The sequence below is a fragment of the Galleria mellonella genome, unplaced genomic scaffold, assembly GCF_026898425.1.
Source record: "Galleria mellonella isolate WM207_F2 unplaced genomic scaffold, CSIRO_AGI_GalMel_v1 utg159, whole genome shotgun sequence".
In the NCBI taxonomy this organism is placed as follows: Eukaryota; Metazoa; Arthropoda; class Insecta; order Lepidoptera; family Pyralidae; genus Galleria; species Galleria mellonella.
Genome location: NW_026442004.1, coordinates 4,369,290 through 4,478,448, shown reverse-complemented (window position 1 = coordinate 4,478,448; position 109,159 = coordinate 4,369,290). Strand labels below are relative to the sequence as shown.

The 109,159-nt window shown below is 32.9% G+C and overlaps 1 protein-coding gene and 1 long non-coding RNA gene across 2 annotated transcripts; one reads left to right on the top strand and one right to left on the bottom strand.

Moving 5' to 3' along the window:
• Nucleotides 1-7,857: 7,857 nt before the first annotated feature.
• LOC113510216 (neuropeptide CCHamide-2) lies at nt 7,858-82,137 on the top strand. Its single transcript, XM_052892585.1, has 6 exons — nt 7,858-7,995; nt 50,106-50,183; nt 74,036-74,109; nt 77,103-77,232; nt 78,452-78,519; nt 80,063-82,137. Exons 2-6 carry the CDS (start codon nt 50,114-50,116, stop codon nt 80,120-80,122), a joined length of 402 nt encoding a protein of 133 aa, XP_052748545.1. The 5' UTR covers nt 7,858-7,995; nt 50,106-50,113; the 3' UTR covers nt 80,123-82,137.
• On the bottom strand, nt 57,950-72,523 carry LOC128200152 (uncharacterized). The gene is made up of 5 exons (XR_008252564.1): nt 72,137-72,523; nt 63,276-63,540; nt 62,406-62,642; nt 62,130-62,234; nt 57,950-58,112 (listed from the first exon to the last, which is right to left on the bottom strand). It is a non-coding gene; the product is annotated as an uncharacterized LOC128200152 (long non-coding RNA).
• Nucleotides 82,138-109,159: the final 27,022 nt, after the last annotated feature.

The following is a 109,159-nucleotide window of genomic DNA, read 5'->3' as shown; positions in this document are numbered from 1 at the left end:
GATGCAAACTGGTACTACTGCTCGTAGTTTAATATTTCTCAAAGTGGATTTGAAAATGGAAATAGACATGAAAATAATTTTGCTATACCTGCACTCCCACTGCTGTATCCCTATAAGCTGTATTGCCAGATTAGGCATTTTTCCCCGATTTTGGGTAATGATTTTTAAAGATTTTACTTATCTATACGTAGATTGTTTACATATGTAATCTAAAATTGTCTATCTTTTGTGTTATTATCTATGTTTGGTTTTTATTTATAAAATTAATGCGAATATATTAGGTAAAGAATGTTTCACCAAATTGAATGCGGTTTCGATAGTTGTGTTTCTCATGGTATAATGTAAAGTCGAGTATGTTTTACTTTTATATGTAAAAGTGATGTGTTGCCATGTTTGTTTTTTATTTATAAAATTAATGCGAATGAACTAGTTGTTAAAGACCTTGTCGTGCTTATTGATTACTAGTAGATACAGTATTTTTATATTGTCTATGACTACATTTAAATGAAAACTATTATGGTTTGGTAGTATACTGTCACTACTTATTGGCTGGAAAGGTATTGGGTTCGGATCTGACCAAAAATTTCGTGTTAATTTCCGATTGACTGTTCGGTTCTATAGGGATAGTGGACAGTTCGTCTGCAGTCAGTTAGGGTTCTAAGATGCTTGGTGAAATGTGGGTAAGTTGAGTTATACATTTATCATAATGACAACAATCGACAACAGTTTTAGAACGGAAAACGGAACCCTTACAGTAGATATTTCCTATTTTTGAATAAAAAACGCAATATTACATCTTCTCTGGATATCGCTTCACACTCCCGACGCCATTGCCGAATCACTTCGTTGTCCGACCGTCCGTTCCTCCGTTTGTCAAAACCCTTTTTCTTAGGAACGTGTGAAGGTGTCAAGTTGAAATTAATATCATATACTCAGGTCTGCAATCTCTTAAAGCAGTGAAAAAATCAAGTTTTTAAATCGATGCAATCAGAAAAGACGGCCGTTTATGTTTCACTTATACCGCATATTTTGACATTCGTAAAGGGAATCATATTGAAACTTCTTTGTGGCCGTAATGTAAATTTAAGTCTGGCCACATATATATGTTGATATTATTTTTCTACACGGTTTTTGTTTCTATTCAAATGGTTGTCTTGTCTTGTATCTATACGTATTATATATATTGTTGTTTTAAAGAATATTATCTTTCACTGTGTCCCTCTACAAATCAAAACCTATAAGTTATTTCCCGTTAACTTAGAATCATGAAATTTGGCAAAAAGCAAAGTCATATAGCACAAGTAAAGGAAAAAGTCTGAAAGCCGTAAATTTGAAGTTATTTCAGGAAAAAAATTTAAACTTAATGATTTTGTATGGAACCCTCGTTGCGCGAGTTCGACTCACACTTGACCGATTTTTTTTCTTACGGAGTGCCTTTTCCCGAAAAAGTTCGAAGTCAATTACACTTTGCTAATGGGATACTAAGCGTAATAGTAAATTTGCGGTTTATGAATAAATGAATGAATGAGTATATTTTATTTGCATTATACAATATATGGAGTAAGCAAGACAATTTACAAACACAACGATACAATTGTATAAGTACAGTATTTACTTGGTTTGGTTTTAAGTTCTTCTGTTGTCATTTGAATTACATGTATTATAATTTTATGATATTATGTGGCATAAATTATATTGATTATTTTGAACGATATATATATAACGGTAGGTTAACTCGGGGCTGTAGCTAGACCTAAAGTAAGGCAAAAGAACTTTAGGTAGCCATAATTAGTCCTCAGGAATGGCAACGCATGGGGGGTATCATGTGCGAAACAGTATACTCTGTTATGTCCATGGTACTGCTCATGTCTATAGGCGACGGTTACCACTTACCATCAGGTGGACCGTCAGCTTGTTTGCCATTCTAAGTAAAAAAATAATAATAATTGACTTCGAAAAAGCGAATCTGTCTATTTTCTTAGGGCCATTCATTTTAAAGTTGGATTTAAAGTTGGGAGAGCGTTGGATCTTTTAAGGTAGGGCATTGCCCCTCAATGCCTCCCCCCCCTAGCTACGGCCATAGGTTATCCTAATGCAATGAATATATGATGGTAAGTATATTCATTATTAGTATCTATTAATTAAACTTCATACAGTTAATGGTTGACAGAATGTTTATTTTCTATGCGATTATTTATTTCTTCTCAGAATGTACCTCTCTAAAATAATACTTTATTACACATTTACTTTTTTAATATTACATAGTAATTAGAATAAAAAACGCACTCCGTAAGTCCATATACTGTTCACAAATGCAATCCCTCAAATAAACAACAAAAAATTTTCCACAGCAATTACATTTTTCATCAAAAAATTCTCTTAACTATTCCATTTTTTTTGAAGAGGTAAAATTTTAGGTAAAATTTGCGAAAAAATGCCACTGCCTTCCTCATTAAGGATTATATTCTTAATAATAATGACATTCTATTATTATGCATTTGGTGGTATTAAAAATGTTAAAACATTCCGGGAACTTAAGTGGTTTTGGGTGTGTTAAGGTCATTGCATTCAGTCATATAATTGACGGTGTAGGTAGTAAGAATGATGTCCCACGTGTGGGACTCTATTATGAGTTTACTTTTCGTTTTTAAATTAAAATGTATTAGCAGTGATCGTGGCATAGAGAAGGATGGAATTAAACATAAGTAGTTTTAATGTACAGGCAGTGTGGCATGCAATATTTTTTTTGACTTGTTATGTTCTTGTATATTTTTTAATATGAATTTATTTATTAATTTTTAATCGACTCGAATGTGTCGTGTAATTAAAAAATGTGATTTAGCCATGGTGGTATATTAAATACTCGGCTGACATATTATTGGGGGGAAAAGATTGTTAGCGATGGGCTCTAACAGCTCCATTGCTAACAATGTTACCAATCAGGTCGACCTCCACGTGGCTCTCTTGGAAACCATCATGGTTACTTCTCGTGGAATTCTTCACGACGGGCTAACTGACCTGCTTTCATCCTCATCTATTATCTCTCACTGGTGGGCAGCTGACGGGGCCGTCATCGTATACCGTTAGCGCATTCGGGGTTACCATTTCATTATCACCCATTAAAAATAAAAAAAATGAAACTATACAGTTAGATCGAGCATTTATAGCTAGCTATAATAGCTATATATAGTTTTTTTTTATAAAACTTAGAATGGCAAACAAGCTGACGGTCCACCTGATGGAAAGTGGTAACCGTCGCCTATAGACATGAGCAGTACCATGGACATAACAGAGTATACTGGTTCGCCCATGATACCCCTATGCGTTGCCATTCCTGAGGACTCAGGTGTTATTCCTCTATACCCAGTAAATTCACGCCATATCCCACCCTTGAAACCGAAACTCAGCCATGCAAACACAACTGCTTCACGGTTGAAACATGAATGGGACAGAGGTACCCAAGCAATCGACTTTTGTACAAAGTCTCCCTCTAGTATAAACGTAACAACTATAAGATCTTATTTTCTCTAACAACTCTTCTACAGAGAATATTTACGTGTAATATTATCATAATACTTTTTGCCTAACACATTTGTGTACTTGGAGACCTGCGTTTTCTTAATGGGTTAAACATATTAAGGGTTAATATTAATAACAATGGGTTAATATTAATAAGACATAGGTACGAACACGACTTATTTAGATATTAATTAAAATTTAGATTACCTGTTGTTGACAAATGTTTATATATATATATATATATATATATATATATATATATATATATATATATATATATATATATATATATATATATATATATATATATATATATATATATATATATAAATGTTCATACTAATATATCGGTAAATATGAATTTCCCAATATTTTTTTTTTGAGGGAAGCTTACAGATTAATATTTTACCGAACTAGGACTATGTATTTTATAGAAGTCCATACCATTGGTTAGTTGATTAGAATATTTTTTTTTTAATTTCACTTCTGGAAATAATAATAATATTTACTATTATTATTATTTCCAGTTATTCAACAACCTTGTTATTTTACGTTATTTTTTTTACGTTTTTTGACCTAAGGACTTTGTTAACTGCATCTTGATTTTTTTTATTCCACCTAATTACATATAATTTATTATTATATATATATATATGTATAATATTTTATTTAACTGTATATTTGTTTATGTATTAATAGTTGTAGCACTTCAGCTGCCCGCTAACGAAATGCTTTCTTACTGTACTGGGTTGACTGGAAGATATCTCTGTCAGAGATAAGTCCACCCTTGCTCACAACATTTATAAATAGATTATTTTATATGTAAATTTAACTTGTATTTTTTACTAATTAATAAACTAATTTTTTTTGCCGCATTTTCTTTTATTAGTGTAATAGTTAATGCGACAACCTTCCATATTATAACGATTAATTACAAGAAGGATGGATTTACAAAAGGTTATTATACCCACATTTAACATAGTACAACATTGTCCACGAAACCAAGCGGTGGTGTTATTTAATAAGCTGCCTAAGGAATTAAAGTCACTGAATGATTTAAATATCTTTAGGACAAAATTGAAGTCATTACTGAGACTTCAAGAGAGAGAGAGAGCTGCTAGAGAGGTGTCTGTACTCAATTGACGAATTCTAATTATAGTAAATTTGAATATATACCTATATTGTTTATGTTAAGAGATGACTAAGTGACTGTAATATTTGTTTTATGCTTAATTTAATTTATAATTTATGTACTGTATGTAAATATTGTATCTACTATAACATTCAAATACAAATTTTTGTTTATGAATAAATAAAATAAAATAAAATAAAAATAAATATTAGTATCGATCATTAATTTTCCTAAAGATATCTCGTTTAGAGGTAAAACAGGTGCTCAAAATGTGTGTGGACAGAATAGCGTTCGGAAATTGATGAGTAATAAGGAAAAGTAGGTAGAACTTCTGGTAATAATAATAGAAGTTAATTTTCGAGTGCTGGCAGTTACATGCGTAGCAACGGTAGCGGAATTAAACAAAATAATTGTAATCAACTTAGAAAATATATATTTTCTATTATCTTGATCTATATTGAAGGAGGCTAAGTTTTGGAATGTCAGAAGAGTGGATTTCGAGTTTGTGGATGGTTCAGCGATCTGTTATTGACAATCTGTTGTCAACTGTTAAACTCCCTGAATTAAATGGATAGTTAAGCTAGTTCTAGGTTTTGTGGTTTGATTGAAATCTGTTTTGTTCGATTGTAAGTAGTTACATTTACAGCGTTGTGGATCAGTGATATATTGTTTTTATTTATATACAAAAGGTAGTAGGTTCGAATCTGACCGACACTAAAATTGATGTGTTAAATTTTATACTAATAATCCGGTGATAGGGGGAAGGCATTGTAATTTTTTTAATGTATGTCAATGGAATGGTGACCCCGCCTGCGTTAACGGTATATGCGGGCGGGGCACCAGTGAGAGATGATAAGTGAGAATGAAAAGGTAGGTCAGTTAGCTCACCGTGATAAATACTCCTGAGATTCAGCACGATGGTTTCCAGGGGGGACCACGTGGAGGCGGAAATGTAGGCTTGTCCAGTGTTACGTTCATCACAAAGCAATAATTCACAAATGTCTCTAATAACATAAATCAATCGATCAATATGGTGCCCCACTGCTGGGCTGCTGCTTTTTAAAATACAATTTCAAATTATCTTTATTCAAATATGTAGATTTGTTTATAAGCACTTTTAAATCGTATTTTTTTTTAAAATCTACTGCAGGGTTCGAAATGTTATTACCTGCTGAGTAGAGCCCGCAAGAAACTCAACAGTTACCGTTTTAAATTTCTGTTAACATATGTATATTAAAAGTGCATATATTTATTTAAATGTACTACTTTAACAAAATATGGATAGATACTGTGGATTGATGGCCAATCTTCACTGTTAGCACTAGAAGATGAATTAGTAATCGTCATAAAGAAAAACAGCCTTATTATCCGCTGTGTAATATGCCCAGGATATATATACCCTTAGATTATATAGATAGAGTATCTCCATACAAATGGTTCGAAAAAAGCGTGTCAACTTTTTCATACAATTTTGCGTGATAAATAGTTATGAGTCCTTTATAACATAGAGAAGGCTTATGTCAAATTAAAGGCTGAAATAATAAAAATAATAATAAATAATAAAACATTATATTATATAAATAATAAATATAAAACATAGGCTGTGCTTTTATGTCATTTTCAAAATTTCTATCCGTCCATACAAAGCCGGATCGAGTCGCTAGTTAATGATATTATAATAGTGCAAGAGGGTTACCAGTTTTCCTTTATTTTTATTTATTAAAAAAACTTTTTAAATAGGCATGAAAATGTATATTACACATAAAGTAAAGATAGGTAACAGGATTAATGTATTTTGTGGAATTAATGTAGTAGACGAATTCATAAATAAAATGTTCCACTGAATAATACAAATGTATGGATTAACTCTTATACATACATACACATACACTACTAAAAGTTGTACACTTGTACCTACATATGTACATATGCACATTTATTGTACAATGCGTAATTAAAAAGCTTCGAGTGCCACCACTCAAATAAAGCAGTGAAAACAACCATAATCAACTGATTGCGGACTTAATAACTTCATACAAGTTTGGGCGCGAGCGGGACGGCACGAGGGTGTTTGTGCAGCGGTCCCGCTCTAACAGGATTGGAGTTCAAATCTGTGTTGCGAGTGGCCGATGAACGTAGGGCGGGAGGATAGAGCTACGAATGGTGTAGAATGTATTATATCGTATTATATTTTTTTGTTAACATTTTTCGTATCGGTTTCTTTACATAATTTTAATAGTATGTTATTATCATCAGCCCATCGATTTATTTTTGATGTCACGTTTCTGTATAAAATTACACTAACTATATTATGCTGAAGGTCGATTCAAGTTAGTGTAAATTAGTTGGCATAATATTTTATTATTCATTGCAATTTATGTGTCATTTATTAATTCATTTAGCCATTGTCTGTCCACTGCTGAACATAGGTCTCCTTCATAGTTTAAAGTTATCTTACACCTTGCTGCACTGGAATGAGTTTCGTATCTTATTTCTGTACTTAGATAGACATCGTAGGCTTACTGTATACTCTTCAATGCTTTGATATGCCTATAGTTAAACTGGCACCGCCGGAGAGACTGTAGTACTCCCAAGCCTCGACCGAATCAAAGGCTTTCTCATAGTCAACAAACGTCTACTTTTTATTATAAAATTTTTAGATTATTTCTTATCTTTAGTAAGTTTTCACGTTCTTATTTTTAGAGATTAAGAATAGTATTTAATATATAAAAAAAGTTTAAGTATGCCATGTTTTATTTACGTATAATTAGACAGTGTTTTTGTACATCATTATTTGGATTCGCAAATCTAAATGTATTATTTATTTTTTTATCTACACCATTTTAGAATTAACATATTAGCTCGTAAACGTTCCATAGCTGGACAGGATTCTCATAATAATAAAAACATGTGTCTCATTATGACTATACTATGCAGGCGGTTTGGTAAGGAACTTTGTTTTCCTTTTTTGCATTTATCTATTTGTTATTCTAATCGCCTCGTAATGTGTTGGAGATATAAATGAGTTGATATGTTTACTTTATCACTATATGGAGAAATGAATTAATACACATCTGACGTCATCAAAATTATGCTAATAAATTCTAATATGATATACGTCACAAAGCCCACGCATTGTCCTGTCTAACCGATACCGAGGTCTATGGCGAGCGTTTAAAAGCCTGCGGGTTGGCCGCCTAAGCGCACTCTACATAGAACCCGCCAAGGAACATGTGCCCAGTATAGTCCAACAAACCCCCGAGTATATCATCAGACTCTCGAATCGCTCAGTATACTCCACGACTATTTGGTGCTGAGAGTTACCGCGGATACACGTGTCACAGGTGAGTTTCGTAACTTTTTAGAACTTTTAAAAAAGTTTTTCCAACTTTTTTTGTGTTAATTTCGACATTTGTATTTGAAATTCGATCCGAGGATATAATCTAAGAAAACTCATCAATATATTTCCATGTCAGATATAGGCATTTTGAAACTCGCTAGTGGTAATTAATAAATTTAACAAAATTTTAAGATTTTTTTTGCCAAAATTACTCTAAAAATTTTATGCCATTATAGATCTTATTTTTATTATTAACAAAAAAATTGTGTAACTGTTACTAAAAAATGAAAAAGAAGAGAAAATAATAATTATGTCATTATTTTCTCTTCTATTTTAATAAAAGTAATTATTAAAAGAAAAAAAATAAAAATGTATAAAATAGGTTAAATAAAATTGAAATGTAAATGGGTATATTATTATACAAGGATACGAGTACAATTAAAAGAATAAAATAATCCAAGTTTGTTAGTTGCAATTAAAAGTTTGAAAAAGTACAGGGAAAGTAGTATAAAGTTTTATTATATTTTTACAATTAGTAATATAAACTATTTTATAATTTATATATTCGTATATTAAAATGATCGTATAACAAAAATGTTAATAAATTAATATGTGCGTAATAAATTATATGATAAATTGGGTTAAAGCGTAAAAAATAAAAGAGTAAGTTGGCGTGAAAGTTTCTTTTAATTTAACTTAGACCTATTAATATCTGTGAAAAGATTTTTTTCGTTTCATCTATATAAATTATATTACTATTCATGTGGAAGTGACTTTCTTTAGTATATAGTGTTTAGGTTATATATATATATATATAACCTTAACACTATATTTATATTTTAACTTATTTAACTTTATATTTCATTAAAATGTAACTTCAATAAATTTATAGATATGAATTAAAAGTTATAAATTAATTTAAATTGTAAATTAAATTGGTTGTAAAGAGTTCCCTATATTTAAATTTTATGAAATAATCCTAACCATAAATCACATAACTATTTATATTTTAAAATTAAATTTAAATTATACATTAAATTGATCTTAATTGTTTCTTTTGTTGTTGAGTTTCTTTTATTTAAATAAGCCAAATTATATAGTTAATTATAGTTTAATATATTTCTAAATTATAATATTTTCTTATAATATTAGTAGATATTTATAATAAGTACGTAAAATATTTATAATAAATAAAACTATATAATTTAATATATACCTACTGTTACGGTGCGACGGTTACCACTTTTCACGAGTTGACTCGCCGGCTTGTCTCTCCAAGTTGTATAAAAAAACAAGTAAAATTGTCTCTCTACCTTTATGGTAAGGAATCATGCATGAAGACAGATGAATGAAGGATAGTTCAAAGTTTTACCAACTTTGACCCCGTTTAAATCTGTTGCGGGTTTTGTATAAATTCTTACGCCTTTATTGATAAAAAACCAAAAACTTCTAAAAACCTATTTTAATTATTACAGTGTTTTAATTGCTGTCTTTTAAAACTGAGAAATTAATGTAAGAGAAAAGGAGAAAACTCTTCAATAGCTAAAATAGGGTTATGAGAGATTTGACGTTTTTTTTCAATTCAATTTGTAGTCCCTATAATTTTTGAAATTTAAAAATTAATCATGTATGCTCGTTATTTTTGTATAAATAAACAAAAATATTTTTTATTCAAGTAAACTTAATAATAAGCATTTTTGAATAGTTATTTTTTTTATAAATCTACCGCTCAGTTCGGAATCTAATTTCAGCTGAGAAGAACGGGCAAGAAACACAGCTATTGCTTTTTGCATATAGTTAGAGTTCAAGTGTACAATAAAAAAAAAAAAAAACATTTATTTATTATTTATTGTACACAAAAAATTACAAACATATAATATATATTAAATAAACATGTACGAAAGGCGAGCTTAACTCTGTAAGAGTTCTCTTCCAGCAAACCCTGAGTGGAAAGGAAACATTCGTACAGCTCGCTATCGATAGGGAGTTCATCCCCATGCCTTAGAGCCTAGATCGTCACGTGAAGCCTGGTTTTAAAGACGTTCCTCTCACAAAACTCAGGTTATGGAATAAGCTTCCTGTCGAGATTTTTTCAAAAGACTACAGCATCGGATTCTTAAAAAAAGGGGTAAAAAGGTTTCTTCAGGGTCAGAAAATCGCGCATAATGGCCCTAGTATTGTAGGCGTTCATAGGCTACGGTAATCGGTTACCATCAGGTTGACCGTATATTTTATTTGTCACCACAGTGGTATAAAAAAGTTCTTTATGGTTCCTAAGATTAGTTACTTCATTTAGTGTTATTTGACGACCTCTGTGACGCGGTGGCAGTTACGTCGCTTTATATAAATGTGGGTTCGATACTTGGTTGTGCCAATTTAGGTAAAAACTTTTCTGAATTGTCTCGAGACTTGGTGTTCTGAGTTATGTGACTGGTCTCTCATTACATAGAGTATCCTAGCTTGAGGACTAAGCTATTTGTATCGCTCGTATATTTAACCATAAAAAGGAAAATTTGAATGTATTTTTGTGTATATAGTACCGCGATCATTCTGAACCTTTTTTTAATGATACTATTTATAATGTAAAGGATTTATTCTCGTATAGGACTACAATTCTGGTTCTGTCCATACTGAAAGCGTTATTTTTGCAAAGCAAAATTTCCATTTATGCGTATTTAAGCAGATATTAATGGAACCTGTATTTTGTTATTCCAGAAACTTTTCTTAGTATGCATTTTGATCCCATACGGAATCTCTTAACTTTTGGCTCTGTTGTATGGTGTTTATATTTATTTATTTATACTTTACTGAACCAGTAACAATAATAAGAAATACAGTAAACGATTAATGCAAAGTTATACAAATTGCTATCTCTTCCAGATAACTTGTAGGTAGAGGACATTGTGAATAAAGACAAAGGGTAGGAGGCATCATTTTTACTCAAATGTGACATAGGTAATTTTTTCTTCAAATTGATAAGATTTTCTTCACTTTTACCCTATCAGAAATATGTGTCAGTTTTCATTACGTTATCCCATGTAACCAATATACGATCGATAAAGAAAATATTGTCTTTCATTGTGTTGAACTTTATATAACTTTATATACGTTTCCTTAACTCACGCAGTACGGTTATTAAATAATATTATAAACATCATTGATATATTTAGTAGTAGCCTGCCAAAGATATTAGAAGCGGCTCAGACATATCTAGAGTCGGGTTAAGTACATTTATTATAACTTTGTATGTTAGCACACTAGATTTATAACATTGATTTGGCTTTTGCTGTTATAATGTTATAATTATTTTTAATGAATAAATAAATAAATAAATTGCTATCATCATATCAGCCTTTAACTGTTTATTGCTGAATATAGACCTTGAGAGGTTTTGTTCATAGTTGCCACGCTTGGCAGGCGTGTTAGGCTTTGGTGATATTTTAAGAGAGACGCTGCTGTCAATATCTTAACCATTAAGTTCTCTTAGTTGCCTCTTACAACATATACTATATATTGCTATACGGTTTACAAATACTAAAATTGATAAAAAAATGTATTGTTTAAATTTTTCTACGCCTATTTTTCTCCAAAAATATTTTTCTAAATTTTCACGAATTTTAAAAATATTTGTCCATAACAAATAACCCAATAATAAAATTTACATAACCAGTCCGGCAACGTTGCTTCGTAGATCAAGTAGTTCCTGAATTCATCGCATGAATGTCATGGGCGACACAGTATACTCTGTTATGTTCATGGTACTGCTCATGTTTAGAGGTAACGGTTACCACTTACCATCAGGTGGGCCGTCAGGTTTTTTGCCATTTTAAGTTGTATAAATTTTTTTTTGTGAATAATATAACACTTTTATATTAAGACTTATTGAGTATTTTTTTACGTAAGTTAATAGGGATTTCTATTTTTTATATATTAATCAAATTAACTATATATTTTATTATCTAGAAACAATCTGCCTTCAATAAAGATTTGGATTAACAAAAATAATTGCTTCTAAAAATTACCAATTTTTTATAGAAATTTTCAATCTTATCGGTATTATGAGGTGATCAGGATTGCGTTACGAAACAATCTTTACAAAAATAGATAAACATCATATAACAGTACTTATAATCGTTTTAAATCAAGGGAGAGGGAGAGGGAGAGGGAGGGAGAGGGAGATTTTGTACAAAAGTCGATTGCTTGGGTACCTTTGTTCCATTCGTGTTTCTACCGTGAAGCAGTTGTGTTTGCATGGCTGTGTTTCGGTTTGAAGGGTGGGATATGGCGTGAATTTACTGGGTACAGAGGAATAACACCTGAGTCCTCAGGAATGGCAACGCATGGGGGGTATCATGGGCGAAACAGTACACTCTGTTATGTCCACGATACTGCTCATGTCTATAGGCGATGGTTACCACTTTCCATCAGGTGGGTCGTCAGCTTGTTTGCCATTTTAAGTTGCATAAAAAAAAGTCCTTGTTTATTTTAAAGACTTTATAATTTTTGAATTTAGAATGTCGAAGGTTCTGGAATTTTAAAATATTAAAAACATATTACAGTAGTGTAAGAACCACTTAAGAGTATTTACACTTTTAAGTCCTTATTTACTATATTTTCTTATAATATTTACCGCACAATATAAAGAAAACTCTACTAGTTTCAGAATCAATTCGTGATCCTTAGTCATGAGCAACTGTGAGACCACTAAAACTAGTCAAAATTGCGAAACTAGTCGACCTTTTTCGATCTAATTACACTTAATTTAAACCGTTACCTATTACATTAAAATACAATGCATGCTATACGGAATATTTAACAATAAAATATATTATGTTTGAAATTATCAAATGTAAAATGTAAATTATTAAGACAATTAATTCTGCGTACCTTTACCATGATAATCCATTGACGTCCAACTACTGTATCATGCTGGCCAGGTGTCCTGGTATTATCTAGACTTTGCTTCATTTTAATAATAACTTTATTTGCAATGATTTTGGGTATAAAACATTTGATCTTATAAGTTAAAAGTACCTTACAAAATCTACTTAGATCAAGCGTGCAAATATTAAAAACAAAAATTACAATAATTTAATTTTAAAATTTTTTGGTAGCATTTAAACATTACGAAATTATATATAATTTTATTTAATAAGGTTTTTTTACATTTTACATGCATTTAAACATACGCGATACCACATGCAATTATTATATAATAATAAAATAACATTAAGATTTTCCGCAAATATTGGTTAAAATTGATAATAATAAAATAACATTAATTAAAATATTAAGGAATGCAATACAATTTAATTTATTCAGTTGACTAGTTTAAATAGTAATATATAATATAAATATATAAATATAATATATACTAGAGTGCTATATCCTTTTTGTTACCTCTCACGTCATCGTTAGAATGAAAAGGATTCATTACATATTATTAGTATTCTCAATCAGTTTAAAAAAGTAGGAGGTACTTATTTCGGTTGTATTTTTTATGTTTGGTACCTCATAATTTAGACAGTTGTGAACCGATTTGGATAATTCCTTTTTTTCTGATACGATGTACTTACGGATAAGTCCTATAAACATTTTATCAAAATCGGTTTAGTAATTTAGTTTTTTAATCAAAATAACTGGTTTGATCACAATTGAAGTAGTTTTTTTTTTGTGAAACACAATCATTATTTCTCCATCATAATTATTCTATTACCATACGGATATACAGCGTACATTTAAAAAGTCTTTACGTACAACTCCTTTGAACTAATATTAATAAAAGTAACTTTTCGAAGAAATTATTATAAAATATTTCTACATATATTATAAATAAACAATCGGGACTTAAAGGTTAAGTACTATTTACCATAGCAAAGTGTAGGTGTTTATATGCATGTGTGTGTATGTGTGTATATGTAATTATATGTATGTGTGTGTATGTATGTGTGCATATATATATATATATATATATATATGTGTATATGTATATATATGTATATAATAGTGAGTAGGGATATATGTATATTTACATTATTATATGTAATAAATCTCCATATTTACTTATAATAGGATCTTCATCGTGCCTCCAACCAAACAGTTTACTCCTTTCCATCCAAAGGTTGCCTGGAAGAGGTCATCCATTGTTGTCTCATTGTGATTATTTCTTGTAATTGTTTATATTTATAATAGGATTACTGTTGTAATTTTTTGGAGGAAACAATAAAGAGTATCTATCTATCTATTAAAGATTTTTCATCGCAACAATGCAAAAGTTTAAAAAAAAACCGCGGACGAAGTTGCTGGTTAAAGTTAGTTAAGAAACAATCCAAAATAGCTGTCCAATTATATTAATACATGCATAAAACATTTAAAGATGTTTATTTCGGGTACATTACGTTAATTTGCAATTTTCTTTAGGATCGATAATAACCACATTAGTCAATAAGCGACTGTGCCGTAGCTTTTAACGTCTGCTTCGCAACATGACGTCACAAAATGTAATTTGGGCAAAAATGTAGGTTTATTACATGGATATATATGTATATATCCAATTAAAGTAAGTATTACAGGTGACTCTGTACTAAATTTATTTATTCATTTAGTAGCTATTTCTAGCAGCTTTGTCCGCTTGCATCGTTACATAAAATATCCTGCGTGTTAAGATATAACCTATCTATGTATCAAAGTCAAATTTAAATTCAATTAGACGTTTAAGCATGATTGATTTTTTTTTATACAACTTAGAATGGCAAACAAGCTGACGGCCCACCTGATGGAAAGTGGTAAACGTCGCCTATAGACATGAGCAGTACCATGGACATAACAGAGTATACTGTTTCGCCCATGATACCCCCATGCGTTGTCATTCCTGACGACTCGGGTTTTATTCTTCCGTATCCAGTAAATTCACGCTATATCCCACCCTTCAAACCGAAACACAGTCATGCAAACACAACTGCTTTACGGTAGAAACACGAATGGGACAGAGGTCCCCAAGCAATCGACTTTTGTACAAAGTCTCCCTCTGGTAAATAATATCTAAATGTCAAATTAAATATATGGTCTATATCTACGGTTAATAGACCATATTTTGGAATTAATTAATATATGTGACACAAAAGGTGCTCTTAATACTGTTAGTTTTATCATCATCATCAGTTCGGCTGTGAATTGTCCATTGCTCAACATAAGCCTCCCTGTATTGGAGGATATTGCCAATAATTGCCACACTTGGCAAGCGAGTTGACAATCGTAGTTAGGCTTTGGTGATATTTTAAGAGGGACGCTGCTGTCCATTTCTCGACCGTTACTGGTCTATATCTATTGTCAATAGACATTATTTTACAAATATAAGTTGCTATAAGTTTAACATTTGTAAATATGTTATTTTTTCTATTTCTTTTGTTAATAATCAAATCAAATTATATTTATTCGCTTGCTACATAGTACAATAAGAAGTTACATACATATACAGGTACATAACATGCAGCACCCCGCGGAGGTATGCAAATGTTAGTGTGTTATAATTTTAACATGTTTAGATTTATGTATCTATATTTCTATTTACAATCGACTTTAAAAAGAACGAGGTCCTCAATTGGATTGTATTTTTATTTATGTTTGCTACCTCATAACTCTCTCTTCTCCTCATAACTCTAAACCGATTTGAAATCTTTTTTTTTTAATTTGAAAGAATATATTTACAGATTGGTCCCCATAGAAATTTTATTGAAATCGATTTAGTAGTTTAGTTCTTAAATCAAAATTTATAAAAATTTAATTTATATACCAAAATCCAAAATAATTTGTTTTGTCAAAATAGAAGTTGATTAATTTTTGTAGGACACAATTTTTTATTATAAATAGACGTAAATATAATGCAATTAAAAAACAAAAAAATATAAATAAAGATTATATTAACTAAAGTTTACGGCTAGTCTCGAACACCAAAAATTTATCATAATTTAATTTACATTATACTAACATTATTATAAGAATTTTGTTATTAATACATAATATAAATGTAAGTCTAAAATAAAAATTATTATTATTATTATTAATTCTATATATAATAAAATTATAGTCAGAGAAAAAATAACATAATAGTAAACACAGCTATTATCAATTTTAACTACGTGTCGGGTTTTGGTTTTAATTAGCCATGTTCCTATGAAAACATTATTTTATGGGTACTAAACTTTAGTTTAATTTAACACAAAACGTAGGTAATAAAATATAAATTTATCACATGATTTCTCATTGAGGTGGAAAGGATACCATTTTTCTATAGTTTTCTTTCAGCTTCTCTAAGGTAACTGTAAGAGGTTTCTCTATGGTATAAGTCCGTTATTGTATATTAAATCTTTTTAAAGTGTCCAATATAAATTACGAGTAAATACAATACAATGAAAGAAAGAAATGATTCTATTCAAGTAAACTAAGATTTAAGCATTTTTGAATAGTCATTTTTTTTCATTACCACGCCCTTTCGGAACGCAAATTCGACCAAGAAAAACGGGCAAGAAACTCCGCTGTTGTTTAAAAAGTTTTTAATTTGTATAGTAATGAATCTGTGCGAATACAAACTATTATACTACAATAACATATACGTAACTTATACAATAACATAAATACAATAACTACAATAACAGATCATGCAATACAATATTTATCAGAGGGAGACTGTTAAAAACCGTCACACAGTTTTTAGGTATGACTACGTAATAGTCATGTTTTAAGTATAACACCATAATTCATAGTTCATCCATTCGTTCGTTGTTATTCATTTGTTATTATTGAAAATTACAATTCAAGGGACATTACGTAATAACAATATTTGTATGTTCAATGACGGTAAAATATAGCGCTCTACATATTATACAATATGAAATTTATAACTGTACATATGTTTATACAAAGAAATGACTGACTGATTGATTGATTCAGTATAATAAATAAATACATTCTTAGAAATAGTAACGTATATGGTGTATCTTGGCCATCACAGTACATTTATTATGTCATGTTAAAAGTGGCAAATATTAAATTTCATCAGGTGGGCCGTTAGCTCGTCATTCTGTAAAAAAAACACTATGGTTGATTAAAAATCAAACTACTGGATCGATTTTTTAAAATTTTTTGTTTACAACACAGGGGGCAAACGAGCATGCGGCTCACCTGATGGTAAGTGACTACCGCCGCCCATGGTCACCCACAACACCTACGGCATTGCAGGTGTGCTGCCGGCCTTTTAAAAAGGAATATACTCTTTTCTTGAAGGTTATGTTGTCGTATCAGTTCGGAAATACTGCCGCTGGAAGTTGATTCCAAAGAGTGGTTGTGCGTGGGAGAAAGTGCCTTGAAAAACTCACGGTAGAGGACCGCCACTCGTCCAGATGGTTGGGAATTTTCACAGAATGAATCTTAAAGTATATTTTTTTAAATAAAAAAAGAATTTTCCATATCGGTATATAAAAGATGGAGTTCTGAAGTAAGAAACTATACAAGAAGAAATATAATCAAATAGAAAGCTTCCTTTTTCTGAAAACGTTGAAAAATAATTATTTAATATCTGCACATTTTGAACAGGTGGCTCATTATTTCGAGAAATTTCTAGAGAGAGAAATGTGCTCTGTAAATTATTGTAGATGCATTGTTACATTAATGACTATGTTGATACCAGTATTAGGTCAGGTTAGGTCATTCTCCGTATTTACCCAATCAGTATAGATGTTTAGGCGGATAACAGGCGGATTGTTCGCTAGACCTCATTAGACCATCGGAATACAAGTACTGATGTTAGATTAATAATGTTTGTTGTCTATTTGTGATTTACCATGACCTGCTTTATAAACTATTAGTTTTTTATACCACTGAGGTGGCGTATTACACTCCTTATGGTAAGAGGTTACCGTAGTCTATGAACGCCTACAATACTAGAGGCATTATGAGTGTATTGGCGACCCTGAAGAAACCTCTTTACCTATTTTCCGAAGAAAAATCTTGGAAGTAATTTCATAAGTAATTAATACCACAGTACTAGAGGGAGACTTTGTACAAAAGTCGTCCATTTTAGTATTTCTGTCCCATTCGTGTTTCTATCGTGAAGCAGTTATGTTTGCACGGCTGTGTCGGTTTGAAGGGTGGGGTATGGCAATGAAATTACAGGGTACAGAGGCATAAAATCTTAGTGAAGGGTATTATGGGTGACACAGTATACTTTGTTATATCTATGATACGGTTTATATCTATATGCGACGGTTAACATTTTCCATCAGTGGATCAGTTTGTTTGCTATTCTAAGTTGCATGAAAATAAATTATAATTTACGAAAAAGGTGTGGAGTAACAAACGGCAGTGATGTTTGTTCGAATTTTTTTGAATGACGTTACACGTAGAGTGCTCTGAAGAGCTTTTTAATTTAATCTCTTCCACCCCTTTCTTTTCCAAAACAACGTGTGTTGGGTTGAAACATCACATATACGCAGTGCAAGTGTTGACTACACGCATTTAAAGATTCACAGGTTCATATCTCTGTCGAGTTATTAAATTTTTGAATTCTTTTACTGGTCACGTGTTTGCTCCTATTTATTTATCTATTTGCTTATTTATTTAATTATAAATTATTCAACATTTTATTTCTTTATTTTAATTATAAATTACTTACTTTACAGTATCCAAAAACGTGTAGTGAGCCATAGGTTTATTTTACAAACTTAAAATTTTTAAACAATTTTTAAAAAATATATCTAATTTGTCATTAAATATATCAATATTTGGCTGCTAAGCAATCAGAGAATTGAGCAAAGAAATAGCCTGGTAAGTGAGAGCAAACTGATATATCTATAATCCTGTTGCATTTAAGCGTTGGCCGTGTGGTACCTGCATAGAATAGGTCACCCCTTCCTTTCTCCTGGGTGTCATAAGAGTCGACTAAGGGAGAACGAAGGAAGGGTAGCAGCGTCTCTCTTAAAACACCTCTAAAGCCTGACTGCGGTTATCAACCCGCCTGTTAAGCATGGCAACTACTGGCAAAACCCCCCAAGGGGAAGATTTATGTTCAGCAATGGACAGTTAAAGGCTGATATGATGATAATGATTTAAGCGGGGTTTGAAGAGATGCATTTGTGCATTTGTTATATTCACGTTTGGACCACAGTATCTGCTTACCATCAGGTGAGGTGTAGACTTTAAATATAGAACAATTTGTTACAAATTAATTAAATTAAACACAGGTAAATTATCAAAACAAATAAATGTATAAATAATTTTTGTTCACTTGTCTAATCATCATCATCATATCATTATGTACGTAAGCCTCCCCCTTGGGGGGTTTTGCTAGTAGTTGCCACGCTTGATTGGCAACCGCAGTTAGGCTTCAGAGATGTTTTAAGAGGAACATTGCTACTCATCCCTCGCCCTCAGTCGACTTTTACGACAACCACGGGAAAGGCAAGGGTGGTCGAATCTATGCCGGGACCAGAGGACACTTGTTTAATAATAGCAATTAAATTTACCTTTATAAACCAGTGAAACTGTAAATAATTCAGTTATAAAAATACGAACGCTATAAAAGGAAACATTTTAAATGTAATTAGTGATTTGTACAGGACTTTGTAGTCAGAACAATGTCACATCAATGATTAACGACTGCGCAATCTTATTACAAGTAATTGATGAAATATTATTGGTTTTTGGGGAAATACTTTCGCTGTTCAAGCGACAAAAGTTAATTTATCTACAAAATATTTGTGTAAATATTAGGCTGGTGGAAACGACTGGCTGGAGAAAAAAAATATCAGAATCTGTAACAGATTTATATCCACTGAGAAGTATTTGTATATCTGCTAGTACAATGGACTGTGCTCAGAGGAATTATTCAATATGATGCTCACAGCCTCCTTTTATCATTGTACAGTTCGTTATCGACAAGGAGTTCACCCCCATACTTTAGAGTTTAGATGTTCGCGTACATCTACATTTAAAAATAGGATCTTCATCGTGCCTCCAATCAAACTGTTTATAATTACTCTTTTCCATTCAAAGGTTGCCTGGAAAAGATCGCTTTTAGTAATAAGGTCGCCCATCAGTATACTCTGTTATGTCCATGGTACTGCTCATGTCTATAGGCGACAGTTACCACTTTCCATCAGGTGGGCCGTCAGCTTGTTTGCCATTCTGAGTTGTATAAAAAAAATTAAATTAAAGTATATGAGTGAGCTGAAGTACCATCCTTCTTGAGTGTCTATCGTGTCTATGCTAGATTACAAACCATAGATTAATATAGTTCTCTCTCATACAGTATTACTTACAATCTATTACATACTTCTTCCTCAGTCGTTCTTCAGCGATAAAATTTTCAAAATTAGCTGTTTCCTTAGTTAATGCTCTTGGCTTCGCTTTTCGAGACCTCACTTTTATCTCGTGTTGTTATGGTAGCGAGCGTCATTAAAATCCGACAAAACAGGTACTACACCTGCTTATTTTATTTAATCTCTAGTTTATCATAATTTGTGAGGTACAAGGCGGTCTTAATGCAAACGCATTATCTCCCTGTCTACTTTTGGGAAGTAACATAATGCACGAGAGGGAAAACACTTGTTCATTTTTATTACATAATACAAGTACATTATAAGGTTTCATTTTGCAAAATAGCGGATTCAAACGTGACAATACTTACTATTATTATTAATGTTAAAGTGAGTTTGTTTGTTTGTAGGTAGAATAGAAACAGAATATAAATTTATTAATTGACAAAAACACAAAGTTACAAATATAAGATACAATGGACCCCACACTAGGCGAACCTGTATCATGGGCATCCGACAAAGATTAACAAATCACAATCTGTTACAATAAAAAGTACATAATGGGTGGGTATTAATATAAAAAAGGAATATAAAATTAACATAGTGATCATTGCTGATCAGGCAATCCCGAAAAACTGTAACGTTAATAAAATCAGCAATATAAATACACAAGCAATTATAAAACATAATATCGTCATAGTCGTAGAATACTGATGGATCTGACAAATATTACATATAAAGATCCGTCAGTATTCTACGACTATGACGATATATGCCTTTAAGAGAAGTGAACAAACATCTTAATGGCTTAATCGCTTATTATAAAATTTGGTATACGAACACACGTATTATATGAGATGGAGAAGGATATAGGCTATTTTTTGTCCTGTTCAGTAAACATATCCTTGTCACGTGGACGAAATTATGGGTAAAAGCTAGTATAATATAAGGCCAACAGGATAGTTTATAACATCATATAATTTAAAACAATATTGTCCAATCACTCTAATTGACATCCTTCTTTTAAAAACTGCTAAACATAGCCTCCCTCATAAGAAAGGTTTCGCCAGTAGTTGTCATGCTTGGCAGGCGGTATGGCAACTGCAGATTGCCTTTTGGTGATGTTTTAAGAGGGCCGCTGCTGTGCATCCCTCTACCATTAAGTTTCTTTAGTGCTTCTTACGATATTCACGGGAATGGAAGGGGTGGCTGATATTCTACGCTGGGGTCTACATGGCTACGTAATTGTAATTAATCCACCAGAAAAAAAAAGATTGTAAATTTTAAATAGCGAAATTGTAAATTTTGCAGTATTAAAAATTTCGCAATCTTGTAATGTCAGAATTTCATTGAAATTTACATTATAGAGTATACTATTACTTTTTGTATTAAATACTGCGAGTAATGGCCGTGTGGTCCTGGCATAGAATAGGCCACCCCTTCCTTTCTCGTGGGTGTCGTAAGAGGCGACTAAGAGAGGGCGAGGGATGGGTAGCAGCGTCCCTTTTAAAACATTTACAAAGCCAGACTGCGGTTGTTAATTCGCCTGCCAAGCGTTGTAACCACTGGCAAAACCCCCCAAGGGGGAGGCAGTGGACAGTTAAAGGCTAAAATAAGGTTGTGGCATAAAGTTTCTGTTTTGGGCAGAAATACTCCGTCCGAATACAAATGCATTAAAAAAGCATCTCTAAAGCCTAACTGCGGTTTCCAATCCGCCTGCCAAGCGTAGTAGCTACTGGCAAAACTCCCCAAGGCTTATGTCCAACAGTGGGCAGTTAAAGGCTGATATGACTATGATAATGACTGCGAGAAAATTGTGGATTATTAGTTTTTTTTTTGATGGGTGAAAATGGTATGGTAACCCCGCCTGCGCTAACGGGATACGCTGGCGAAGCACCAGTGAAGGGTGATAGATGAGAATGAAAACAGGTCAGTTAGCCCATCATGATGAATTCATCAGGAATTAACCATGATAGTTTCCAGGGAGAACCGAGATCTGGTTGGATATATTGTTAGCAATGGGATTCTCAGTCTCCATTACTAACAATACCTTTCCCCCTTGTAGATTATTAGTTATAAATCTTACAGTTGAGTTCGTCATAAACATTTCTACCTGCGCATAACATTAATAGCTGTTAATAATTCGTGTACAAGTTATTAATTTGATTATATCGATCAAGGTAAATTAAAATAATTTTGAAGTCCATATTCCACCCGCCGGCTGCGTATTCCTTGCTGGAGCGGAAACTATAATGATTCCATTCATCTCCTGTTCCCTGTGTTAGCGGCAATTTAATTCTTTGGCATTTACCGATATTTTACGGATTTAAACTATTTTTGGCAATACCAATTATATCGTTATTCTAAATTTAGCTGAAGAAAATAAATCAGTGTTTAAATCTATATTTAGTGTTCATTTCTTAGGTAATTGTTCTAACTAGACTTTTAGGACACGATGGTTTAAATATAAATAATTATGCTAATGACTGTAATCTCAGAAGCGGTAGTTTCGATACTGAATTCCTTGAAAAATTTAATAACTCGATATTTTAATCTGGTTTAATTTGAACCCGCATTTTTCAATATCTCGTCATTATCATCATCTCCCCCATAGACTGTCATAAGGAACGGTCTTAAATAGTGGGGGGGGGGGGGGGGGGGAGGTAGCCCTACTTGTGTTTGCCCGTACAGGGTCGCCACTCAACTTTTCGGTGGTCCCATCCGAACATTGGGAAATGTTGACTCGTGTCATACTATGGAAATTTTTTTTTTTAAATTACATTTATAATTTTTTGAAATAATGAAAAATCTAATTAAAAATAATTAATTAAAAAATTTTTGAGAATTGTGAATTTCATACGCTTAGTGATAAATAAAATTAGAATATTGTTTAAAAAAAAACTCGACTCTAATGTTGACATCGTTAGAACGAATATGCGAGTAAATATATCAATTGTAAAAGAATTATGTCCTATAGAATTATTTTAAATATAATTAAAAGATAAATTGCGTTCCATAAAAAAAAAACCGACTTTAATTGTGGTAAAATAAGTTATTTTGATTTAAAACTAAACTACTGAAATTATTTTTGATATAATTTTTTATTATTATTATTATTTCTATAGTACTGTTACGGGGAGGGTAAGATAAGACTTTAAAAAAAAAATTAATTAACATTAGTCTTTATTATAAAAATAGTATAGCGTCTTGTCTGTTTGGGTTACAAATCCGATCTGTCTTGAATAATGAAAAATCGCTGGAAATCGATAGCATGACGCATACACTATTGTTAACCGTTGACTGTCTCGAAAATGCAGTTCAGCATTTACGTATTCATATATTGTACATAGCCACGGCTATATAATAGTACCAATCTGTATGTATCTCTGCATATATCTAGTATAGTATATATGTTTCAAATGAAAAAAGATTTTTTAAGTTGTTTTTTATACAACTTAGAATTGCAAACAAGCTGACGGCTCACCTGATGGAAAGTGGTAGCCGTCGCCTATAGACATGAGCAGTACCATGGACATAAGAGAGTATACTATTTTGCCCATGATACCTCCCTAGTTTGTCACCTCATAAGGTAACAAACATAAAAAATACCACCGAATTGCGAACCTCCTATTTTTTAAGTTGGTTGATAATAATACAGTGACTCAAGACTGTCCTTTTTTTACGAGGTGTAAAGGAATTAAAGTTGTTCAACGAATTTGCTTTATTACTTCTTTTTCAAGTTGGTTAAAAATAAACAAAATTTAAGCAGGTTTGCGCTCACGCACCTCATTCAATTTCAATTTTACAAACTTAATATAATTAAAGATTGTGTCTTACAAAAAGAACTAATTTCAATTGTTTAAAAATTAAAAAACCAAACCGATTTTGATTAAATTTCTATGAAACTAATCGGTAAGTGCCATGTGGTCCCGGCACAGAATAGGCCCACCTTCCTTTCCCGTGGATGTCGTCGAGTCGACTAAAGGACGTCGAGAGATGGGCAGCAGCGTCCCTCTTAAAATATCTCTAAAGCCTAACTGCGGTTGGCAACCCGCCTGTCAAGCGTGGCAACTATGGGCAAAACTCCCCTTATATGAAAGACTTATGTTCGGCAGTGGACAGTTAATGTCTGAAATAATAATAATAATCAATAAGTATGTACTCGTATATCTCGCCAATGAAAAAAGAATTTACCAAATCGGATTAGGTCCGATGGAGTTATGAGGTAAAAACATAAAATAAAATTACAGCCAAATTGAGTACCTTCTTTTTTATCAAGTCGGTTGAAAAGTTATTTACAATACTCGTATTAGGGGGAAAGGGATTGTTAGCAATGGAGTTTGACAGCCCCATTGCTAGCAATATACCTTATTAGGTCGACCTCCACGTGGTTCGGAAACCATCGTGAACAATTCTTGTTGAATTCGTCACGATGGGCCAACTGACCTGCTTCATCCTCACCTATCATCCTTCACTAGTGCCCCGCCGGTGTATACGGATAGCGCGGGCGGGGTTACCATTCAATATCACCCATTAAAAAAAAAAACACTCGTATTAACGTGTATTGTAAGTTATCTTTTTTTCGACGCACAAAGAATATATCACTTAATTTATATTTATTTCATGTATTTTTCATCACGCAAAAGTATATTATAACATAGTGTAGTCATATATTATTATTTATTCAGTTACAGGAATGGTGTTATGTTCTGAAAGTTAAGTCCCCTAATAAACACAATTTATGTACAGAGATAAATATACTTAAACAACTTTTTTTTTACTCTTGACTATCTATATATAACAGGTAAATTTTATATATTAATATTTTATTATATACTATAAAAGGTAAATTTTAATATCCCATATAAATTGGCTAGGCCAAGTAGATATCTTCTATAATACAAAGCGTTTCATAACAAATCTATATTTCTCATATTAACAGAATGCAGTTACAGTATAGTCAGTTGTCACGATTGCCTAATATTAATATTAACACGACCTTTAACAAATTCAAATCCACTTTGTATAGATTCTTTTGTTAAATTTATTCAGCTTAATAACAGCATAGCATGTATCGTTGCACATATGTACAGATTATAAGTGTACAAATCTTCGAAATTTAAAATATTACTGTAGTTTATTTATTAAATAACTAGTATTGTAGTTTTTATAAATTTTCTTATATATATATATATATATATATATATATATATATATATATATATATATATATATATATATATATATATAAATAATTATAAAAATGTATTTAAATTATTAACATTAATTAAATTATATATATATATATATTGCACTTGAAAATTACATTGTTAATGCATTTATAAATATTGTGAGCAAGGGAGGGCTTATCTCTGAAGGAGATCTCTTCCAGCCAAAATATCACGCGAGCAAAGTCGTGGGCATCACCTAGTGCCCACAAATGCGGTGAAATGCGATGGAAATTAGTAGTGTGGAGACACCCTATGTCCCAGAAGAGCAACCATTAAATAGTGTTACCTTTACAAATTGCTAATAACACTGGCCGCAATTTTAGTGATTATAAAAAGTGACAATCAAATTAAAAATATATGTATTTATATATATACGAGTATATAATACTAATGATCGCGTGAGTGGCAGCTTTTAGGATATGAAAATTTAAATAGCAATTCTGATTTCCAACCGATTTCAAAAATGAAGATTTTTTATACGACTTAGAATGACTACTGAGGAGTCAGATCAATTGGCCCATCGCGACGGATTTCACAATAATTAATGACGATGGTTTTCAAGAGGAATCACGTGGAGACCGCACCGAACCTATATTGCTAGCAATGGGGATTAAAGTCCCCATTACTAATAATCCTTCTTCCCCCAATTTGTACTGTTAGTACTAGGCAACTACTAGAAATACTTATATATATATATATATATATATATATATAAGTTATTCTATATATATATATATTCTTTTTTTCAAGATTTTTTACAAATATCAAGTTGTATAAACAAGGCATCACAACTATCCGTCGTCATGGGTAACCTTTTTCCATCAACTCATAATATGGGTTGATGGAAAAGGGTTAACGATAAAGTATGCATCTTTCTTAGTATTGTTTATCTATATTAATATTTAAAGAGAAAAAATATGATTATTTGTAATGGATAAACTCAAAAACTATTGTCTATTTGGAAAATTTTTTCACCAATATAAATTTACGTTATTAGCTAGGAATATAGATTATATCTACCAGTGCTGAATCGAGTCGGATTTTCAGTAATCGATAAACTCAAAAACTATTCAGTCTATTTGGAAAATTTTTTCACCAATATAAATTTACGTTATTAGCTAGGAATATAGATTATATCTACCAGTGCTGAATCGAGTCGGATTTTCAGTAATCGATAAACTCAAAAACTATTCAGTCTATTTGGAAATTTTTTTCACCTATATAAATTTACGTTATTAGCTAGGAACATAGATTATATCTACCAGTGCTGAATCGAGTCGGATTTTCAGTAATCGATAAACTCAAAAACTATTCAGTCTATTTGGAAAATTTTTTCACCTATATAAATTTACGTTATTAGCTAGCAACATAGAATATATCTATCAGTGCTGAATCGAGTCGGATTTTCAGTAATCGATAAACTCAAAATTATTCAGCGCTGTAGCAATTAAATTGCTGCAGCACATGCTGAGTGGTGACCACGTTGGCAATAACAAATGTAAAGTTTTTTTTTAATTCATAATTTATGTAACTTTTTGTTGTTGTCAATAAATGTTTTCTTTCTTTCTTTCTTTCTATACAACCGATTAAAAAAAAAAAACATTCACCTATATAAAGTTACATTACCAACAAGTGACATAAGCTATGTGTTATTTTCGAAAATTCTCTCTACCCATGCGAAACCGGGCCGGATCACTAGTGGTAGTATAAAACAAAAACGCGCGTAAAATATTTCATTTCGCTTAGCTAATGGAATAAATTCTTCCACGTACCTAAACGCTGTATGGGCACCGCGTGGGGGTCACATGGAAGACAATTTGGTTAAGTAAGTGCTGTTCTGTGTGTTTATAAATGTAATCGCATCATTTATCGATTTTATGATAATGCCAAACGAATTTGGTCCGTACAAATTTAGGTGGCAATGTTTTAGTGCGGTTTTGAGATATCCCTTTGGCCGCAACAGAATATCAGTGCTTTGCTCTTTTGAGGGCGAAGCAATAAATTGAGTTGTGGCCATTTTGTATTGCTATGGCACACTCATAAACGAAAATTGTATTTAGCTTTATGAATTTTTTTTATCATTTATGTTATCTCGCTTTTTTTTTCATATATATAATACTATGAAATAAATATATAAAACTATTAAAGGAAAAGGATAAATATCATCGCAAATATAAAAAGTTTAGCAATCCGTGTGATTTTGACACGTATTCGTTACTAAGATCCAGATCTAAAGAGTTATTTGATAAAAATTTTAAAATTTATATATCACAAATGGAAGAGAATATAAAGACTAATACCAAAGCATTCTGGAGATATACTAAGGCTAAAAAATTAACAAATGATTTTCCAAACCAAATGTTTTACAAAGAGCAACGTGCAAACGATGGTTATAGTGTTGCTAATTTGTTTGCAAGTTATTTTTCTTCCGTTTACAGCCAGTCTACCGCCAAGTCATATACCCCAAAGTTTTCTCAGGCAACGCAATGTCTGTCTCATATTTATATTTCAAAAGACGAAGTTATCAAGTCATTGAAATCTATCGATGCTACTAAGGGTGCAGGGTCCTTAAGCAATTCAAAAACGCTTTCTTAGATTCTTGAGCACTAAGTTTGGTCTGAGAAGGAAACTTCAATCGTATGAATTAAGACTTAATCACTTTAACATTAATTCTCTTATAAATAGAAGATCTATGTCTGATTTCATTACTCTTTATAAAATAATAAATTATAAATGGGACAGTAGCACATTGTTGAGCCTTGTTTCATTTCGTACAGGTAATAAAAGAATACAAAAATTATTTTATATACCGATTTGTAATAATAATGTATCGTATCACAATCCAATTATCCGCATGTGCAGAAAATATAACAATGTATGCAAGGAGCTTGATATCTTCCAACAATCCTTGCAATGTTACATTAAGGCTGCCAATTTGTTACTTTAAATTTATAGCCGTCATTATTTTAATGTATATAATATCGAATGTTATGCAGAGCAGTTATTGGAGTGCAAATTTAATGCCGTTTTATGTAATATTTATTTTATAAATGTATTAATTTGTAATCTGTTGCCTTGCTATAAATAAATAAATAAATAAATAAATATGTATGTTGTAATTTGTGTGCTGTAAGTAAGTAATGCAAATAAATTATCTATCTATCTATCTATCCAATTAATATTATTATCAGCTATAACCCATTGATATAAAAACTCCAAGATTTACATTTTCATACAAAAGACATTAAACAATGTTTTAAATTTAAAATTTAAGTAAATAAAAAAAAAAATAGTTATTGTAGAAGACGTGAATAGAGTCAACTATCTAATCGTCGTAATATGAATCTTTATGGCTAAACGATATATTTTTTTTTCTAAATTCTTTTTATAATCATAATTTTGATTATAAAAATTTGAATTATAAAAAGTTACTGTCTGGTTAGAAATGAGCGCTTAATTTAGCTGAATACGCTTCATTTTAGGCTTGTATTTTTAGGCTTTGATTGCATAGCTTGGTTTTTTTCAGTTATTTTATCCATTAGTGTATGTGAAAATTTAGACCTAAGTCCATCTAAGCACTAAATTGTAATCAATTCATTCACATACCTATACATGTTCGTTCTAAGTTTTTAAAGAAAAAATAAAATTACCTCCTGGCCTCTTAGACAAAGTGACGATCCTATTCGATACAGTGATGTTTTTTAAAGGCTTAGGGCGTCAATGGAAGCTTGTGGCTTTGAATCGTTTATGGCAGACTATAGGAGAGACCTATGTTTAATAGTATTTTACCAAAAGGAGATTTTGTACGAAAGTCGTTTGCTTGGATACCCCATTCGTATTTCTACCGTGAAGCAGTTATGTTTGTATGGTTGTGTTTTGGTTCGAATTGTGGCAGTGAATTTACAGGGTACAGAGGGATAACACCTTAGTCCTTAGGAATGGCAATGCATGGGGTATCATGGGCGAAAGTGTATATTCTGTTATGTACATGGTTATTCTTATGTATATAGGCGATGGATACCACTTTACATCAGGTGGGCCGTTAGCTTGTTTGCCATTCTAAGTTGTATAAAAAAATGTTAATGAATAAATATCAGCTGTTCAATTAACAGCTTGCAATTAACAGCTTGCAATTAACAGCAGCTAGTTCATTATTTGTAAATTGAATATCCATTTTGATCAATATATTAAGAGACTTAGAGTTGTTTGCTAAACTAACAAACGGTCCATGTCATATCCGTATTCAGGTCATACGATAGAGGTCGCAACCTGTTGCTACCTTGGCACTCCTCCTTATATGCTCTTCGTAAAATGTATGGAAACCAAAGAGTATCAATTACTACAGAAGTTTGCGTCGACAATCGCGCGTCCAATCGAATGCGTCCCATCTATGTGTGAGTAGAATAAAGTATAACGCACACTGACAGCTAAGCTAAGTGAACCTAATTTCGTTTAGTTGCAGATAGTAGCGGCGAAATTTTAATGCTTCAGTTTATACCACAAACTGCAAAGTGAGCTCATTGTAATATAAAAGTTTTTTTTAAATGGTTGATATTGGAATAGTGACCTTACCTGTGCTATTGGTATATATTAGCGGGGCGTCAGTGAAGGATATAACGATGGAAATTAGATCAGCTCTGTTAGTCCTTCATCACAAATACATCAAGAATAAACAACTAAGGTTTCTAAGGAGAATCGTGTTGAATTGACAGATTACATTGCTAGTAATGGGATCGCCAGTTCTCATAATTAATAAAGTCTTTTTCCCGAACTACATGAGTTAGGTACGAGTATGTTTATCGTTTATGTGAAAGGAGGTTTCTCATGGGAGATTTTTTTTATACAACTTAGAATGGCAAACAAGCTGACGGCCCACCTGATGAAAAGTGGTGACCGTCGCCTATAGACATGAGCAGTACCATGGACATAACAGAGTATACTGTTTCGCCTATGATACTCCCCATGCGTTGCCATTCCTGCGGACTCAGGTGTTATTCCACTGCACCCTGTAAATTCACGCCTTATCAAATTAACTTATTACCCTGCCAAGCCAACCTCCTCCCCATGGAATCGTCGTAGTTAATTCTTCACAATAAACCAATAGACTCGACTGCATCTTCACCTTCATCTTTACTAGTATCCTACTTGCATATAGCGATAGTACACGTGGTGATTGCTTGGAGTTAAACGAAGACCTCCAGTCATAATCGCGACTGTCATTTGGCAGCCTGTCTCTCTACAATTTTTTTATTTATCCTTAATTTTCTTTAGGAATCTGGACAGTTAATCAATCAATCAATCAGCCATTTATTCGCATAAACATAGGTACAGTTATAAAGTTGATGTTGTATAATGTGTAGAGCGCTATGTTTTACGTAATTATAAGGCAAAATTTCATGACAGATTAATGACAACAAGTAATAATATTGTAAAGACTGTATTTCTCACAGCATACCTGACGTCAAGAGATTTTATAACGAAATAATTTAAATTGGTATTTTATAATTGATGTATATTTTAAAAATAATAATAACCATTTATTTAATTAATAATATAAAAATGTTAACTATGGGCATATACCTGAAAATAAAGAGATTTATTATTATTTTTAAATTTTACCAAAATTCTCATCTCCCCTCTTAAGGAGAGGAGATGGCAACTAACCCCCGGCAGAAGCACAGTCGGCCGGGGTTCAGGGCCCCAGGGAGAGAAACCGGCGTACAATGCGGGCAGAATCTAAGAGCACCGCTTTCTGCATCTTTCCCGGGAGTGAGCCGCCTCGGAATCCCAACCGTCTGAGATGTTGTTCCAGACTGGTTGGGATAAGACCGTTCACCGACATAACGATTGGGATGATTTCGGTAGATGTCACCCCCCACATTTCGGTCACCTCGTGAGCCAGGTCGAGATATTTTCTCTTCTTCTCGGTTTCGGCTTTCACGAGGTTCTCGTCATGCGGTATGGTGACATCCACCAAAAACACCCTCGAAAGTGCCCGGTCCATCACCACGATATCAGGTTTGTTCGCAAGAACAGTCCTGTCCGTGATGATGGACCGGTCCCAGTAGAGCCTGACGCTGTCGCTTTCGAGGACCGGCTGTGGCTCGTACTTATAGTACGGCAACCTCTCATTCGCGAGGCCGTACTTCAGAGCTAGCTCTTGATGGAGTATTTTGGCTACCTGGTTGTGCCTGTGCAAGTACTCTGTGTTGGCAAGAGCTGAACAACCCGAAAGCACATGTCTGAGTGACTCTCCGGGATGGCGACATGCTCGACAGATGTCCTCAGTGCCATCCTTCAGAATGTGCTTTCGGTAATTGTTCGTCTTAACCACCTGATCCTGTATTGCACAGACAAAACCCTCGGTCTCTCCGAAGAGATCACCGAACTGTAGCCAGTGCACGGAGGTCTTCGTGTTTACGTACGGCCCGTGAAGGGCTTTGAAGAACCTTCCGTGCAACTCCTTCTCTTTCCATACGGCCTCCCGCTGAGAGGTACCCAAAACTTCGGGTTTTCGCCAGTCCTCTTTAGCCAGAGAAAGAGGGGTGAATCCTTTGTCACATTCTATGACCTCTCTATGCAAACCCTCGTCTCTTTTCTCCAGAAAATATGTCCTGAGGCTGTCAATCTCGCGGTTGTGCATGGTCTTAACGCTTAACAAGCCTCGACCACCAGCTTTCCGCGGGATATACAGCCTCATGACTGACGATTTCGGGTGATGCATTCTATGGAGGGTCATAGTTGTGCGGACTTTCCGATCCAGGGCTTCGAGTTCGGTTTGAGACCATCTGAGCACGCCAAAAGTGTAAAGGAGTACGGGTATGACCCAGCCGTTATAAGCTCGGATTTTATTGGCGCCCGACAAAGAACTTTTCAGTACTCTTGTAAGGCGCGCAAAAAATTCCTCGCGGACTGACTGTTTCATATCCGTCTCCTTCACACCGATGTTTTGTGACATGCCCAGATACCGGTATGTTTCAGCCTCGGAGAGGGTTTTAATATTAGAGGGATCTGTGGCGATCCCTTCAGTTTGAGTGACCCGTCCCCTCTGCACATGGAGGACCGCGCACTTGTCTATTCCGAGCGCCATCCTAATAGAGCTGCTATAATCGTTTACGATATTTAGCAGCCCCGTCAGGCGTTCGACGCTCGGAGCTAGCAGTTTCAAGTCATCCATGTACAGAAGGTGAGACGCTCGTGTACCTCCTCTCCGATACTGAAATCCAGTCCCTGAATTCTCCAGTAAAGTACTGAGTGGATTCAGGGACAGGCAAAACCAAAGTGGACTCAAACAATCGCCCTGGAATATTCCTCTCTTTATCTCTATCCGGTCAGCGGTATCCGTCAATCGCTCGCCCTGGATAGTCAGGATCGTCGTCCACTGCCCCATGCATGCCTCCAAGAACACTCGAACTGTACCGTCGATCTTGTACAGCTCGAGTATCCTCCGGAGCCATGAATGGGGCACGGAATCGAACGCCTTTTTATAATCTATCCAGGCGGCGGAGAAATTCCGACGGTTCCGCTTGACCACGTGCCCAGCGACAGCATCAATGAGGAGCAGCTCCTTCGATCCGCGGCTACCGCCCCTGCATCCGTTCTGAGCGCTAGATAGGATCTTATTCTCGTACACATGACGAGAGATCTTAGCGCTCAGAACGGATGTTAACGTCTTATATATTGTCGTAAGACAAGTGATGGGGCGATATTTAGATGGATCCGCGGTATCGTCCGTCTTAGGAGCTAAATGAGTGATCCCGGTTGTAAGGAAGTTCGGGAGCGTCCTGTTTTCGAGGGCACTCTGGAATTGCACGGCTAAGGTCGCATGACTGGCCGAGAACGCCTTTAACCAGTAGTGCTGCAATCCGTCGATCCCCGGACTTTTCCAGTTCGGAGCCCGACGGATCGCGGCAACCACGTCTTCCTCCGTAATGGCAATGGCGTTCATCGGCGTTATTCGAGCACATGCTTCCTCAACATCGTGCATCCATGCGCCCTCCTCATGTTCCACAGGTTCAGACCACAGCTGTCTCCAGAAGGCGACGAAATTGGCTGTTTCGGGTCTTTGTCCTGTGGGCTGTAGTTTTGGGCGCTCCAAGTTCCTATAAAACTTCCGTTGATCACTCATAAAGAGGCGATTCTGTTGATACCTCTCAACCCTCTCAGAGTACCGTCGGAGTCGCTTCCCCCATGCAGCGATCTTCTGCTTCAGTTCATCTATGCGCTCCGTAAGTTTGTGCCCGAAGTCCGGCTGGAACAGACGTACACCTGTCCCAGCAAAGGCCTCTTTTACGGAGCGCATAATTCTCGGGCGTGTGTTGCCCTCCCTGAAGCAGAGCAGTCTACCAATGAGGACTCTGGCCTGGGCGATCCGTCGTTCAATCCTTCTTTTCCAGGCTGGTTTCATATTATCCCTTTGGATATTACGTCCAGCCCGGGGCATTTTTGCGCCGGTATATCGGCATACTGCCAACGCAGCGCCAAACAGGATTGAACTCGTCTCTCCCAGGTCACCGCTGCCCTCAAGGTACTGAGGCAGCAGTCCATTTGTGGCCTCAATGGCATCCCGCGTCGCCACATTTGGATATATCCGGGGAAGCTTCGGTCTCTCTTCGAGGGGAGTTCTTCGGATCTCTAGAATCGCCCCCTCTAGTATGCTCCTCATATGCTCTATATCCTGGGAAGTTGTTCCGTCCGCATCCGCTTCTGAAAGCGTTTCGGCAACCACCTCTACGCTAGGTAGCACGTCTGAGATGGGTTGCTCTACGGTCGCGGAGTTTGCTTCTGGAACAACTTCACTTCGCAATCGTTCGAGTTCGGTCGCGCTAAACATACCAGAGCGCTGTATGTACCGAACTCTGTCGGCTAGGTTCTGTTCCGAGACGGTTAGATCCGGTAAAAGACGCAGAAACTCGCGGTGCATTACTGCCCGGTATCCTGTTCTGCCTGTTTCTGTCCCTGTAGCCCTGAAGAACGCACGCATGAGGTCCTCATTCATGGCTCTTGTCCACCTCATGCGACGTGTACCACCAGTGGCGGGCACCGATTGCTGGGCCTGTGACGGCCCTGCCGGCGCCAAGCCAGCTGATGTCGATGGCGAGGGGTCGGACCGGCCAGGTGGTGGGGCCGGTCGGCTGGCTCGCATTCTGCCGCGCCTACCGCCAGTTGTAGACGCGCCCCGGCGACCCCCGGGCAGCGACCCTATACTCTCTCCGTTATTATTATTCGCCATCTTTATTTTTGCCATTGCCCCTTTAGCCGCGTAGGTTTAATTTATACGCATGACCGCCTTCCACGTGAGCTAGATGGTGAGCTCGGACGCGGGGTTGGATATATTATTATTATTTTTATATTTATTATTATTATTATATATACATACAACTATATATTACATAATATATATAATTTTTAATAATAACAAATATAATAAATATATAATTCATTTGTATATATTTGATATATATAAGAATATTATATATATATATATATATATATATATATATATATATATATATATATATGTCTTCACTTAGCTTAGCTCTCAGTATAGTTTGTACCTACATGTTGTTAAAAGGCGGTGAACTTGGATAAACAGGGGTTGTGAAGGGGTCTACGGGAAGCAAGGAATGCCCATGTATTTTACGTAGTACTATTTAATATGATGTAGTGTAGGTAAACAATCGCATGAATGGTTTGTATTTGGACGAGTTATGGTCTAATGAAACTTGTTCGTAGGTTGAAATATAAGGTGCTTTTGATCGAAGGCGAAGCAATGGTAATGTTCTCTTATTTTCGTACATAAAAATATGGCGGTTTGTACGTTTTGATGCAGTTTTATTTTTATAATATTGTTTTATATATGCTCTTTTATTAATTAGGTGGAAATAAAAAGTAATTATCCTATATGCTAATCTAGGATATAGTCTTTTGTACATGAGGGAGACTTTGTATAAAAGTCGTTTGCTTGGGTATCTCTGTCCCATTCGTGTTTCAACCGTGAATCAGTTGTGTTTGCATGGCTGTGTTTCGGTTTGAAGGGTGGGATATGGCGTGAATTTACTGGGTATAGAGGAATAACACCTGAGTCCTCAGGAATGGCAACGCATGGGGGGTATCATGTGCGAAACAGTATACTCTGTTATGTCTATGGTACTGCTCATGTCTATAGGCGATGTTTACCACTTTCCATCAGGTGGGTCGTCAGCTTGTTTGCCATTGTAAGTTGTATAAAAAAAAAATGTACTAAATAGCGCAGCAAATATTCAAAGTTACAGTAACAAACAAATTTACCATCATATAATATTATTTCATTTAAAAATAATGTTATATCAATCGTTAATTGTTCACTGGTGGACATAGGCCTTCCCAATAAGAGAGGTTTTGCTAGTAGTTGCCACGTTTGGCAGGCGGTTTGACAAACCTAGTTAGGTTTTGGCGATGTTTTAAGAGGAACACTGCTGCCCATCTTTTGGTCATTAAGTTTCCTTAGTTGCCTCTTACGACACCCACGCGAAAGAAAGGGATGGCCATTTTATGCCGGGATCACATGGCAAAAATTAAATAGCAATAGGTTTCAGATTTATTTATACGTTTGTTCAGGAGTTCTTTAAAGGACAAATAGGGGTATTATATTGTACTAATTACTTACAACACACTTAACGTAGTAAAGTTGCAGGTTACCACTAGAATTATTTATTTATATAACAGCAAGTTATTTAATTAAATTTGTATTGGCTTTTTTTATACCACAGGTGGCAAACAAGCATACGGCCCACCTGATGGTAAGCGGTTACCGTAGCCTATGAACGCCTGCAATACCAGAGGTATTACGCGCGCGTTGCCGACCCTGAAGAAACCTCTTTACCCCCGTTTGAAGAACCCCATGCTGTAGTCTCTTGGAAAACCTCGGCAGGTAGCTCATTCCATCACCAGAGTGTTCGTGGGAGAAAACATCTCTGAAACCGCGTTGTACGCGATCATTTAGGCTGTAAGGTATGAGGGTGAACTCCCTGTCGATGGCGAGCCGTACGATGATAGAAAGTGGCCATGGGAATCATATTGAATAATTCCTCTGAGCACAATCCGTTGTACAAGCGGTAGAATACGCAGAGTGAGGCAAAAGTGGCTTGTTGCTGTATGGGTCCGGCGTAGACTATTCTATGCCGAGGCCATACAACAACCTTACCTATGTCACCCTTTCCTTTCTCGTAGGTGTCGTAAGAAGAGAGTAAGGGAACTCAAATTTTTTTAAGTAAACGTCGCCTAACAACAGTAGTGCCATGGACGTAACAGAGTACAAACTTTGTACAAACGAATTTTGTACAAAGTCTCCCTCTGGTTTTCAAGGAACGGGCAGCAGCGTCCCTCTAAAAACATCAACAGGGTCAAATTGCGGTTGCCAATCCAACCTGCCAACTGTGGCAAATATTGGCAAAACCCCTCTTTGTGGTGGAGGCCTATTTTTAGCAGCGAACGGTTAACGGCTGACATAACGATGATAAATATTGGCTTACAGTAATTTAATAATATTCTCTAAAGATTACGTAAGTTTAGTTAAATAAAAGCATGACTATTTTTGTTTTTCCTTTGTGTTGCCAATTTTAACGGCTGTGATTCGGAAAACCTTACAAATGCCTAACTTAAAACAATATTGCTGACGTTTCTATAGAACAAAAAGAACTTGTAACATTTGTGATTTCCCTTCGTTAAATGTATGTATAGAAAATGGAAATAACTGAATGAATATCCCAATATCTAAATATTCTATGGTTAGCATATCTTTATGATTTTAATTGCATATAATGATTTTGAGTGTAAAATATTTAATTTTGACATAAACAATTAAATTAAAAGGACGGAGATATCGGTGGACATACATAAAAAATAGGTATAGAATCGAACACATAATCGCCATTTTTAAAGTCGATTAAAAACAGAATTTATGCTGCAATGCTATGAGAATATATGATTAGTTGTAAATTAATAAAAATAAAACGTAAATGTAATAAAATAATTTATTCATAAAATAATAAATGATTTGGATGATGTGGTCAATTGATTGAAAATATACATATAGTTATCTGTGTGTGTATGAATAAAATTTTGTTCATTTCTTTATAGTAAAATACATTTTTTTATTATCATCTCAATTAGAAAGAACATTTTAAAGTTTCTTGTTAATAGCATTGGTAAATTCTAAAATATAGCGTAATGACACAAAAATTGGACTAGGACTTATCATATGGATTCCTTTATTTTTTCTTATTCGAAAAAAATATTTTATCTGTTCTTTTACAAATGGCTGTCAAATTATAGCTCAAGGATGCGGTGATGGCGATAAATGAAATTAAAAACATATTATTCGTTGATAACATTATGTACGTACATGGCGCCGTGGGCCACAATTTGTTTTTCGTTATTTTTTCATAACTTTTATAAAAAAAAAAAGTTGTCTGGAAGAGATTGTTTGTACTTCATATGCTTTTAAGAAAGAAAGAAAAAAATCTTTTTATTTAAGTAAACTTAGATTTAAGAATTTTGAATAGTCATTTTTTTCATTACAGCCCATTCGAAACGCAATTTCAGCCAAAAAGAACGGGCAAGAAACCCAGCTGTTGCTTTTTTCAAAAAGTTAAATTTTATAAAAAATTAATTTGTGTGAATACAAACTATTTATTTGAATAAAAATATTTCTTTATTTTTTTCTTAGCATCTTTTAAATATTTCCATAATTTTATATGTTTTGTGTATATAGGCTCAGTTTGTCTGTCCATGTAACACAAAACTACTGGACCTTCATTAAAACTTTGTTAATTCCGTCGCATACTATTTTGTCAGGAAAGCAACACTTTGCTCCCATGTTATTATTTTATAATGCGGTCTGTGCGTTGTTAATTAGGTACCTTATAGTTGTTTGTTATATTTATTATCTTTGTTAATTAGGTAGGTGCATATAGTTCACAGTTTCTATGGAACTATGGTGTTCAATACGAACAAAAATACTGATATGCAAACTATTTTATAATTGTAAAATACTTTTTTGTTTTTCTTTTGTTTTATGGAATGTTTTTCATTCTTCTCTATTACTTCATCATTATACATGCATATACAAGGCATATTTTATATATATATATATATTTTTTTTTATATATATATATATATATATATATATATATATATATATATATATATATATATATATATATTATATATATATATATATTCGAGTCAACTAAATGTATTCATAACAAGTATATATAATATATAAGTATACAATACATGTATTAATAATAAATAAATAAATAATTTAGTTTCTTTTGGGATTATACTTGAATTACTTGTATAAAATATTTATTGAAAGAAACACGCCAATGTTTAATAAAATTACGCTGGTAAATACTTAAATTTACTCTCTTGGGAGGTACGCCCATCGTTTAAGAATTCATTACTGAAGTAGGTCGGTAGTTTTTTCTTGAAAAAATAACTGATTACTAATATTTCCACATTGTATATCTAATATATAAAATTCTCGTGTCGCGGTGTTTGTTACCAAACTCCTCCGAAACGGCTTTACCGATTTTTATAAAATTTTGTGTGCATATTGGGTAGGTCTGAGAATCGGCCAACATCTATTTTTTACACCCCTCAATGATAAGGATTACCTACCCCTAAATATTATTTTTTTATTTTTTGACAAAATTTTTAATTTTTATTTTATTATGATTTAGCATTGAAAAATACATACAAATTCAAATTTTCACGCTTTTACGATCAACACCTGTTTTTTAATCGCGATTTTTATATGCAGCAATAGGCTTGCAAGATGACAACCGAATATAATAATTGTTGTAGGATAAATTGTCATGTATAATTCTCGAAATAACGTATATGGTTAAATAACGTTTGATGAGTCAGGTAGTTGTATATATTATATAATTTGTGAGTCAATATAGATACGTCTGTAACTATTTATGCACAAAATTTTCAATATTTTTCACTGAATAATTAAATTTATGCTTTTTCTTAAGGAAGAGAATAAATAATACATAACATTAAGTCCATCTTTTGAATCAATTATGTTTTTGTGAATTGGAATATAAAAAATAAATAAATTACATAAGTAATGTAAAAGTTTATAAAGATATTGGCTGTTTGGACGCGTATCTGAACGAAACTTTCGAGTTTCAACCGTGAAGCAGTTGTGTTTGCATGGCTGTGTTTCGGTTTGAAGGGTGGGATATGGCGTGAATTTACTGGGTACAGAGGAGTAACACCTGAGTCCTCGGGAATGGCAACGCATGGGGGGTATCATGGGCAAAACAGTATACTCTGTTATGTCCATGGTACTGCTCATGTCTATAGGCGACGGTTACCACTTTCCATCAGATGGGCCGTCAGCTTGTTTGCCATTCTAAGTTGTATAAAAAAAACTGTGGTAAAACTTTATAAATGGGCTCTTTAAGATACCTAATAGGGGAGTGCCATCATTCATTATTATTTCAGTCATTATTCGTCCACTGCTGGACATAAGCCTCCCCCATAGACTGCCATAAAGAATGGTCCTTAGCCAATTGCATCCACTGACACTCTGCAATGTAATCCTTACTAATATTATAAATATGAACATGAGTTTGTTCGTTTGTTTAAAACGCCTTAATGACTTAACCAATCATTATAAAATTTGGTATACATGTTCTATATGGAATAGAGAAGAATACGGGGTAGAATAGAAAAGAATACTTTATTTACTTTGAATAGGTGAAAAAAATTCTTATTGTATAAGTTAACAGTTCCATATTCAGATATTTTTGATCTTGGTAAGTAAATATATTCCGGTCATGCGGACACAGTCGTGGGTAAAAGCTAGTATTTACATATTGTAGCAACGATATTTATATGTTGGCCAAAGAATAATTAAATTCATATATAATATCCATTATCTAATATATAATATCGAAACGAAGAACTTGTAGGATTGATTGTAGAGTTCATCGTATAAATATATTTAATCAATAATTACAATACGACGATTATTTTACATTAAACAAATATTTTTTTTAATCGTCCAAGTCAACAAAACACTCTGGTCACTGGCCCGTGCGCGGGATGCGCGCGCAGCCAACAATCACAAAGCGCCTGCGCGACCTGCGCGCGCATTTTGCGAGTGAGTCCGTGACCAAGCGTCATATATATAATATATATTATATATCATATATATATATATATATATATATATATATATATATATATTATATATATATATATATATATATATATATATATATATATATATATATATATATATATATATATAACAAAATATTTGTCTGCTTGTTTTTAAAATTCAATTATATTATAAAAGTTGATATATATAATAAACATTGGTGAGTATCATCGCACCACAAACTCATTCGAAATGAATATACATATTCGAATGGTACGAGTGATATCGAAATTGGTGACGGAGTTATTCGGAGAAACCCAATATATAGATACCGGAGTTAACAGATATTACCCACGCTTAATAACTAATTTTCGCGGACGAAGAAGCGATTATATACCGACAAATCACAAATGTGATTTGTCGGTATGTATTAACATACAGTTAATACATATCGACAAATCACATTTGTGTGGTACCTTCTCATGCACACCGTCAGAAATTCAATATATGCCAGTTGACCATATAACCAGTAAAAGGAGGTCCTCGAAATTACGGTTACATATCTTTGATACGTATAAATCTTCAATACGAAGGTATAGCGGGAGATCAATTTATATTGGCTTCATGAATATCCAGGATGTCGGTGTATAAGTGAATTGTACAGTTGGAACGTCCTAATCACATTTCGATTCAGTAGTAAGTCTAGATATTATAATGACCTTTCTACTAGTAAATAGTAACTTTAAAATTTGTTCATTTATTGGTGGTCTTTTGGATAATATCTTCTTACAATTTTGTGACAAAAATCTAGTGAATATAAAAGCATGGTGGACAGTTTTATAAATAGTCAAAAATATATGTACTGTGTAGCTATAAACCCAAATAGGTCTTAGTTTTTTTTTTTCTATTGGTGATAATGGAATGGTAACCCCACCCGCGCTATCGGTATATACCGGCGGGGCACTAGTGAAAGATGAAGCGAGGATGAAGCAGGCCAGTTAGCCCATCGTGACAAATTCAATAAGAATTGTTCACGATGGTTTCCAGGGGGAACCACGTGGAGGTCGAACTGATAGGGCATATTGCTAGCAATGGGGCTGTCAAACTCCATTGCTAACAACCCCTTTCCCCCTAATAGGTCATAGTTAGAGACCCAAAAATGTAAGTTCTCCATAGTATCAATTTAATCTAGCATATCGTTTTAAACTATAGGGACGTACATGCAAAACCTTTCATTAGAGGTAAAAAACAAATAACAGTTTTTTGTGCCAAATTTAAAGCAAATTTGTAACAAATAACAAGAATTTAAAGGTTTTTATTGCAATCAATTTCGTATGTTTTATATTATTTTTTATTTCAATATTATTGTTGTATATGTTTTATTTTCAAGTGATTTCAAAACGGAGGTTTAATATTGGTTGTATTGTTTTATGTTTGTTACTTCATGTTTCCGTTATTTATGAAATGATTTGGACAATTCTTTTTTTATCAAAATCGGTTAGTTTAGTTTCTAAATAAAAATAATTGGTTTTGCCTCGATTAAAGTCGGTCTTTTTTTGTAAATATATTTTAATCGGTTTCGAAAAATTATATCTACTTTCATAATCGGTTATTTTCTATCTGATGGGGTTTCAACTCATTGAATAAAAAGTAAGAGTGTAACTTGTTAGCAAGTACTTAATTATAAAAACCAATATTCAAGTGAAATATAGACAAGAACCTCAATTTATCGCTTAAACTAACACTCAAAGAAACAAAGTTAACTAATAAAACTTCTGTTATTGTTAATTATTTATTATACTGGAGATGAAAAAAAGATGATCATCTTTTCCATTAACGAAAATTAATACAAGAAAGTTATAAAAATTACTTACCGTCTGAACTCTGACTAATTATTGTGATAGAACAAGTTATTAGTATTCTTTGAAGAAATCCCCGTTTGGGAAGTTGCCTAATTTCGTATTTGTATTTTTATTTAATGTATTCCATCAATATCCATGTCAGCCGTTGGGGAGTTTGGTAATAGTCGCCACACTTGGCAGGCAGGTTGGCAGCCGCAGTTTGGCTTTTGGTGTTGTTGATGATTGGTGATGTTTTTGGTGATGCACTTTATAATTGTAATATAATGTAGACTTAAAACCATTTTAACATTTGCATACCTCTGTTATGTACCTGTATATGTATGTAACTTCTTATTGTACCATGTAGCAAGCGAATAAATATGATTTGATTTAAGAGGGACGCTGCTGCCGATTCCTCGCCCTCCCTTAGTCGCCTCTTACGAAACCCACAAGAAAGGATTGGGTGGTCTATTCTATGCTGGGGCACACACGGGTACAACTTCATACAACTTCATATGTGCCAATTACAAGAAATATTACATTAACCATTATGTATGAATATTTAATCAATTTTAATTGAAATAATAAGCTTTTACTAATGATTGTATGATAATTGGAGGGGTTATTTTCATTTGAGTGTTAGAAGCAATTGCGTTATTCAAATTTAGTTTAATGTCATATATTATTGAAACGTGTAATGAGAGCTTACCGTTTAGCATATAAGTTGTGAGATATTAATACATCAAACTAGAGCGTTACTGCCATACATTATGTATTCATAAGTTAAAATCAACATTAGTGATTAATTTTGATTAAATTTTATTAATTAACTAGCTGTGCTGGTGACTTTGTCCACCTGAGCGGATCGTGTTGTTTACGTTCTTCTTTGAATCAAGTTTTAGGTAATTTAGAAAATTTTAATAGTTAATAGAGTGATTTTTATGATTTATTTAATTTATTTAATGTAACGTTACTAAGGGTAAGAAAATAAATAAAAATTTATAATATTATTAACGGAATTTAATGAAAATATATGAGACACATGGAACATTCCACGTGTATCATATATGTTTTATATTATATATTAGTCTATCACTAATATTTGTCTTATTGTTGTTTGTTATTTAATGCCATTGTTGAGTTCAGCAATTCATGAGCTCTGAGCCGCAAGGAATCCCGACACGTGCTGAGTAAGAGGTTTTTTATAGACTAGAATTTGTTTTTTTTTGTTAGCTTTTATAATGTCTGTGCACGTCACTGGATAAAATATTTTTCTTTCTTTAAAAAAATTAACTTCTTTTAATTTATTAAAAATAATGATTTAAAAACAAAACTTTTGAAGCGATTTTGATAAAATTTCTATGGCATCAATCTAAAAGAAAGTATAATCTTTCAGTTAATAAAAGCATTTTCACAAATCAGTTTATAATTGACGGAGTTGTGAGGTAACAAAAAAAAAACATCCTTGCTGCCTTTTCGACTAATTTAAAAAAGAAGGAGTTTATTTATTTGGTTGTATTTTTTTTTAATGTATATAAATCCACATAAATCCCTCAGTTATAAACCGATTTGGATTTTTTTTTTCTGAAAGGATATATTTATAGATTAGTATCATAGAAATTTTCAAAAACGGTTGAATAGTTTAATTTTTAAATGAAAAGGGGTGTAAAGAGGTTTCTTCAGGGTCGGCAATGCGCGCGTAATACCTTTGGTATTGCAGGCGTTCATAGGCTACGGTAACCGCTTACCATCAGGTGGGCCGTATGCTTGTTTGCCACCTCAGTGGTATAAAAAAAAAAGAAAATAACTAGTTTTTCTACAATTGAAGTGGGTTCTTTTTTGTGAAATATAACTTTAATTACTTTGTGGCTATATTTTATATCAGTCATATTTTCTGTTTACGTATACGATTAACAATTATCGTAAATTTAATTACATTGAATGTAGAAAGTTTGGGCCGTGTGGCGGTGTTCGCAAGTAGCTGGGTTCTGGCATTACCCTATTATACAGCCAAGCTGTACGTGTATATCATAATATTATTTATTATCATAAGATTTAATGAAAATTATGTCTATTTACAGTTAAATTTCAAATTAAATCCGTTTAGTACTTTTTGTATGTAAGAGAACCAACTGTACATATATATGCTCCCATTTACCAAGCTATTTCTCTGCTCAATTCTCTGATTGCTCAGCAGCCAGATATTGACATACACTCCTCGCAAAAATTAAGGGAACATAAAAATTTTTGAAATTTTTGGGTGATTTTCAACAGGCTGTATTTCAGTGAAAAATAATCGTACAGGAAATTTAAAAAAAGGGTTTTGAAGCTTGAAAACTCTAGTTTTAAAAATTTTTTTGAGCTCCGGTTTCCATGCAATTCTTAAACAAAGCTGAAAATAATTTTTTTCTAAATTTTCTAGGTTTCGTTTTTCACTCTATGGGCATGGAAAAATTTTTTCGAGCTACTCCATTATATAGGTCTTTTAGCGTGTTTATTCAGCTTCAAAAATCGCTTTGGATGGCTCAATTACGACCATTTGTCTCCGAGATATCGAACTTTGAATGCAAAAGCATCCTTTTCCATTCAACTGCTAATATCTCTGGAACTACTGGTCGCACAGCAAGCGGGCGCCGAGTTTCTTTATCTGCATAAAATTTCCAATTAAGCACAGTCAAGAGTTAGTGAAGAAAAAAATTTTTTCCACCTGTAACATTGAATTGAAAAAAGTGGAAAAAAGTGACTTTTTCTCCTTTTTTGGTTACTTGGCTGTATCTTCGCTAATATGGGCGGGAAAGCTAAGGTTTGAGGAAAATTTTACAGTCTATTGTTCCTTAAAGAACTCCCTAAATCCCTGGAGCGATCGGTTCAACGGTTTTCCCGGACCAATTGATTGAAATTTTGGAAAAAATAAGGGAACAAGGTTTTTGTCCCTTAAACTCACCCTAATCCATTCAAAAATCAATAATTTCATTTGTTTTTCACTATTTACTCAATTTTTTGTTTTTTAAAAATTCATTATCAAAAAAAATCGAAAAAAATCAAGAAAATTTTTAAGAAAAATTTTTTTTTGAAAAGTCGAAAAAAGTTTACAAAAAATTTTTTTTTCGTTTTTAAGGAAATCAAAGTTTTTGACAAAAACTTTGATTGATGATCGATTTACCGCCGGCATTAGCGTTACCCAAAGCATACCACGTGGAGGTTGCACGGTCGGATTTACGCTTCTTTTGTGCTTACGCACGTGTTTATGATATGGGATTCTTCAGAAAAAATGAGACCCTGTGGTTCGTCAGCTCCGCAGTATTTCGTGACTCCAAACTCATTTTCTGAAGAGTGTGTGTGTTAGTGTTGTGTAAGTAATTTTTAGAAGAAATGAGACCCCGTGGTTCGTCAGCTCCGCAGTATTTAATGACTCCAAACTCATTTTCTAAAGTGTGTGTGTGTGTGTTTCTCCGTGCAACCTCCACGTGGTATGCTTTGGGTAACGCTAATGCCGGCGGTAAATCGATCATCAATCAAAGTTTTTGTCAAAAACTTTAATTTCCTTAAAAACGAAAAAAAAATTTTTTGTAAACTTTTTCGACTTTTCAAAAAAAAATTTTTTCTTAAAAATTTTTTGATTTTTTTCGATTTTTTTTTGATAATGAATTTTTAAAAAACAAAAAATTGAGTAAAAAGTGAAAAACAAATGAAATTATTGATTTTTGAATGGATTAGGGTGAGTTTAAGGGACAAAAACCTTGTTCCCTTATTTTTTCCAAAATTTCAATCAATTGGTCCGGGAAAAACCGTTGAACCGATCGCTCCAGGGATTTAGGGGGTTCTTTAAGGAACAATAGACTGTAAAATTTTCCTCAAACCTTAGCTTTCCCGTCCATATTAGCGAAGATACAGCCAAGTAACCAAAAAAGGAGAAAAAGTCACTTTTTTCCACTTTTTTCAATTCAATGTTACAGGTGGAAAAAAATTTTTTCTTCACTAACTCTTGACTGTGCTTAATTGGAAATTTTATGCAGATAAAGAAACTCGGCGCCCGCTTGCTGTGCGACCAGTAGTTCCAGAGATATTAGCAGTTGAATGGAAAAGGATGCTTTTGCATTCAAAGTTCGATATCTCGGAGACAAATGGTCGTAATTGAGCCATCCAAAGCGATTTTTGAAGCTGAATAAACACGCTAAAAGACCTATATAATGGAGTAGCTCGAAAAAATTTTTCCATGCCCATAGAGTGAAAAACGAAACCTAGAAAATTTAGAAAAAAAATATTTTCAGCTTTGTTTAAGAATTGCATGGAAACCGGAGCTCAAAAAAATTTTTTACCAAAAAATCTGAAAACTAGAGTTTTCAAGCTTCAAAACCCTTTTTTTAAATTTCCTGTACGATTATTTTTCACTGAAATACAGCCTGTTGAAAATCACCCAAAAATTTCAAAAATTTTTATGTTCCCTTAATTTTTGCGAGGAGTGTATTTAATGACAAAATAGATATATTTTTAAAATGTTGTACAAAATTTGTAAGTTTGTATATATATATATATGTGGTGATATATATATATATATATAACTATAAAAAAAACCATATATATATATTAGTAAAAATAAAAACAGATATATATATATATATATATACATATATAAACTATATTATATATATATATTTGAATCTTTCACGTTGTTTACACATTTTAAATACACAATCGGGAGTTAACGCGATGAAAAATCTTCGCTTGTAAATAGTACACACATACCTGTTTCTTTATTGCAGATGTTTCGACGTGGATGACACCATGTTGTGACCACCATCGATTAGGTTTTCATTGTGTATTTAAAGTAGTAAGTTGTATTACTAAAACTATAAAAACTAACAAAATTCAAACTACTGAACGGATTTAAATGAAATTTAGAGACACAGATAGGTTTACCAGAGGGAGACTTTGTATAAAAGTCGATTGCTTGGGTACCTCTGTCCTATTCGTGTTTCAACCACGAAGCAGTTGTGTTTGCATGGCTGTGTTTCGGTTTGAAGGGTGGGATATGGCGTGAATTTACAGGGTACAGAGGAATAACAACTAAGTCCTTAGGAATGGCAACGCATGTTGCTATTATTCAACGTCAATAATAGCAATATGCGTTATCCCAAGTCAGGACATAGGATACTTTATAAACTGATTCATGAATCAGACGATGAAGTCCATATAGGTTATATATATATATATATATATATATATATTTATTATATATTTATAAATGCGAAAGTAAGTTTGTTATCAGGAAATCGTAATGAAATTTAATATACATACATTGGAATGATTTTGGAATAGAGACCATTCGATAAATTTTATCCCGGTCGATTAAGATATCCCAGGAATGCGAACGAATTTGCAGATTAATATTAGTATATACAATCCATACTAATTTATTGTTCCGTGCGAAGTTGGGGCAGATCGATAGTATGTTATAAATTGTTAATTATTTTGTATTTCCTATCCAGGGACCATTTGAAAACATAACATAATTTTGTTTAATTCTTTGTTAGTATGAAGCCAATATAATACATATTGATTAAACAAATATAAAATAAAGCAACGAAGTAGCGCTTCGTTTAACTCTACATTCAAAGTATTTCCCTTTGATTAATTAGCAAAGTCTTTGTATTTATTGAAACCTACCAAGTTCACAATGAAATCAATGTTTAGAACAATATAACTGTACTTATATATTTTTAAATATTGCTGATTTTGAAACAACTTCAAAAAGAAGTACGTTCTTTTTTTGCTTGTATTTTTTTTATGTTTGTTACCTCATAATTCCGTCAGTTCTGAATCGATTTTGAACATTCTTTTTTTTTGTCTGAGAGAATAAACATACAGATTAGTTCCTTAGATATTTTATTAAAATCTTATTAATCAATACTTTACGTGAATATGTGACCGAGTTATGAAGTAACAAACAAAAAAGTTGTACTGCATTGGGAACCTCCTTTTTTTAAGTTAGTTGAAAGTAATTTGCAAGTAATTGTGGTAATATTGCATAATATAATAAGCAAGATGAAGTGGTAATGAGCTGGTCACATAGCTCGAAGAACCGACAATCGATTGGGAGAAAAAAGATTCTTGAGTGGCGATCACATACGGGTAAACGCAGTGCAGGACGACCCCTCACTAGATGGAGTAACGACCTGAAATGCGTTAGTGGGGGAGTTAGTGGATACAGGTGGCTCAGGACCGTTCTTTATGGCAGTCTATGGGGGAGGCTTATGTCCAGCAGTGGAGGAAAATGGCTGAAATGATGATGACGTGGTAATACTCTTATCAAGCTATGATGGGAAATTTTGGCAAAGAAATATTTGAAAAATTACAAAGCAAAATATAAAATAGGTGCAAAATTTTTGGTGGTACATGCTGTGGATTTAAGTACACACGTTTTAGTTCATTAGGAGATCACGTTTTAAATAAAAAGTCATAAGCATTGGAAATAGTTTAGTTGTTTACGAAAACTGACAGATAACTGTAACGTTGCAACGTTGCAACGTTTCGGTAAGCTGGAGTATGAATCCTCTTAAGTCCAATTTACATTACAAACCCAGAGCCGCGGAACTAGTTTCATGATATTTCATTATGAATAAACCTCTAATTACATTATGAATGCATTAGTTTCACGTAACGAAAACCCGTTTCGGAAAAAGCAGCACTTTTGAAAGCTAGTTTCGTAATGTAATTAAAATTTAAAGGATAGTGTAGAACATGGCGACAAAGTATGGCAGCTACTGACAAAAACTTCTTATAGGAGAGGCATATGTTCAGCAGTGGACAGTTAACGGCTGATGGTCAGAACATGGAAATGATTATTGTCCAATCTCTGTGTAACAATCAATCTCTGTGTAAATATCAATGAAGTTTCCTCAGTTATTAATTAGTATTATGTATTGTTATAAATTTATGCTATTTTTTTCATTTATTTTACAAATTTACTGACTGTAGTAAATTTACATGTGTTGTACAATGTATCTAACATTCAAGTAATTGTAAGTAATTTTATGGTTCTTTCAATACAAAAAAAAAATAAATTCCCATATTTTTGGAGTAAAATATTGATTTACTGAATTTATTAAATGTTATATTTTGATTAAAAATATCGATTAATTTAGTCCAAAGGTTCGATTATTCGATTAATTCATCTCAGAGCGCCATGCTTATTTTTAATAACAATAATATAAAATAAATGTAATCGGTATACAGCTTACAAAGATATTATTTCATTCACACTTTTATTAGTGCATGTTTTTCTATATTGTACATATCATATTAAAATGAATGAATCAATGAAATGAACATTTGAAATCGATTCATAAATTATCAAATTTGATTTCTTATTTGATTTCTTCTTTATGCAACGGAAAGTGGTAAGCGTCGTCTATGAACAACGCTATTGACAGTACAGAATGTACTGTGACACCCATGATAAATTTGGTTGCCCTTTAAACTGAAATATAGAACAGTTGAGAGAGGTATCCAAGCCGACGACGTTTGTGTGAAGTGTGGTATTTAAATAAATTAATTATTTGTTTCAGAATCAGAAATGGCTCAGATCTACGTCGTAGTCACGATAGCGGCAGTACTTGTCCTGTCTCAGGGCGTCAGCGCGAAACGTAAGTCATACAATTTAATCTTATTATTATTATATATATGAATTATACAAATAACAGAAACATACTATATATAATATACCAGAAATTACACAACCTTTTATATTAGCCACGAATCTCTAACTGCAATTTCGTTCACGCACGTTTTGTGATACACGTTTCACGAAGCATCTTATTATTATCAGGCACATTATTATATCGCTGCTCGGAGTTTAGTGTTTACAGTTCGATACCCAAACTGCGAATTGGAAAATCGCGTAGGTTTTTTTTATAGGTGATAATGAAATAGTAATCCCACCCGCGCTATCGGTATACGCTGATAGGGCACCAGTGAAGGCTGATAGATGAGGATGAAACAGGTCAGTTAGCCCATCGTGACGAATTCAACGAGAATTGTTCACGATGGTTTCCAGGGTGGATCACGTGGAGGTTTACCTGATAGGCCATATTGCTAGCAATGGGGCTATCAAACTCCATTGCTAACAATCCCTTCCCCCTTAATCGCGTAGGTTGGGTGCTGAACTTCTAGTGGTAATAGTGGTGGCCAATCTTCGAGTGTTGGCAGTAACACACATACTAATGGTTGCGGATTCAATAAAATAATTTAACCAAATAATCAGTGATATGGACTTCCGTAAGATAATATCTACTACAATAAAATGTATTACATTTATTTAAAAGATTAATTTTCACGGTCAAATGTAAATTATTTATTTAACTGATATTGTATTTAAATACGCCTCCTGCTGAGGTCGTGAGGGTAGTACATGTCGACACGTCCACAATTGATTTTTCATTTAGCACTTATATATTTTTACTGACATTAATAGTAGATAGATAGATAGATAGATACTCTTTATTGTTTCCTCCAAAAGATTACAATAGTAAACTTATTATACATATAAATAATTACAAGATAATAATAATTATTAATAGTAATTAATAAGTATTTATTTTTTAATTTATTAATCTTTAATAAATCTAGAAAGTGTAAATGGCGGACTTAACACCATACGGCGTTATCTAGTTTTTTTTTTTCATTTGAGAGTTTCCTCTTGTCGGTACAACTAATTCATGCATCTTCTTCCAGCCAGCTCTATCCCAGGCCATATTCTTGATCTCCCTATACGACATGACACCTAGTGTTTCTTTTATCTGTCCCATGTAGTTATTCCTCGGTCTCGCCTAGTAGTCGACCGTAAATAGCAAGCTGAATAAGCAAGCTGAATTGGTAATAATAAATAAATATACAGTCAAATCACACAGATTGAGCTAGCCCCAAAGTAAGTTCGAGACTTGTGTTATGGGATACTAACTCAACGATACTATATTTATAATAGATACATATATAGATAAACATCCAAGACCCAGGACAATCAGGAAAAGATCGTTTTCCATCATGACCTGGCCGGGGATCGAACCCGGGGCCTCCTCGTCGCAGGCAGGCGTGTTGACCGCTGCGCCACGGAGGACGACAAATAGAAATTGACGGTGTAACGTGATAAGCAAATAAATAGAAGAACAAAAACAATATTAATATAAAACAGTATTTTAAAACGTAATAAAAAATATTAAATTAAAACATTAAATATGTTTTAAACATTTTTTTTTTGTAAATGGAGTAGTTTAATTACATGTAGGTATATTTCTCACAATATTTCATAAAATTTCAAACATAACTCCTTTCTCGTGAGTGTCGTAATAGGCGACTAAGGAAATTTAATGGTCGAGGAATAGGCAGCAGTTTTTTTTTTAATATCACAAAATACGTTGTAGTTATTAACCCTTCTTTGCATAATGGTGGAAATTTCCATCATAACATTGAATGCCTAAAACTTATATAAAAGACCAAGTTCACTTTAAGTTGATTGTGTTTGGATAACTATTTAATGTCCATTGCAGAAAAAAATATAGCTGTAAAATTTTTTGTTTTAACCATTTTTCCTTTAATTTTAAACATTAATTATATCACTTTGATTACATGACTTTGATTTTGATTTTACCAATAAAAATATCATGCAAAGAATGGTTAAATACATGAAATAGAACAAAATGTCGGATATCGCTATCACGTTCTATCTCATTCGTAAGGTAACGATCTCATAGATAAAAAAGTGACAAGTGCATCTATCGATAGACGATAGATGCACTTGTCACTTGTTTTTACGGGGTCCGTTTATTCTCTTACCATACAACCTCAGAATTGTAGTTTATTAACTAGATTTGTTTCAAGATATGTACAGGCCTCGTCACTTCAAACAAAAAAAAAAGTTTGTATGAATACTGTGCAACCATTTAATTAGCTTGTTTACCATTTTAAGTGTTATAAAAAAAATTGAGAGCAGTGTCGACTCCTAAATTACGTAATCATTACTTACTCTGTGGAAATGTCGGGAAGTGTCTATTTATATCACTATGGATATAGAACAGAATATTTTGAATGTATGAAATGTATGTATTAAGGTTAAGTTTGTACAAACGTATGTACAAACATTCGTACAAACTATCGTTCAAAGAGTTATGCGAGTTCAAGTTATTTCAGCTATCGTAGTGCTAACCAACTTTGTACAAACAAGATGTTGTTTATTTAATAAGTCTTCGCTATTGCTCTTAATTGTTAATACCTATAACTTAATGTCTGTTGTTCTTGTACAAGTTGGCTGTTTGAATTTGAGGCCAGCACCGGGCGTTTGAACAAACCAAGCGCTACCAATGTTTGTTGATAAGCCTACACCTTGCTTAGCAACCACCTACGTTCTAAGTATTTTAAGTTCATAAACAAATTGTAGACTCTTAAACTTTGCTGATACCTTACATTATACAGATGGAGCAGCGAGTATCAAAAGTGAGTAAAAATTTAGTCAACTATTTGGACATTTGGCTGAATTTTTTTTATCAAAACAAATCGAGCTATATTTTCAGTTGTGCAAGTTATTGAATAAAAAATCCCAGGTCAGCAGATCTTCTCTTGAATCCAATATATTGTCAATTTCATATTGCACTCATTAAACGAAAATTTGGGATTACGTGCGAATAGAATCGATTAACATTAAAAATTTGCACTAATATCCATATATCAGGACAATATGGAACCATTATGTGGCTAGTATTGTAATTTGAAAATGCAAAACGTCTTAATTTTAGTATTAATCTATTGGAATTTATTTTAAGAGTAACCCCTCAAGTCGTTTTAAATTTGGATATTTAATTAGTTTTCAAAGTCCACGATATATCGCACAAGGAAAAGTATCAACATCATCATGTCAACCTTTAACTGTTCACTGCTGAACATAAGTCTCCCCTTGGGGGTTTTGCAAGTAGTTGCCACGCTTGGCCGAGAGTTAGCCGACTAAGAGACAGCGAGGTATGAGCAGCACCGTCCCCCTTAAAACATCTCTAAAGCCTAACTGCGGTTGTCAATCCGCCTACCAAGCGTGGCAACTACTCAAAAAGTGGCAAATCTCCCTCAAGGGGAGACTTATGTTCAGCAGTGGACAGTTAAAGGCTGATATGATGAAGTAAATTATACCTCTAAAAAATAGCTGTTCACCGGTGTGTACGTGTTCACGAAAGAATCGTGAGCACGTACATACCGGTGAACAACGAGGTATATCGTAGATACATTAGATTAATTAAAAAATGCAACATAATTTAAAAAAAACAAAGGAAGATTTATAAAAAAAAAAAAAAACTAAAGCAATACGCATGTCCTTAAGTGTCAAAAAAGAAACTGAACTTAAACTGTATAAGAATTTATTAAATTATGACCAATCTCAATAAGAAAGTGATCATAATTACGACTATGTCATACGATTCTATTTTAGACATGATTACTGTAGAAAATATGCGTAATAAACTGATTTTATATTATCATAAATATTTATCATTACATACATTTGTAAGCAATAAAAATGTTACAACTTTTTAGATGGGATGGCATAATGTACTTTTGTTTTTGTGTGCTCGTATTGTTGCATAGGTAAGGAAATAATTTTAGATTGTGTTCCATAAACAAAAAGAGACTTCAATTCTGGCAATACCAGTTATTTCGATTTAAAACTATATTATTGAATCTCATTCGATGAAAATTTTTATGCGACCAAACAGAAAATATATTCTTTCAGATAAAAAATCTAAATCGGTTTATAACTAACTGAGTTATAAAACAATAAATATATTAAAAAAAAAATATCCAAATTGAGAACCTTCTTTTCAAACTACTTCAAATAATTAAGCTTGTGATCCACAAAAAAACCTAATTACAATTGAGGCAAAACATAGTAACAATAACTGTATTAAAGAATCAATAAATAAATAGCTGTAGAAAAATATACTATGTATTAAAGTAATTCTAAAAAACAATATAGTTTTAAAAAAATATTGAGATTGTTTTCAAGGTATAATGAGCAAACGATAACTGCCGCCAATCGGCCGGCACTCACAACTTTACAGAAATTATATGGTATGTGTGTTACCATTTGTTTAACAATATGCTCTATTCTTTAAAGTTTCATTAATAATTAAGATGGGTAAGGTTTTTAATAAAATAAAAGCAGAAAACATTGCTATCGGCCATGTTAGGTTAAAAATGACTCAGAGCGAATAACGGAACACCTCAGAATATATAATAATATGTCCATTACTTTTCGTGACCTTGTACTTTTAATATGATAACATGTTTCGATTGATTTTTGCATTACATATTTAACTTTGGAATTATGTCATAAATATCGAATACGAAGCTGTCAACGCCATCTACGGATATCAATAATGATAACTCGAAAAAAACTTATCTCGATGATTTTCTTCGTCGCATGCAGTTGATTTGCGTTTCGCGCCCATTTCAAAGTATTTGAAAAAAATTAAATCAGCTATCCACTGCTAAATATAGGCCTCTCCTATATGGAGGGGTTTGCCAGTTATTGCCACGCTTGGCAAATAGGTTGGTATGCGCAGTTAGCCTTTGGTAATGTTTTAAGAGGGACGCTACTGCCCATCCTTCGTTCATTAAGTTCCCTTAGTCGCCTTTTACGACACGCACGGGAAAGATTGAAGAAAAATAAAGTAATTAGTGTGAGTTCTTAATTTATTGCTGAAATATATAGTTTAAAATAAAAATTAACAGACATTGTTGACGGGGATTACAAAGTCTGTCATCATGCCTATTCATATGAAGACAATCTTCATGTAATCTATTACTTGAACGATTCATACCAGCCGGGAGCATATTAGACGGAACGTGTACTATCTTCATCTTACTTTGATGCGTGTAACACAAAAACACGCATCGGAATTACAGGATTTGGAATGAGCTCCCTGATGACGTTTTCTCTAGAGACTACAGTATGGAGTTCTTCATAAAGGATGTATTAAGGTTTCTTCAGGGTCGGCAACGTGCATGTGACACCCCTAGTGTTGCAGGCATTCATAGGCTACAATGACCGTTTACCATCAGACAGGCTGTATGCTGGTTGGTCAAGTTTGTGGTATAAAAAAATTTTGGTTCTTTATGTATTATAAAACTTTATGGCTCGCCTATAGAAGTTTCGGGTATTGTATTTATATATTGATTTAAGATTTAAAACAACTACTAAGTACCTATAATTTTTCTTATTTCAATGAGAAATCATCATCACTATATCAGCCTTTAATTGTCCAATGCTGAACATTGGCCTCCCCGTAAAGATTTTGTCAGTAGTTGCTACATTTGGCAGGCGGGTTGGCAACCACCCGATGGTACTAAAGACGATGTTTTAAGAAGGACGCTGCTGCCTTTAGTCGCTTCTTATGACACTTACGAGACAGAAAAACTGAAAGGACGGTTTGTACCTGACGGAGTTATAAGGTAACAGAAATAAAAAAAAAATCACCGAATTGGGAAACTCCTTCCTTTTAACAGACTTAAAAAAGAAGCAGAGGGCCTACCATGAAATGTTTTCTGAAATTTCGGAGCCAAACGAAACACAAATTTGTTGTTAAAATTACATAATACATGTCATTTGGAAATATTAAAAATGTTAAAATATTGTTCCTTTGGACTTTTATCATAGGATGTATGACGAACGAAATTTTAAACTTCATTTATTGATCCGATTTTGGTATAAACAAAAACACGAAATTGAGTCCGAAATTTCGGAATTTCATTTCATGGTAGACCCGCAGGTACTTAATTCGGTTGTATTTTTTATGTTTAACAGAAAATAAACATAACTTCTCCCCCTCATAACTTCAGTTTGTAAATTGATTTCAAAAATTCATTTTTTAACCGAAAGATATAGGCACTTACATGTCGGTGACATGTAAATTTTATAAAAAAGATTCCAATAGAAAATAATTGATTTGGCAACAATTGAAGTTGGGTTTTTTAAGAACCACAGTTTAATTACACAGAACTGACAAAAGTAATATCAACGAAGTGAACAATATCTCAACATTTATTTATTTACATTGCTTCCAATATATTTAATAATAAATTATTACTTAGAAGGGATTTCATTATTCCGTTTTAAATAATTATCGCCATGTTTACCTTCATTAGGTGCACCCTTTTTTAAAGTCAAAACCGTGTTATTCGTACGACTGCGGTCTGGTCGAGCAAATTAAAAATAAAAGCCAAGCAAGCAGGTATTGTTAGAAATAACGCCATCTATTTATTCTTATATTATAGTTATTAGTTTATTCATTCGATATTCTTTTTTATTTTGTACCTTGTAAATTCAACTTTTGTTGAGGTTCTTACACGTTCTTCAGAACTGTAATTAAATTCCGATTGATTCTCTAGAATCTCACAATAGAATAAGTCACCCCATTCTTTCCCGTGAGTGCCATAAGAGGCGACTAAGAGAACTTAATAGTCGCAAAGACTAAATGCGGTTACCAACTTCAATAACGTTTTTCGGTCCAGTGTTCTTTGGCTAAAGTCAAATACTAGTTGATAATAGTTAAATACTGGATTATTATCACAAATGACAATTAATGATACCAACTTTAAAAAATATTGCATTAACTCTAGTACCATTGTATTATATATTTTAGTAGCTTTTACCTGCAATTTTGTCCGCGTGACCGATATATAAAATAGCCTATATCCTTCTTTATTTCATACACAATATGTGTACCGAATTTCATAGTGATTGTTTAAGCTGTTACGGTGTTATAAGGTAACAAACAAACTTACTTTCATATATAATATTAGTATTTAGCTCATCTTTAACCAAGTTTCATTAAAAAGCTTTGCACTTGTAGAAATCAGTAACGATATCCTAATCTATATTTCCTTCAAATATTACGGATACCGATATGATATTGATATCAGATATATTGAGTTTCTCTGGACATTGATGACGGAAAAAAGGTAATTTCAGTATTACCCACATCGGTCGGATATCCATTTTCGAATATGTTAAAAGTCTGTTATGCAATATTATGTTCTGGATAACAGACTTTTAACATTTTTTTTATACAACTTAGAATGGCAAACAAGCTGACGGCCCACCTGATGAAAAGTGGTAACCGTCCCCTATAGACATGAGCAGTACCATGGACATAACAGAGTATACTGTTTAGCTCATGATACCCCCCATGCGTTGCCATTCCTGAGGGCTCAGGTGTTATTCCTCTGTACCCAGTAAATTCACGCCATATCCCATCCTTCAAACCGAAACACAGCCATGCAAACACAACTGTTTTACGGTTGAAACACGAATGGGACAGAGGTAGCCAAGCAATCGACTTTTGTACAAAGTCTCACTCTGGTCCCTGTTCTTTATTGGACCAGTATATATATATATATTGCGATTAAAATATATAGATATTGCCATATATTACTCACCCTTACTCCATTGTGTTGGCATCGTTACGGTCTGAAATGAGTCCGCAAAGGTTTATCGTGCATAATTACGTTATGTGGAGGTAAATGTACATCCGCAACCTCTGTAATGATTAAAATAAGTTCTCTAAAATATTTCGTGTCGTGGCTAACATTTGTCACGCAATATCTAAGGATTTCATTAATCACGACAATGTAAACTCGCATTCCTACTATTTAAGCTAATGAGTATAATAATAATAATAATAAAACGTTTATTAACAAATACAGGGTTGCACTGTTACATATTTTTTGTCCTAGCTTACAAATTAGCGTAACCTGTGCCTTGTAAGCCAGTTCCTTCCAACACACAAGAACTAATACTTTGTATTTGTACATGCAGAATTAACAATATTAAACTACAAACATAATAAACAGGATGGAAAAAAAAGGGGAAAAAAAATCTGTAAGGTTCAGTGTGTGATGTGAGAGAACGTGAACAGTGTGAGTGTGTGTATGTTTAAAGTGAGAGAAAGAGTGGTGTGTATGTAATGTGTATATTATTTTTGTTTGTTCTTATACTTTTATATATACTTCTATATATAAATCCAGTAACTCTGTTTGTTTTATCTATATTGAATCCATACAATTATGTACTGTAAGTTTTATTAATACCAAGCAAGTTTTCAGTCTCATCATTCTTCTCTTTCCGCGTCTAGGGAAAGTAGATAAAGTTTTGTTTGAGAAATCAGTTCAGGGTACGATAGGACTGATATACCTGAAAAAGGTAAAAGCCCTTAAAATAATATTAAAAAGAAAAAAAAAATCAAACCTTTCCAGATTTTTTTTATGTATTTAGAATGATGTAACAATCGTCATGATGACATAATGACGATATCAGCTGTTATCTGTCCACCGTTGAATACACGCCTCCCCTTATAGGTAGGCTTTGCCAGTAGTTGCCACGCTTGATAGGCGGGTTGGGAAATGCTGTTACACTTTTGTGTTGTTTTAAGAGAGTTAGTTACCTCTTACGACACTCACGGGAAAAGAACGAGTGGGCCTATTCTATGCGAGGCTAACACGGCAATACGATATATTCTTATTATGCCAATTCGTCTAACATACGGGGTGAAATTGAAACCTTTAATATGCTTTTAAAGAAGTTTTTTTTTGATGGGTGAAAATGGTATGGTAACGCCACCTGCGCTAACGGGATACGCTGGCGGAGCACCAGTGAAGGGTGATAGATGAGAATGAAAACAGGCCAGTTAGCCCATCATGATGAATTCATCAGGAATTAACCATGATAGTTTCCAGGGGGAACCGCAAGGAGGTCGACCTGGTTGGGTATATTGCTAGCAATGGGATTCTCAGTCTCCATTACTAACAATCCCTTTCCCCCCAAAGAAGAAGTATTATACCAGTGAAATTGATCGTTTTCATTGAAGAAATCGAAAAAATAATAAAACATTTTGAGTTTCCTATGCTGACATGTAATGTCAATAAATTATTCAGATTGTTTTGCACAAAAAAAACTGATTTCAATTGTAATAAAACCAATTATTTTGATTTCAAAACTAAACTATTGTACTAATTTTAATAAAATTTCTATGATCCTAATTTGTAATTTGTTTACGCTTATATATAATAAAAAAAGAATTTTCCAAATCGGTTCAAAACTGACGAAGCTATATTTCCAACATAAAAAATACAATCGAATTAAAAAAAACACCTCCTTTTTTTAAAAAGAACTCATAAGGTTACAATATAAAAAAATAAACTGAGTTGAGCACCTTCCTTTTGTTGAAGTTTTTTTTTATATCACTGAGGTGGCAAACAAGCATACGGCCCACCTGATGGTAAGCGGTTACCGTAGCCTTTGAACGCCTGCAATAACAAAGATATTACGCGCGCGTTGCCGACCCTGAAGAAACCTCTTTATCCCACTTTTGTAGAACCCCATGCATGAAGTAAGCTGATAAATTCCTAAATACGTTGTACTTGCGGGGTTACGTATCACAATATTTCCACAGTAATATGTAGTTGATACCTATAAAGTTGACGTATATTCTTAAAATACTCGCAGGTCACGAAGTTTTATTCTATTCTATTTGTAAACCATGGTCCAAAGCTAAGTTTGCACAGTGCTCGTTTTGCACGTTTGTAATCCATTTTATTTTCGTTTTATATCCCTTCTGACGTCATTACCTATATAGCTGTCCGCTTCAATGTATTCTTGTTCCTTTAGAGTTGAAAGTTTTAAAATGATTTTGAAGTCACTAATAACTATGTATAAGTCTTTTTTTTTATACAACTTAGAATGGCAAACAAGCTGACGGCCCACCTGTTGGAAAGTGGTAACCGTCGCCTATAGACATGATCAGTACCATGGACATAACAGAGTACTGTTTCGCCCATAAAATCTTTCCTCTGTACCCAGTACATTCACGCCATATCCCACCCATCAAACCGAAACACAGCCATGCAAACACAACTGCTTTACGGTTGAAACACGAATGGGACAGAGGTGTCCAAGCAAACGATTTTTGTACAAAGTCTCCCTCTGGTAGACTTTGTACCAAACTTGTAGACAAAACTTTTTCAACAAAACAGTTTAATTTTGGTGAAATTATCAGAAAAATACTTTCAAAATTAAATACGTAACAAATCGAGGTATTATTCGTTTATTTATATTATTGGACATCGGCGAACTATCATGTGGTCAGGACAATGTTCGTTTTTTTTATGATTTATTTATTTATTTACATGCTTTTGTACATTTATTTGTAATATAGATATAAGGTTATAACAAAAATGTACACAGACGGACTTATCATTTAAAGGGATTTCTTTAAATCAATCTTGAGAACCCGAAACGAGAAAGAATCTATAGGGTCTGTATAAAAAGCATAACATAATATATAGTTATATGGTGCAAAACATTTTTTTTTTCATTTTCATTAAATTATTTATATAATTTATAATATGATAATTATAGTATTTTATAATATGCATTTATTTACATTTTTCTGCATCAGTTACACACAATTACAGTAAAATAAAAAATACAACAAAAGAACAAATTGATTAGCCAGAATTAAATGTAGCTTATGTCTTTCTCCATCCCAAATAGTACATGCACGTGTATATTAAACTTCATGAAGGTTGGTTGAGCCAAAATAAAGAAATTCACTTTTTTTATAATATTTGTAAAAATAGTAAGGACTTGTAAGGTTTAGAAAGCATTAGTCAAATTGTTACAAGTCCAGTTGTTAAGTGACTTTCTATAACTAAAGACTAATTTGTTTTTTTTTTATGCAACTTAGAATGGCAAACAAGCTAATGGCCCACCTGATAAAAAGTAGTAATCGTCGCCTATAGACATGAACAGTACCATGTACACAACAGAGTATACTGTTTCGCCATGATATCCCCATGCGTTGCCATTTCTGAGCAATAAGGTGTTATTCCTCTGTACCCTGTAAATACACTACCATATCCCACCCTTCAATCCAAAACACAGCCATGCAAACACAACTGTTTAACAATTAACTGTAAATTAACGAGTATGATAGCCTATATTTGTGCTAGTAAATCAAAACAACAAAGTCATGGTATAGATCACGTATTACCCAAGTTCTAGGAAAATAGTGTTTTAAACACGGAGAGGATACATTCCAGATTAGTGTTAGTTAACGAACCGGTGTGCCAACAGGACGCTGTTTGATGAAGGCTGTGAACGGTGCAAGTTAAGTGTTTTAGCGTTGGAATAGTTGGGAGGGCTTAAGAGATTTTTTACAAAAGTGTGGCATTGTCGGAAGGTAAACTATCTGATCTTTTATTCACGTATGTGGTCAGCTAAGTCGACACATTGGGACCTTTTGTGTTTCCTTCTGCCTTACACCATCATTTTATAGATCTTATGTGTTACCTTTGCGATATCTCATACTTTACTGGGTACGGAGGAATAACACCTGAGTCCTCAGGAATGGCAACGTATGGGGGGTATCATGGGCGAAACAGTATACTCTGTTATGTCCATGATACTCCTCATGTCTATAGGTGACGGGTACCAACTTTCCATCAGGTGGGCCGTCAGCTTGTTTGCCATTCTAAGCTGTATAAAAAAATTAAGATACCTATAGTCCCCTGCCTCTGGATAAGCTGCTCCCAGTAGACTCATACGTATACTTGTCAACGAATTACCGCTGCATATCAGGTGTTTCATTGATTCCGAATCCTCACTGCACAAATGGGAATCTATTATAATTTACCATTGATGTTCGTTTCCACTTTGGGTGTTGCTGGAAGAGAACTCTTTTAGAGTTAAGCTCGCCTTTGTACATTTGATTACCTCTGTCATATTTTTGTATATAATAGTTTGTACAATAAAGTATTAAATTAAATTGATTTACCTGAGTTGTCTTTATCGCGTTAATTTCCGTCTTCTATAAATATTTTGTTTTATTCATGACTCGTACTTGTACCTGTCTCTTGTAACTTAAACAGTCCATTATTGTTACAAACGTTGTGCAAACTTAGATGTATTGGCGTCGCTTTGGGCCGTTTGTGTTATGTAACATAAACCTTGTTTGGTACATTTGTCAATTTATTTGATCTTCACAGTCGAATACGGGCTCGATACTTGTTGCCTATTGAAGATTTTTAGTTTATTTTTAACTAATAATCAAGAATCAGGATTTTTAACTGTAAAACTAACTTTGTTGGCTTACTACGCATAAGTAGTAAGTTTTAGTCGAGAACTAGAATATGCTCGGATACTGGTTATTCGATTAGAATTATTTTGTTTAATTCCGCTACCATTAGTATGTGTGCGACTGTCAATACTTGTACAAAAGTCGATTGCTTGGGTACCTTTGTACCATTCGTGTTTCAATCGTGAAGCAGCTGTGTTTGCACGGCTGTGTTTCGGTTTGAAGGGTGGAATACGGCGTGAATTTACTGGGTACAGAGGAATAACACCTGAGTCCTCAGGAATGGCAACGCATGGGGGGTATCATGGGCGAAACAGTATACTCTGTTATGTCCATGGTACTGCTTATGTCTATAGGCGACGGTTACCACTTTCCATCAGGTGTATTGTCAGCTTGTTTGTAATTCTAAATTTGTATAAAAAAATAAATTATAATTACCACACTTTTTAATACTACTATGGTGACAAACATGTATATGGACTGGTTCATGGTAAACGGTTACCGTAGCCTATGGACGCCTGTAACACTAGAGATGTCACGCGCACGTTGCAGACCCTTAAGAAACCTTACCTCAAGATATGTTCTTTTTGTGGAACCCCAAGTTGTAGTCTCTAGGGTAAGTCTCAAGCAGGAAGTGATCCTCCTGCTTGAGATTTCTGTAATGATACACAACAGGTTGTGGAATGATCTTCCTTCTTGAGGCTTCCTGCTTGCACTCAGGAGTGGTCGCGGGAGGAAGTTCCTTTATTGAACCCTTATTGTTATAATGAAAATTTCGGGCCAGTATGCATGAAAGATGTCATGGGCTCTAGTATTTTTTGTGATGACCCCAGTGCTGTTAGACAGATAGATAGATAATTTATTTACATTACTTACAGCACACAAATTACAATAAAAAAAACATACACATAATACACAGTAAAAGAGATAAAAGACTAAAAATAAAAAAAAGCAACAGAACAAAAAAAAAAACAAAATATATAAACTAACAATTTCCTTTCTTTCCCTTCCTTCATGCGTGTGCCATTGTAACACAAAATGGTCACAACTCAGTTTATTGCTTTGCCCTTAAAAGAGCAAAACACTGATATTCTGTTGTGGCCAAGAGTTTATAAGCCAAAGTCACTATTTTCTGTTAAAAAAAAAACAGTATTTAGACAGTTCTATAAAGAAAACTTGTAGATCACTTGCCATAAAATAGCTAATGGCTCATCACAGGGTAAACCCTATTTACTTCGAAATGAACCATCCAAATCGGTGTATGTGTGTGTGTGTGTGTGTGTGTGTATTTTATTGTAATAAATATTACTGTACGCCAAGTACTCTGCTAACATAAAGAGTGCTCCATAATTATTTCATACATTTAGAAGTCAAGTAAAAATATGATTATTACAAGGAATTTTATTATGGAAACCAATTGTAATACCATTCAAATACATGTGTTAAGTAATCAATGGTACATGAATTGACACACATTTTACTTTACAACCTTCAAAGAAAGCTACGCCCCACTCATTTAGGGTTGTCACATGTATCTTACTATTTTTTTGGATACTTTATTTGTTCTATTGAAAAAAAAAATATAGTACTCAGCAAACTCCTTATTAATATTATAAACTAGATTTACCTGCGACTTCGTCCACATATCCTTGATATGTTTACTAACCGAGATAATATATTTTTTATTCTATGCCCATACGATATCACATCTGTACACCAAATTTCATAGTGATCGGTTAAGCTGTTAAGGCGCTAAGTGGTAACTACTTTCGCATACTCACTTTCACATTTGTAATATTATAAAATATAATATTTATTACTCAATAAACAATATGAATTATTTAATATGACTTAATAATTATTGGAAAATAATTTTCTATGTTTCTATGTTTTCTCCCACGAACACTCAGGTTATGGAATGAGCACCCTGCCGAGGTTTCCCCAAGAGACTACAGCATGGGGTCCTTCAAAAGGGGGGTAAAGAGGTTTTTTCAGGGTGGGCAACACGCGCGTAATACCTCTAGTATTGCAGGCGTTCATAGGCTACGGTAACCGCTTATCATCAGGTGGGCCGTATGCTTGTTTGCTACCTCATTGGTATAAAAAAATCTATATTTTAACAATAAAATTGTCAAGTGTCTAATCATAAATATAAAAAAAATTGGACTATGTTAATATTGATCTATAATTTCTTGACATCCTGAATATAAGTTTATACTTAATATACTAACGTGAAGGAGTATGTTTGTTAGAACGAGATAGTGTATGGAACTATCAGTTGAATTCAAAAAAATACTTTTTTATTTCTAGAGGCTATTGAATATCAATATAAACGTATATTCATATTCAATATTGGCGGTAGTATCTATAGACGATACAGCTAAATCTAATATATATATATATATAACATCAAATGGATATATATATATATATCCTTTTTATTTTTGTGACAACCCTACACCCATCCCACGCAACATTGCATCAATACTATTGTGAGCCTAAGGCCTTGTCGTTTGTATCACGATTGATAAAATATTCAATTGACGATATCACGCTATTGTCAAAATCGTATTTCGACTTATCGTATTTTCTATTTCATGTTTTTCTAAAAATATTTCGGATATAGGTGTGATTTTTTTTATGCAAATCCGGTAAGGACGATATAGTTAGAAATCTTTATTTAGAAATATGACAGTGAATGAGTTAGTAACCGTAACTCGGGCAAAAGAAAGTATATTTTCATATTATATTGTTATTATTTATACTTTATCGCCATAAAGATTATATTATTATAAACATGTAACAATGCAGTAATGCGTAAAATAAAAATAGAAATAAATTATATTTATCAAACAGATTATAATTTTTTCTTTAAAGGGTCCTTCTCAGCAGATAATAACTTTCAGGGTCGGCAACGCGCACGTGACACCTCTAGTGTTGCAGGCGTCCATAGGCTACAGTGACCGTCTACAATCTGACGGCCTATATGCTTGTTTGCCACTTCTGTGGTACAAAAAAAAAGTTCCGAACGCTGGAGTAGATTTAAAAAAATGACGACTTAAAAGTACTTGTAAACGAGTTGTGATGGTCCCCCCTCTTTTTGTGCACTCCTTTATAAAATAACTACCCTCTAAACTAAGCTACACATGGAAAACCTACAAAGCCTAAGAAAAGCCTACGAAGGCTTTACCTAATGAAATCTATGAAAATATAATGAAAATCTACCCTAAAGAAAGGCCTAACACCCTCAATATAGCCCATACCTATATTGCTTTATACACCCCAAACATCTTATGAATCATATAAACCCTTACAATAAACACATAATATTGAACAGATTTTATAGTAGAACACTTGATCATTTGGCCAGATAAATAAATGTGTGATCGTCTAGTAATGTAGGACCCGTTGTGTGTGTAATAACCAAAAGGTTCTTTAATTGGTATATGATAGGAGTTAAATAATGAAGATGATTGATAAATCTTTAAGGATTAAGAATAATTAATGAATTATACTCATAATTCATGTAAAAAGGAAGTTATGTTAATTTAATAGTAAATTACAGAATAACTGTAATAATAAAAAAAATGGGGGAGCGGTCGGGCCCCTCACACGCCCGGACCAGTGGAAGACTTTCCAACTATCTATAACTCTTCCTCCAAAAAGGTAGGGAAGGGTATTACTATTTATTAATGCACTCTGATGGTAATAAGGGAATGAGTATTCTCAGTTCCAAACCAAACATAAGTACATTTACTTCAACATTACAGTGGCTCCACCAGCCCCACGATGCTTCCAGTATAAATTGGTGTTTGCCAGAGGCAAAAGGATCGGAACTGAAATCCCAGGATCACTCCGACACGAGAGCTTACTCATGGGCGATGACCCTTTCAGTCCTATATGGCGACATAGAGATCACCCACTAACAGTACGAAACTGTTTCCCAGCGTCACCCTGTTACGAGCTTTCTCAATGGGGGTTTCCCTTCGGCTCCACAAGAGATCAGACCAAGAAGCGAGATCACCCAGACACCAGAACTTACTTTGTTGGGACATAACCCTTCGGCCCTATAATGTGACATTAGAGATCACCTGTGAAGACAGTCCGATAGAGATGAAGATTTGTGTGATAGGGGATACCTTCCACACCCTGGAATTGGCCAAGCCATATAATGTTGATAATTGCTATATCATAACATAGCATTGTCAATTTAATATTATTTACTTAATACCAAGAATACTCAAGGTTCAAGTTAAATCTGTTGATTAGGCCGGAGCCTAAGAACGAGTAGTCCAACCCATAGGTCGAGAGCTACTAAAAGTAATGAGTGCTATTGAATGAACTATAAGTCCAGTCAATTATATATAATATTATTGTTGATTAACCACATTGTGAATTAACCAATTATTTATTCAGAGAGATATATCTAAAGGAACTATAAGTCCTTTAAAAGACACTGATTAATCACAAGTTAACAACGTCTCGTGAAATAACCAGTTGGATTTTCTATAAGTTTGAGGACACTAAGTCCAACAAGCTATTATTGTGTTGAGAGTAATAGAGATCTTTTGTAATATTTATAGAGGTTTGATTAATCACATTGTGAAATAATCAGATTAAATAATTATGTAGCTTTATAGAGAGGACTATAAGTCCTAATTGGTTGTTGTCATAAGTACTGATAAATTACACATTAAAGTGCCAGGTCAATTATTATATATAGGTATATAGGAAGGACAATAAGTCCTATTTGTGTATGTTGTAGTAGTAGAGGCAATACGAGTATATTGCATAATTATAATGTGAAAGATATAGATTAAATATATATTTGTATAGAAAGGACAGTAAGTCCCATACAATTATTGTAGCTTTACTATAGTTATACTATATCTACTTCCTTTTAGTGTCTTAGTAAACCTATTTACTAAGAGGATTTCTCAGATAAACAAGTGTTTTAGTGTTTAAATCATCATAATTAAATCCCTAAGAAATTAGGTCTTTAAATAATTATCATATCATTTAAGTGAAATTTCTCATATAAATAATTCCAATATTTCCCCTACAGTTATTATAAAATAACAGAAAATTATATAAATTTTCTATAGACTTAGATATAGAATCATAACGTGTATAATCTCCTTTTGTTTGACATCTGTCACATTAATGACGTATTGAATGACGTATTGATGTATTGAATTGAATTTTGATTATCTATCACAACTGTCAACGTAACAAATACTAGCAAGTTTGTTTATTTGTATTTGTTTAATATAATTAAATATAAAATCATCATATATCAACCGTAATATACAACTAAATTATCAGTGACATAAATAATCATGGTTTACACCAGAAATAATTAATAGTATCCAGTAATGCTGCAGTTTTATATTCATATCAGTAGCCAAGCTTACTTTCAAATTCAAGAATGAACAGAAGATTAGAAATTTAACATTCTTATTGCAATTGTACTTGCAATAATATATACATACAGTACTAATTATCAAGAACATTCCTCAAATACATGTGTGGTGAAGATTTCCCAATATGCTATCTATTTGATTCCTAACTTCTAATGTAAATTTATTAAAGAAGTGAATAATCAGTGTTAGTGTTTGCTTTATTAATATTTAAAGTAATTGTCCTAACTTGATATTAATAGGATAATATCTCCTTGGATACAGTCCGACATAAACATATAACTCAATAATTAAATTTATAAAATACTAATATTATATTTTACTACTTGTATATCTCCATACTATTCCCATAAAATATTCAAAACATGTATATTAAATATAAATCCAGTAAATATTCACTAATATTAACCCTGTCTGAACTTGTCTAGTCAATATAACATGAACAAACAACACACATACAAACCTTATCGCCAGGACAACTTCCTTTCTAAATATGAGTAAAATACATAGCTTCACAAGTGTCATACAGTACCAATTTTATACTGAACCTCATACCTAGTTAAGAGTAACTATAGTCAGAGAATCTTTTAGTACTTTTATTACCATTAGGAAATAAATCCACACCTATAATATCAGCATAATTAAATATTATTAGTAATCAGTAATACACACAGAATTGTTATTATCAGCTTGCTTACTACAACAAAATCAATATTAAAGTTTATAATAAATCAAGACAAAATATCTATTTAAATAATACAAGCTTGTTTACCATAAACACCCCACAGTCACATGAATTTATCTAGTAACACAATTAATAATGTATTAAAAGTATTACATTCACATAATATCACTTGCAACAGTTAAGCTGTCTCTTTGTACATCTGGTGTAAAACAAATCCCCACATGTAGTCATGGATAATCAAATATAGACTAAGAATCATTAATCTGGTCGACCGAGTAATGGTATAAAAACACTTCACCATGAAGCGTTAAGTATGAACAGATATTCCAAACCAACACTGTAATAGTGTAATAAATACAAATATTTCATCATCATCATCGTCTCAACCATCACCAACCCACGACTGAACACAGGCAATTTCCACCGACTGACACAAGGAACGGCCCCACAATACACATAAAACAGTCACTCCAAACAATGGAGGTAGCCCACACCGCACTTGCATTCACAGGGTCGCCACTCAACAACCCCTCTCTCTCATCAATGGCTGTTTCCCCAGCAATGAGACCAGACCATAGTCACTTTAGTCTATTATCCTCAATAAATAAATACTTTATAATAACTAGATATGAAACTAGTTAGTATTGTAATAGTTCAATAGTTGATTCAATAAGTATTTTCCAAAACTGGACAATTAGAACATTGAATCAAATTGATGAAGTTTTATCAAACGACCATATAATTGGATTTTTTATATGAGTAGAATAACGTAAGTACGTAAATTATATTGATGTAAACTTTGTTCAAATGTGATTGCATTTAACGATATACGCATTACCTAAAGGTATATGGAATCGACTAAATACGTATTTTAATAGTTGTTGGGAAAAATATTAAGTATAGACTTTGCCTGTGATCACAGTCAAAAATCTAACTACGTAGTAATAAATGGAACAAGCTCACCGGATTCTCCAGTCTTCTATTGATTAATTTCACACACTTAATCCATAGTAATACACTAAGATCTCAAACCCCTTCATCGAACCAGTCCCTCCTAGATCTATATCCTAGTTATTTTTTTATTTTATTGCGCAGTCCCTTAAAACACGACTCCTGCGCCATTTTTTTTCTTTTCCTTTTTTTTCTTTTATTGCGCAATTCCTAAAAAGTGACTCCCGCGCGCCCGCCGATCTGCCGGCCCTCCTCTTTTTTTTTTTTTTTTCACCTAGTAACGTCATAGATTATGTCACCGAAGGGTAGATATTTCAATAATCGGATTTAGCCTATTATTCGAACTGAACTTTTCTTTAAATTCAATTTAATTATATGTTAACGTATTTTGGTATTTTCTATTAAATTGATTATCGAATTTATAAAACTTTAAAGGCTCTCGTAAACCTTATTAAACTGTGTTGTATGCATCCTTTTTACACCTGATGAGAAAAAGGTAAACTATAATTTGGTTAATATAAAATATAATATATTTTTGTTTAATTTATTTAATTTTCTTGTGACGTCCACTACACTCTGGAAACACATCAAAGGAGTTTCCCTTCTGTGTCAATATTTCATATATGGTAACGTCTTCTCTGTATACTATTGTGAACCTTGACTTTAAAGTTTGTTTATATTAAATAGCTCAGCTTTCGCAGCGGTCACCCATAGGAACCCCTGTTTCTTTTCTATGTACTTATGGTATTAAACCTATTGTACTATAGGCGAACCGTCACAGAGTCTATTTGAATACAGATGATTTGAATTTGAATTTTTTTTATACAACTTAGAATGGCAAACAAGCTGACGGCCCACCTGATGGAAAGCAGTAACCGTCGCCTGTAGACATGAGCAGTACCATGGACATAACAGAGTATACTGTTTCGCCCATGATACCCCCCATGCGTTGCCATTCCTGAGGATTCAGGTGTTATTCCTCTGTACCCTGTAAATTCACGCCATATCCCACCCTTCAAACTGAAACACAGCCATGCAAACACAACTGCTTCACGGTTGAAACACGAATAGGACAGAGGTACCCAAGCAAACGACTTTTGTACAAAGTCTCCCTCTGGTATTATTTTTGAATTATTTTTTTTATTAGTTTTTCACTGTTATGAAAGGTTATTTAGGATGCAGGTTGTTTTGAATAATTGTCGTGTGGTCCCGTTATAGAATGGCCCACCTCTTCCTTTCAAGTAGGTGTCGTAGTCGTAAGAAGCGACTTAGGGAACTTAATGGCCGAGATATGACCATCAGGTCCCTCACAACATCCTCAAAAGCCTAACTGTGGTCGCCAAAAACTGCCAAAACTTCCCTTATGGGGAAGGCCTATGTTCATCAGTGGGCAGTTAACGGCTGATATAAATAATAAAATATAAATTTTGAATGATGACTGTTTGTTGATACATACATGTATGTGAAGCCTGCAATGTGGGTATACCTAATACATGTATGCGGGGGGGAAAGGGATTGTTAGCAATGGAGTTTGACAGCCCCATTGCTAGCAATATGCCTTATTAGGTCGACCTCCACGTGATTCCCCCTTGCAACCATCGTGAACAATTCTTGTTGAATTCGTCACAATGAGCTACCTGACCTACTTCATCCTCACCTATCAACTTTCACTGGTGCCCCGCCGGTGTATACCAATAGCGCGGGTGGGGTTACTATTCTATTATCATCCATAAAAAAATATACATGTATGCGGAATGATAAAATGTCTTAACAGAAAACTATTAGCATTTATACCTCTAATAAGAATTATAGATAATGCTTTGTTATAGTATTAATATTTGTTTGTTATATTTTTGTTATATTACCAATATTATAAATATGAATCCGAATGATGGTATATATGTGTGTATATATATATATATATATATATATATATATATATATATATATCTTATATATAAAATTCTCGTGTCACGGTGTTTGTTACCAAACTCCTCCGAAACGGCTTTACCGATATTTATGAAATTTTGTGTGCATATTGGGTAGGTCTGAAAATCGGCCAACATCTATTTTTCATACCCCTCAATGATAAGGGTAACCCTCCCCAAAAAATTTTTTTTTATTTTTTTAACAAATTTTTCCATTTTTATTTTATTATGATTTAGCATTGAAAGGTACACACAACTTTAAATTTTTCCGTTTATTCTTAAAGTGGTGCAATAAAGAGTAAATAAGTTTCTTTTACTTCCCATCAAAGAACACATTTTATTTCACGCTGACACCGTTGCGGGTGAAAGCTAGCTATAGTTAAAATCTGTGGAAGTAATATAAATGTTTTCCAACTTACATAAATGATAAAAATTTGCCCTACTTACCTAATTCCAGTCGATTACATATCATCTCACGTGGCTCACATGGCTAACTGTTAAAATTGTGTCACAAGATATTATTATGCATTAACTCAAGAATCTTTTCCTTGTATCGTCAGTCATGATATTCGTATAAATTATCCAAATCACAAATCGATTCTATTTGATACTGAACGAATTTTGTTCATTTGGAAATTTAGAACTTTTTCCGTATATTTAAATAAAATCGACTGTATAATGCTATTCAAAATACTCGTACTTTGTTCTACTATTTTTATTAAAATGGTTTTAATTAATTATATTCAATCAATCGGTTTGGAAACTTCATCTTCAAGAGTATTTATAAAAATAAATATAAAACAATTATGTATAAAAAGTGTGTCTCTATTTACAAATGCTACTCTGACTAAGGGTCAACTTTTTTATTTAGGGTTACCATAATGTATATCTATTACTTTGTATATGGGAAAAATATATTGTGTGGTTAAACAGAAAAATGAAACGAACAAGATTAACGCAATTGGTAATGATGTTTATATTTACTAAATACTTTTATTTTTATATAAACATATATACATAAAGTATATCGTAGAAAATGACCACCATTATAATTAATATATGTACATTATATTTGTAGTATTTATTTATATTATAAATAAATAGATAAAGTAGTTCTTAATTCAAATTGAAAAAAATAGATCTCTAATTCAATTACTTTACTGGCAACATTAGAAATAGCGCGTTTTATTTCAATTTAAAAAAAATTACAGATAATCATTAATGAGTATCTATGTATCTACTTATTGTTGTGTACGATATTGTTTTTTATTGGTAGTTTTTTGTGGTACTTAGAATGGTAAATAAGCTGATGGTTCACTGGCTGATGGAAAGTGGTAATTATTGATTACTATGATTATATGACTATCACATGACTAGACCCATGAATATCACAGAATATACCGTGATATTCATGGTAACATATATTCTAATTTCCCTGCCATTTCCAACCTTCAAATGGAAAGAGAGCCATGCAAGCGTAGCTGCTTCACAACAGGAATTTACCAGAGGGAGACTTTGTACAAAAGTCGATTGCTTGGGTACCTCTGTCCTATTCGTGTTTCAACCGTGAAGCAGTTGTGTTTGCATGGCTGTGTTTCGGTTTGAAGGGTGGGATATGGCGTGAATTTACTGGGTACAGAGGAATAACACCTGAGTCCTCAGGAATGGCAACACATGGGGGGTATCATGGGGGAAACAGTATACTCTGTTATGTCCATGGTACTGCTCATGCCTATAGGCGACGGTTATCACTTTCCATCAGGTGGGCCGTCAGCTTGTTTGTCATTCTAAGTTGTATAAAAAAAAAAAAAGGAATACAACTGGGATAGAGTTGCATGCAGATATTTTTTTTAATGGGTGATGATGCAATAGTGACCCCGCCTGCGCTATCGGTATACGCTGGCGGGGCACCAGTGAGGGAAGATAGGTGAGTATGAAAGCAGGTCAGTTAACCCATCGTGAAGAATTCCACGAGAAGTAACCACGATGGTTTTCAGGGGGAACCACGTGGAGGTCGACCTGATTAGTAACATTGCTAGCATTGGGGTTGTTAGAGTCCATCGCTAACAATCCTTTTCCCCCCGCATGTAGATATTTTCCGTACAAAGTAACAAATTGTATTGTTAAAATATAATTTTGCTGTGATCATTTAACTACTATGACGATGATGATGAGGAAATGCAAGTAATATGCCATTTCCATCAATATGCAATTTTAGCCGTTAATTTTGCAATTTGCTAGCGTCAGCAAAATTGTATCGATGTCATTGATAGATGCCTATTATGAAACCAAATCTCTTATTTATTTACAAGTAGGCACTAAATACTATATTATTGTTTTGTTTAGGAGGCTGCTCAGCATTCGGCCACTCATGTTTTGGTGGACATGGCAAGAGATCCGGAGATACTGCTGCTATGGAGGTGAGATATAACACACACATAAGTACAAATAGATGGTCACATTGTAAATATATATTTTGCGTACGATGGTACGCAAAATATATATTTAGCGTATTTTCTCTTGTGTATCTTTGACGATCGTTGATTGCTGGCCGACGCGAAGCAACTCCGTTCAGCGTATACCTTCCTATAGTAAAACCTTTGAAAATACTACCTATAATGGTGTTTCTGTTAATTCTCTAAACTTTACTCAACTCTAATTTTATATAAATATTGAGGTTAGAAATTTGAGCGCAATAAAAATTGCGTAAGCCTATTTTAGGGTTAAAAACTAATAGGAAAAGTATATTTAGTTGCGGTATCTATTTAAAATAAAATATCTATGTAAAATATTGTATTTTTTAAGTACAATGCTAGCATTATTTTATGTTATTTATGTATAAATAATTATATAGATAGAGCGTAATTCGAGAAAAACCGGTCAACTTTTTCATACAATTTTGCGTGATAAATAGTTATGAGTGATTCCTTTGTAACTTCTATATTTATTATGTCTTATAATGTTTGTATCTTTTTAATGCGTATACACTCATTTTATTTATTAAATAATACGTTAAGATACATTTTATGCGTAAGTATATAGAATACTGATAAAGAAATTAGTCAGCTAATTTGATAATTATATATTTTTTGAGGCTCTCTATCTATATAATTTAAATCATACATTATTTTTATGGGTGAAAATGGAATAAAGGGTGATCGATGAGAATGAAAACAGGTCACTTAGCCCATCAATGATGAATTCATATTAAATTAGTTTCCAGGGAGAACCGCGAGGAGGTCGACCTGGCTGGATATATTGCTAGCAATGGGATTCTTAGTCTCCGTTAATAACAATTCCTTTCCCCCCTATTATTAACTGTTATTTTCTTTACCTATCCCAATAATGAAGTATCGCGTTCGTGATTCACTGTTCATCCCAAAGGTGGACTGGTAGAGAATGTTACTAGAATTAAGTCCGTATTTTGTATTATATTTTCTTTTGATCAATAAAGTTATTTAAATAAATAAATAAATAATGATGACTATGTAAAATATGCCTACCGAGGTAAAATTAACGTACGCGTGAATCTGTTTCGCGGTTTGCGTAACAAACTATTTGTCAATAATGTCGAATGTTCAATTAGTAATTCTGGGACAACTTGATGAGATTTTAAATGACTGGCTAAAGTTTATTTGTTTTTAGAGTCCTGTAATATATATATATATATATATATATATATATATATATATATATATATATATATATATATATATATATATATATATATATATATATATATATATATATATATATATATATATATATATACTCAGCTAATTATATAGCGTCGTCTAATCCCAATTTAAACAAATTAAAAAGAGAATAGTATTTTTTGACAAGACTAGAAATCTCTTAAGTGTAAGCTGGAACTATTTTGATGTATTGTTTTTTTATGAAAATTGGTGTGAAAAATAAGAACACCAAAAATAGTACCTTATAGGAATGAACAGCATTATGGGGATTACAGAATGTATTGTGATGATTGGTGGTAGCCGCGGGCATCACAGTGCATTCTAACAGTGGCTTCATATAATTGTCTCCAGGAATGGTCTTGAAGAAAGTCATAGTATATCATATAGTCATATATGAAGCCAATGATAGTGCTGTAAGCATGGCGAGATTCAGAGTCACTGGTATCTGATCCTGTATAGAAGAAATAGAAGGAGAAAGAAGGGGAAAACTAAGAATGGATGGGCTAGATAAGAGAATCTCGTATCGAGATGTTAAGAATATAGTTTTGGCTTTTTTTTTAATGGGTAATAATGAAATAGTTATCCTGTCTGCATATCGGTATACACTGGCGGGGCACCAATGAGGGATGAAAGATGAGGATGAAGTAGTTCTGGAAGGAGAAGTAACTGGCTCATCGTGATGAATTTAAAATATATTAATCACGATGGTTTCCAGGAGGAATGGCGTGGAGGTCGATCTGATAGTATATATCGCTATTGGACCGTGTAGTCCCGGAATAGAATAGGTCAGCCTCTTACTTTCCCGTAGGTGTCGTAAGAGGCGACTAAGAGAGGGCGAAGGATGTGCAGTTGCGTCCCTTTTAAAACATCTATAAAGCCTAATTGCGATTGTCAATCCGTTTTCTAAGCGTGGCAACTACTGGAAAAACCCCCCAAAGGGGAGGCTTATATTCAGCAGTGGATAGTTAAAGGCTGATATAATGAGTAAGGCTGTTATATTTCATTACTAACAATCCCTTTCTCTCCTTTGGCTGAGGCTATTTTAGGCTCTATTCTTGACATTATAGTTAAATGGACAAAAATATATGTTTTTATCTTATTGTTGCTCCAACAAGGAACTTTTAAATTGCAAAGAAGAATATGTGACTCCTAAGTCATTGAAACAAAGACAAAGATTGCAAAAATAGGTGTAAAGGTGGTATGTAAAAACTGAAAGTACCCAGTGTCAATGACCTCACTATCCTTATGTAATTCCATACTCGGACACTTCATACAAAACGACGTGATCCATAATAGCTGTCACCATTACATAAATAGATGACGTCTGTACACGCGCACGTGTGTGTGTTTGATTGTGTAGAGCGTTCCTTTTTTGATCTGTTATATCGAGTTCCACATAAGTGTTAAATATAGCGCGCTATTACTAGAATTTCTTGGCTTCTTCACTGCGTCTTTCTGGAAAAAGGACTGTTTTTATTTTGAAAGATTTTATCTAAATCTAAGATTTTAGAAAATTTTACTAATATTACAATATTACAGTGTTTGTTTGTCCTCATAGCGCCATAACGGTATTACCAGTCACTATTAAATTTGGATACATCCTGCTTTATGGAATGGAGAAGAAAATAGGCAATTTTATATCCCTGGCACGCGGATGAAGTCGCAGATAGTCGCTAGTATTGAATATGTGAAATAATTCATTTGTAATTTTGTTTCAGTCAAATTCTGAAATGATAGCGAGGCATCAACTAGGACAAGAAGAGACGGCCCCACATCCAATTTATCCCCACTCTGGATACAGTGGCGTTCTGCCGCCTGGTGACGATATCATACCCGTCAGAGATGGGGGTGAGTTCTTTACCCTAGTGATCAGAAACATAATAAAAAAACAAATATAATTTTTTTCAAACGTGAAAAAAATATTGGCGAAAGAGGCATAACTCAAGCAACCCAATTGCAAAAAGAATTATAGGATTGGATCATTATTGAAAAAGATAACACATAACTTATAAACACACACATACACACACACACAAACAAACACATACACACACACACACAGACACACACACACAAAATAAATGAATTAAGAATACTTAAAAAAATTACTTAAAATACACAGAATGTGTGATGAATATCATTAATAATTATCATATAGGTGACTTAAGATATCAATTAAATACTGTGCTAACATATTATATATTGCTAATTTCTAATAGCAAATACTAATATACACGTACTAAACTTTGTACAAAACAAGCATGACAGTTTGAATTTATTTTTGTAACTTCAACAATACAACGCTTAAGTTCTCACACATTTGCACAATAAGTTAGCGACTTACCCGACTTACGCCCACTTAAACGTAATAAGATTTAATACCACAGACTATCTGTAGACAGTAGCTCGACTTTATATTTTATCACTATTAATAATATTTATCTTAGTGAAAAATATATTTATTGCATTTTGTAAAGTTAAATAAGAGTTCTTATTGAAGTAATATATAGAGCACATTATAAACGATATCTGGCACTGAAATTTGAAATACTAAACATACTTTCATATTAACATACATACGTATGTCACTAGATTAACTATATATTTTTTTATAATGAAATGAATTTCTGTAATTTTACGTCGAGTTGGAGTAGGCAGAAGGAATCTTACATAATATCTCTTGTTTTATTTACATTTATATATCGTCTCATGTATGCATATCAGTTTATTTTTGACTTTTCTCTTTAGATATAACATGGTAATTACACATGAGGCCTATAAAATCAAAGACAGCTAAATCCAAGTCTGTCAAATATTCAGGAAACTACAAAAATTATAATTTTCCCAAGCATATGGAATGATATTCTATATTTTAAACCAAAATTGAAAAAAATAGAATATTAATAATAAATTTAATTAATAGAACTATATTTGAGTACAGAGTGAAAATGAAATCGATTTTATGGCGTTTAGCTGTCTTTGACTTTATAGGCCTCATATATAGTACATATTTTGTGTGTCACGATTTGACCTACTGCCTCATTTATACTGTGACATCGCTGTGCAGGTGTGTACGACGACAGCGCCGCCCGGGACGTAATGAAGTTTAAACTACGGAACATCATCAAACATTGGGTGAGAATTATTTAGACAACACTTGTGAGAGCGCTTGTGACTCGTTTGATGTATAAACTAGTAACCGCTGGACAACGTCACATATTGTTAAGTGGTACTACGCCTTAACTCAATTGAACTGTTAATATTAATTTGTTATATGTCATTTATATTAAGGTCAGTTAAGGCAACTTAATATATTATATTTATACTATGCACTCTTCACTCTGTTTTATACGATCCAAATTATCCAGAGTATCTTAAATGCAAATTTATATTTTTTTTTTTATACAACTTAGAATGGCAAACAAGCTGATGGCCCACCTGATGGAAAGTGGTAACCGTCGCCTATAGACATGAGCAGTACCATGGATATAACAGGGTATACTGTTTCGCCCATGATACCCCCCATGCGTTGCCATTCCTGAGGACTCAGGTGTTATTCCTCTGTACCCAGTAAATTCACGCCATATCCCACCCTTCAAACCGAAACACAGCTATGCAAACACAACTGCTTCACGGTTGAAACTCGAATGAGACAGAGGTACCCAAGCAATCGACTTTTGTACAAACTCTTCCTCTGGTGAGGGAGATTCATTCTATTCTATCTATTCCATGAGGACAATGTTTTTCGTTATCTTCGTCAATGTTTTAGTGTGTGATAATGGAATGGTAATCCCACCCGCGCTACCGGTATACACCGGCGGAGCTCCAGTGAAGGATGATAGGTGAGGATGAAGCAGGTCAGTTAGCCCATCGTAACGAATTCAATAAGAATTGCTCACGATGGTTTCCAGGAGGAATCACGTGGAGGTCGACCTAATAGGGCATATTGCTAGCAATGGGGCTGTCAAATTCCATTGCTAACAATCCCTCCCCCCCCCTTCGCAATGTAGGAAGTTACTTCTCCACATCTTAACTCATCATGGATTTATTTCTTATTTCTTTGCCACTCAGGCCATTAAACACTGGAATGCACTGCCTCTTGACATTAAATCAATTAAAAGCAATATTTAAAAATAAATTACATATATTTTTTAATAACTTTATTTTTTATCTTCATTCCTTTCTTTTGCTTATTAATTGTACTTTTTGCTTCAGTCGTAGGTATTTTTCTGCCTTATTTTCTTTTCTCTGTTGTTTTAATCTATCATCATTAGAATTATTTACTGTTGGTTGTATATTATATGTGTATTTGTGTATGTATGTGTATTTGTGTATGTATGTGTATTTATACATTTATTTATTTCTGGATATATGCATAGTTTGTTTTATTCTAAAAATGTTTTTTTTTATTATTTAAAAAAAATCTCTGTCTGTATATAACATGTATAAAGACAATGTAATAGGAACAAATGTACCGCCATTTTTTGGGTTCATCATAATTTTTATTAGAATAGTGCAGTCCACTATTTTTTTATACCACAAAAGAGCAAACAAGCATTCAGCCTGTCTGATGGTAAACAGTCATTGTAGCCTATGGACGCCTGCTTCACTAGGGGTGTCACGTGTGCGTTGCCGATATATAAAGAATTAAAAACTAATCAATAACTTTTAATTTCAGATGGACAACTACAGAGGGTCACAACAAAACGACGACGGTTACTTCATGGAAAATTTGTAATTGCATTGTGAAAATTTTTCTTCCTCTTCCATTATATATAATATATATATCAATAAAATTATTGTCACATAATTCAAGAAGTTTGCTTTTTTTTATAAATAAAAAAAAAAACGAGATGAGTTCGAAATGGGTTTTTGTTGGTGATCACTGACCGATTCGCTATTTTCGTGTTCCCACTATTTTGAATCGATTTAAAAAAGAATAGGATTGTAGTTTGATGGTGAATATTTTATGCGTAAGTTTCTTATGTCGATATATGTTCGTTAACCGATTTCGATGGTTATTTTTTAACTGACAGTTTTGCATTAATTTTGTTGAGATTAAAGTTCTTATGAGGTAAAAAGATCTTAAATGATTAATTTACTTGTATGCGTATTAAAAACAGTATTGATCATTTTTATATGTTGCAGACTAAAAATTCATTTGTATATTTTACATAACATATATACAATTTATGTTATATAATAGGATATTATATGGATAAATTGTTAACTTATGTACTTACACAACCTTATATAAAATGGTAAAACGCTATTACTATTTTCTTTTTATAAAAAAAGTTGATTTTTATTTTAATATAATTGTTAGAGAATCATTCAGAAAGTAATTATCTTATAGAAATGAGTATGTGTAAAGGTTAACATTGCAGTAAATCTTCTTTTTAAATCGTTTAAAAACTGTGGCGTTATTAACACAAAATTCCAAGTTCTCGTATATTTTTTATTCTATTCACGGATCACAACGAAATATGCTTGAAATCCTTTTAAACATTCAAATTGTGGACGAATGTAAATTTATTTTATTATAATTTTAACACACGTCCTTTATATACTTAGCTATTCTTATATATATATATATATATATATAAACCGTATCAACTTGTACCGTACTAAATGTAATGTAATACATTTTATCATTGCATTTCACGTCCAAAATATAAATAAAGATTAAATGTAAATTTATGAGCAGTGTAATATTTAAAATTAAGTAAAGAACTTAAAAAAAAAACAATATTAAAGGGTTACTTGTTAATGATATACGGAGATCCAAATTTAAATTTATTTATTACATTCATAGTTTTGTTATAAAATCCTTTTAGAATCTATTTCCCTTATCAGATATATGTATTGTACTTTAGAAATTGCAATAAAAATAAATCTTATTCGACGATATAATAATTGATTGTAAAATGTTTTCAAAGCTATAGCCAATAAGGCAAGAATTTGTTAAAGTTATTTCACTTTAATTGTAAATTTAATATAATTTTTTAATTCTGCAAATTTAAAATCTTACGTAGTAGTTTTAATTTTTATTGTCTTTAAAATAAAAAGATGTGTATTTATGGGGTAGAAAATACAGTTTTCAAATTAATAAAAGTATACAACGGTTTTTTTCCTACATTACCAATTATTAAACTATTTTATTACACAAAGGAGAATATGTCTAGTCAATTATAAAGTGTCACTATTTTGAATAAGATACTGTTATGTAGATACAAAAACTCTTTTATTACGTTAATAGAAAATCTATTTTATGTAAAGGCTGGTATTTAATTTATAAATATTGTATAGTTATGCTTGTATAAAAATTGCTTTTAAAATGTGTTTAACATATTTGTCACATCTGCAGTTACGAGAACGACAACTCGCGGTAACAATTATGGCACGATTTCTCGCTGATGTAATGTTACAAATGTTACAATTGGTAACCTTTATTAAACTTGTATTAATCTATATTAAGTTTACGATAAACACAACAAACAAAAGTTTTTATCATTTTAATTATCCGCGAGCTGTTCGTTTCACATACACAACCATATTTAATCTAGTAACTGTAAGCATTAAACACGATTGTCTTGGTACCTGAAAATATGGGTTTAGGTAGTTTTTCTCTTGCATGTAACGTAAGTTTACCATCAAAATGAAATTTTAATAATAATAATAATATGTAGTAGAAAATGACTGTATCTGTGAATAATGTTTTTGCGTATTAAATAAATGGTTAGATACAATATATTGGGCAAATGTTTTTTTTTTCTTCTTAAACTTTTAAATAGTTTAATCCTGAACCAAATAATTTCTTCTTCAATTCACTTGTTTATAAAGTATTATATTTTTTTTATACAACTTAGAATGGTAAACAAGCTGACGGTCCACCTGATGGAAAGCAGTAACCGTCGCCTATAGACATGAGCAGTACCATGGACATAACAGAGTATACTGTTTTGCCCATGATACCCCCCATGTGTTGCCATTCCTGAGGACTCTGGTGTTATTCCTCTGTACCCTGTAAATTCACGCTAAATCCCACCCTTCAAACTGAAACACAGCCATGCAAACACAACTGCTTCACGGTTGAAACACGAATGGGACAGAGGTACCCAAGCAATCGACTTTTATACAAAGTCTTCTTCTTCATAGACTATTATAAGAAACGGTCCCGAGCGCATTCATTTCCTCTTGGTATATTTGACAAGACTGTTCTTTTCTGAGATTCTTAGCAAAGAGGTCTTAGTAAATTTTGAAATCGGTTGAAAATTAAATACATTCTTGCTGCAAGTTTAAAAATGTTTGCTTTATATTGGGAGTTAGGTTAGTTATTTTTTGATGTTTAACGGCTTAACCGATAGTCATGAAATTTGACATACACTTAAAATTTTTTTAATGAGTGATAATGGTATGGTAATCCCGCCTGTGCTATCAGTATACACTGGCGGGGCATCAGTGATAGATGAAGATGAAAGCAGGTCAATTAGCCCATCCTGACGAATTTAACTAGAATTAACCACGAGGGGTTCCAGTCGAACCACATAGAGGTCGACCTAACAGGGTATATTGCCAGTAATAGGGCTATTTGACCTTATTACTAACAATCCCTTTCCCCCACACTTAACATTTTTTACAGGTATCTTTCAGACTTAGGTTTCAGGTTTCAGGATTTTTGGGTACTATTTATTTATTGTTATTTTTATTGATATTCGACTAAGTTATTACATTTTTACTTATTTCTATTTCCTTATTTCTAGTTGTTTACATTAACATTTATATTGCCGAAGTATACTCAGTATACTTATTTACTAACATAATTTCTATTTATTATTTTTTAATATTTTTATACTGTATTCTAGTACACTTAACATTTAGGATGGAGAAGGATATTAACTATATATTGTCCTAGTCAATTTTCATATTGCAATTAAATAGACGAAGTAAACTCCGGTAAAATTATATGTTTCGTGGCTATATATGGAATAGATATGTTGGTAAATCTAAAATTTCTGTAATTAGTCATGTATCCTATTAGAATCCTCTGAGTAAGTTATCCAACTATTTATTGGACCCGTTTTTGGTTCGTAGATCTTAATATATTCCACATAATGATATTAGATTTGGGGTGGGGGGGTATGCCAGTAGTTCCCATGTTTAGTAGGCGAGTTGCCAACCGCAATTTGGCTTTTGGTGATTTTTTAAGAGGGACGCTACTCTCCATCTCTCAACCTTCCCTTAATTGCCGTTTACACCCATGAGAAAGGAAGGGGCGGCCCATTCTACTTCGGGACCACATGGCAATTTATTCCTATAATAAGATTAGAAATTTTACTTTTCATCATATTTGGTCAATAAAAATATTGAATAATACCATTTAAATTTACTATACGTTAAATTGACCGTGTACATTTTAATTTGAATAAATTTTTATACAGTTAGAGTAAATTAAACACACTCGGGTTTATACTAAAGTTTTACTTTTTATTTTTACCTTTTGTTTTTCTAAATAAAACCAAGGAGTTTAAAGTATAATTCTTATGACGCATACTGTATAGTTATTATGAGAAAATTATGAGCTTCTATTATTGAGACGTTGGTTTGTCGACTTTTCGAATAACAACAGCAAAACTTATTTATACTGGCTGCAAACACTTCTAAATCATCATCATATCTGCCTTTAACTGTCCATTGCTGAACATAAGCCTCTCTCTTGGGGGGTTTTGCCAGTAGTTGTCACGTTTGGCAGACAGATTGGCAACTGCAATTAGGCAAAAAAAGAAAAAAATGGTATTCATAAAAACAAATATTAAAATGTATTAAAAATAAAATAAAATTATGTGTATACGCATTTTTTTAAAATAAATGTGGTATTCAGTAAATTTAATAAACTTATCTGATTACAAAGATAAAGGATAATTTCTGAGTTAAACGAGTACTTATTCGTAAAAAAACATAACGAACAAAAATTACGAATTGAAATATTCCATTTAATTGGATCCATTATCCCGTAATAATGTCTTTATATCATATAAAGAGACGGCAAAGTAAAAATATAACGAGGATATTATTTTAAAAGCTTATTCAATGCTTTACTGTTGGGTAAAGTCTTTCATCTATACTGATAAAGAGGTAAAATATGTTTCATGTGAGATTTTTAATCTATGGAAACAAGGTATTGATTTTAAAAAATATGGCAACTCGGCGATTATAGACAAGAAAAAAGTTGAAATATGAGGATACATTTTTAGAAATTTTTCGCAGAAAGGGCAAAGAGTAAAAAAAAATATAAGCATTTTTGATTAGATTCTAAAAATGGATTTTATGATATTCATACCAAAAAGAGTTTTAGTTACATTTCAATTGTAGTTTCATAATAAAAATGCGTGTTATTAAAATATTTTTGATCAATCTGTTGTGTGACTGAAAAATATACAAATTTATTGAGTTCGAATAAAGCTGTGATCAAACTCTTTCAAATTATACCAGAGGGAGACTTTGTACAAAAATTGATTGCTTGGGTACCTCTGTCCCATTCGTGTTTCAATTGTGAAGCAGTTGTGTTTGCATGACTGTGTTTCGGTTTGAAGGGTGAGATATGGCGTGAATTTACTGGGTACAGAGGAATAACACTTGAGTCCTCAGGAATGGCAACGCATGGGAGGTATCGTGGGCGAAATAGTATACTCTGTTATGTCTATGGTACTGCTCATGTCTATAGGCGACAGTTACCACTTTCCATCAGGTAGGCCGTCAGCTTGTTTGCCATTCTAATTTGTATAAAACATAAAACTAAAACAATTATAAATTAGATTATGAAATCTGCTTTCTTTAAGTGGATATTTCACTAAATAAATTATATTTCACTAAATATAATTAAACCTGGTAGTAGATTAAAAAATGACGATTTAAAAGTGTTTTAAATAAGTCTATTTTAATAAAGATTTGTATTTGAATCTCGTATTTTTTTTTAGTTTATTCGGTAGTGCGGTAGTCATTTAAAAACAGTTCTCGACTGCCTAATGTGAATAAGCTCTAAATGATATGAATACTAACAAGTATGTAATGTAGGGGCGTTTGAGTAAAGCATAAAGTCCCATATTTTAATTATAAACCTTACCTAAACTAAAGGAGCGTAAATAAAGTAGTATAATTATGCATAAAAATTTGTGTATTCACGTAATATGTTTTAGACTTTTTGCTTTGTCTGATGCTGATATGGTGGACTGGTAGATAACGCCGTCAAGTTAAGTCCGCCATTTTATACTATCTACTCGTAGGTATATTAAGGTTTAATAAATCATTTAATAGATCTATTTTGTTTTTTCAAATTAATAAAAATCATTTGAAAACACAGTCAATCAAAAATCCTATCATTTAAGATTTTACTCTACAATAAAATGTTACAAATAAATAAATAAATATTTACAATTCAAAATTAAATTCAAGAACTTAATTTTTATTTTATATTGTGTCTGCTATTGCAGGTGTTAAAAATTGCATTATATATATATATATATATATATATATAAATAATACGATTTGTGAGGTACTACGTAATACTAACTTTACATGGTATATGATATGGTAAGCCTCTTAGTGATAAATAGAAATGAAGCACTTACAGTTCATTTAATTTAGATATCATTCTATTATCAATCATATATTTACTTACTTTACTTTGTGTTTAATATATAACAAATAGTATAACATAAATACCCAACTTCTGTTAGTCCATTCACACTTATTTAACTATAGCTTCTTAAGGACTTCCATCAACAATAATTGTGATATATTTTATATAACGACCACGTGGTTTACTATACTTGTTCACTCTTGATTCGTCAGGGAGCTCCGCTCTGTTCAACGGTTGGACAAGAAGTGTCTCCCCACCCAAATGACAATCTTTTATATCCACACGGCCGAAATCGAGTAGACAAGTTAGTGAGACCACGTGTTCTTACAATTACATTACTTTTTATTTTAGTATCAATATAATAAATAATTATAAAATCAATTAAAATATAAATTAGTGTTCTATATACATTACAATAATAATTTATTACCAAATTGTCTATAATAACAATTTTAACATTTTATTGTAATTAAAGTAGTTAGTCTGATTTTTATTAATAAATGTAGGTACACATTTTGACACAAGATGTTTAAGAAAATTAATATAATTTAAAATAAATATTTAACACAAGCGTCTATAGGCTACAATGACTGTTTACCGTCAGACGGGCTATATGCTTGTTTGCCACCTTTGTAGTATAAAAAAAACATATAAGAACTAATAACATATAAATTTCAGACAGTATAATATCATCATTATCATATCAGATGTTAATTGTTCACTGCTGAAGGCAAGCCTCCACTAGATATAAGGTTTTTCTAGTAGTTGCCACGTTTGGCAGGTGGGTTCGCAACCGTAGTTGAGATTCGATGATGTTTTAAAAGAAACGCTGCAGTCCATCCTTCGACCATTAAGTTCCTTTAGTCTTACGATATCCACGAGAAAGGAAGGGGTGGCCAATTCTATGCCGGGACCACACAAAAGTTAGTCTAAGATAATTGTGATACGCCTGCGTATCAAAGTTCAAATTCATTAAATCTTCTATATGAATGCGTGGTTATTCAAAAACAATCGTGCAAAATCTTTGTATTATTACTATTATTATATAGTATAAAATAAAGTCACTTCCCGTCTGTCTGTCTCTATATATGCTTAGATCTTTAAAACTACGCAACGGATTTTGATATGTTTTTTTTTTAATAGAAAAGGTGTTTCAAAAGACGAAGGTTCATATATATCATATAGTAGAGAAACATTGATAATTTTAGAGGATTCTAATGTAATGTGATGTAATGTGCACCCGCGCGAAGCCGGGGCGGGTCACTAGTCTTTACCTATATTCACATTTTATAACATTAATAGGATAAAAAAAAATCCATTACTTCTGAGTGAACTTTTTTCTGTAAATAATAAAAAAAAAGTTTCGTCCATTAACGAATATACCCCCGGCATTTTTAAACATTTACGGAAATTCACCGGTGAGTTTATTTATTCGTATCAATTTAAGATAGATGTAGGTATAATACTATAATTGAAAAAAAAAATACCTTATACGTTCTGAAAAAAATTAAAAAAAAGTTTTATATTTTTAGATACAAAACGCTACTATATATGATACTCGAACGCTTTCTGTTTTTACCTAACGGTTAGCTGGTAGGGAATGCCATACGGCATTAATCTCGCCATTTATACCAATTGCGCAATGAATGTGCAATAAAGAACATATATAAAAAAAAAAGTTTCGAAACAGTGAGAGTACACATAGGTATTTATTTATATTATTTCCCTGTAAAATAATTTAAAAGAAATGGACTGATTAGAACAATGAGATGATAAGATAGTTAGTGCTTGTAATTTGCGCGGGAAATATATCAATCACTGCTTGTCAATGTTTGTTTAGGTTACATTTTTGGCGCGCGATTAACTTTTTTTTTATATAATATCATAGATAATAAAAAATAGATTTAATTTAAACAATCGAACTTAATGTTTGCTTGCGATATATAATGTTGAGAGTTGATACCAGTGTTGCCAGATTTTTTCCTCATGTCATTTTACACCTTTACATATACATATTTTCACCGTTATTAGTTTATTTTATGGATCTATACAATACTATATAATTATATTCCTTCTCTTATCACCAATTATTTGGGATCGGCGTAATATGTTTTTATTCATACTGTTCACGACTTTGGCTTTTGCCTTTATGTTCAGACGCCTGCCTGATATCTGAACCCTGTTTATGATTGAATTTGTTGGTGGTATGTACCACTTACAACGTATCTTTTCTCTTTTTTATACCAGAGGGGGATGTTAGGAGTGAGTAAAGGAAATTGGTAAAAAAGAAATAAAAGGACTTATGAAGACAAGGGAAAGAGAGGACACACTATACGAGTAGAGGACGTACAAAGTCGCACCATAACGATTTCTTTGTACTTTTTTTGTATGGAACCCTAAAAAAGTAAAGCGGTCAGATTTGCAGTCGTGTTATTTGCCATTCGGGTTGCCACTCGACTGGTTTCGGGACCATTCGGGTCCCTAATCATGAATGATTAGGGACCCGAATGGTCCCGAAACCAGTCGAGCTTTTTCGAAAAAGACACATGTAGGTTATATCGGTAATTATAACATTAAAATATGAAAGTATATCCTTCCAGATGAAAAGAAAAAAAAGTTGTCCTAATTGGATTGTAAATAATGGACTAATGAGGTAACACACACAAATGAAAAAAAAAAACATCCGAATTGAAAACATTCTGCTTTTTGACTGTTGAAAATAGTTTTGAAACGTTAAAATAAAACTGTACAGAATCTAAATTTCTTTTTCGATATGCTCTTGGCCACTTTTTTATTTTTTTTGTCCAATTAATTTAGTCATACGTGAAAAGATTTCCTTTGTATTGTTAAAGTTTTCACGGTCTGCTTGGTGTCCAATACACATATAAAAAAAACCCTGTTCTTTTCTTATTAATAGCTAGTTATTGAGTGAAATTATTTACTTTCTCTTATATTTATATTAAAAATAGTAACGTTTATGATCAGACAATATCGTTTTCAAATTGCATTGCTGCGTTTTTATACAACTTAGAATAGAATTGAAATTAATGAATGAATAAAAACTCTATTGATCTCTTTAAAGAATGGTACAGTTTATAAAGATTAACAATATGTACACAAACAAAATAATTAAAACAACCATAAAAGCAAGATAAGTAGGCAATAATGGGCGACCTTATCGCTAAATAGCGATTTTTTCCAGGCAACCTTAGGATGGAGAGGAGTAATTAAAATTGTGGTAAAGTTTAACAGGAAAATAATAAGCCTAAAAAGAGGAGAAAAAAGGGCCAAAGACAAATTTAAGCAAATTTAATTTATTAATAAAAATATACATAGACATAATAATAAAAAAATACTTATAATATACTTACATGCTTAAATATACGCATATAAAAAATACATACATATACATGAATATACATACCTAAACTTATATAATGATAAATATGCTAATATACTGTATTTATTTATTTATTTATTTTCTGTAGTAAGTATTACGACGGAGATGATTTTCATAAATAGTTACATGTAAAAAAATTAATATTTTTTTGAATAATGCATTATTATACCGTGAAGCAGTTGTGTTTTCATGGTTGTGTTTCGGTTTGAAGGGTGGGAAAGGGCAGTGAATTTACAGGGTACAGAGGAATAACACCTGAGTCCTCAGGAATGGCAACGCATGGGGGGTATAGTGGATGAAACTATACTACTTTGTTATGTCCATGTTACTGCTCATGTCTATAAGCGACGACTACCACTTTTCATCAGGTGGGCCGTCAGCTTGCTATTCTAACTTGCATAAAAAAACTTGAAGTTAAAATTCGCCTATGATTTTATTTTTTTTAATTATCTTTATTAAAATAGACTTGTTTACTAGCTCTTTTAAATTGTCACCTTTTATGATTTTACTGCTGGATGCGGAATATACTGAGAATAAATTCATCAGTTGGTTAGTTAACTTAGACTAGTAAACGAGTTGATGGTCCATTCGATGAAAAGTGCTAAAAAGTAATTAACACTTATGATGGCATGACACACTACGCATGTTCTGTAAATTAACTGCATTATTAAGGTTATACATACAATAAAACTGCAATATCAAGGTTATGGATACAGGTGTATTCAATAATAACGTCAACATAAAAAAAATCAACACTATTCTTAGTTTACCCTGTATTTGATTGTCTTATTGTTTTATGTCTATCATGACCAGTAGAATGAGTAATGAGAATGTCTCTCATGTAACTGAGTTTGTTGCTTCTATGTGTATATTACTTCTAGAAAGTGATATTAATTGTAAACACACACATGCACACCCCACACAACCACGCACGCACGCACGCACGCACGCACGCACGCACACATACACACACACACACACACACACACACACACACACACGCACACACAACACACACACACACACACACACACACACACACACACACGTATGTGTGTATACACACATCGATAATAACAAAATATTCGTATATTGTGGAATTCGTATATTGTGGATACATTACATTTAAATATTTGAATTTAGAACATGGAATCCTGTTGATATAGATATTAATGTGCAGCAAGTCGCTTTTTTGTTCCGCAATAATGCAATTTCAAACGTCACAAAATGAAAATCGGAAGTCGTTGGAAGGCATATACCAGTAAAAACGAGAGGTGATACATATTCTAATTCTATCATAATAAAGACCTATAATTATAACTATACTAATAATAGCCGTTGCCTACATAAATCAATACAAACATGATCGACCAAGACCGTCAAATCTGATTAACTTTTTAATTAGATTAAAATCTAATTCGGGACGGAGGGGAGGGTCGTGCAATATCTAGACTATAACCGCCAACAACTTTGCTCTTTTTTAGGCTGCTCCAACTAAATATAGATACTATTTATTTATTTATTTCTTATTACATTCCATAATATAATTAGTAGATAACATTTCAATTATGGACCCTGTTGGGTACAGCAAATAGGAGAGAGGAGGACAACACTTCTTTCACTTTAGAAATAATCTAAGAATCTGTTACAATATTATCCAGTCATTGAAATTGTATCACGATAGCTACGTATTTTCTTATTATTATTATTATTCATTATTTAAGTATTGGTGTGTATATATTCATATCGTATTTATTATTAGTATTATATAGTTATTTAAAATATTCTGTAGTTTATAATTATTTATATTCATATTTTAAAATTAATTATAAAATAGTAATTATAATATATATATATATATATATATATATATATATATATATATATATATATATATATATATATATATATATATATATATATATATATATATATATATATATATATATATATATAGTATTATTGTTCTAGTAATTCAGCATCATAAAAACAATCTTTAACTGTCCATTAGTGAATATAAGCTCCCCCTATTGGGGGGATTTGCCAGTAGTTGCTACGCTCTGCAAGTGAGTTTTTTTATAATGCGTGATAATGGAATGTAACCCCGCCTGCGCTATCGGTATACCTTAGCGGGGCACCAGTGAGAGATGATAGGTGAGATTGAATACAGGTCAGTTGGCGCACCATGATGAATTAGATAAGAATTAACCATGATGGTTTCCAGGGGGAACTGCGTGGAGGTCGACCTAAGAGGGTATATTGCTGCTAGTGATGGGGCTATTAGACTTCTTTACTAACAATCCCTCGACAAGCGGGTTGGCAACGGCTTTAGTGATGTTTAAAAAGGGACTATTCTTCGATCATTAAGTTCCCTTAGTGACCTCTTACGACACCCACTGGAAAGTATGTGGTGACTTAGATGACAAGACATAGACAAAGTGGCAGTTTCGTAAGTTGCCAAAGAAAATCATTTATTTTAATATTTGGCAAACTAACGAAAGTGCCACTTTCGTAAATATACCAAGGTATAAATCACGTGTTTTGGAGAAAACTTCAGTTTAAATAACAACGTTATAGCAATCATTCATGTAAAATAACTAAATTAGGATTGAAAAATTGATAAAATAATTATTGAAATTTTCAAATTAAAGTGTTTATTATAGAAAATACTATATAAAATATGCTAAGTAAGTTTATATATCACAAAAATATGGAGATTCGATTCGACTCGATTTCTTTAATAGTTATTTTTAAAGAACGCAAAATGTTTTTAAATTATTCAAATTTGAAAAAACTGCAGATTCGTAAATTTGCCATAGAGGTGACTATATATAGATATCTCAGAATGGCAAATAAACTGACCACCCGATGAAAAGTGGTAACTACACTATAAACATAACAAAATATACTGTGATTCCATAAACCCCTTTATATATTGCTATTTTAAGTCGTTTTAAAACGAGAAATTACTATGACGATGTATTTATATTTTTTTTATACAACTTAGAATGGCAAACAAGCTAACGGCGTACCTAATGGGAAGTGGTAACCGTCGCTTATAGACATGAGCAGTGCCATGGACATAACAGAGTACACTGTTTAGCCCATGATACCTCCCATGCGACTCGAGTGTAAATTCATGTATATATAGGACTTTATAAATCATTTTCTATAACGTTTTTTTAATAAATAGTATGTATAGTATGTAATACGACACCACTAATTCCGAACTGATATTGTTAATTCTTTTTGCAATAAATACGAATTACTTTCTCTTTTGATTTTTTATTTTTTTTTATTTATTTATTCATAAACAAAATATGTATTTGAATGTCATAGTAGATAATTAAAGGATTTTAAAAACAAATACCGGAGGGAGACTATGTAATAAGTCGATTGCTTGGGTACCTCTGTCCCATGACTGTGTTTCGGTTTGAAGGGAAGGATATGGCGTGAATTTACAGGGTACACAGGAATAATACCTGAGTCCTCAGGAATGGCAACGCATGGGGGGGTATTATAGGCGTAATAGTATACTCTGTTATGTCCATGGTACTGCTCATGTTTATAGGCGATGGTTACCACATTCCATCAGGTGGGCCGTCAGCTTGTTTGCCATTCTAAGTTGCATAAAAATAAACTGAAGCCGGCTGTTTTGTGGGACACAATCTATAATATAGTATTTTAATATAATAACAACTGGTTTAATTTACGAATAACTTGGTCGAGAAAGTGACTAGTTTCGGGACCATTCAGTACCCTTAATCTTGTAATATATTATTTTTGTCACAATCGAAGCTTTATTCGTAAAAACACAATGTTATAAAGTATGATAAAAAGTGTCTGAAATTTATGTTTACGTTTTAGAAAATTATCCATTGATATACATATAAAGCGATTGTGAGAGATTAAACTTATGTTTAAATCCGTTATAATGAAGCTGAGGAATTGTGTCTATTGTTTTGTGAACAGAGGCAGCACTAACCTCTGATCCGTGTTGAGATTATAATACTTTGAGACTTTGGTTATGAAAAGAGCTAGTTTAGAAAATGGAATCGACTACTAATATTATGGTTTTAGGTAAAAAAACAAGTCTATTTGACAGAGAATTGGGTAAACAAGTCGTAACGAGGAGAACATAAAAAAAAAAACTGGTTTTGAATCGATAAAAAGATTGTATGTTTATTTTTTGTTTGTTTGTTACTCAATTAGGTGAGACTAGCATTCAATGACGATCATGGTCCATACTGTGATATTGCATGACTGAAATTAAAATGAATAAATTTGCAGGTTGTATAAATATAATTTATTTATATAGTTATAAATAAATAATATTTATATAGGCTTCGCACGGGTGAATATTTTTACATTTTACATTTTTATCTGTACCTACCTAGCTACCTATTTCATAGATGTGCCCGCCCCCACCTGTTCCTCTTCCACGCCGCTAAAATAGGTACGAATAACATGTACAACGCGACAGCGTTATTTTTTCTATTTCTATGAATTATTAAATTCGTAAGATTTATTGAATGGAATAGCCGATTTGAACAATACGTTTAAAAATATAAACACAAAGCAATAATTATGCCTGACAATTTGCTTTATTCGAAGCACGTACAAAATGAAACGACCGCATGAATGACATAACAATATGCATGTACTGTCAACACTGAAAAAAGTTTCAATTTGACAGTACAATCCCTATCTTAAAAAGTTTGAATTTGACACAAAAATCCATATTAACAAAATTATCCGCCATTTATTGAATTCATTTGTTACAAAAAATGTGATAAATGAAGAACCGCTCGACCGATTTTGTGCAAACTTCACATAAACCATCTACTGAATAGTCCAAACAAAGCCTAAACATTTGGTTTGGATAGGTGAGCACGTTCTTGAGTTATAAAATTACAACGAAAAGTGGCATTAATTTATATATATATATATATATATATATATATATATATATATATATATATATATATATATATATATATATATATATATATATATATATATATATATATAATACGAACAAATAAACAAATTTTCTTTCAGATTTTTTAATATTAGTAAAGTTATTACTAATTGTTACTATCCATATAATGCTGTGTTTGCCTATAAAAATTTGTTATTCATTCATTTGTAGTTCTAAGCTCCATAATTGTGTACTTACGCTATCTTGTGAAAACAATTGTTACTAAACCTAAATAAATAAATATTAGCAAGAATTACGATTGGCACATTAAAAGCGTCACTAATAGGCAATAAATATGTTTTAAGTGTGAAATCTAAAATTGTACGCTTCCAGCATACAATAATCGTGTGTGTTATAGTCTTATAAACCGATTATGAATATAAATCGAGTGAAAAGCTAGCAATTGTACAAAAGCCGAGCTTTAACACGATAAACTGTGATATACTACATGTTGGCTGGTTTCAATTGTGCATTCGGGGTTTAGGATTATTTTTCGCAAAGACGTAAATTCTTAACGTAAACAAAGTCGAAAACAAAGACAAAAAAACGTAAATAAAGTCTCATTCTGTGTGTGTAAGTGTTGCATTCACACTTACACACATAGAGGGAGACTTTGTACAAAAGTCGATTGCTTGGGTACCTCTGTCCCATTCGTGTTTCTACCGTGAAGCCGTGGATATGGCGTGAATTTATAGGGTACAGAGGCATAACGTCTGAGTCCTCAGGAATGGCAACGCATGGGGGGGGGGGGGGTTATATATATATATATATATATATATATATATATATATATATATATATATATATATATATATATATATATATATATATATAATTATTGTGTTAAATAAAAAAAACAAATTTTGATTTTTTAGATAGATAGATAAAGTCTTTATTACCAACAACAAAAAAACAACAGGTAAAAAAACAACAATAAAAATAAAAAAATAAAAAATTCATTTTGCTGGTAACAGGAGCCGCCTCAGTTGTTGCTTTATATGCACACCTCCAGCGAGATGTACCTATTTGATTAGCTGATTTTAAAAGTAAATTATGAAAATATTTTTAATTAAATGCTTATAGTGGTAATTTTAAACTGTTTTTTTTAAGATAAAATAATAATTTTCCATATCGGCTTATAACTGACGGAGTTATGAGGAAATAAACTTAAAAATATACAATATAACTTAAGAACTTTCTTCTTTTTTTGAAGTCGGTTGAAAACTAAAAGTCTACTTATTAGGACGGATGAAAAGGATGTTCATCCTTATTATTTTAATTAATCATCGTCATCATCATCTCAGACATTAACTTATATTATTTTAAATTATATGTTATATTGAAAAAATGACATAATCCTGTAAGACTCGAATTAATCATTATTTTTTAATGAGTAATTCGATAAAAATTAGAATAAAATAAAAATGAAAAATATAAAGGCGACACATTTCGTATCCCTAATCGTCATATATATTTATATATTTTATTCAATCCATTTTTTGAGACCTTCAGATTCACAAACCTGAAACTATATACAAAATTCGCCAGACGATATACTTAATTTGAAATATTTATGGTAATCATTTAATTTTAATTGCTATACATTATATTAAACGAAGAATAAAAAAAAACATATTTCTTTTTTAATGAAATATAAAAAATGAAACTTTGTAATGAAATGTAAAAAAGAAATGTATTAAAAAAAAGTGAATTGTTTTTAAAAGAGAAACGGAGGAAAATAAAAATAATGTTTAATACTCCAGCGAAGAGAGAGAATAATACGAGAGTTTTAATTATAGCAGTTGTCTACAATACGAGCGAGTCGTTATAAAAAATACATTCATTTTGTATGACTTTTATATTAGTAACATTTGCCCGCGGTTTTATATACTATATATATATATTGTTTTTAGACTTACTACCACCCACAACTTTATTTGTTTATTACATTACTGTCATATGGATTTATAATACATAGACGAATATAGAACAAATTAATACATATGTACCTGCATGCATAAAAACATTGTAATTGGAGCGAGAGAGATAGACATTCTATTAGGACGGGTTTTCATTACTGAGAACGTCTTTTACATGATAATAGGTCTCAAAATGATATACATAATATATATGAGACCGCTTTTTGTATATATATATATATAAATATACAAATATATATATATATATATATATATATATATATATATATATATATATATATATATATATATATATAGTACAGGCGAGCGTGTATGAAAAGATTATATATATATATTATAAAAAAAGAATACTTTATGTAGATACAGTAAGAATTTGGTTTCTGTGTTAAATCACTACATAGTATAAAATAAAGTTGCTTCCCGTTTGTCTGTTCCTATGTATGCTTAGATCTATAAAACTACGTAACGGATTTTGATGCAGTTCTTTTAATAGATAGAGTGATTCAAGAGAAAGGTTTATATATATAATACATGCATAATATAGTAGAGGAAAACTAATAATTTTAGAGGTTTCCTTAGTAATGTAATGTGCACTCATGCGTAGCCGGGGCGGGTAGCTAGTTTAATCTAAAATCAGAATGCAGTAAGCACTCGGACATGCTTTATAAAAAACGTCATTTAAAATATGTATCACAATAATATATGTATATAATAAATTTTAATAAAATTAGTACTTAAATATAAATATAATTAACTACTACAGACAGATCAGAACTGTATGTATGAGTTGTATTGTATTGTATTGTAAAAATCTTTATTGTACATAACTCAGATTAAATACTAGTGAATGATTTAATATACAATGGCGGACTTATCCCATAAAGGGATCTCTTACAGTTAACCTTGTTGTATTTATTTATAAATATTTTATTGAACTAGCCATGGCCAAACAAGCCTTCAATAACAAAAAAGAAACCCCTTTTACAGGCTAAGATAACAAAAGATATTAGAAAACGGCTTATCAAAACCTATATCTGGAGTATAGCTTTGTATGGATGTGAGACGTGGACATTAACTCAGAAGGAAATGGATAAACTTAGAGCCTTTGAAATGTGGTGCTGGAGAAGGATGGAGAAAATTAGCTGGAGGGATCGAATTAGCAATGAGGAGGTCCTGCTTAGGGTTAAGGAAAAAAGACAAATTATTAGAACTATTGAGGACAGAAGGGGAAAAATGTTGGGACACTTGATACGACACGACGAACTTATGAACATTATAATAGAAGGTAAGATAGAAGGTAGGAGGGGAAGAGGGAGACCGAGACATAGTTACATCAGGCAGATCAAGGAAGGAGTTGGTGTCGTGTCGTATCAAGAGGTGAAGAGACTCTCTGAAAATCGTAGTGAGTGGCAAGAGCTCCACCGACAAGAGCGCAGCTCTTAAATAGGATAGATAGATAGATAGGTAATATTTTGCGGAAGTCCATATTATTGGTTATTTGATTAGAATTATTTTGTTTTTTTTTTATACAACTTAGAATGGCAAACAATCTGACGGCCTACCTGATGGAAAGTGGTAACCGTCGCCTATAGACATGAGCAGTACCATGGACATAACATACTGTTTCGCCCATGATACCCCCCAATGGTTGCCATTCCTGAGGACTCAGGTGTTATTCCTCTGTACCCTGTAAATTCACGCCATATTCCACCCTTCAAACCGAAACACAGCCATGCAAACACAACTGCTTCACGGTTGAAACACGAATGGTTTAATTCCACTATAATTAGTGTGTGTGCGACTGCCAACATTTGAAGACGGACCATTATTACTATTTCATTTTTAGGATGTAGATCTTCTGGTAATAATAATAATAGTAAATCTTCAAGAGTGTTGGTAGTCACACACATACCAATTGTAGCGGAATTAAACAAAATAATTCGAATCAAATAACTAGTATTTTTTTTTGTAATGGACCCAGCAAATAAAATCGTTAGATGATAAAGCGTTAATGTTTTTTTAATTGTATTAAAATTTATCATCTCAATTGGTATTGTATTTAATAAAATAAATATTATTATTGTATTGAATACGTATATATTTAATGGTATTTAAAACACTTTGAACCTTATAAATAACTTATAAGTACTGAAAGTTACCATTTTGTTTTACAAAACCTTTGTGGTTTTAAACGAATGATAATACGTATCTACTTATTGATCGATTGGTAGAAAGTGGTGCCGGAGCGAAATATTTATTTTGAAGACTTTATAAAATTGTACAAAGTTTTTAGACTCGAATAACAGAAAGGTCTCTGGAAGTTGGTGTTTCGCAAGAGTTTTTATTTATCTTAATTTTTTTAACTGAAATTTGTTTAACCATTTTAAACTAATGAGTTATTTCTTCGAGGTTGTTAGATGCATTACACTGTAGAATTTTAGATAAATTACTAAATACAGCAAAATACATGTTACTTGGTGTAAATGGAGCTTTCTATAGGTAATTTTTTTTTAAATTGGTTAAGTGGTCAACCGACTTCAAAAAGAAGGAAGTTCTCGTTTCATTTGTATTTATTTTTATATTTATTACCTCATGACTCCGTCCTTTATAAACCGATTTGGAAAATTCTTTTTTATCTGGAAGAATATATTTACAGATTGGTGGTATAGAAATTTTATCAAAATCGGTTTAGTAATTTAGATTTTAAATTAAAACCCGATTATGCAACAATTAAAGTAGGTTTTTTTTTGTGGAATACACTCTTAATTATATTATGTTACATATTTGGTCGACTGACGTCCGTTTGCAGCGGCCCCTATCGACATCTCCATTCATTCGTTTACTACCGGGTTTCGTATTGGGATAATGTCTCATTAATCATTGATTAGAGAGATTATAAGTTGGGGTTAATTCCCAAGAGTACTGTGATAGCACAGATAATAAAATAGACGTAAAATATTATTTACTTCATTCGTTCCAGTAATTTTAACAGTAAATATTTAATGATATCAGAGATGTGCATTAAATGTATGGGAGACACTGGATTATGCATTTTGCTTCTCTCTTATTAGATTTTTTTGATATTTTTATGTTGATAATGGTTGGAATTTTTTTTAATATATAATCTTTGACATAATTTTAAAATTACTGTTTAACATTACCTTTTGTCTTGTCCTTCATTGTTTTAATAAAACTACACAACTCTCTCTGAATATATTTTTTTCTTTCTAATCAAACTACATATTTGACGATTTATAACTTTTATAATTTATATGAATATCACAGCGAAACACAATCGAGCATAACTTTTACCCGACTTCAAAAAGAAGGACATTCTCACTTCGGTTGTATTTTTTATGTTTGTTACCTTATAACTCTATCAGTTCTAAACTGATTTGGAAAATTATATTTTGATTCGAAAGAATATAATTTTAGATTAGTTTTATATAAATTTTATGAAAAAAGGTTCAGTATGTTAGTTTTTAAATAAAAAGAAACTAGTTTTGTCACAATTGAAGTAAGATTTTTTATGGAACACAATCTTTAAAGAAAGAAAAGAAAGGAAAAAATATTTATTTATCTCTTTAAATATTATATAATGTATTAGTAAGTGAAAAATACAAATAAACCCCTATTATGTGGCAAGGCCTATGTTCAGCAGTGGCCAGTTAATCGATTTTGATAAAATTTCTATGGGACCAATCTTTAAGTATATTTTTTCCGATAAAAAAGTTTTTTCCAAATCGGTTTAGAACTGACGGAGTTATGAGGTAACAAACTTAAAAAAAAAATTGAAAGCACCTTTCTTTTTGAAGATGGTTTAATAAGAGTTCCTTTAATCATGCCTCCTCCATTACTTTATAATCCATATAAATGAGATTTGGTGAGATTTTTACAAAACCCTTCCCACCATTAATTCAAGCTCAAGTAATTAATGGGCGTGAAGTCCTTATTTTATATTATGATTATTATTTTAAAATAAATTAAACTAAATTAACTAACTCGTCTTTAATACTGTCTAAAACATGAATTTGCTAAAATTTATAATGAAAAACCTTAAACTAGCTCTTTTATATAAAATTAATTAGACAATTCAAGTACCCTCAATTATACATTAATAATTGTATATCCCTCGTTTAAAATTAAATACTCGTTGCCTAATTGTTTTAATTAACAATCAAAAGGGGCTCTTGATGTTTCTCCTTATTTCTTAATAATATTTTTACTTTCATAAGAAATTTCCCGCGATTAAGGTACGTAGATTGAGGCTGTAAATATATACAGATTTGTGCCATAAAAAAAATATCAAAATCCGTATTCGTTTGCTGTGTGATTCCAGCATTGAACGAGCTACCCCTTCCTTTCCCATTTCCCTCATAGAAATTTTACCAAAATCGAATTAGTAGTTTAGTTTTTGAATTAAAATAACTGGTTTTACCACAATTAAAGTAAGTTTTTTTTTATACAACTTAGAATGGCAAACAAGCTGATGGTCCACCTGATGGAAAGTGGTAACCTTCGTTTATAGACATGAGCAGTACCATGGACATAACAGAGTATATTGTTTCGCCCATGATACGTTGCCATTCCTGAGGACTCATGTGTTATTCCTCTGTACCCTGTAAATTCATGCCAAAACGATATTATATGATTACATGATTATGGCACTGCTATCCCCATGGTCTCTATGAGTTGTCATTCCTCAGATTTAAAACGTTATGTCTCCTTATAATTAACACTTTCATTTTTTAAACCGAAATATAATCTTAAGTACGGTTGTATCATGGTAGAAAGACTAGGGGGACAGAAGTGCCCAACTTATTTATAGTCTCCGAATGGTAAAATCTTCAATTACTATTATTTATTATACACATAAAAAACATTACCCTTTTTTCTTTAACAGGTGAGTAATAAATAATAAATATTCAATTGAAAACTGAAATCGGTGTACCCACCGAATCTGAATACCAATCATTTCAAGTCCCATATCAATTACGTCCGGACAGTTACCGGTTATATCGCTGTATACTGTACGTCCCGATCGCGTCGTTTTCCGGTATTTACGAGCGAGCCGTTGCATGGCTGGATAAGGAAATGAGCTCAGTAACGAGACTCGTTGTGGGCGACGTGATAGTTTTTTCACGTTTTTGATGAGTACAAATGACGACCATTACCGATTGATATTTGTATTTATAGTACATACATTTTTAACCCATTTCAAAAAAAGAGGAAACTTTTTTTTACAAGACAGGGGGCAAACGAGCATGCGGCTCACCTGGTGGTAAGTGACTACCGCCGTCCATGATCACCCACAACACCAAAGGTATTACAGGTGTGCTGCCGGCCGTTTAATAGGGAATATGCTCTTTTCTTGAAGGTTATGTTGTCGTATCGGTTCGAAAATACTGCTGCTGGAAGTTGATTCTAAAGAGTGGTTGTGCGTGGAAGAAAGTGCCTTGAAAAACGCACGGTGGAGGACCGCCACTCGTTCAGATGATTGGGATGAAATTTTTAATTATATGAAATTTTTTAGTATATATGATCAATCAATGTTTAAATAAATAAATAAAAATATTTTTATTTCAAGTAAACTTGTTAATAAGCATTTTTGAATAGTATTTTTTTTTATTTACCGCCCAGTTAGGAATGCAATTTCAGCTGAGAAGAACGGGCAAGAAATACAACTAAACTAGCGCATCAGCAGTATACATCAGAGTGCCTAGGGGGGCGTGAAGAAATCGTTAGTAATGCGGACTATCAGTCTTATTGCTAGTAATATACTATCAGGACGACCTCCACGTGGTCCCCTCTGGAAACTAACCTGCTGAATTCCAAGTGTAATCATCACGATGGGCTAACTGGCCTGCCCTTTCATCCTCGCTTATCATCCCTCACTTGTGCCCCGCCAGCATATACCGTTAGCGCAGGCGGGGTTGCCATTCCATTATCATCCGTTGAAAAAAAAAACCCGGAATTTTTTACCTTAATTAATAAAGGTAAAAAATAACAAATAGTAAAAGGTAATTTGTTCCCGATAACTGCCTTTCATCTTCACCTATTACTCCATCCACACTGGTACTTCGCCAGCGAACATCGATGGCGCAGACGGGAATACCATTCTATTTGCATCCATTAAAAAAGTGTAAATGAGTGTAATGACCGTCTGTCAATACCTACGGGACACGGGATCTTTATACAGCAGGTAATTTTGTCGATTGAAAAATTCAATTTAACTTGCTCCCAGTAACTACTCCTGTATTGGATATACATGCAGATATAAAAATTCTAGAAGTGACAATTTGGAATTTTTATTTATTTATTTATTGAATACATGGAAATGATATGATATCAAAGGCAATCTTAATGCTATATAAAAAATGGGGAATGAATGATTGGAAATTAATGATCTATGAATGATTAGCTCAGAAATATCTGGAGTCGAGTTAAATGCCTTTATTATATTTTTTTATGTTAGCACACTAGGTTTAGTTTACACCAGAGGGAGACTTTGTACAAAAGTCGATTGTTTGGGTACCTCTGTCCCATTCGTGTTTCAACCGTGAAGCAGTTGTGTTTGCATGGCTGTTTCGGTTTGAAGGGTGGGATATGGCGTGAATTTATTGGGTACAGAGGAATAACACCTGAGTCCTCAGGAATGGCAATGCATGGGGGGTATCATGGGCGAAACAGTATACTCTGTTATGGCCATGGTACTGCTTATGTTTATAGGCTTATGATTATCACTTTCCATCCGGTGAGCCGTCAGCTTGTTTGCCATTCTGTCGTATAAAAAAAAAAGTTTTTGGTTTTTTTAAATTATTTTAATAAATAAGTAAAAAAGTAAATAAGTAAACAAACAAGCAAACAAGCAAGCTAGCGAGCGAGCAAGTGGGCAAGCGAGCAAGCGAGCGAGTGAGTGAGTGAGTGAGTGAGGAAGGAAGCAAGTAAATGAATAAAAATCTTTATTGTTCCCTTCAAAGAATGATATAAATTATTAACTATATTACCATTATCATCATCATCACCATATCAACCGTTTATTGCCCATTGATGAACATAGGCCTCCCGCATTCACATTCCACATTCCATCAGGTGAGCCGTCAGTTTGTTTGCTATTGTAAGTTGCAGAAAAAAAGTGTGCACCATTTTCCATTTCATAGTTTAAAAAAAAAAGCTTTTTGGAATAATTGTCTAATTTCATACGATTTTTCCATACAGTTTAGTCGTATGTTTATACTAGCTTCGTAGTAACCTACTGCTTTATATCTTTGTGAATATGGATTCAGTAAACGAATGTCGCAGTTTAGCAATTGAAATGTCACACGTGTGTTACACTGTAGTATTTGATAGTTTATTGGGATTTAAAAGCGTTTATACTAAAGGTTGTCGAAGTGGAGCAATGTAATTGTAATTTTTAATAGTTATCAATTATTTATGCTTTTTAAAAATTACAAACAAGTTGACGGCCCACCTGATGGAGAGTAGTAACCGTCGCCTATAGACGTGAGCAGTACCGTGGACATAACAGAGTATACTGTTTCGCCCATGATACCCCTCATGCGTTGCCATTCCTGAGGACTCAGGTGTTATTCCTCTGTACCCAGTAAATTCACGTCATATCCCACTCTTCAAACCGAAACACAGCCATGCAAACACAACTGCTTGGACATAACAGAGTATACTTTTTCCCCCATATATTGCCATTCCTGAGGACTGAGGTGCTATGTTTCCGTGGCCGTGTGGTTCCGGCGATAAATAGGCCACCCCTTTCTATCCCGTGGGTGTCGTAAGAGCCGACTAAGGGACGGCGACAATTGGGCAGCAGCGTTCCTCTTAAAACATCTCTAAAGCCTGACTGCGGTTGCCAATCCACTTGCCAAGCATGGCAATTACTGGCAAAATCCCCCAAGGGGAATTTTATGTTCAGCAGTGGACAGTTAAAGGCTGACATGATGATGTCTCATTTATTATAAATTTGCAGGCAATCATGAACTCTGTTAATGGTATAGCGATGCTCTATACATCTTATGTATGTCGGATTACTACAATAATACGCATCTGTCAAGAACTGAAAAGAGAATGTGCGACTTCATAAAATATGAACTTGAGAAGAGAAATAACAAATTTTTCTAAATGCTATAAAATGATTCCTATATTTTACAGCAAAAATATATACGCGAAAAATATAAAAAAATTCACATCCCGTATTAATTTGATAGCTGGAGGTGAAATGTTAATATAGGTTCTAGTTTTTTACCAGAGGGAGACAAAAGTCGATTGCTTGGGTACCTCTGTCCTATTCGTGTTTCAACCGTAAAACAGTTGTCTTTGCATGGCTGTGTTTCGGTTTGAAGGTTGGGATATGACGTGAATTTACAGGGTACAGAGGAATAACATCTGAGCCCTCAGGAATGGCAACGCATGCGGGGTATCATGGGCGAAACAGTACACTCTGTTATGTCCATGGTACTGCTCATGTCTATAGACGACGGTTACCACATTCCATCAGGTTGGCCGTCAGCTTGTTTGCCATTCTAAGTAGTATAAAATAAAAAGTTTATTGTTTGTTTTGTTCCGATTTTCATTTTAAAGACATGTGACAAAAATTTTGCAAAATATAAGCAATCGCCGTGGCCTTTGATTTAATAAGTGGATTACCTAAAAGAGCAGTTTAGCGATAAAGTGAACATATTTGTAATTTTTATGGTTTATTTATAAATAAATGAAATATGTACGAAACAACATGTTTCAACTTACTTGTATTTTGCGTATATTGTTACTTTCTGCCGATATTTTAAGCAAGTATGTTTTCGAAGATCAAATTTTCGCATAAGAATTCCCATTAAAAACCTGTTTAGGAATTCAATTATTATAACCGTTTAACACAGTTTTATTTGCAATAATTTGCTGTCCGTTGTTTTCGCGGTCACTCTGGACGTTTTGTGTTGTGATGTAATACAATTTTCTCGTCAGTAGCGAGGTGGCACTTTTCGTATTAAATGAACGGTGACGCTATATTTGAACGGTGATTTCTCATAGTACTGGACAATGTGCTATTCTAGTCCTATAAATAAATACTCCTGTATAGCCCTGGACCATAGACTTAGTATAGCGTCCCTGGACGTATCGTATGACGCCATCTAGTGTCACAATAAGCAGATTGTATTTTAAAAATACTAGGTTACTAAAAGACGAAATGTAAAATATTTTTCTATGAAAATTAATATATTTGGGAATTCTGCTGCTGCTTTTTTTCACCATCATAGAAGCCGCCATAAACTAAAGTTTCATTCCAATCATCTGGATGGGTGGTTGCCTTCCACCATGCGTTTTTCAAGGCATTTTTCCACGCACAACTTCTGTTTGGAATTAACTTCCAGCAGCGGTATTTCCGAACTATTACGACACCTTCAAGTAAAGAGTATATTTCTTTCTAAAAGCCCGGCAGCACACCTGCGATGCTTCTGTTGTTGTAAGTGATCATACGCGACGGTAGTCATTTACCATCAGGTGAACCGCATATTCTATTACTCCCCGTGTTATAAAAAAAAACTGTATTAGGTGAAAGGAGGCCCATATTCAGCAGTGGACAGTTGACGGATAATATGGTGATGATGATGATGATGATGATTATATGCTTTTATATAATACCAACTTCTTTTGTAATCCTTTCGAATTATATAACTGATTAGAAAGCAAACTTTTAACATAGATTGATGAGCCAGATGAAATAATTTAGGAATCTTTCAATCTAGACGTCGTAATCTTGTTACTGGTTCTGTTATTGATGATGTGGCATCAGCTTTCCTATCTGTATGTGAAAGTTTGTCTGACGAAACGTTATTTTAACGTTTTTTCTAGCGTGAAGCAGTTGTGTTTGCATGGCTGCTCTGTTAGCAATATCAGGTCACCTCCATGTGGTTCCCCCTGGAAACTATCGTGAATAATTCTTGTTGAATTCGTCTTGATGGGTTAACTGACTTGCTTTATCCTCACCTATCATCCCTCACTGGTGCCCCACCGGTATATACCAATAGCGCGGGCAGGGTTACCACTCTAATATCATCCATTAAAAAAAATACTCATAGTACCAGGTTAGTTTAGTTTGAGATTAGATGGCGTTGTGCGCAATACTATTAAAATATACATAGTAATAATAATAATAATAATAGCAATAGCTCAACAGCTGCATTTAAAATAATAAAACTATTAATATTATTTGCATTTCGACTTCAAAGAAATCCAAAAGTTAATAATTAAACAGCAGGTCGCAGTAATTTTAAAGTCTCGGATATCTGCTTCGTTAATTCTTATTATTAGGGATATCTCGATTTACGTCAGCGCCTTTCAGCGTCGCAGATTATAAAAGAAGGATAGGCGTGCGTTAGTTAAAAAAAAAAAGGTTTGTATCTATGCCACTAATTTGTTAAAGTTGAAAATTTGACATAAAATTAAATAGGTAGCTGTATAATACAATAAATGTTAATGTATTATATTTGGCTGATACTTACATATGGTTGCATAGATTCATTTTCTATATTTCTCAATATAATTCAATGCCGACTCGACACTACAATAACGTAGTGATTACTTGCAGTATGGGACTTCTAATTTTTATTAAACTTCGAAAAGCTGTGGTTGAAATCTTTATACATCCTTACCATTAATAGAAATGTGCAATTGTATGTTTTTTTTATTTCTTGGTGCCTTAACGGTTCAAGTAATCAGTATAAAATTGCCGTGTAGGTCCCTGCAAAGAATAGGCCCCCCCCCTTTGTTTCCCGTGGGTGTCGTAAGAGGCGACTAAAGGAACTAAAGGATTGAGGGATGGGCAGCAGTATCCATTTTAAAACATCACCAAAGGCCTGATTGCAGTTGACAACCCACTTGCCAAGCGTGACAACTATTGGTAGAACTAAGGGGAGTTTTTGTTTTTATGGGAAAGGCGGACAACAGTGGACGGTTAACAATTAATATAATAATAAAATATAAAATTTAGTATACAAATACTATTTAGGATGGAGAAGAATGGATACAGGTTTATTTCGATAATGAATATATCCTGGTCATATGGACGCAGTCGCTGATGATGATAGATCTGTTCAGGTACTAAGAAGTAACAAACAAACTCACTTTCACATTTATAATCTTAGTAGGGATTTTGAATACTTTTTAAAACTTTATATACATTGTGGATGTAGTGGTAATCCACCAGGCAAAGAACATTCCTCAGTTCCCGGAGCGGTCAAGCACCATCGCTAATAGGGCCCGCTAGTATTTTGATGGCCATCCAGTTTAGCTGTGGTCCAAATTATAATTACGCAGCGGATTTAATTTTATTTAATAGGTACTCATTGTATGGTAACCCCGCTTGCGCTATGGAAATACACTGGCGGAGCACCAGTGAGGGATGATAGGTGAAGATAAAGCAGGTCAGTTAGCCCATCAAGACGAATTCAACAAGAATTGTTCACGATAGTTTCCAGGGGGAACCACATGGAGGTCGACCTGATAGGGTATATTGCTAACAGGGCAGCCATGCAAACAGAACTGCTTCACGCTAGAAAAAACGTTAAAATAACGTTTCGTTAGACAAACTTTCACATACAAATAGGAAAGCTGATGCCACATCATCAATAATAGAACCAGTAACAAGATTACGACGTCTAGATTGAAAGATTCCTAAATTATTTCATCTGCGAGGCATGATACTCGTAGGTGAGTATGAAAAGGCAGGTCAGTTAGCCCATCGTGACGAATTCCACTAGAATTAATCACGATGGTTTCCAGGGGAAATTGCGTGGAGGTCGACCTGATAAGGTGTATTGCTAGCAGTGGGTCAATTAGACCTTATTACTAACAATCCCTTTACCCCGCAGGTTTAATTAGCATGGATCCAATAATATACGAGTGCAGGATGAGACGCTGTGACGCAAAGCGTCGTATGCCACCTGAATTGTAGGATAATAGTGATTAGGAGGAAAGGGGCTATTAGTAATGGAATCTTACAGCCCCATTGCTAGCAATGCAAGGTGCATTGACCTCCACACGGTTCACCCTGGCAACCATCGTGGTTCATTTCCGTGGAATTCCTCACTATAAGCTAACTGAACTGCTTTCTTTTTCACCTATCATCTCTCAGTGGTGCCCCGCCGGTGTGTACCGATAGCGCAGGTGGGGTGACCATTCCATTATCACCCATTAAAAAAGAATTATCGGAGACAACAAACATAGTAAGTTCATAAAATTCTCTTTATTATGTATAAATGTACGAGTTTATATAAATACTGTGTGGTCCCAGCATAGAATCGGCCATCGCTTTCTTTCCCTTAGGTGTCGTAAAAGGCGACTAAGAGAATTAATTTATTGGTCGAGAGATGGGCAGCAGCGTCTATCTTAAAATATAACCTAAGCCTAACTGCGGTTCCCAACCCGACTGCCAAGCATGGCAACTACAAAATGTGGGTACTGACAAAATGCCCCTTCTGTGAGAGGCCTATCTTCAGCAGTAGACATTTGATGGCTGAAGTAATTCCGATAATATACATGGACACATATATAAACCAATGTGTTTTCTCACATAAATAAAAAAATATACAGTCTATTTTAATAGAAAACAACGAAAATATAAACAAACAAATAAGTGACTCGACTTATTTACGTAACTCATTCTACATACGTGCTTTACTTGCGCCGTCACTGTAAGGAGAGAGTTCACTCTATGGCGCTTATGACTTGGACCCTTCTAGTTTAAGCAATTAGCGCTACATTTATCCTTAGAGAGAGATATATAGCAACAAAGCTTTTAGTAAGAA

What these genes read in the sequence shown, in the direction of transcription:
- LOC113510216 (XM_052892585.1), top strand. Translation starts at nt 50,114, where the DNA reads ATGGCTCAGATCTACGTCGTAGTCACGATAGCGGCAGTACTTGTCCTG. An exon ending in TCAGGGCGTCAGCGCGAAAC is followed by an intron (nt 50,184 to 74,035) that starts GTAAGTCATACA and finishes TGTTTTGTTTAG; the next exon opens with GAGGCTGCTCAGCATTCGGC. An exon ending in GAGATACTGCTGCTATGGAG is followed by an intron (nt 74,110 to 77,102) that starts GTGAGATATAAC and finishes ATTTTGTTTCAG; the next exon opens with TCAAATTCTGAAATGATAGC.